At 44.5% G+C, this 136777-nt stretch overlaps 1 protein-coding gene across 4 annotated transcripts; it reads left to right on the top strand.

The window, feature by feature from the left end:
- The first annotated feature begins 15166 nt into the window (after positions 1-15166).
- Positions 15167-132230, top strand: LOC147636757 (cyclin-C1-1-like). Of its 4 annotated transcripts, XM_086800282.1 has the most exons (11): positions 15178-15306; positions 33068-33113; positions 33465-33547; positions 57839-57945; positions 81330-81369; positions 95240-95284; positions 110659-110777; positions 131222-131336; positions 131465-131509; positions 131593-131740; positions 131870-132230. In XM_086800282.1, the coding sequence occupies exons 4-11, from the start codon at positions 57936-57938 to the stop codon at positions 131975-131977; spliced, it is 630 nt and encodes a 209-aa protein (XP_086656408.1). In that variant the 5' UTR covers positions 15178-15306; positions 33068-33113; positions 33465-33547; positions 57839-57935; the 3' UTR covers positions 131978-132230. The 4 variants fall into 4 exon arrangements, with proteins under 4 accessions (XP_086656407.1, XP_086656406.1, XP_086656408.1 ...); XM_086800281.1 differs by lacking the exon at positions 33465-33547 and having other exon boundaries at positions 15167-15306; positions 57839-57933; XM_086800280.1 differs by lacking the exon at positions 33465-33547 and having other exon boundaries at positions 15167-15306.
- Positions 132231-136777: the final 4547 nt, after the last annotated feature.

The raw sequence follows: 136777 nt of genomic DNA, 5'->3' as shown, positions 1-136777 counted from the left end.
TTTGTTCCAATGGAACAAGCTTGCCAAAATTTGTATATTCTCACATTGTCATTTAAAAGAGGGGGATTTTGCCTTGGTCTACTTGTGCTTGTCCTCTAATGGGAAGACTACCTTCTTGGCCCTATTTTGGAATGTAGCTAGGGCATCAATGTCACTTTTGCACATGGCCTTAGAGAAAGGGATGTTTGGGATTTTTTCCATACAAGATGAAATGTGAGCATGGGAGTATTTGTATAGAAAGTGCGGTGGACTTTGGTGCTCAACCTAGAGGTTTTATCCACACAACCATTCAAAGTCCACTCAGAGTGTGCTCTAACACATCATCATACTTGATGAGCATACCAATGTTCTTATTAGAGAGGGGAAAGAAGAGTTGATTCATCCCTTTTACTATGAAGGATTCAAGATGCTTGTGGTTAGTGGATTTTATTTCTCTTATTTTGTTAACCCATTTTGGGATTAACAGGAGTTGCCACAATAATTCTACATCAAAAAGCAAAGATGGGGACACCAAAAGCATATATAGTCAATCTATGAAGTAACGGTGTCCAAATCTACAACAAGGATGCGCACCCAGAAATGGTTCGACGGAACACTTATGGTGATTTCTGCTCTCCAAGAGCATGTGCCATCAAGCTAGAAAAGATTCCCTATGAATATACTTCATGCAGGTATTATGAGATTAAGCATTAGGCCATTTATAAGCCTTGGGCATCTGGACTGCCACAATTTAAATGTGTGTAAATGCATATAGCCTTGTATATAAGTCACTTTCTCTCATAATACAACACACTCTCCCATTGTGCAGAGTAGAGTATTGCTCTTATGCTAATCCTCTCTCTAATCTTCTTCTCTAATGCATGCTAGTGAGCTTGTATGAGTGTTGTGAGGTGAGAGAAGGGATGACCCATAGTCCAATGTGACAGTGGTCACAAGAGACAGTGACAAAAATTGCTACCCAAGGAGGTGTGGAGCTGAGGGTTATGAGCTCGGCCATTGGAAATATCCCTACGAGATGGTTATAGATTGCTAAGGTAATCTCTTGTGATTGCGTTTCTAAGAGAGGTTGAAGTGAGCAATAATATTTGTGGTGCCAAGTGTTATTGCTCACTTTTTGACCTCTCCTTAAAACATAATCACAAGAGATTACCTTAGCAAGCTATAACCATCGTAGGGACCTTTCCAATGGCCTAGCTTGTAATCCTCAAGGTCTCCACACCTCTTTGGGTAGTAATTTTTGTCACAATCTCTCCCGCGAGTTTTGGACTATAGGTCTCCTTGTTCCTCCTCTCACCTCACAACACTCATATAAGCTTTCTAGCATACATTAGAGAAGAAGGTTAGAGAAAGGATTAGCACAAAGGCAAGACTCTATTGCACAATGAGAGAGTATGTTGTGTTATAAGAGAAAGTGACTTATATACAAGGGCATAAGTGTACACACAAGAGAGAGGATTAGCACAAGATCAAGACTCTATTGCACAATGGGAGAGTACATTGTACTATGAGAGAAAGTGCCTTATACAAGGCCATGAGTGTTCATACACACTTAAACTACCTAAGGCTATAAATGTCATATTGCTTATATAATGCTTAATTTCATAATACTTGCATGAATTATATTCACAAAGAATTTTTTCTAGCTTGTTGGCTGTATGCTCTTAGAGTGGGAATGGCCATAAGTAGGCGGGTATATGTCTAAGTTGTAGATTTGAACACCGTTACTTTATAGATTGATCATACATGCTTTTGGTGTCCTCGTCTGTGCTGTTATAGAGGTAACTCCTCTTAACCCTAAAATGAGTTAACATTCTCTCTTTCTTGTTGTCGATCATGTTCATGATCGAGTAGAAGACTATGTTATGGGGAGAATGGAAAAGCTATTTAGTTGACGCTTATGATGTTATTACGTCTAATGGTATTCCTCTAGAGATGGAAAGGGAAGGCTAGTTAGTAAATGATAAATTTTAGTAAGCGGGGTGATAATTTCTATGTGATTGCCTTTTTTCTTTCATTTTGTTTCTTTTTTGCAACCCCAAGTAGCTTTACATTGATTATTTCTAGTTAGCAGTGATTCTAAGGCTTGTTAGTAATAATGGAAGAGAAGAGGTGGGGGATCTAGAGGAACCTTGACACAATCATTAGAACGAGAGAGTGAATCTCAATTCCTCATTTGATGCATTGAATCGATGCAAATGTAGCTTCTTAGTTGTTACTTTCTATGTTTTGTAGGACTTTGTCAAATGATCTTGAAGTGGACCTATTCTTCCATTCTTCATCCCAAGTGCTTTTTATATTTTTATGTATGAATATATTATTTCTCTTACATGTAGATATACAATAAAGTGCATCAAAGTGAGTCAAGTAAACTCTTGTTGTCGAAAATTATTGGAGAGGCTTGAAAGACTTCTATTTTGAGTAGCGAGGTTAATTGAAAAGTTATCCACCTTCCTGAGAGAAGTGAGGGATTTTATGGTGAAGAGGTTATTGTTGAAGGTGTTCATTCCTGGCGAGGTTTGAATGGATGTCACTAAGGACAACCTATTTTGTCTGCACTTATAAAGAGAAACCCAGGCGATGGTTTGTACCATTGACTAGGTGAGGTTTAAATGGGTCATTAAGGACAACCTATTTTGTTTCCACTTATAAAAGGAAACCTAGGCAATGGTTTGTACCATTGATTAGGCTTTTGCCCCTCCAATCCAGAGATTTACCTAGAAAGATGTCGATGATGAGGCTTTGGTACATATGGGCTTGCATTTTTCCACCAGTGGGTGAGTATTTGTGGTAAGCAACTGCCACAGTAAATAGCTAATTGAAGGAGCAATGGTAAGATAATGAGCTTACCCAGTATTGATGTGATAAGCTATTTGCATCCAAGTATTGCAGCCATGTAACTTATGGAATTCTCTTCAATGTGTGACTTGGAGATATGAGTGAAGCATAGTTGGTAGGTGTCAATATTTTTTCCCTTTTTTTCTTTTAGTTTTTTTGTTCTTGTTGCAATGCATAAAAGCAATCTTCTAGCCTGTGTGATATGATCTGCAAGGCTTTCCTAAGGCATGAAAACTAAATTTGGTTTTTCATGGCTGTGATATTTATATCTGAAAAATATCATTATCTTGAGGCACAAATATGTTAGAATGAACCACTTATACAAAAGAAGATGTTATCAATGTGTAAAGTACCATTTTGGAACCCTTTTCTTGACATGAAAAGTAAAATTGGTTTTTCACAGCGTGAATATCTTGAGATATTCATGTCAAAAAAAGTTTGCTAATTTATGATTCTGACCAGATGTAGGCTTGTTTTAAGACCTGTGTGGAAGCTTGTGCTCCAATTGATAAAATTTAAGGCGTGAAAATCTTGAGATATTCACGGTTGTGAACATCTATTGGTTTTTCATGTTAAAGAAACATTTGAATTTTGTCTCTAAGCTTATTTTCTAAAGTACCTCATCATTGTGAAAAACTTTATATGATTTACATTACCTTTGAACCACCTTTTTTGGAGGTGAAAAACTCTAAATAGACTATAAACTTTGACTGGTTTTTCACATCAGCTGAACTTTTGAGTTTTCTTCTTTTGAGGTTATCTTGTGGTTCAAGTGATTTGTTGGAAATGCTGGGTATGATTTCCATTGCTTTTGGAAATGCTGGGTATGATTTCCATTGCTTTTGGAGCACCTTTTTTGGCATGAAAAACTCAAGATACTCACACGATCATGAGTTTTGGTTGGTTTTTCATGTCGAATGAACTTTTGCATTCCTTCCTTGTGAGGCAATTTTATGGTTCACCTAATCATTGTGAAGATCTAGAAATTATTCTTATTGTTGTTGAAGCTAATGTTTTGGGCATGAATTTATCCATTTGTTTTTTCACGCCAACTGGTTTTCTGAATATAATGCTTTTGAGTGGATTTTATTATTCCCCTAACTTTTAAGAAGTGTGAAGCATGATTTATGATTATTTTTGAGTGAATTTTTTGGGTGTGAAAAACATAAGATTCTCACGAGGTGATTATATGAGGAAAATCATGCGTGAACATTCATACATGTTTTGTGCATCTTGCCTTTCATGGGTGTTGGGGCCCTTCCTTATGCCTCCTAGTAATCTTCAAGGACCTTTGGTGGTGGCTCCCAAAGTGGGTTGGCAAATAATTTGAATTGTGACATTAAGCATTTAGTTGATTGTATTGTGGCTGGTGTAATTTGTTGAAGTTGAAGCTTTGATTGTGGTTGTGTGGCTGATTTTGTTGTGGTTGTAATAATTGTTGAAGCTAAAGCTCGTCAAATGTTGATACATTTGATGATGTGACTTGTTTCATCCCCATATTACTCATAGTGCAAGAAAGTTCTTGTGGCTTCTCCATTTTTGGGAGAGGTTTCTTGTGGTTTACTTGTTGTTGCTTTGACCACTACTTTGGCTACCACACCATGGTGTACTTCTTCTTGGCATAGATGGTGGTGGTAAGGATATTCTTTCTTTTATGGCCTTGGGCATGTAGATGGTTGAATTACCATTATAATACCCTTGAACAATACCTTGAGCAATGATTAGGCATTAGGCATCCATTTTTTATGATCATTTTTTATGAATATTATGATGAGGGGGTTTGTGCTTGTTGATGATGTTGCTTTCTTTGTGAAAGTTGAGGCGGTCTTTTGGATCTCTTTGGGATTCACACACCTTCATTACCTTCATAGAATCCATATGCTTACAATAATTTCTTGGAAACCCATATATGATGAGTTGGAAGAAGATTTTTTTGGGCTCTTTTGTGTTTCTAGACGCTATACGAGTATTGTGCTTTCTAGGCTTTTGAGATTTGCATTGTGTTGCCTTGGTGAGGTAACCAAATTGGATTCCCACCCTCATAGTAGCCTTGAGCTACTAAAGAACTATTTTTTCACCCACCTTTTGATACCGTGAAGAAATCTTGACATTGGATTCTTTGGTGGATATGCCTTCTTTTGTGGAATTGAAGGTTTGGTGCCTTTCTTAGCATTATCATGCAAAGGAGTAGCGTTATTTGTTGATTTGGGCACCATTGATGATGAGGTTTGGGTCTTCATGAGCCTTGGTTTTATCGATGGTGAGGTCACTTGGATGGATTTATCTATATCAGCTCTGTAGTGATGATTACCTTTGGTGGCATTGTCTTTATGATTTAGGGTTGTTTTCAAGAGGGGTTGTTGATGACAAAGTTTTATGATGGAAACCGTTAACTCCTTTTGGAAAGGTTGGTTGAGGGACTCTCAGAGTAGAGGCTTCACCATAGGTAGGATAGGTCTTTATTATCAATGGAAATCACTAGAGAGGCTATTGCACATCTCATAATGTGTGTATCCATATACAAACAAGTGCACAACAATCATTTCAAATCCAAGGAGCCCCATGCACACATTTAGCCATGACTCAAATAGAAACAAAACCAGAGATAGAACCTGCTAAGGAAGTAGTTAAGCAAACAGTGTAGTGCTTCTATTTAGCCGTGGACCACACAAGGTTGCCAACTTCCTAGTGTGGAATGCATAGGCAATTCTTGATACCACACAACCCAAGTGGGATTGATGTGCCATTGAACCAATGTGTGATTGATGTGCCATCGAACCCATGTGTGATCCATGTGCCATCGATCACATTTTCATAGACTGCCCAAGGAGAGATGCTTTGTTTGCGAGCTGCCTTGCAATACCCAACTTCAATATCTTAAGTGCGTAGAATGGAAACTTGTCCATGATCCCTTTTAATGTACTCACGCACTTGCAATCCAAGGTGTGAGAAAAAGCCAAAAAGCCTACAAAAGAACACTCTACACTAGGGGTAGAGGAGAATGTCTTCAAATAAGAACCAAAACCTCTTAAACCCAAGAAAGCTAAAGCTGCACAAATGGAAGAGGTCAAGTCTAAACCTTAAGAAAGGGAAAGATGCTTGAAGAGAGTCTATGCCTAAGGTAGGTAAAGGAAACACCATGTACCAACATTGGCTCCAAGGACCCAATGTATGCGATAGTTGCTCTAGAAGTGCTCAAAAGAATTTTTTCTCTCGCCGCATGGGAAGAAATTATGGGAACCTGTTAGTGATTCATGAAATATCACATGAAGAAACAAGGTCTAACACCTCATCTAGTGCAAGTGAAAATCAAATCAAAGTACTAAGACCCGAACCACCACCCTAGGATAAAAACAAGAGCCTTAGCAAACAACACGCTCAAGAGATCGTGCTCAAACTAGTCGAGGTGTTGTAAATGGATCACCAATCGACATTAAAGCACATCTTGCTAAACCCAAGAGAATTCCCCAAAACCCACATAAAGAGGAGTACCAATTCCCTTTTTAAGAGAAAAGAGGCATTGTGTACCAAAGTTGATCCATTGAACTAGGATGAGGATAAATTAGAGGAAGAATCTACAAATGACACTGTAAGTTAACTGAGAATGAGATTGACAGAATCAAGTGGTTTTCTTATTTCGCGCGTGAACCTTCAAGGTCTTCACATGCTTCTAAACAAGTCTCAATAAACATAGTAAGGACTCCGAGGCAATAAACATAGTAAGGAGTCCCTCGGTGTCATTGTTTACATTGACCACCACATTGGGTACTCTCGAGAATGTTGAGAGTCAAAATGAGGAAAACTATGCTTTAGATCGACTCTTTGGAAAACATCAGGGAATGAAAAATCCATTCATCCATCTCAAAGTGAATGGGAAACTGACCCTAAAAGTGAAAGGGAAACATCCATGGTTTCATTCAAAAAGCCTATCAAAGGTTGGCTATGGGAAAGAATGTTGAACAAAAAAGAGCAGTGTTTAGTTCTAAAGCTAGTCACAACATCATATTCACTGAAACTTGGGTATCCTTGGGATAACTTACAATCACCCCTAGAAATATTGAAGTGATTGATGTTAATAGGGAATACATGGTTATTTCACTCTTCTCCTTGAGGGTGTTGACATAGAATGGGAATTCCAAGTTACTCTGGAGGATGACAAAATCATCTTGGGTGGCTTTTGGATAAGTAGTTCTTAGTACTCTATTGACCAATCAATGCCAACTATCACCTTAGAAAACCCAATGATTACATTTACAATGCTCTTACGTGAGGAGGAACCAATTATGCCAAAAAGAGAAACTTCACCACATAAACCCATGGAGCTTGAAACCCCAACACCTAAACTTAACCCTATTGCAAATCTTCCAAGATTTGATGTAGGATTTAACCCTATGCAACCTTCAACATCACAACACATTAGGTCTACAAGAGAAAGGGGTCGTAAAGGTTGCGGACACCCCCTTTCTTGTAGTGACTTCTAAAGTTTTCCAACAAGGCATTATAGAATTCTACTATGGACATATCAGAGATCAATGTCTTTGATCCATGCTTTCATTGGTTTAGATGAGGAAGAGTTCATTTTAATGGTATCTTCCAGCATGTTATTGTCTAAACGGAGTGCTTCTCTACAACATTGATAAAAAGAATCTAGATTTGAGACTACGATCAAATTGTGCAAAGTGTTTTTATTTAATCTCATGAGGAAACATTGTATTATTTGTGTATCATTGAGTTTCTCCCAACCCTCACATTGTGAGCTTAGGGTTTTCATGCGGCATAGGATGTAACTCATACAGTTTCCTCTGGCATGTGCTCTATCCTATTAGAGTTCTATTGCAACACTCCACCTAGGGCCTTGTCCTGAGAAGCCTTAAGAATCTATAGATAATGACACTCTCTAGAGTTTTGAAATTTGCCTTAATTGCAAGCATCAATGTGATGAACCATCCACTAGCCTTGCTCACTAAGCATAGATTCAATGCAATACCTTGGTGGGGGCAATCCGCATTTCTAAATGTTTCACCTCGCTGCTTAAATATTTGCATGAAGTGAAGAGGATTAGTAGATCCATCATATTTTCCCATGATCTTAGAAATTTCTATGACCATCATTCTAGATGACTCCTTTGGGTCATATGTAGGTCCTTATTTGGTTCAGGCAACATGTAATCCTTCTACAAACCCCCTTCCTAGATTGTTCAGTATTGCTAAAGTTTGGGCATCTAGGGGTTGCGAGTTTGGTGGGGTACCAACTCTGAGCGTTTGCAATAAAGTAGGACCAGTTATTGTATTTGTATAGGACTAGTCACCGTGGGAATTGGCATAACCAACAAGGGTTTAAAACCTGGTGGCACAAATGGTGGCATGAGACTAGTCACTTGGCATAACCAGCAAGGGTTTAAAATATGATGGCACAACTTGAGACATAAGATTGGTCCAATGCATGGTAGATGTGATTGGTGGTTATTCTTAAGGCATGGGCTACAATGGATGGTAGGTTTTAGCCATTGGATTTAGTTATGATATTGGTATGTTTAATCCCTCTAGGTTAGCCATTACGGCCATCATTTTCCTTTTGTGTTTTTAATTTGGGTTTCCTTGAAGCTGAAAACACCTTTGTATACTTGGTCGATCCCCCTACGAGGCTCCGTTAGGGTCTGCTTTTGCATGGGTTTCCTTTTGGGCGTTAGGGCATGTGAAGCCCCTCTAAGAAACAATTTTTCGAAAAGTGTGTACCCTAATAGTTTTCCATATGGTAGAGAAGGTCTCAAAACCTATTTTCCATCACTATCAAATCATGTGTTTTTCGAGAAAATGTCAGTGACCCTTTTATTTTATGTAGCTCTTTTTCAAATGCATTACATACATAATTTGGAAACAAGTTCTATGAGAGAGTCGTACTATTTTTGGAATATTGTAATTTTGTTCCCCTGACCTTATTAAAACTCTTTCGGTTGGTCTATCCAACTATAGTCCAAAAGTTATCCACAAGTTTGTTTTTGTCAGTTTTAGCACGTTTTTTTGCCTCGATTTCTGGATCAACTTTTGTAATTGTTGGTCGGAGGCTAAAATGATGAAAATCGGTTCCTTGGTCTGCTTAAGAAACTATTTAAAGAGCTTAGAAAGATCTTAAAAAATGAGCACTAGAACACATTCACCAGCCTCATGGTTTCCCACGAAGATACTCTCTTTTTTTCTACCCCTCGTTTTTCACGGTTGTAAAAAGCTCTAGTCTTTCACGTCAACTTTTTTTTTTATTTTTTAAGCTCAATATCACCTTCAATGGACTTAGATGACCTATCTAGATCATGTAGATACCTTAACAATCTAGAAAAACAAAAATTTATGGACGTGAAAAACTCTATATAATCACGACCGTGAAAAACTCTATTTTTTCACGCCAAAATATTTGTAAATTTTTGGTTTAAAATTGCTTCCCAAGAAGTCTAAAAATTTATCCAAATCATGTGGTCACCTTACCAATCTCAAAAATGAAAAATTTTAGATGTGAAAAACTCAAGATAATGATGACTTTGAAAAACTCTGGTTTCTCGCGCTAAAAGATTTTTAAAATATAAGAAAGTGATTTTTAGGATGAGGTTTTTTTAACTTGGCGAGGCAATTTCTCAAATCATAGAGTGGTTTTTGTGAAAAAAATTTGATATGAATTTCTCTGGTTTTTCACACCGTTGTCCGGCTTGATTATGTGGTTTTTGACGTGTGATTTTTTTGAGTTATTCACGGCCGTAAAAACTAAGTTTTTCACACGTGAATATCTCTGGTTTTTTAGGTCACCCTCAGCGTGATTGCCTCTTTTTTTCTTTTTTCTTCAAAACAAAATCCAAGTTTTGATAGTGGTTTTTGGAATTTGATTTATGTGGAAGGGGTGGTTTTAAATTTCAAATTAGAGGGTGTAAAAGATTTTTCCTATAAAGGCTAGTGGGAGGCAAAAGTCAACACTTTATGACACCCTCTTACACACCTCTTACATATGTCATAAATGACCCCTGTAAAAGTGGATTCTAGCTAACTCACAAGGCATCTTCACATTGAATGCTCACTGATGATGCTCACTGATTAATCTAAAATTAACCATTTCAGTAAATTTTTTTATTTTTAGATTAATTAAGGGGTTCTAATTAACCACCACTAATCACTAATTAATACACACAATTAAGCACATCTTTGGATTGAACAATGAATTGCTAAGGCATGTGCATTTCCTATAATGTGAATTAATAAATAATGAATGATTAATTAAGATTTTAATAATGGGCTCTTCCCTTATGCGCAAGAGAGCTAGAATCCTTAATTTTGTGAGTTTTGTGTGTTAATTTAGTGCAATGATACATCAAAATCCACTCTATGCACTCTTAATCCCTCTTTCTTAGCTCACATTAACCCAAACAACCACTAAAACCTTTAATTTTTGAGTTTTTCCACTCTTTCTCTTTACTAATCACTCTCCTAATGCAAAAAGCCAATCAAATTAGTGAAATTAGTAAAAAATAAGAGTTTTTTTAAGTTTTTTTTATTTTCTTTGATGATTAAGCTAACTAAAATAGATACTAACACACTAATCTACTCCAATACATCAAAAAACTAATTGGAAGTGCAAAAATTAGCATCTATTGTCTATGTAAAAAATATAAAAGAGAGCAAACCTTTCATTGAAATGCTTTCTAATGTATAATGTAATGCAAATGATGCATTCTAAGCCTAGATTAACCTATTTACATGAAAAGTGCAACATTCAAATAAATCAAAACACAACAAAAACTTGTGTAAAAAATTAAGCTAAAACACATTCTTTTTAAAACAAAAAAGAGAGCAAAAAGCTATCAAAATCACCATATCTCCACTAAATTAACTCTTTTTTGTGGAAATCCACTATTAGAGAGTGTGGGCAATGGGTTATGCGTAGGTTTAGAGAACAAGCAACGAAAAAAGCCAAAGGATACACCAAAAATGTTATTGCTCGCTTCAACCTTTTCTAGAAATACAATCACAAGAGATTACCTTAGCAAGCTACAATCCTCTGTTGATGGGTGTGAACACCCCTTAGCATTTTGGCAGTAGCTTGAGGGCGAACACCCCCTAGCATTAGTAGCATTAGCTTAGGCTAATGAGTTGTGGGATTTGGTTACTAAAAGATGTCATATCAAGAAGTGATTACAAGAGGGCTAGTGGGGAGTTAGGATCTTGTAGAGGTTATGGGAGCCTAATAGTCAGATGGGTATCTTAAGAGTCACATGGTTGGATGGCTATATAAAGCCTCTCTTATATGCAAATTGGATACACAATGTATGATACATGGATATGGAATACACTATAACATTTGCTTGTATCTTTATCTTGTTATTTTATCTTGTTCTTGATCCATGTCTCTTACACCATGCTCATGTGTACATGTGTATTCCATGGCATGTGTAGGAGCATGTGTTTACCCCCATGTTAGCAAGGCAATGCTAACACTTGGCCATCACAATGGGACGAGAAGCTTGATCTTCTCCTTGCCCACAAGCTCTTGAGTAGAAGTTATGCGCATTTCTTGCAAGAAGAGAGATTAGTAGCATGCATGATTCTTTCTTGATTCTAGATTAACCGTGATGTTTGTTGCTTTTCTCAAAAACCCCATGACAAGGGAGATTAGGGTGTTTCTTGAGGTTCTTGATATTTTAATTTAGCGTGTTTCTTGATGTTCTTGATATTTTTACCACTTACCTGTTTGCTAGTTTCCTCTTTGCTATTCTGAAGTGTGCGCCCTATGCTCTGACTTCCTACTATTTTCCTGTTTGCTGAGCCCTTTATGCCAAGCCATGTCTTGAAGATTTTGCAACTAATAGACAATGGCCGAGAGGCTGTAGACATACAATTTTGGAGGCCCTGTGCTAGACATGATCCATTCTCTTCCCTCGTCTTGATCATCTTTTGCCTTCCTCTTTCTTTTCCCTCTTCAATGGAGCCATTTATTTCATTGGTTCATCTTCTCTATCTTGTTTGTATTACACAGATAGTAGAGTTTATGGGCGAGTTTCTACTGTCAAACTTGTCAGAGTTGCAGCTACCATTTGACGCTTTTGGGGATTTGAAAGAGATTGAAGAGTTGGAGCGAAAGTTCCCACTTCCTTCTTTGCAAACAATCCTAGAGAAAGAAACTAGCCTGGAAGTGGTGTTGAGATGGTGTCGGCACTTGTCCAAAGAGTGTGGTTCCAAGAAGCTGATGCCTCTGCCTAGTTATTACGATAGCCCCTTTTAAGCAAATGGATCTTACTCCATTATATCAAACATTGCTACAATGCTATATTAAAGAATGTTGTCCTATTGGCTCAACGATTCTTGAACAACGTGCTCTCTACTGAGACGCTCGGTTGTGGTCTTGGTCAGCGTTCTTGCTACAATACAAATAGGCGAAGCGAATGTTACAGGCATGCTATGGCTTGTGATGGTGGTGATGATAAGAGCAGGGTCGTCATAGTTATAGGGGGGGATCATGAGGTATAGGCCGAGATGTCTGGCTGCCATGGCGCCTCTGTGGTTGTGTGCTACAAGGGCAACTCTGTAGCTACCTCCAAGCTGGTCTCCCTCATCCAAATATCATTTGTTTCTCTGTAATCAAGGTGCTCTTCTCCATGCCACACTGAGCGACCTCTTTTGTGACTCCTATTATATGTATTGAGATGAGGGGGGAGAAGAACATTCCACCACCTCACTTGCTAATGTTGTTATTTTTATTTGTACTAATGTAGCCATGGCCGATGATGCACATGATCTGCTAGATGGGTTCTCTCACCTTACTAAGGATGTAGATGTTTTACTTGATGTAGCCGTGGCCAATGATGCACATGGGCTCTTCATCCTATCCCTCACATAGTTGTTGAGGATGATGATGATGTGTTCTTGGATGTAGATGTGGCCATGTCTTATAATGCACATGGGGTAATCGATGATGACTCTCATGTCATTGAGGATGATACAACTATTATGATTCCTTGGGCACCTTGGAATGATGGGGCTATAATGCCTTTCTGTGCATGGGAAATACACATAAGCAAGATGTTTTTTACAAAATGAACACTAAAAGTTAAGATCAAGCAGCCTTATGTGTGAAACGAAAAGAACCTTGGTATTTCACTAAGATCTACTTGTTGGGAGCACACTTAGTCTTGCACTAGTATGGTGCACTCAAAGCCCCCACAACTAGTGCACCATACTAGTGCAAGACCAAGTGTGCTCCCAACAAGTAGATCTTGGTATTGCACCAAGATCTACTTGTTGGGAGCATAGTTGGTCTTGCACTAGTATGGTGCAATACCAATATCTACTTGTTGGGAGCACAGCTGGTGCACTAGTTGCAGGGGCTTTGATCAAATATAACTCTACAAATGGAGGGAAAGTGTGAGTTGTGTCACAACAAGTATAACCTCACTAAAAATTATCAATTCTATTGTGTAAGCACTATCATTGGAGAATGACTTCACGGGAATCTTGCATGCCTTGCACAAATCTAAATCACATAAGAAAGTTAAGAAGGCAATTAAAAATCTAAAGGCTTTTATGAGCACCTTAAACTAAGCGCATACGAAATGTTGGCTTTGATGATCCAACTCATCTATGCCTACTGCATAGAGTACATGCAACACCTCCATGGGAAACTCAGGATGGATGACCTAATGGACATAGATGGTAAGTAATTTGCTAATTCAAATACATCAATTATTGAGTATTATCTTGAAATATGGTGTCAATGATGAAAAAATGATATTATATTGAAAGAATGAGGCATAAGAGGGCCATAAGAGACACTCGATGAGGATACTACTGAGATGCCTGTAAGATCGAGTGAGAAGGCATGAGGTCTGGAGGAAGCCCAGCAAGGTCTCAACCGCGTCACCTATAAGTCTAAAAATGAGGCATGAGGGCTAGAGGAGGAAGAGTCTTACTGAGGATACTACCGAGACACTTGTAAGACTGAGTGAGAAGGCATGAGATTCGGAGCAAGCCCAATTGAAGATACCTACTGAGTCACCTATAAGTCCCAGATAAAGAGGCATGAAAGCTGGAGGAGAAAGCTCAGTGAGATACCTACCGAGATGCTCGTAAGACCAAGTGAGAAGGCACGAGGTCCAAAGGAAAAGTTCATTGAGGTCCCTACCGAGTTGCTTGTAAGGAAAAGGAACAAACATAACATAAACCAAAAGGAAAATATTAAAAGATAAGAGAACTATAGAGGAAAATGATGTAATGATTTCTAAAATGCAGTTACTTGTTGGGTGTTTAATTTTAGGACCCAAGAGAGGACTCACTTTGTGGACTTCCCTCCATCACTTGCTTTGTAAAAGATAACTCTGAGAATTCCTCACCTTCTTTGCAAAAAATAACTTTACATTTGGTGGGGCTTCATACAACAATTTTAAAAGTTACATGATGGTCATCTCAATAAAGGAAAACTTAGAAGTGTAAGAAGGGGTTAGCTATCATTTAGTTATGGTATGATATTACTATCCAAATTGACAAGAACTACCATGTTTTAGACACTAGCAAAAATAATTAGGTGGTTGCTTGAGGGAACAATCAAGTTCAAGATGAAATGAGTCATGTTACAGACGATAATGATTTTCTTACGTGACTAACCATGTTAAAAATGTTATTGTTTTGATGATGCACCTAATCAGGTTGGAGATGCTATTAATTTCTTTGAACCCTTTGCATGCAAGAATTCTCAAGAAACCAAATATTTGATAATGAATATGGGACACTTATAACTTGGCCAATCTATTGCATCATTATTTTAAAATATGATCATAGATATGGTTAGTCATATTTAGAGAGCTCATCACAATATGGAGCTATTTAAATGTGTACGACATGTCCCAAACTCTTCGTCCATAGTATCAATAGACTCATGACCTTATTGATGCCTTCTTCCTTGATGATAATTTCTTGAAAGCAATCTCTTAGGGGGTGACTTTAGGATGATCAATTGCACTACTAATCAATGGGATTTCAACGTGAACGCATTTATGATTTGAAATTTCCTAAGTAGCGGGACACAACTATTATTGTTCTAGGTGAATGAACGTTTTAAAGTGGATTTAATGCGAACACGACTGTAGTGTAGTGGGTAAAGTGGACGAAGTCCCAGCCCCAGTGGTGTTGGTTTGATCCGTGCTCTCTATGGTGTTGCGCGTCTATGTAACCGGAGTTGGGTGTGTGAGTAGTATATATAAAAACCGGTGATTCTCGCCAAATTTTTTAAAAAAAGTGGATTTGATGCTGATCATTATTATACATATCCTCTCACTTTAGGGACTCTTGAAAAGTAAGAGAGAATTCACATTGAAAATTTTGTAAGGTTGTCCGGCCGCCCCATTTGCCTATCGGGAGTGAACGTGCGACTCTGTCTACTTTACCTTCGGACAGTCCAACGTGATCAGGTTTCGGGGTGACATGGTGCTGATGCGGGCTCCAGGTAACCCTATTTAGCTCCATTGTTTGCTGCCCACTCTTTTTCGGAGGAAATTCCAGAAATTGACAGAATTCTCCATTTTTTAATGTGAATTTCTAATGTAATTCAAGCATTCAAATCTATGCATTCACGTTAAGACGGTAAAATTACACTTTTCCGGCAAATCAACAGCGGAAAGTTTCTGTTTGACTCTGCAATTTTGAAGGTTCTGAATGACATTTCAGAGCTTCACCCCTTGAGGTTGATGCAATTTTTTTGATACATGCCACCATGCATGATGGATGTATACACAGTAAAGTGGGCAATAGGGAAAACCGGTATGCCACCATGCATGATGGGTGACTTACCATCCCCGTTGCCAGATGAAGATATGTGACTGTCTGGAAGATTGCATCAACCTCAAGGGCTAAAGCTCTGAACCCTGTGGCTTGGTCCTAATGAGATTGCTAGAGGGCCTTTGAGTCCAATCAGTTAACTCTTATGATGAGCCGGACCTAGTAGTTTGAGGAAAAGAATTTGAAGCAGCTTTAGGAATAGGGCATCATCCATGTGATCACATTAAACTGTCTTCAAGGTACGGTCAATGAAAACATGTGTGTGGAAAGCTGCATCCTGGTGATGCGTAGCAGGCTGAAATTGAGGTTAGCATGATCGTCTTCAAGTGGTGGGCAATGTTTGAAACAAAAGCTGATGACCCCATGACATGGTCAAGTGCATTGAAGCCTCCATTGAAACAAGTAAGGGCACAAGCTTGACTTGGGCTATCTAGACAACCCATTCTAGATACAACCCTCAACCTTGGCCTAGGTCTACTAGATGTTGGCAGTATGGACTAATACTTCATATTAATGGAAGATTAACTGCATCCCCTTTATAAGCTTCACTTGTTGGCTGGCAATTGTGGCATGGAAGTTTCAAAGTAACTGACACACCTCAAAGAAAGCCATATAATCTTGATATGAGGGGATAAACGGCGGGTGTACAGTGTTCCACTGTGAGGAAAGTAGCTCACAGCAATAAACCATGTTGGTTCCTCCTCTCTTGATCTTAGTATGGTGGTTTAAATCTAAAGATTTGTCCACGAAGGTGGAACTATGTTTATCAATACATGTGCACCTGTTCTTGGGCATTGATGATGTACCGGTGAGATCTTTAATGATTCACGTAATTGAAACAATAAACAATGATGCAAGATGGGATATGTGCACAAAATTTATAATCATGTATGGACAAAACTAGGTTGCAGGAAACCTGGGCCGGAGGCGGGGAAACGCCGTTTCCTGTTTCTTGGCTGGTGTGGATGTTTCCCACAGGGGAAACGTGAGGGAAAGCTACAACTGGTCACGCCCAGGCTGGGCAGTGTTTTTTTAATAAAGTTGGGTCCCGTTTTTAATAAACGACAGGGCAGCGTAAACTTGGGTCCTGTTTTATTAAAAAAAGAAAAAGTCGAGTTTGAAGATAACGATACACAAATCAGCGTGGCGCGCCCTTCTCTCTGCATACACACACACACACACACACACACACACACACACAGACTCACCTCATACACCTGCACACACATGTCCCACATAGAGACTCACTCGCCTGCATACACCTCTGTGCACATCAGTTTTCTTCATGCAAGAAGAGGGAGAAAATAACCAGCCGCCTTGCTTTTGCTTGAATTGTGTCCCTCGCTCTGTGATTTTTGAGCCTTGTACTTGCCCTCTTAATCTCAGAAACTCTCTCACACTAGACCATGCTATCAGAGAACGAGCTCTTAGGTGCAAATGCATTTACTTTGTGTTGACTCCTGAGTGGCTTTGCTCAAAGACTCTTACAGAGGCTATCAAGTGTTAAATTTGCAACAATGTGATGAGCTATGGTGGATCAAATGCAAGAATCAACATAATTAGCAAGTGATTAGAAGATGATTAATATGCAATTAGTGCACAATTAACTAATAGCTTAATGTAGGCATGGATATTCAAAAACCAGTAATTTCTCATTAGGCCAATGCCTCAATTTATAGGTTGTACATCCACAAGATGCCAAGCATCTAATCCCACTGATTTCTCCTTGATTTGTGTCACCTCTCCTACATTTGGGGGCACCTTTTCCTAGAATCTGAAAGAATGGCTGTAAAACAGAAAAACAGCAAATAGATCTTGCAAAGAAGCACATGTGCAAAAGAACTGAAGTAGAAAACTTGTTATCTGCTGAAGTAGAGCACGAGGGCTGCCCGTAGGTGTATACAACCAATAGCAGTAGCTGTAAAAATGATGTGCTAATGATGCAAACCCAAGCCACCTATATATAGGTTGGACAAGAGCTGGTCGGCCAGTATAAAAACAGTGGGCTGGCCGACTATGCAAAAAATACTAAAATAATGTCTAAAAAATAGACAAAAATAGCAGAAAAGTATCTAAAATAAGATGAATGCATGGCCTCATAAATCTGGCCAGATACAGCATGAAATATGCACATATATGCCCAATCTGGAGATGATAACGCCAACACCTCCTCTTCAGCACCGCCAGATGGGCGGATCGACTCCAGCACGCTGAAGAAAGACCTCCAAAGAGTCTGAAGGAACAACCTCCTCATAAAAGGCACAAAGCTCGCGAAGATGTGGTACATCTGAATATCGAGAAGGTCTTCGGAAGAAGCCACGAGAAGATCGAGAAGATATTGAAGACGAAACAATAGGATCAATCTGAAGAGAGAAGCCCTCAGGAGATGGAACCATAGATGGTACCTCCTCTGCATTTGCAACAAGTATCGGGACCGGTAATCCTCTGTTACAGATAGGGCACTGCCTTCTGAATCAGATGTCTCCACTGTGACCACCAGGATGGACTCATCCTGCTCTTGTGAAGATTAAAGAACAGGGGGATCATAGACAGCAAGAAAAGCCATCTTAGCATGAGACTTCGTACCCTCCTCTGTCGTTGGCGAAGTATCTGAACCATCTATTGTGGGTGAAGTGTTCATCTATTGTGGGTGAAGTGTTTGAGCCATCGGAGGAGGACTCTTGTTTTGCTTTAGCTTTGGCTTTAGCTTTGTAGGAAGCACCTTGTCTGGCAAAACATTTGGCCTCAGAATGTCCAAGTCGGCTACAAAACTCACAAGATTCCTTCATCCTGGAACCCTTGTTGCTGTCAGAATCATCGTCGTCAGAAGATGACTTTGTGGTGACTTTCTGCTTCTCGTTGTTGGAGTTCCCTTTTCCAGCTTTGTCCTTGCCCTTGTTAGAGGGCAAGGACTCAGACTTTTCCGCGAAGCATGCACTTGTCGTGGATATACTCACGACTTCCTCAAAAGGGGGAGAGGCTCACGGAAGTAGATGTGATCTTTGAAAGAGTCAAAGGATGATGGCAGCTTACCAAGTAGTTTATGGATCGGGTTGTTGATTGAGCTCCCATACTCCTCAAGTTGCCTCTTGATCCTTGTGAATTCCCCAATCTTATCAATGATATTATTTGAGTCACTGATGGTAATCTTCTCAAGACCCGCCCCAACTTAGCAATCTTCACGGAAGATACTCTCCCAAACCTCCTCTGAATCTCATTCCACATCTGACTGGCATCACTCCGGGAAGATATGAATTGTGCCTAGATAGATGGTGTCATACAATGGATGATGATGAGACGGGCCGTGCATCCAGAACTCCATGAAACGCGGGATCCACCAAGTGAGGAGTGGTGACAGAGGGCCACACACCTGCTCCTTCAAGAAGCAATTGCGTATAAAACGACCAAGTATGGTAGTTGGTATCAGTCAGCTTCATGGAATCACTCACTTGAGGGGGTGAATAAGATGGCACATGGGAAGGGGTTGGGATGAGGGTTTGTGGGAGGGGACAAACAAGAGAAGTGGTGGTGGTGGTGGGGAATATGGAAGGAAAAGAAACAGGAATCTGGAAAGAAGGCAGAGAAGTGGTGGTGGTGGGGAATATGGAAGGAAAAGAAACAGGAATCTGGAAAGAAGGCAGAGAAACAGGAAGCTGGGAAGAAGAAGCCTGTGAATTTGGGGCTTTGGATCGGGGAGAAGAAAATAGAATCCCCGAGTGAGAAGAATGACTATGACCAGAAGCCATATCTCTGATAACGCAGCAAAATCCTCCTCTTCAACAAAGCTGATCAGAAAATCATCAAACTCCACCTCGAAAGCTGAGTGCAGCCAAGAGAAAGGAAGGAGAAGAAGGGATGGGAGGGTGGGAAACCAAAAGGAGAGGTAAGAAATGACTCCCCTGGGTTAAAACCCTGTTGTAGCATCAAAATACGGGGCTGAGATCTGAAAACGCAGATCTCAGGCTGAAAACGCAGCACCTCTGTGGAAAACGCAGCTCCTCAGTGGAAAACACAGCTCCTCAATGGAAAACGCAGGTCTACAAGAGAAAACGTAGGTCCACAGCAGAAAACACAGCTCCTTTGTAGATGTAGATGCGGTGGATCTTTGCCTACAGCAGTAGATGTAGAAAACGCAGGTCCCTTTGCAACACTGGGCTCAGATACCATGAAAGAATGGCTATAAAACAGAAAAACAGTAAATAGATCTTGCAAAGAAGCTCATGTGCAAAAGAACTGAAGTAGAAAACTTGTTATCTGCTGAAGTAGAGCACGAGGGTTGCCCGTAGGTGCATACAACTAACAGCAGTAGCTAAAAAAATGATGTGCTAATGATGCAAACCCAAGCCACCTATATATAGGTTGGACAAGAGCTGGTCGGCCAGTATAAAAATAATGGGCTGGTCGACTATGCAAAAAATACTAAAATAATGTCTAAAAAATAGTCGACTATGCAAAAAATAGTGGGCTGGTCGACTATGCAAAAAATACTAAAATAATGTCTAAAAAATAGACAAAAATAGCAGAAAAGTATCTAAAATAAGATGAATGCATGGCCTCATAAATCTGGCCAGATACAACATGAAATATGCACATATATGCCCAATTTGGAGATGATAATGCCAACAGAATCTTTCCACACCCCTATATTCACTCATGCTACTCTTGATTCTCTCATCAGTAGATACCTGTCACCTTTTCACTGCTACCCACTTAATTACAGACTTGCTTTTACAGTCTCTTGCTAAGGGCTTGTTCCCGCACATACCCATTCACTTGCATATTTCAACACCTCCCCTCAAGTGAATAATTCTAGCACACTTGGACCCTATACCAAGTTTCCCTCTTACTTGGTAGCCCGCGACCAATGCCTCAAGTCCCTCACTCATAGTCCTTTACACTCTCTATGTGTCAAAGGCTATTACAAGTGCCTGTGACCTTGACTAAAGTGCTAACACATACATCTACCACATGGCCTACATCATTGGTGACTCAGAGGTGGTTTTACTTTGTTGGGGTAGGTTACATTGGGTTGTGGGGTTTCTCTCTCTTTCTCTCTCAGAAAAGATGTCCTGACTCCTCTTTCTTAGGAGTCTTCATGAAGTTTGCTGATGTCGATCCTTCTTCATTTGGTTTGTTGTAGCAGCCTCTAGCCATGTGTCATGGCTTCCTACAGTTGTGGCAAGTTATCAAATCCCCATAGGATCTCCTCGTAGAACGCTCCTGGTACAAGACTCGAAACCTACAAACAAACCAAACAAACGTGAAGAGTGCAGGCCTGACTCACCTCCCAACCTTGACAGCCGTGGGCAAGCCCACTAGTCTTGGCTGTCCCCACCGAGCCACGAGCTGAGCTAACTAGATGGACGTACCGACCAATCTCTACCTCGTGACGTTCCATACCGCCACGAAGCTACCCTCCGCGGGCCTCGAGACTACTGCCGGCCTCGGCTGCATAAAGTAGGTGCATGTTTGCACTAGATCCAGGCTCCTGACCATAGAGCTCTCACAAAGACACGCGAGACTCTTTGAGCTAATGACTAACCTTGGCCACCCTTTTATAGGCTCTTGGCCGGTCATCGGGCGTCCACACTTGGGCGCCCGGCCATCCATACTTGGGTGCCCGCCCGTTAGTCTATCCCTAACTCAGCTCGCCAATCAGCCTGCCTAGCTCCAAGCTTCCCCAAACCTGGAAGCTAGTCTTGTGTGCGTGTAGCACACGGTAGATACACACTGTCCACTCCCCTTCCTTTAAGAGCTCACTAAAAAGCCAAGGTAATTCCTCTGAAGGGTAGTCAATGTCTCCCATGTAGCGTCCTCCTCAACACGATCCTTCCACTTGATCTTGTATTCCGTGATAAGAGTATTACGCAATCGTCTTTCACGAAATCCAAGAATCTTTTCAAGTTCGTGTGGAACAAATGTCATGTTCTCGACATCTATGATTTCTTGAGGAGGAGTAACTAATTGGTATGTTCCACCCAGTACTTCCTTATGAAAGAATGGCTGTAAATCAGGAAAAGCAGCAAATAGATCTTGCAAAGAAACACACGTGCAAAAGAATTGAAGTAGAAAACTTGTTATATGCTGAAGATACAACCAACAGCAATAGCTGAATAATGATGTGCTAATGATGCTAACCCAAGCCACCTATTTATAGGTTGGACAAGAGGTGGTCGGCTAGCATAAAAACAGTGGGCTAGCTGACTATGCAAAAAATACTAGAATAATGTCTAAAAAATAGACAAAAATAGCAAAAAAATATCTAAAATAAGATGAATGCATGGCCTCATAAATCTAGCCAGATACAGCATGAAATATGCACATATATGCCCAATCTGGAGATGATAATGCCAACACCTCCTCTTCAGTGCCAGATGGGCGGACCAATTGCAGCACGTTGAAGAAAGACCTCCAAAGAAGCTCGAGGGAGCGGTTTGGTGAAGAGGTCAGCAAGATTGTCCTGAGTGGAATAATACTCAAGTCGAAGAAGACCAAGCTCAATCCAATCCCGAACAAAATGATAGTGAACCTCAATGTGTTTGGAGCGGCCACGTATCACAGGATCCTGAGCTAAAGCAATGGCACTCTGAGAATCCGAGAAGATGACAACATGGGAATCATCCGCACAACATAAATGCTCCAAAATTTGATGTATCCATAACGCCTCGGCTGCGGAGAGAAGATAGGATTTGTACTCAGCCTCGGCAGAAGAAGCAGCAACAGTCCTCTGCTTTTGAGATTTCCAAGAGACCAATCCTGTACCAAGCATGAAACAGTATCCCGTAGTAGATCTCCGAGTATCAATGCAACCAGCCCAATCAGCATCCGTAAAGCCCACCAAAGAAGAACCACCAGAATAAGTGATGCCATAATCTGATGTGCCACGAAGATACCGAAGCATGCTCAAAGCTGCTTGCCAATGAGATCTCCGAGCTACTGAAGAGAACTGGCTGAGTACGCTCATAGCATAAGAGAGATCCGGTCGGGTGTTGACAAGATAAAGCAAGGAGCCAACTAACTGCCGGTATTCTATGGAATCCACCAAAGGTGTATAATCCTCCTTAGACAATTTTGCATTGGGATCCATAGGACAAGAGAGAGGAGAGCAATCTGTCAAACCATAAGTTGCAAGCAACTTCTTCACATACTTCTCCTGGGAAATGAAGATGCAATCATTTCTCCGCCAAACCTCCAAACCAAGAAAATAATGAAGTAAGCCAAGGTCCGTCATCTCAAATGTGAGGGAAAGTTAAGACTGAACCTAAGTGACCAACTCAATCTATGAGCCTGCAAGAATGAGGTCATCAACATAAAGCACAATGATGCATATATCCCCATCAGAAAGAAGCACATAGAGGTTTGGATCTGCATATGACCTCTCAAAACCAAGAGATAACAAGAAAGAATCAATCTTTTGATACCAAGCACGAGGTGCTTGTTTGAGACCATAAAGAGCTTTCTTCAACAAGTAAACATGATACCAAGCACGAGGTCCAGCACTCTGTATGGGGCTGGAAACAGTAGAAACAGGGGCTGAAACAGTAGCAACAGCGGGCTGAATCGCTGCCGAAGTCACTGGGGAGGCACAGGGGGTGATGAAGTGCCTGATGGGAGCAAAGAAAATTCACCGATATCGGGGGGGGAATGGATCAATATCCTCAAAAACCTGCATGGGTGAAGAGGAATCAAATCCAAAGAGGGTCTCATCAAAGCGAGCATCACGAGATATGATGATGTCCTCCAGCGCAGGATCCCAAAAGTGGTATCCTTTCGACTTCGAACTATATCCCGTAAAGATCATCCTCTTCGACTTCGGGGAAAGTGTAGTCCTCTTTTGACCTGGCACATGTACAAACGCAACACAACCGAAAACTCGTACGTGTGAGAGGGAGGGCTTATGTCCAGAAAACGCCTCGTCTGGTGTCTTCCCATCGACCGCCTTTGTGAGAGAACGATTGATGAGATAAACTGATGTAGCCACAGCTTCACCCCAGAAAGAGGGAGGAAGACTCGCATGATGCAAGAGGGATCGAGCCATCTCCTTCACTGTTCGATTCTTCCGCTCCACTACTCCATTTTGCTGAGGAGTATAAGGAACAGTCGTCGGCCGCCGCTGGATGCCTTTAGAAGTAAGAAACTCATTAAAAGGTACAAACTCACCACCATTGTTAGTTTGTAAAAATGAAACTTTGCTTTGAGATTGGTTCTCAACCATTGGAAGCCAAGACCTGAAATTGGCAAATGCATCAGATTTGCGTGCCAAGAAACACACCCATACCTTCCGTGTGAAGTCATCCACCAAGAGCATATAATAAAGGGCCCCACCAAGGGACTCAACCTCCATAGGGCCAGCCAAGTCTGCATGGATCAACTCAAGTCTCCAAGTAGCTCTATGTGTAGCCTCTTCTGGAAAGGACTCCTTGTGATGTTTCCCCATCATGCAAGAGGAACAAATGTGTGGGAGAGCTCTCAACTCTGGAAGTCCACTAACAAGTTGCTTGGAATGAAGCTTTTGCAGAGCGGCAATAGGCACATGACCAAAACGTGAATGCCACAAAGAAGTATCTGCAATAGAAACTAAGGCATGGGAGGGAGAGAAAAGCTGATGAAGATGAGATTCCGAGGAAGAAATCTGAGAAGAGAAGTTGGTGATCTTGTAGAGGCCTTCATCATGAACACCATTAGCCACAACCCTAAGAGTCCTCCGATCAATCACCTCAATCACCTCATCATCGAAATAAATGCCAAGTCCCTTCCGAGCAACCATGTTTACTGAAAACAAATTCTTCGAAATACGTGGCACATGTAAAACATCATGTAAAGTAGCAGAGGAACCAAAAGAAATGTTACCAACTCCATGGACAGGTAAGGAGGAGGAGTCATCTGCAATGCGTACAGAAGAAGAAAGTGGCTTGTAATCCTCCATAATGTGGGAATGTTTGGTCATATGTGCCGAATCGCCGCTATCACCAATCCACTCAATTTCTTCATGTGTGGCACTCACCTTTGCATCAGAAGTGATCTCTGTGACCACAAGGAAGGAATCCTGTGAAGAAACGGGAGAATCTGTAACTTCCATATATGCCACTTTGGCATTGCCCTCCTCTGAAACCTTGTCCTTGCCTTTGTCCTTGGAATCTTTGTCAGCATCTTTGGAGGTGTCCTTGGCTTTGTACTTGGCTTTGGCGGCTTTGGAATCAAAAGCTTTGCAAAACACCGAGCCTCCGTATGGCCAGGCCTGCCACAATAGGCACGCTCCTCCTCTTTGGAACCTTTGGATTCCTTAGAATCCTTGCTTTTTCCCTTCTCGCTTTTGTTGTTGCTCCCTCCTTTGCCTCCTTTGGACTTGCCCTTACTTTGGGCAACAAAGGCAGAATCGGTCTTCCCTTTGCCTCTCAATAAACATTTGTCATGTAAGTCACAACTTCCTCAAAAGAGGGTAGAGGCTCACGGAAGTAGATGTGATCTTTGAAAGAGTCAAAGGATGATGGCAGCTTACCAAGCAGTTTATGGATCGGGTTGTTGATCGAGCTCCCATATTCCTCAAGCTGCCTCTTGATCCTTGTGAATTCCCCAATCTTATCAATGATATTATCTGAGTCACTGATGGTAATCTTCTCAAGATCCGCCTCCAACTTAGCAATCTTCACGGAAGATACTCTCCCGAACCTCCTCTGAATCTCATTCCACATCTGACTGGCATCACTCCGGGAAGATATGAATTGTGCGTGGATAGATGGTGTCATACAATGGATGATGATGAGACAAGCCCGTGCATCCAGAACTCCATGAAACGCGGGATCCACCAAGTGAGGAGTGGTGACAGAGGGCCACACACCTGCTGCTTCAAGAAGCAATTGCGTATAAAAGGACCAAGTATGGTAGTTGGTAGCAGTCAGCTCCATGGAATCACTCACTTGAGGGGGTGAATAGGATGGCACATGGGAAGGGGTTGGGATGAGGGTTTGTGGGAGGGGAGAAACAAGAGAAGTGGTGGTGGTGGGGAATATGGAAGGAAAAGAAGCAGGAATCTGGGAATAAGGTAGAGAAACAGGAAGCTGGGAAGAAGAAGCCTGTGAAGTTGGGGATTGGGATCGGGGAGAAGAAAAGAGAATCCCCGAGAGAGAAGAATGACTATGACCAAAAACCATATCCTGTGATAATGCAGCAGAATCCTCCTCTTCAACAAAGCTGATCAGAAAATCAGCAAACTCCTCCTCGAAAGCTGAGTGCAGCCAAGAGAAAGGAAGGAGAAGAAGGGATGGGAGGGTGGGAAACCAAAAGGAGAGGTAAGAAATGACTCCCCGGGGTTAAAACCCTATTGTAGCACCAAAATACGGGGCTGAGATCTGAAAACGCAGATCTCAGGCTGAAAACGCTGCACCTCTGTGGAAAACGCAGCTCCTCAATGGAAAACGTAGGTCCACAGCAGAAAACGCAGCTCCTTTGTAGATGTAGATGCGGTGGATCATTGCCTACAGCAGTGGATGTAGAAAACGCAGGTCCCTTTGTAACACTTGGCTCTGGTACCATGAAAGAATGGCTGTAAATCAGGAAAAACAGCAAATAGATCTTGCAAAGAAACATACGTGCAAAAGAATTGAAGTAGAAAACTTGTTATCTGCTGAAGTAGAGCACGAGGTCTGCCTGTAGGTGCATACAACCAACAGTAATAGCTGAATAATGATGTGCTAATGATGCTAACCCAAGCCACCTATTTATAGGTTGGACAAGAGCTGGTCGACCGGTATAAAAATAGTGGGCTGGCCGACACTGCAAAAAATACTAGAATAATGTCTAAAAAATAGACAAAAATAACAAAAAAATATCTAAAATAAGATGAATGCATGGCCTCATAAATCTGACCAGATACAGCATGAAATACGCATATATATGCCCAATCTGAAGATGATAATACCAGCACCTTAAGTCTATTGACATGAAATACAGGATGAACTTTCACATGAGAAGGCAAATCCAATTCATATGCGACTAAACGAATCCATGGTGTAATAGGAAATGGTCCACAGTGTCTAGGGGATAATTTCGGAGATCGACATGTCCGTAAAATCTTGGAATCTTTGGGAACTCGCAAATACACCATCGTTCCTTCAGAGAACTCTTTGGGTGAACGATGTCTATTAGAATAAAATCTGTCTCTGTCTTGAGCACTTCTAATAGATTCTTTTGCAACTTGTAACATTTCTTGCATATCTTGCAAAAAATTTAGGCGCTGCATCATGCTGAAGTCCTGAAAATCCGACTGTAAACAGGTGATCGAGGTTGAAAACCATATATAAGCATGAAAGGACTAAAACCTGTACTCATATGCTTAGTACTATTATATGTAAATTCTAATAGAGGAAGATAATCCTCCCATGAACTCTGTCTTTTGGAGACATAGGCTCGAAGCATATCCTCCAAAATTTGATTCACTCTTTCAGTCTAGCCATCAGATTGAGGATGATCTGAGGAACTCAAATTCAAAGTTGTTTCCAACTTCTCAAAAACATGCCCTCCAAAAGTCACTTGTAAAAGAGTCCCTATCACTGACTATGTCCTGCGGTAACCTGTACAGTCTAAACAATTGCTCGATAAACTGCCTTGCTAATTGCGTGGCTGTAATGGTCTTCCGTGTCGGTAAAAATCTAGCCATTTTTGTCAAGCGATCCACCATAACCCAAATAGAATCGTGGCCTTGACGTATTCTTGGCAATCCGGTAAGAAAATCCATGGAAATACTTTTCCATTTATTACTTGGGATTTGCAAAGGATGCAACAACCTAGCTTGTCTAAAGCGTTCAGCTTTATTTGCTTGACAAACTTGACACTTGAGAACATAATCTTCTACATACCCTTTCATCTCTGGCCAATAAAAAGTGTGTTTCACTAACGATAATGTCCTGTGTACTCTAGGGTGTCCAGTAGAAGGGGCGTCGTGACACTCCTTAAGAATCTTGGACCTAATGTTCGGGATCTGTGGTACATAAATTTTGTCATTACCGAATAGTAAACCATTCTGAATCATCCACTGACCTCACTGGGCACAGGCACGGGATGGACAGTGTGAACAGGCATCAGTTTGGATATGAAAAGGAAACCCATATGTGGCCAGCCCAACTGTGAAAGGGGACAAAAGGGACTTTAAAGTTTATAAGGTTTAATAACCTTTGATGACTTAAAATATTATTATTATTTTGGGCATGCGTTTTTGCTATTGTTTCTTGCTTTTAGTTTTTGGAGAAAAGCAGGTGGTGACACCTCTTTATAAAGCGAAGGGTGGCGGAGCTGAAGGAGAGGTGGTTGCCGTGTGGTAACGATGAGTGTTGGGTAATGGTCATTGTCCGGTCGTCGGGAGAGTCATCGTGAGGCACTAGTGGGCGCATCACCTTGGAACGAGCAGCTAGGCGGCTGTACATGAGGAAGTTCAGGCGGCTGTGCTACTAGGCGGCTGCGCGTACGTGTGCTACTAGGCGGCTGCACGTGTGGAAGACTGATATTGTGTGGTGGAGATCCTCGGTGCTTTGGGTCGGGGGTGCCAGCACATATGATGAAGGCTTGCCCACTTAGGACTCCTCTGGGACGCGAATGTGGCCCCTTTGTACGGCTGGTATGAGCTGATGTCGATGCGGCAGTGTCGGCATGGGTGGCTGATGTGGATGCTCATGCTTTGTCTCTCAGCATGTCCTCTCAATACTCCATCCCGATTCCCTATGTCGTCTCAGCTCTATCAGGTACATCCTGAGACATCTCTGGTCCTCATACATCATCATTCATGCCAATGGCCCGCACCCCGCCCTGAAGAGGCAGTGAAATCTTCCCCGCTGGGCATCTGAACATATAGTGGGCTTCAGCCTCTACCTCCCCTATGGTGCATATTCGCTCTCGTGGGATGTTGTCATGTGCATGCACAAGGACATGCTTAATCCCAGGCGTATCCCTAGCGCATGGACTCGTCCATCTTTCGAATGCATCCTTTTCCATGTGGCACATGTGACACGTTCATAAGAATCCTATCCTTGCTTTGTACGTCCAAGCGGTGGCATGAAGATTTATTAGTGCCAACAGGGTTCTGGTCCACCTTTAGCCCTCCTCAAACCTGTGACAGAATATACTCCTAAAATCTTGATGTTTATTTGCTGCAAATTAGGGCTTAGCCTGGGATTAAGCATGTCCATGTGCATGCACATGACAGATGTACTCGGCTCTCCCAGTCTCTACTCGAAAGCAGGAGGATACTCTGAGCTGACCAATCGTGATGTTTATCGCATGTGACATGTGGATCTGCATGTACCTCAGGATATAAAGAATCCATCTCCAGTGAGTGTCAAAAAATGCCCTCTGTAGAACTCATGTTTCGTCCCTATCTCTGCTGATGACACCCAGGTCTAGCATATGGGTAGGCCGAGAGGATCCAACCAGATGCTCCGGTTGATCTCCTATTGTGAGAGCTTGAGGTGTGGGGAGTCTAGGTTCAACTAAAATGTGGGGAGATGATCCATCTACAATCCATGTGCATGAAACCATTCAACTGCCTCCGAGTACCATACCTACTTTGAGGCCATCTTCTCTGCGAGATGGAGGGCCATCTAGCTTCTCTCTTCTCCTCCCTCTCCCTCTCATGATACAACTGCACAGAAGACTCTAATGTTGGCCGAGGGAGATGGTCTCTGTCTAGGGAGTATACAGGTTGAATGTAAGTAATGGTTTGACAGAGAGCTAGTCTGGAAGAGAGCAACTCTCACCAGTGGAGCTACCCCAAACTCTGCATTTATTATGTCATGGGGCACCGATGGCTGAACCAAACCATATGTCCTTCCCTATAGTCACAGCTTGCATGTAACCTCGAGAAAACTATAACCTGTCCACATGAATCCAAAGACCTGTTTTCCACATGAAACCAAAGACCTGTGTCCCATAAACCATAGGCCTGTTTCGTCGAAACCAAAGTCCTGTTTCCTCTCAAGAACCAATGTCCTGTTTCCATGAGAGAGATACTATCCAAGCACGGTTGCCAAAACCTAGAGAGAGAAAGATAGAGGACGTGTCAAGCAATCCCTGAATACACATAAGTCCAAGATGAAGAATAACAACACATCTCTTCCAAGAACATCATCCTGTGTATATGTAGCTTGATCCTCTGTATCCCAATCTCTAAAACAAGGCCTGCAATCCACGATGAGAGAGAGAGAACAATATCCACGCACCAGGGCCTGTAATCCACTGAGAGAGGGAGAGAGAGAAAGAGAAATTGATCTCTAGTCTCCACCCCTGCTTCCATCATCGGCCGTGCACTCCTCTACTCATGAAGAGAAAAGGGAGAGCGGAGACTGCACTTTGAATTTTGGTCCACACAGCAGAACACTGCCCGCCTGGTTGCCGGTTGCTTGCAGCCCGTACACACAGCTCGTTTGGCGCCCTTTTTGCTGGCTGCAGCCCATATGCGCAGCAGTGCCCCTTTGCTGGCCGTAGTGCACCTGGCGCCCACAGCCATACGCAGCCTGCCTGGCGCCCGTTGCGCAGCAGCAGCCTGGTCTTCCACACGTGCAGCCACCTGGTAGCACATGTACGCGCAGCCGCTTGGTAGCACAACCGCCTGAACTTCCTCACGGACAGCCGCCTGGCTGCTCGTTCCAAGGTGATGCGCCCGCCAGTGCCTCACGATGACTCTCCCGGCGACCTGACGATGACCATTACCCAGCACTCGTCGTTGACCACACGGCGACCACCTCTCCTTCAGCTCTGCCACCCTTCGCTTTATAAAGAGGCGTCACCACTTGCTTTTCTCCAAAAACTAAAAGCAAGAAACAATAGCAAAAACGCCTGCCCAAAATAATAATAATATTTGAAGTCATCAAAGGTTATTAAACCTTATAAACTTTAAAGTCCCTTTTGTCCCCTTTCACACTTGGGCTCGCCACGTATGGGTTTCCTTTTCATATCCAAACTGATGCATGTTCACACTGTCCATGCCGTGCCCGTGCCCACCTGCTTGTTGTCCAAAGAAAAACAAGGGTGGTAACATACCTCCCTCTTGAAAAATAGCAAGCGTCCTCGATTGCACTCAATAACTCAGTAAGCATCCAATGAAGAAAGAGTCCTCATATGACCAAAGCAATGTCCCTCCAGTGCATCTGGGTGATGAAACAATCATCCTGGACAATAAGGCCACACTGTCACATTGAAGTGACGAACAACTCTTGCTTGTTCCTTCAGAACCTGTAGCAAAAGTCTAAAACCAAGTGGGGTTAGCCAAAAACAAAACCATGCATCATTCTACATATGACAAACATATGCATGACACATATGCATTCGCAAACAATATGCTCCTGAAGATGCTCTACCTACTCCAAAATAACAATCTCAAGGTTGCTCGCAAGCCTTACACCCATAGGTATCCACGACTGAAGGTACAACATGAGCATATGAAAGCACTCGATGCATCTAAACTATACATCCACTAAGTACTTTCCACATATGTCCCTCTTGATGCTTTACCCACTCTGCACATGGCTATCCGCAGGAGCCACACTCAGTGATGCATCCATGAACATAATAAAGTACTTGATGTATCATACCAGTATACATGCATCTCATCCTGACACATCCAAAGTATTACCCATGTATTCCCAAGGGTACCAGGATCCAATGGCACCAGAATACAACAATACCTCAGAAAGTGTATAAATACATGCACAGATAGAGTTCAATCCATATATGAACCAAACCAACTCTAGGACTGCTCGCAAGACTTATGCCCTTCATAGAGTCTCGAAGTGTTAGCTCAGGTTGCCGCAGACTTTGAGCTCAACCAAACCATGCCATTCCAAAGGAGACCAACTCCACAAATAGCATCACCTCAATATCCAATTGACCAATCCTGTGGTCAAGAACAGCGAGAACCATATGACAAAGATCAATGTCCCAATCTTCCTCAGTCATACCTTAGTTCCAAAGGCAAAAACGATCCATAGTTGCAGTTATATGCGGCCGACTGTGAACCATACTCAACTTTACCATCTCATGTGACTAGTACACAATATCATAGAAGTCCCATAAGCAGATGTACTTTCAGCTATCAATACCTTCGGGTGAATACAAAGATATCACCAAAGCGACTCCTAGATGACAACTGAGCGTGTCTGTAAAACAAGGGAGCGAAGGTGCTACCCCCCTCTTGAGCATCAGGCAATGCTCTAGACCCCAGCTCTGCTAAACCTAAATGAGCCGTAGCAAGAGTCGGCTCCAACTCAAAGGCATCAAGATAAAGCTGCAATACCTTAGGTGAATTTGCTAAGTCACCCTCCTCCATCAAGTGGTAAGCACAAGTCCCAATGACGCATAGTAGATCACCACTGCTAAACATAGAAAGAAGCTGCCTTCCGAACCGATGAAGCCTCCGTGAAGATACCACTGGTGACAAAATGTCGTAAGCCATAGCCTTCAACCCATGTTTTGCACCATAACACTTCAACTGCTTTCTTGTTCCTGGCTGACTACTTCCTGTCCTTGGTGTCTTTTTTCCTGAGCTTCATCTTTAGCTTTTGCTCTTCACCTCATACAAGCAAAGACACATAGTCCTGCACTGTCTCCTGTACTTTCTTTTCACCTTCCACATGTTGAAGCTTTTGTTGTGACAACCACGGGCTCGCCTCCTTGAGAAAGTAGACGATATCCCGGCGATGGAACCATGAAACTGGCCTTCAAAAATCTGACGGGCGTTGAAACAAACACTCGCACATAAATCACTTCATCACCCATGGGAACCTGGAAAAGGAAAACAAATAGGGGAGCTAGAGTGCTCCTGCAAATAGTACAAGGACACCGATTGGTCCCAAAACGCAGTGGTGCCCCTTCCGTATTTCTTTACTTGAACAAAATTTGAGTACAAAGTACAACTGGTCGAATCCTCTACCAATAGGATCCTTTATAGCTTTCACCCAGGACTTCCAAATAGGAACAAAAACCGAGAAAAAAGTGGATTCATAGGGAGATCAGAGGACTGTTTTTCTGGAGGTGGGATTTTGAAGAAGGCCAATAATGGGCAGAGGAATGAGTTTGGTGAAGATTAAAAGTGGGGTGGTTGTTGAGGAGTTTCATTGACAACCCCATTCACAGTTTTTAGGTGGCTAATATGAGTTTCTAATGGTTATAATTGGGATTTTAATGTAATATCTCAGCAATTCAAAACAGAGGGATCAACTTTAAGCAAAAGTCTATTAAATTGGGGCTTTAATATTAATCAATGGCTGTTTTGGCTTGCTTTAATCATGTTTTATATTGTAGAAAGAATTTTCACTTGAAAGCTTCAAGAAACTTAGACACTTCTTATTGCTTTCTGTCTGGCTTATTATTGAACTTTTGAAAGGCATGGCATGTGTACGTATTTTTGACATTACATTAATTGATGTTGTGTTTGTTCTCATCAGGTTCAAAGCAATAAATGGCAGCCAATTTCTGGACCTCTTCCCACTAGTATTATCTACATTTCTCTAACTCTTTTATTTGAGCACACATAAGTTTTCTTCTAGATCACTTATGTTTTTGTGCAGTTAATCCCTTGCATAGACAATATGTAGGTATGCACATGCATATGCATGCACGGGGATACACATGCATGCAAGCATATGTGTGCATAAACATTGTCCCAACATATGCTGGACAAGTCAAAACGTGCATGTGAAAAAAAGTCTTTCTATTTGAAATTGTTGCCTTGCTCTCAAGGCATGAAGTTGGGTTATTGTGATGAATGAAAGAAACAAGCATAACAGAAACAGGAGTCATAAATATAGTTCTTTATTCCTGATGCACAAATGGTGGTCTTAGGTCCAAAATATATGTAGGAGTGGATGCTGCCAAGTGTGCAGAAGAGGAGGAAGACTGGTCAAGTGGTGCATAGTCTAAACGAGGTTAGATCTCCTTATGTGGATCATCATATTTGATTGTGAGATCGACCACTGTATTCGCCCAACACACTTGCCAGGGTGGCCATGCAAGAAAAAAACAACTCTCGGTGTATGCAAGACCGCTTGCAGAATGCAGGATCTTTCAGAGCACAAATTCAAACTTAAAGTGAATAAAAACAAAATGGAGAATCTCACTGTATTATTGACTTTCCTACAACAGATGGCTATAAACTCCACACTTGTGTGCTCTAGTGGAGTGACCTTCGATGACTGATTTGGAACTGCTGAGAGGCGTGTATGTTAGAAAGAAGCCAGGGTGCAGTATACAGTGAAGGTTGATAACTGTGCCAGGCTCTCTATAGAGGCTTTGTACACTGATGTGACTAAGACGCTCGCTGGCCCATCTCTTTCACAAGGTTTCCTGAGCCTGCAACGGTGCAATAGGTTGATGCTGCTGCTGTCACTAAGGCTGGTCTTAGGATTGGGGATGCATCTTGCCCTCCTGCAGGATTGCTGTGTCCACTTGGGACAATCTCTGGCGAGATGCCCTCGTTAATGATGGGCGAGACACTCCGAGTAGGCCAGAGATTTCCAATTCCTGATCATCACAGTGCTAAAGCATGACATAATACCGTAGTAGGGATTCCCTAGCTATCACCCTGATGTCTGGGACTCCATCACTGTTTGAATCCACTGCCTTGGCTGTAATGGGAGACATCATCACAGTGCTAAAGCATGACATAATACCGTAGTAGGGATTCCCTACTATCACCCTGATGTCTGGGACTCTGTCACTGTTCGAATCCACTGCCTTGGCTGTAATGGGAGGCACCATCACAGCGCTAAAGCATGACATAATACTGTAGTAGGGATTCCCTAACTAGCACCCTGATGTCTGGGACTCTGTCTCTGTTCGAAGCCACTGCCTTGGCTGCTGATGGCAGTGGGTTGGGGACCACAGTGCTTCTATAACCACTCCTATATTTCTTCTATATTGGATAGGAAAGGAAGTAGTATTTGGGAAGTCTTGGGAAGTGGATTGTAGCTGGGAAGACATTTTTGTCCTCCCCTGCTGGGGAGAAGTTAGGATTGAGGTCCAGTCAACAACAGAGATTTTGAGCTAGACTCGAGAGAAAACGAACAGTGCAGCACAAGAACAACACCCCCTGCATGAATTTGAGTCAATCAGGAGCTGCGAGAACCCCCCTCCGAACTTCTGCTGCCTGCACCCCCCCTCTTGTTGCTGCCCGCTGCCCGCCTGCACCCCCTCCTCTCGCCTGTGCACCCTTCGCCCCCCCTTCCCGACTGCACTACCTCCTTCCACCTACATGCCTCCCCCCCCCCCCTCCCTCCGCATTCGCATCCCCCCCCCCCCCCCCCCCCCCCCGCGACCCCTTCTGTCCGCCTGTACCAGCCTCTCGCTCTGCCCCCCTCCTGTGTCTCCCCCTCTCTCTCGCTGCCGCCTCCTTTCCCCCACCTGCACCCCTCTCTCCGCATGCGCCGCCTCCCCCTTGCTTCCCTCCCCTGCAGCTTCTTGAGTCCTCCCCCTGTCTCCCTTCGGCTCCGATTCTCCACCCTTCCGTTTCATCTGGCATTTTTTAGTTAGGAATTTTTCATTTGGCAAGCCTAGTCTTCACCTAGTCTTCACCCTTCAGGAGGACTCCATGGCAGCCACTCCGTCATCCCCATCCAAGGCCTCCGTCCTTTGCCTATCCTTCTCAGAAGCGGACTTCCAGCTCCTCGCTACAATAGTTGCATCCCTAGAGGCCAGCCGCCCAGCGTGTCGACAACTCAGAGATCTTCTATAGGCTACCCTCATTGGAGCGCCTGTAAAGATTACAGACAGTAATCCTTAGGGGCGCGGCTACTACTAGGTTGAGTTTGGCTCGCTAGCGGCGTCCGATAGAGTCATGCAGCTGAGCCCTATCTCATTGCGTACGGCCTAGGACTTCTTTGCAAGGTGGTAGCGCGGCTTTGACCGTGCATCTAACCCACTGGCTAGCATTTTAGGCTTTTCCGTGAGAGTCTGCTTCCCAGGCCTCTGGCAGGAATACCTTCCTCTTCTCTCGGTGATTGGTGGAGCCATTGGGAGAGTGATGGAGTCCCCCCCCACAGCCACTTCGTCCCTCGCACGGGCGGCCATGATTCCATCCCTTCGCATCTGTATTGCCTCGCCGGAGACAGTTCCTCACGTCATATCCCTTGCCTTTGGGGAGACCACCCCATCTTGCAGAGAGAGGAGTTCTCATGCCTCCCTGGCCAGTGTTTTATTTGTAGGCAAATGGGACACCTCGCCAGAGCTTGCCCTTGGTGCCAGTCCAGGAGACCGCCTCCAGTGGTCCCCCCCCCCCCCCCCCCCCGGCTCAAATCATCATCAAGGAGTAGGGAGAGAGGCAGGCCCTCTGGTAGCCAAGCACCAGGAGCCAACCATGGACGACTCTGCTCTACCAGAGAGTGGTAGACTGTTGGCCCGTGCCAGGGCTGCCAGCCAACTACCAGAGCTGAGCTGTGTCGCCATGCGTGCTAGGATGAAAGAGTATAGGAGGATTCAGTTCTGTCAAAGAATTGTTTCAAGCATTATCGCAGCACCCACCTGTCGGCAATTGTTGCCCCCCCCCCAGTCACTATGAGGGTCCCCTCTCCAGCCCCTCTGTTTTGGCGATCGTTACCTTGCCAAGACGACTCAGGCTCTCAGATTCCAGCGAGGCCAGTTGGCCCTTGGCAAGCCCCTCCCCTCACCAGTCCTCTTCGGTGGATCTCTTGCCACAGCTTCCATCTCCCTCTTCCCCGCCTCCCCACCCCCACCCCACTCAGCGCCCCCCCCCTCCCCCCCCCGCGCCCCCCTCTGGAGAATTCCCATTGCCCTCCGGCAGCGCTCGATCTGGAGTAGAGGTAGCCAGCGAGCTCCGTCCGCCGTTTGATTCGTCGATTCTCGGAGCCGGTAGAGATGACCATCTCCTTCTCCCCAATGAGGGCTCCCCCGCGAGAGTCTCCAGGTGCCCCCCCAGGGTCCTGGGGTTGCTAGTTGATTACAGTTTCTTCTGATGTCTTCCTATGGACGGAACTGATCTTTTTAAGCAGACAGTGGCTCCCATTTGGATTTGTGTGGTGTTTCATCGTTCCGGGCCATCCACGCCAGAGTGGCGCGATGATTTTCTCCTTTCCCCTGATTCAGAGTCAGTGGCTCTGCCATCTAGGGGCAGGCAGTAGAGCTCTCGCAACACAACTTCATGATCTGCACATCACCGACGTGCTCACCCACTCGAGCTCGGACAGAGTGGCGACACATAAAGGACATGATCCACGCCCACTTGGTGTGTCTTATCCCCAGGACCGATTGTGATTACTCCCCGTTGAAACCCACGCCCAAGTTCCTTTGAGTGGAAGGCAGTTCCGATAGTTCCGCCTTCCATAGAGATTGATATGCGGATAGCCTCATGGAACATTCAGGGTTTGGGGGGGCCTCAGTGCTTTCATAGGCGAGGCCTCCTTAGAGGAGAGCTCGATAGAGCTATAATTGGGGGTCCCATTGACATTCTCTTTCACCAAAAGCACCATCTTTTCGAGGGGCGTACCCGTCGGGCTGTGGGAAGATTTTACCAAGCAGGGGTCACACTTTTGGTCTCCCTCTCTCAGCCCCTCCAGGACGTAGGGAGGAGTTTGTATTTCTGTCAGTGAGCAGCTCTTGCCGACAGTGATTGGCTTAGGTGTCATAGTCACTAGGCGAGCGTAGTGGGTTACCATTAGGATTTGAGAAGACCATGTGGGATTCCTCAATGTTTATGCCCCGAACGTCGCAGCAAGTAGAGCCACCTTCTAGAGTATAGTCGTTAGGCCCTTCCTCAGGCTGACTTTTGGTGCACGGGTGGAGACTTTAACATGATCGAGTCAACAGAGGACAAACTTGGACGAGGCACGGCTATAGTCTTAGGCGTAGAGTACTCTGCTTGGGAGGAGTTGATCCTAGCACTTAGGGGATAGAACCCTTGGCATCTACGAGAGTCTGGGCGCAGTCTTGGGAGCCTATGCTTCTTGTGGTCCGATAGGAGGAGCATAGGCCCCAACCTCTCTTGACTTGATAGATTCTATGTGGATGAGTGGGCTTGCGGTCGCGGGGGCATGATTGGCATCTTCACCGGGCACTAGGATTCCGGAAAGCATCATACAGGACCCTGAGATCTGTAGCAAGATAGAGCAAATATGGACAGGACTCGATTTTATCTCAGGTTTTTCCACGTGCACCTTGGATGCGGGCCTCGGCAAGATTAATAGCTTTTTGCAGGAGGTAGCACAGAGTAAATTGGAGGTATTTCGTGAGCATGAGAGGAGCCTTTGGAGGGGTCTTGCTTCTCTCTAGTGTCTTCAAGAGAGTTTCACTGATAGTCCGTGGATTGAGAGTCAGCTTGCTGACGCCTGTACAGAGATCAAATCCATTAGGTGGAGTATAGATACCATGCCAAAGCCTCCTTTTGGACCTAGGTCGGTGATAGAGTCACTGGGGACTTATTTGAGATTGCAGGCTCTCACACAGAGAAAGAAGAGAGCCTACCTAGCCAGGCTTGAGTAGGAGCTATACCAGCTATTTCTTGGAAGGGACTGTAAGGAGGCCTGGAGGATCTTCCAGGATCATCGCCTTCCAACTCCGATTACTTCACCCAGCACCTGGCACACCTATGCCACCTCTCTCTACCATGTCCCCGAGCAGCAACCTCTCCCCCATCCACCCGAACCTCGTTCCCCACACTCTTCCTTCTTTCAGCTCAGCACGGTGAGAGATGCTATTGACAAGATGCAGACTGGGAGAGCACAGGATCATGATGGACTCCTCACCGAGCATTTCTCCCTTGCTAGGGACACGCTAGCCTCTTTACTGGTTCACATGTTTAACAGGGCTTTATGTGAGGGCTTCCCCGTCAACATATTCACATGAAAACGCGTTTCTTGAGTGAGAAACTCTGAAACCCCGAAACGCAAGAAACGTTTTAGAAACTCCTAATTTTTTTGTTTTCTCAAAAAAAAAAAAGTTTCTCAAAATGTTAAAAGTTCCTATTGTTTGGAACTTTAGCAATGCAAAATTATATAGAAAGAAAACCGAAACCTTGGTGTTTCTTAGCCGAAGGAGGAAACGTTCTGCCCCGAAACCCTAAAAACCCCGAAATGTCAAAAACCTCGAAACGTCAAAAACGTTTCTGGTGACTACTAGTCATCGAATACTATTGTACTTATCTTGAAAGCAGGTGACCCCATGGACCCCAACAACTATAGGACTATCATGATTGGTCACACCTTGGCCAAGATTTATGGTTCGATTTTGGAGCATGAGCTTAATAGATGGTCGGAGGAGCAGAGACTCAGAGCACCGGGGCAGGCAGGCTTCAGGAGAGGCCACTCCACACTAGATTATATCTTTACACTACGGGGGATCATTGAGGAGGGGAGAGCTCACGGGCAATGGATACACTGCTGCTTTGTGGATTTCCGCAAAGCTTTTGATACTGTCCTTGGCTATTTGATACTCTAGTTACACTTGCACTACTGTATGGTGCCCCCATCTGGGGTCCTAGGTTATACCACAAGAGGAGACAGAGGAGAGAGCCGGCCGAGATAGATATAGAGGAGGTATATGATGGGTGGAAGCCGATGGAGAGGCCCCTAGTGGCGATGATCTCACGCATGATTAGGAGTAAACCATCAGTGTGACATGAGATTGTGCGGGCAGAGATGGGGGCCTGCACTGATAGTGACAGAGGCTCTATTCCAAACAGTGACATACTGGCATAGGCTGTAAGAGCTTCCACTTGATAGATACCCGCGGCTAGCCCTGGAGTCCTCGAGACTGTTGACACTTGAGGGAGATATAGAGTGCTGGTATGCACAGGTAGGCACTTGGTTTGTCATGCACGGTATGTAGACGGAGGCACTCCCCCCCTTCCAGTACAGCATAAAGGCCCTGTCATTTGCTCTCAGCCGCACAGAGCGGAACAGGGTTATCAGGAAGGACATTGTCAGACTGGATACTCAAAGGACATGGAGTTCACCTAGTCGTCCACTGGGGACAAAGATGGCCTTCTACAGAGATCACCTCCTATGCCTGACAGAGGATGGGTTCATCATCCGTCCACGCTACATGGACATACACCTATCCTTTGGGGTGAGATGTGCGATCATCATCGCAGGACCTTCTCGCGCCAGCTCAGTTTTACCACCTTGAGCACCATGTAACAGTGTCCCATGAGGGATGTATTAGGGTGATATGAGAGCTCTCTGCTCATGAACCTAGATCAGATTTTAAAGTTCTAGATTTTTGTTATCTTTCTTTATTACTATTTTGTAGCTAGGATGATGTAACCTTTTGGTCTCATAGGTCATTTTGGCCTTTTGAAGACGTTAATACAACTCTCTCTCTCTCTCTCTCTCTCTCTCTCATAGGTGGAGAGATGGTATTTGCGGGTTGCGTGGCCATGATGGAGCTATTGTTTCTGACCCCACCATGTGAGAGCCATTGCCAGAGATTTTTTCATATCCCTCCTTACGGATGCCCCATTATCCCCATAGGTGGTGGATGCGCGAGAGAGGGTTTGGCGGCACACAAGAGAGGTGGATCCCCCCGCTCTTTGGACCTTCTTATTGACACCCTTCACAACAGAGGAGCTGGCCGAGGGATTGACGGCTCTCCCTAGGGACAAATGCCCGGGGGGCGGATCATGGATGGGCTCCCAGTTTCCTTCTTTCTTCACCACTGGGATCTCATGGAAGGTGGCCTTCGAGCAGCCTTCAATGAGATTATGAGGACAGGAGCCATGCCAAAGAGCCTTTCAGAGGGTTTGATTCACTTGATTCCTAAGGAGGGTGGTGATGACAGATTGGAGATCCGGCAATGGAGATCCATCACCCTCCTTGGGACCGCCTACAAGATTTTGGCCAAGGCCATCAGCCGGAGACTTTAGCCTTTCCTCCCTGACTTGATCCATGACACTCAGACGGAATTTGTTTCAGGATCGGAGCATTTTGGACAACATCTTCACTTTCTGGGAGGTGACAGCTTAGGCGAGGATGCGGCAGAAGGACCTCATTGTGCTTCTCCTAGACTTTGAGAAAGCTTATGATAGAGTTGATTGGAGCTTTCTGGAGGGCACGATGTACCCGATGTGTTTCCCAGTGGAGTAGATCCGTGGTGTTTCAGGCCTCTACTCAGCCTCCCACAGTCAGGTTCTCATTTAAGGAGCCCAAGGTGACAGATTCCCCCTTTCTCGCTTAGTCTGGCAAGGCTGTCCACACTGGCACCTTACCTCTTCCTATTTGTTGCCGAGGCCATGAGCAGTTTTCTCTCAGTTCAAGAGATGGGGCTCCAGGGATTGCGTCTCCCCATCCATACTCAGGAGGAGTTGTTGGACTCAGAGTTTGTAGATGACATAGCAGCATACCTTTCTGGATATGTGGGGAATCTCCAGAGATTCACAGAGGCGATTGAGATCTTTGGTCGCGCAGCAGGAGTGCAGATCAACTGGCACAAGTTGTGTCATTTTTGGGTGGGCTCTACACCCGCCCCGACTTGGTGTCTAGTTGAGGCTTTCCCGTGAATCCTGAGGGGCACTCTAGTCCACTAAATGGGATGCCAGGTGGGCATTGATATCTCCTGAGAGCAATAGCTCGCCCCACTTCTTGTGAGCATTCGGAGTGGTGGATGAGGGACCAAGGAAGCGGCCTATGAGTGAAGCGCTAGGTGACTTGCGAAGGATCCTAGAGGGTGCTGACCATACGGTGCTCGGCTCTGGGTCACCGAAGATACCCACACGTGCATCGTGGAACATACTAAATCAAGGAGTAAGAGTTGTTTTCTGAAATCGGGCATGGATCTGGTTGATTGACCTTGCTGGTCCTCAACGGATGAGTCCATGACTCTTTTATATGGATCTGTTGGTTGATCTTGCTAATCTTCCACGGAGATTCCATTTTGTTATGTGAATTTATTGCCGGTTACTATGAGCTAGGAACTATCGAAAAGGCCCCTGTGTGAACAAGTGGTGAGCGTTCTGGTTGCCAATGATGCCATAAGTACACTGATCTTTTGTACTAGAGCTCCACGAGGCTCTCTTTAGTCGGCGAAGTGGTGGCGGCGAACCAGGTCCTTCTTGCCATTATGTGGCACATTACTTCTTTTTGGGCCTTCTCCCGTGCATGCATTGGCTAGGTACAGCGGTTGATCTAGAACTTCCTGTGGGCCGGCAGTGATGGAGGCCTGCCAGGGCCAAGGTGGCTTGGGGAGTGACCATTCAGCTGCGACGCAGAGAGGGCCTAGGCATCATTGACCCCACCATTCAGAGCCGCGCCCTGCTGGGCAAGTTGATCGTTAGAGGACTTCTTCCACGTGGTGAGCCTTGGAATTCCTCTTGGCCTGGATTTCAGCCCATACTCGAGCCTGGGGTGCCCCTGGCTGTAGAGCATCAGTTGGATCTTCACAGAGATGCGGGCCCGTGGCTTTAGTATAAGCCTAGTGGGGCATGCTATGACGGATTCCACCATGTATCCAAGAGATAGAAAAATAGATAGAGAAGATAGAGGGAGAGAGTAGGGTTTAGAGAACTTTGCATAGAACACACAGAATAGGCTCCGCCCCCTTTTAAGGCATTTATTCAGGAACAATCCACGGGCTCGCAAGCTAGGATCAATACATCAATGAATACAAAAGCAAACAAATATGCCGATGTAGAAACCCAAGTCAAAGTCGATGTTGAGGCACGAGATCTTGATGCCGAGCACACCACAAGATCTTTCACTGGGCTAGAACCAAATCCCAAAGTACCCCAAGCTTATGAATGAGGTACACAAGTGAGAAGAGTAATGGGATGGCCCACAAGATCTCTCACTGGGCTAGTACCAAATCCCAAAGTACCCCAAGCTTATGAATGAGGTACACAAGTGATAAGAGTAGATGATGAAGCTTATGATGATCAACTGTAGGTTCAATGCCCAATTTGGAGTAGAAATAGCCCACACAATAAGGGTAGGACAGGGTTGTATGAACTAGAACTGGAACACGTGGCAATACAGTACTTGTAGGTGGCAGGAGACTAGTTGTACAGCAGCAGCAGTATGGCAGCAGGCGGTGGTAGTGCGGCAGAGTTTAGTCCGCGCAGTCAGCTATAGTACAGCATGGCACAGAGCAGTCAGCAAATGGCGACATGTGGCAGCAGATCCGGCGGTGGTAGCCAGGCGGTGGCAGCGTATGGCGTTGAACAGCAAGCGGTGGCGGTGGACAGCAGGTGACGGCATTGGCAGGTGTACGGCAGGTGAGGCAGCCTCCTGTAGGCGACAACAGTGGCGCAAGACAATAGGGGGCAGCCGGATGGCAGGCATCAATAAATCCCATGCTTTGATTGATGTAGGCGATGATGATCTCCACGCCTTGTCCATGAAGATCAAGTGAGGTTCATGCTAGTTTTATAGTTGGGGGAGTCTTGCTTTTTGCTTGAAAAGCTAGCCAAGCTTTTGTTTTTCTTTTTACTTTGCTTTTTGTCTTTTTTTACTTTATACTAAAAGTATTATTCAAATATGGCCAACTTTTCCAAAGTTCTTTTGTGCTTTGTTTTTCCAACTTTAGGGCCTTTCTTTTCGGCCCTAAGGTTGCTTTTTTCTTTTCTGTCGTGCTCAATATCCTCTTGCCTGTGGAGCTCCTGGCTCGCAGTCAACTCAGTTTGACTTTTTGCTTTTCTTTGCTTTTTGACCAAAACTGGTGCTTTTTCATGAGCAAACCTTATGGTCCCTTTCCCCATACCTTCTTCTATCTGTCCAATGTCCGATCAAGGGTTCCATCATGTGAATAGTGCTAAGAAAGCGAAATAGCTACATTCCCTCCCTCTTATATCGCATTTGTCCTCAACTGCGGAATACAAGTGTACCAAGCATATCCATGAGTTCCAAGTACTAGCCCCATCTGGTGAGCTTGTGCATCTGGACATCCCCCATATCTGTGATGTCATCTGTTTATCTAGCAACATCTCAATGCCTTATCTTTGACCAATGGCTTTGTTCTTGATGGTTTTTCTTCATAACCTGTCACATGTGTTAGATAAAAGAAATCCATACTTGCCTCTTGTAAAAACTAGACACAATGTAGTCAACAAACAGGTATGCATCATTCGCGTCTACTGGGTATTCCAAGTACTGGCGAGGTAGTCTGGAGCCCAGTGAACTATCACATGCCATAAATCCAATCATTGTCCACGCATCAAAAACAGTAGGCGAAGCCAAAGAAATTCGAATATACATCAGTATGCAATGCACATGTAAAGATCCTCCTGTTCATGGAATGTCCTGTCATGGTTGAGCATCTGGTCTCATTGGAAACTACTACTGAGCTATGTGGCTCGCCAAGGAAACCGCTTAGTCAATCATCAGGGCCATCTGGTCATTATGACTGTGCGAGTGGTCATCAATAGTCATCTGGGCCATCTGGTCGCACCGATCGCCTGACCGTGAAATCCAATATAGTCATCTTGGCTATCTAGTCACTATGACCGCCCAACTGTGAAATCCAACAGTCATCTGGGCTATCTGGTCACTATGACTGCCTGATTGTGAAATCCAAGGCATCTAGCACAAAGGCCGCTCAATGGGTCATCTGGCATGCAACCGACCCAAACCAGAGCATGTCCAATTAACCATTACATAGGTAAATAATGATCAATTACATTCCAGTATGTATATACAATGAAGAGGACTAGAGGTACAATCCCTCTCTCTAGAATTTGTCTTGTTCTCAAGATGTCTAATTTTGTACTTTAAATACATCTAGACCAACTTCTTCCTCATAAGCTCGAAGTATCTCTGGATAGTTCTTGAAGTATTCCTTTGCTATCCATTTCGCGTCCAATGGTGAATAATTCTTGAATTTCAAGAGGAACTTTCTGACCACTGTCTTTTCGCTTATTCTCACAGATGAAACACAATCTGTTCTGGTTGCAAAATCTCTTCTTGCTATTCCACCTCTAGTGGATTCTCCCCTGTATATGGTTTCAATAAACTTACATGGAAGGCATTATGTATCCTCCAATGATCTAGAAGGTCCAACCGATAACATACATTGTTGATCTTCTTTGTAATCTGAAAAGATCCATAATACCTAGGAACAAGCTTTGGGTCCTTGTGCTCCTTGGCTTTAGACTTCCTAAGTCTTGCTTTCTCGAATCTCAACAGGACCCAATTCCCTTCTTCATATGAGACCTTCTTCTATGCTTATCGGCAGCTTTCTTTTGCTTGCTTGAGATGTCTCAATAGTCTTTTGAACCTGTGCAAAAGCTGTATCCAAATCTCGAACAAACTCATGTGCATGGAAAATCTCTTTCTTGGTTCTAAGCACGAGCAATAATAATGGTTTGTCATAGATAATCTCAAAAGGAGCTTTGCTTCTAGATGAATGCGCGGTGTTGTTGTAAGCATACTCAACCAAAGGCAAATACTTCTCCCATTGATCCTTTGCTTTGAGAGCATAACAGTTAGGCATATCCAAGATAGTGAGGTTTGCAATCTCACTTTGTCCATCGGTTTGAGGATGATAAGCCGAAGAGAATTTCAGCTTTGTCCCCAATCTTGTCGAAAAGAGCTCTCCAAAAGAAACCGGTAGTCTGAGGATCTCTATCCTCCACAATGGACTTGGCAATCCATGGTGCTTGAAAATCTGCTGAATAAACAATCTCGCGGTATGCTCTGTGCGAATGGTCTTCTTCACTGGAATGCAGTGGGCTTGTTTACTGAATCTATCAATTCCATATACCATTATTCCCATTTCCTGACTTTGGCATTCACACACAACTTGTGCTTTTGCAGTTCCTGAAACACAATATCCAGGGGCTTTCGATGCTCTTTCTCAGTTTTAGAATGCACAATAATATCATCAAAGAAAGTAGCAGCAAACTTCCTATGTGGTTGATTCTTTCCATGAAGGTAGGTTGGGGCATTGGTAAGACCAAAAAGGCATCACCAAATACTCATAAAGTCCAAATGTTATCTTGATATGCGGTCTTGTGAATGTCCTCTGGAACAATCTTGACTTGATGGTAACCACTCTTCAAGTCTATCGTGCTAAAGATGGTGGCTTCATCTAATCTGTCTAGGATGTCATCAATCCTAGGAATAGGAAACCTGTTCTTCACAGTGATCTTGTTAAGAGCCCTGTAATCAATGCATATTCACCAAGAACCATCCTTTTTTTGAACCAATAAAAGTGGAGAACAAAAGGGTGATGAACTAGGTCTAATCAAACCCTTCTCCAATAACTCATTCACTTGCTTCATAATCTCCTATTGTTGTGCTTGACTCACACAATAAGGAGGTCGGTTAGGATGTGAACTTCCCGGCATGATATCAATCTGATGATTTTCTGGTCTCTCCGGAGGTTAACTCTCCTGGTAGGGAATCTGCAAAACAATCCTTGTACTTCTTTAGGAAATCTTTCCTTTCATGATCAAGAGTTGGGAGTGATTCATCACTCTCGGATTCCCTAGGATCCTTGACATAAACCAAGTATGAGGAAATAGATTGCTTTATTGCTTTAGGAAATTGTACGTGACTGATGAGTGGAATGGAATTCCCCTCAACTTCTATATCAAAGGTTACATTTTTGCCTTTAAAAGGAAATCTAATCTTGTTTCCAACCCAATCAATGACTGGATCACTCTTCTTATGCCAAGGCATACCCAAAATTACATCACAATGTCCAATTTTACCAACAACAAAGTTCTCACGATCCACATAATCCCCAATCTGTAAACGAAGCTTTCCTAAGATAGGGATCACTTCGATTGACATTCCGTCGAAAGTGGCACCTCTGCAAAAATAGGAGCTCCAAACCTTTCTGGAGGGAGGTTCAATTCTTCAACCATTCAGGGATGGATATAATGATGTGTAGCACCACTATCAAAATGAATAAGCAATGGTTGGTTAGTCACTTTACCTCAAGCCTTGAAAAGTTGCCTTCTTTCTAGTGGTGTATCATCCTAATGTTGAAGTTCTTTTGGTAATTCATTGGTTTGAGGCGGCTGGGCTTCTTGCTTTGGCTTGTCGGGACATTTTAGAGCTATGTGTCCCTTCTTTCCACATGGAAAACACTTCCCTTCCTTGACATATTCCTCAAGTTGCTTGTGGGACAATTTCCTTCGAAAGAGTGGAGGTTTGTCCCCACTCCTATCCTTCTTCTCTTGAGGCTCAGTTCTTGATTGCGATCCAACTTTAAACTTCTTCTTTTGAGGTGGATCCCGGTTGTCAGTCTTTGTCTTGCCTACCATCCAAGGCATGTGCAAAGCCTCAGCTTGCAAAACTGTCTTGGGCTTTCTCCAAAGTTTTCGGACCAGCCATATACATCGCTTGAATAAGCTTAGGTCGAAGTCCATTCACAAACTTACGCATTTCCATTAGTGGTGGAATAGGATTATGAAAAGTAAACTTGAATGAAACAGCTGAAAAGTTGTTAAGATAAGTTGCCACATTCTCACCGACTTTTTGCTTTACCTCATTCCACTCTTTTTGCACATCTGCTTCAAAGTTTGTGGGTAAAAACTTCTTGTTGAACATAACCTTGAAGTTGGTCCATGTCTTCGGCTTAGTTCTCTCTTGTACCACCTTTGGCCACTAATTCAAGGCGGCATCCTTCAAGTGCATACGAACCATGCGAAGCTTTGACTTTTCGGAGAAGTCCTCTCCTCCAAAAGCGGCATCGAATTGCTTAATAAAAGATAAAGCTTTTTGTGTATACCTCTTACCATAGAAAGCATCGAACTTGACACTCCTCTCTCTCGGCTTGAAGTCCATTTTGTCGGTTGTTGTAGGCTCCTTTGCCTTCCGTTTTCTTGCTTGTCCCGAAGAGGTTGCATCTGAGAGAGTGGGCCTAGGGTAGCCTCCGTGTCTTTTCCCTTTGAAACAGACCTGGTGGCTCTAGATCCTTCTGTAACGGTAATTCCTTTGGTACGAAGATAGGCTTTGGTAGCTTCAACTCCTTCGGCTTCAATGGCTCTATCCTTGATGAAGTCTTCAAACATTTGAGCTCTTCTTTTGTCTTGTTCCCTTTTGGCTCTCCAAGCAAGGAATTCTTCGTCTGTGAGCAAACGCCGCTTGATTGCTGAAAATCATTGTACTCTTTTGACAACATGGTAGTGGTCTCATGAGTGATGGATCGATGACCTTGGTTGCCATCCTAAAGTCTTGGATCGGCCTCATAACTGTTCCCTTCATTAGGCCCTTGGTTGCCCTCTACTCTCAACATGGTTCTGTTACCCCATGAAAGATTTCTCAAGAGAAATCATGCCTTCTTCTACCTGTCCAATGCCTGGTCAAGGGTTTCATCATTTGAATAGTGCTAGGAAGGCCAAATAGTTACATTTAACCCAGCTTTTGAGGACAGATTTGCAGCTAGCCTATTTCGAGCTTGGAATCACCTCAGGCCGGCCCTTCAGCAGTTAGCTCCGGTAGCCTTGAAGGAGCATCTTTGTTAGAATCTAGGTGATCTAGCATTCATTGTGTGCATGTGTGCACATTGGGGACAACTTAGTTGAGCCTAAGGATACAATAATAGACATGAAATCTAAGGCTATTCTCTTATGTAAGTGGCCAATTACTAAAGGGAATAGTAAAGCCTAGATGGATCTAGATAAGGGCTAGGTGGCAAGCCCTTGACGTCATTCCTTATTAGGTCATTGGGAGGGCTCTTGGAGCCTATATAAGTTGTATCTTTCTTTGTGAATAATGAGCAAGCTTGATAGTCTTTGTGACCTTCCTTTGTGGAAACACTTGTCCCAAGCTTATCTCTTTGCTTGTCACTATGTGTTAATCTCTTGCTTCACTTCTAGCTTTGTGCTAGTTATGTTTATTTTAATCTTCTTTGATTATGTTGATTAGAGTAGCATTAATCTTTGAGGTTAGGATTAAGCTTTGAGGTTAGGATTAAGCTTTGTGCTTGTGGCAATTAGGGTTTCACTCTCTAGTGCAATCCCTAATATTCCAATAGTCTTCGGCAGCCCATGATCTAGAACCCCCTGATTTGTTTACCTAGTGGCTACATGTTTGGGGCCCAACCTCATATATCATGGGGAGTGTTGAGCATAGGACCTGCTAGGTCCCTTGGTGACTAGCTTGCATTCAGATAGCTTCCCCCAGAGGCTCAGGAGAGGCCTGGCTGGGATGGGGGGTAGAGACAGACTCAGCCTCGACATTGGCTTTGCTATTCCCCAGGTGTGGTTGACCCCTATCATCACAGGCCCGACCCCCCGCAGTGGCTGGACGTGTTTACCATGCATGATATTCTCTTGGCAGTCCATGGCGCAGATGTGAGCTGTGCTTTGCTCGCTTTGTCTATTGGACCCCATCACAGATTAGAGAGATCAATGCCTCCTCTGGATGATTTCAGTGGATGTGTTGGGTTTTATGCTGTGTATGCACCCAGAGGAGTGCTAGTGATCATCAGTAGGTTACTGGGGCACTTTTTACTTCAGTTAGTGGAGGTTTTTTCCCCCAGTTTAGTTCATTTTCACTTATATGCAGTTTATAAGTGTTTTGGTCCACCCGGCACATTTATGGCCGGTCATGTGAACACTTATCCTTTAGGGGTCACTATCATGTGGCTTGTACTTCATATTTTTCATTCATTGAGATATCTATAGCAGTCGTGTTCACTCCCTGCTGGTTTTCTATGCTTGTTTTCTTTCTGTAAACCCTAACCCTAACCCTGTTTAGGTCTTCAATTGGTGTCAGAGCCAAGAAGCTTGCTCCTGCCCTGCCCGTACACAACCAGTACACTTGTTGCTGCTGCCCGTACAGCATACACACATTCAGTCAAGCGCCGGCCTCTGCTGCTGCACGTACTTCTGAGCGCCGTACTCCTGAGCTCCGTACAGTTTCTGTACAGTCCGTGCAACTGTACCTGTCCGTACCAGTTCGCCGACTGCAGCTAACAGTACCCGTACTGTACTGCAGCTCCTGTTCCAGTCAGCGCCGCCTTCAACTACACAGTGCGCCGCCTTCAGCTACACCTGTCAGCGCTGCCGTACAGCAGCTTCCGTACCTGACAGCGCCGTCGCACTGTACCAGCCGGTTAACAGTCAGCACCGCCGACTGTAACTGTCAGCGCCGACTGTTCTTCTCACTGCCGACTTCAGTTGGTACTGTACCTGGCGACTGTACTTGGCGACTGTACTTGGCGACTGAACCTGCGCATGCTGTGTACTTGCTTCAGTACCCGACTGTACCTGCTTGGACTGTACCTGCTTCGACTGTACCTGCTGTGCGACTTCCAGATCTGCAGAGTACCCATACGCACTGTTCAGTACAGTGCTCTGTCTGAAAGTACATCCATCGTACTTTCACCGTACCTGCAATCTGCTCCGGACAGTACACTGTACCTGCACAGTACAACAGTCATTTGCGTTGAAATCTCAACTCTGGTAAGCAGTACAAGTCTTGAATATTGGGCATTTTTATTTTCTCTGTGAAAATATACAGGCACAACAGGCAGATTTTCTAGCAAGGAAATATACAGGTTTTTTTGCACAGTTTGGGTGCAGCAAATTTTGGGGCATTTTGGCATTGTGTACGCCATTTGCTGCTCTACTCAGTCATTGGTGCATTAAGCTGCACATTCAGAGGATTGAGAGTGCAGGCAGATTTGGGTAAACTGTATTCAGTGGAGTACAGTTGTTATCAGGGTTTTTGCTTTTGGGTTTTTTGGTAAACAGGTACAACATTGTGCGTAAAGCATAATGGCAAATCAACAGCAAAGTGATGTATTCACATATTTGTCTAAGGAAGACAAATTGGATGGCACGAACTACTCCTTATGGAGTTTTATGCTGAAAAATGTGCTTGTGGCAAAAGGTCTTTGGGATTTTGTTAGTGGTGATGAACCACGTCCAGGTCCATTGGCTCCAGAGACTCCTCCCCAAGGGGGTGCTCGTGGACGAGGACAACAGGTACAGGCTCCAGGACAGCCATTGCCTGTTCAGAGAACAAATGCTCAAAAGACATGGGATGCCAGGGATGCACAAGCGTTGTCACTCATTGCATTGTCAGTTCAGAGGTCCATTATACCTCATATTCGTTCAGCTGGCACTTCACAGAATGCATGGGTGACTTTGGAGCAGATGTATGCTGCTCGTAATGAGGCTAGGATCTCATTTTTGAAAAGAGAGCTGGAAAATCAGAAAATGAATGAAGGAGATGATATGTCTAGCCACTTAAACAAGCTGCAGGATTTGAGAGAGCAACTCATCAATGTGGATGAGATTATTCCTGAGACACAGCTTGTGTCCACCATTTTGCACTCTTTGCCAAGATCTTACTTGGCTTTCCATACCTCTTTGAACCTCAGCATGAGGAATGCTGTTGAACCCCTCAAGTATCAGGAACTTGTTGCTCTCTTACTACAAGAGGAGCAAATGAGGAAGAATATGAATATGAACACAAATGCTGAACAAGCATTTACTACAGGTCAAAAGGGGAAAGGGAAATCTCAGCCAAAGAGTGCAAATCAAAATTCAGGTGATGGTGGTTCTTCACAGGATACCAAGAAAAGTGATGGACAGCCCAAGAAGAAGGGCAAATGTCATTACTGTAAGAAGCCAGGTCACTACATCACGGAATGTAGGAAGAGGATTGCCAAAGAGAAGGCAAAGGAAGCTGGGATGTCTGTTAATGATGCTCCTAAAGCTCCTCCAGAGACTGCTTCTTTTGTTGAGGACAGGGATTACTGTTTCTATACATGCAGCTATGATGCCTCTTGGTCTTCACAGGCACTCAGTATGACAGAGCATGCATGTACTTGGTATTTTGATAGTGGTGCCTCAAAGCATATCACATCTCGCAGGGATTTGTTTAGTCATGTTAGCCCTGCCCCTGTTGGCAAAACTGTTCAGTGTGCCAACAATGCTTCATATCCAGTGTGTGGCATTGGGGAGATTCAGCTTACAGCCATTGATGGCTCCATTCTCCGCCTTACAGATGCCTTATATGTACCAGGGATAAAGAAGAATTTGTTGTCCATTTCTTCTTTGGCACATTGTGGAATGCAAGTCCACTTTGATGATGATAAATGCATGGTCAGAGACAAAGCAAATGCCTTGACCTTGATGCTTACTGGTACATTATGTCATGGACTTTATGAGTTGGATGCATTTCAGCCAGTGGATCAGTCTGCTTATCATGCATTCACTCTTACTCCAGCTATGGTTGATGCGGAGTTATGGCATGCTCGCATGGGGCATGTAAATTTTGGTAGTCTTATGCTTATGCAGCGACATAATATGTTTACAGATCTACCTCTCATGGAGAAGCCTCCAGATCACATTTGTGAAGGATGTATTTTGGGAAAAATGCACAGGTTTTCCTTCCCACGTGATCAGGCTCTAAGAGCAACTGCAAAGTTGCAACTTATACACAGTGATCTTTGTGGTCCCATGCAGACGAAGTCATTAGGTGGTTGCTTTTATTTTGCAACATTTATTGATGACTTCTCTCGTATATGCTGGGTATATCCTTTGACACAGAAATCACAGGTATATGATGCATTTTTGGCCTTTGTAGCACTTGCTGAGATAGAGTCTGGATGCAAAGTGAAGACTCTCCGTTCTGACCGAGGGGGGGAATATATGTCACATGTACTGAATTCTTTTCTTGGGAATAGAGGTATAAAACATCAGTATACTACTCCTTACACTCCACAGCAGAATGGGGTTGCAGAAAGGAAAAATCGGTCACTCATGGAGATGGCCAGATGTATGCTAAAGGCAAAAAGACTACCACATATCTTTTGGGTGGAAGCAGTAATGTGTGCTTGTCATATTTTGAATCGATGTCCCACAAAGGCATTGGTTTCTATTACTCCTTTTGAGGCTTGGCATGGCCGCAAGCCTTCTGTATCGCATTTTCGTATCTTTGGGTGCCTTGCATATGCACACATACCCAAAGAGTTGAGGAGGAAGCTTGATGATAAAGCCACAAAATGCATTTTTGTTGGGTATAGCCGTGAAAGCAAGGGCTACAGGTTATATGACCCACTATCCAGGAAGATATTTATCAGCCGGGATGTGATTTTTGATGAAAAATCAGAATTATCCATGGCTGGTTATGAGGCAAATCAGGCTGAAAATGATGTATTTGAAGGTCTTCTACCCATGGAGTTTCATTCCACAGTTGGTGATCCAACTCATGAGGGTAATGGACAGCCAGCAAATGATGTAGGTGGTGCAGAAATTCTGCAGCCAAATGAGCCAGAAGCTGAACCAAATATGGGACAGCAGGCACCACAGGTCAGACATATACCTAGATGGTATTTGAGGACACTACAGGACAGCCATTTAGAGGGTCCTCTTGCTGGTCGTACTCGTAGGGAGACAAGGACCAATGAGCATGCACACATCATAGATTTGAATCTGGTTATGGCAGCCAGTTTACAGGATGATGATGAGCCTGATTCATTTGTGGATGCACGAGATAATGTGCATTGGAACAAAGCCATGCAGGATGAGATTGATTCTATTAAAAAGAATCAAACATGGGATTTGGTTGATCTGCCCAAAGGCAAGAAAGCCATTGGTACTAAATGGGTCTACAAGTTGAAAAGACATGCAGATGGATCCATTGACAGGTACAAAGCCCGTCTAGTTGCAAAGGGCTATGCACAGAAGAAGGGCATTGATTATGAGGAGACATTTGCTCCTACATCCCGTATGTCGACACTTAGGTGTGTCATTGCATTGGCTGCACATCGTGGTTGGGTTGTTCATCAGTTGGACATAAAGACTGCATTCCTACATGGGGACCTCGAGGAGGAAGTTTATGTATTTCAGCCCATGGGATTTGCAGAACATGGTCATGAGGGGAAAGTATGCAGGCTGAAAAAGGCCTTGTATGGTTTGAAACAAGCTCCACGAGCTTGGTATGCAAAAATAGATGCTTTTCTACTCACTCAGGGATTTGTGAACAGTCCATCAGAGACCACTTTGTATGTGAAGAAAGAAGAGACAGATCTGCTGGTCATCAGTCTTTATGTGGATGATCTCTTGCTCATGGGATCAAATGATGACAAAATTGCAGCATTTAAAGAGATACTGCAACAGACATTTGACATGTCTGACTTGGGCCTTGTACATTACTATTTGGGCATACAGTTTGTGCAGGATAACAGAGGCATTGGGTTGTTGCAATCACGTTATGTTGCTAAACTTCTGGAGAAGTTTAAATTTCAGGATTGCAAGCCTATTAGTACTCCTATGGAGCCTGGGATGAAACTGTCACTACAAGATGACAGTGTTTCCTTTGATGCCACTACATATGCTCAGGCTGTTGGGTGCCTCATTTACTTGTGTAATACAAGGCCAGATATTCAGTATGCAGTCTCTCAGTTGAGCAGATTCATGCACAGCCCACGGTTGTCACATTGGCAAGCTGTGAAGCGTGTATTCCGTTATTTGCAGGGTACCTTGTCTCTTGGGTTGCTTTATCCTGAGGGGGGTGACATGCAGTTACATGCTTACAGTGATTCAGATTGGGCTGGTGATTTTGATACCAGACATTCCACTAGTGGGAATTGTTTCTTCCTTGGCGCTTCATGCATTTCTTGGCTAAGCAAGAAACAGACCACAGTGGCCACTTCATCTTGTGAGGCAGAGTACAGAGCAGCCTACACTACTACTGTTGAGTGTGTTTGGCTGCGTCGTCTTATGACTGATATGGATATTTCAGTGGAGGAGCCTACACCTATCTATACTGATAGTCAGAGTGCCATTGCTGTGGCCAGGAATCCTGTGTTTCATGCTCGCACGAAACACATTGAGATTCACTATCATTTTGTTCGGGAGAGACTCCAGGCAGGAGATATCAGTCTGATCTACTGTCCTACAGATCAGAATGTGGCAGACATCTTCACCAAGGCATTACCACGTCCGAAATTTGAAGCATTCCGCAATGCTTTGAATTTGTTTCCTTTTGGTGGATGATGTACAGTGATCACATATCACTCCAGGGGGGTTTGTTGGGTTTTATGCTGTGTATGCACCCAGAGGAGTGCTAGTGATCATCAGTAGGTTACTGGGGCACTTTTTACTTCAGTTAGTGGAGGTTTTTTCCCCCAGTTTAGTTCATTTTCACTTATATGCAGTTTATAAGTGTTTTGGTCCACCCGGCACATTTATGGCCGGTCATGTGAACACTTATCCTTTAGGGGTCACTATCATGTGGCTTGTACTTCATATTTTTCATTCATTGAGATATCTATAGCAGTCGTGTTCACTCCCTGCTGGTTTTCTATGCTTGTTTTCTTTCTGTAAACCCTAACCCTAACCCTGTTTAGGTCTTCAGGATGGACTTTACAGAGGCTGAGGGTGATTGGATTTCAGGCACATGAGTGGCACATTGACCCCCCGCTGGCCAAGGTGGCTAGGGAGAGACTCTGGCGCTTATGGATTTGGGAGAGCCGGCTCCTCATGCGCCTCTAGTGGGACCTGTGGGAGTGGACCCAGCGTGATCTTGTTGACTGGGAGGAGACATTGGATACCTCGTTCCTCGCATACACCGCGCGGTTAGGCCGCAAGATTCAGATGCTCGAGGTTGAGGGCACCTTGACAGCTGCAGTACACTGGCAATCACAAGGCCTCTCACAATGGTTTCTCTTAGATTTTTGGAAGAGGTTTTGGGATAGTTTTCGGTCTCGAAAGATCACCCTCTTTCTTTGGCTGTTGGCGCACATGAGTTTGGCGGTTGGCACGTGGTTGGCCATTGGTGGTCGACCAACAGCTTGTCCGAGGTGCGGCCACCCTTAGGAGTCTTAGTGACATTGTCTTCGGGATTGCCTGAAGACTCAGCAAGTTTGGCAGTAGATTCTCTGCATTTTCATGATGGATAGGACCTCGACCCGTGTCATTTCATGGGGCACTGTCGCTTGGGCCACAGAAGATGAGGTTATCATGGCTTATGAGGAGGAAGGTGGGGAGCTAGCCCTTCAGGTCTCTCACCTTCGCATTTCGGCAGTTCCAGGCCCAGCCCCATCTACTGATCATTGGACTTCGGGCTCATGCCAGAGATGGGAGATTTGTAGCAGCATTGCAGCCTGGCATATCTGGAGAGCTCAATGCAATGAAGCCATTGAGGGTTCCCACACTCCGCTTGTGGAGTCCATTAGAAGCATTTGGCTCGACATCATTCATACCCTCCGCGGTTAGTGGGGGAAGCTGTAGGCTGGCTCTGTCTGCATGTGGAAGCGGCAGGAAGCTTTCTTGAGGCTCTTGCAACCTGGCCCAGAGGTGGTGATCCCACTTGGCACTGCAGATCACCTGTGTGGTTATTCCCTCCCCCTTCCCCTATATGAAATACCCTTCTCCTCATAGAGCGGCCGGCCGGAGGAGAAGTGCATCTTTCTCCACCCTTTTTGATTCTTTGATTCCCGCCCCGTCTATGGAGGCAGGTTTGTATCTAACCCTTCGTGGTTGTATTAAGCCCTTCGAGGCTAGTTTTTTGTTAGCTAATAGAAGGATCTTTTTCCCGGAAAAAGAGAAAACAGAAAGTGCAAGATCTACATTGGCTTAGCATTGGGCCCTATTGAAGCTAGTTCACCTTGAAAAATTTAATATGCATCCTGCATTACAGTTTTCATATGTAAGGCTCCAATTTTAAAGGAGAAGCTAGTGTTGGTGACATTGTATGGAAATCCAATGGTGGCTTATGCTTTTGGAAGTTGTGACACAGCATCTAACTGGCAGTCATGCATGTGAAAGTGTTAGAACTGATGTTAACACAAGACGCAAGCTTCTGAGCAGTTTAGGTAGGCACAAGAGCAGCATGTGAAAGTGTTAGAACTGGTGTGAACACAAGAAGTAAGCTTCTCAGCAGTTTAGGTAGGCACAAGAGCAACATATGTAATATCGTACAGGTGCATGGGTAGTTGGTTGCCATGGTCTAAAAGCTGCCAGCAGCGCCATCTACATCTTGCTAGTTGTGGGGGCCTGCAGGGTGGGCTGACTGTTGGTAGACAGCCTACAAGCAACCTATGGCTGCAGGTACCTTATAAACGGCAGTGGACCTCCTTGCTCTTACATCCACTCATGCAATTAGCAAGCAGTCCCTTTCTCAACTTCAGCATCTTGCCTCTGTCGAACCTTTGAACCTGCAGCATCTTGCCTCATGCAATTAGCAAGCTAGTCCCTTTCTCACCTTCAGCATCTTGCCTCTGTCGAACCTTTGAACCTTTGTTTCTCTTTCCCTTCCTCCCAAAATCCCTCCCGCCCCCGCCCCCTCCCCCCCCCCCCACTCCTCTTTCCCCGTGACTAGCCCCTTAGGCCTAAGATCCTCCTGGTAGTTACCGATTTTTCACCGCCTGTAGGCGCTTAATTATCTGCCTGTATAGGCGGTGCTGCCGAGGAAGCACCAAGGGGGGTTTTGAACCCAGGACCTCTTGGTCCTTCACCACTTGAGCTATCATCTCATTGGCCCTTGGAACCTTTGTTGTTAACTTGTTTGGTTTATCCTTACAAAGCTTTTGACTTTGAGGAGCAGTAATCCTTTTCAAAATCAGTCTTGTTTAGGATAGTCCAAACTTTACTTCCGTGGTTGTGACTGGTAAGATGCCCTTCCTTGTTTGGATCAAGACACTACTGACCTGGAGCAGAGAGTCAGTGCAACATACTTTAGACTTGTGAATGAAATTTCACCGAACAGATAGACATTTTTAGTGCTACAAGTTGGCCCATTTTTATATTATTGGCCTGGTGTGTACACAGTTCTAAAATCAATTTATGTTTTTTCATAACACCGACTCAATTTTATGAAACACTTGTGCATGAGAACAAAACACTGGCCCTCCTTGCTCTCACATCCACTCATGCATTTAGCAAGCCAGTCCCTTTTTCACGGTCAGCATCATGCTTCTGTCCAACCTTTGTTGTTTGCTTGATCCTTCTTAAGCTTTTCTTGACAAAGCTGGTTTATCCTTGTTAGAATCATTGTCTTGTTTAGGATAGTCCAAGCTTCACTTTTGTGGTTGTGACAGCAGGTAAGGGCCCTTCCTTATTTGGATCAAGACACTACTGACCTAGAGCAGAAAATCAATGCAACATAGTTTAGACTTGTGATATCAAAATATCCTTCCAGTCAACAGACACCCATTTTTTATCAACCCATTTTTATCAACAGACACCCATTTTTATATTATTGGTCTGATGTGTACACAGTTTTAAAATCAAGTTTTTTCATAACACCGACTTAATTTCATGAAACGCTTATGCATGGAAACTTCTAAATTCTGATTTTATGTGGGTGCAGCAAGACACTTTTTGATGATGACAAAATAGGGCATGTGCTACCTGCTGACCTGGAACATGGATTGACAGAGGAGGATGTTAAAGTGGTCAAGATAGGCATGTCACTATGTATGTACATGCACTATGCACATTATAATTTGTACTCTTGACACTGGATAACTGCACCTTTTGTACTGATTTCTTAGTGCGCTTTTGAATAGTGGTGTGACTTGTGAGTTTATACATGTGCGCACAGAGAAAAAAAGACAACCATATTTTAATGTCTACAAAAGATCCAAGTGGTTTCTGGACCAAACAAGTGTTACAATAAATCCATGACATACTTGGCTCATGAAAAGGAAGACAAACTAGCTACCCATAAAAAGAAATGATCATATGACTAGAGAGTTACAAGGGAGCCATGTGGCTGTAATACAAAGGCTTAGAGAGAAAGAAAGAAAGTTCTATTAACATTCAGAGAATTTCAAAGGGGCTATGATACCAGAAGTGTCACAACGTGTCCATGAAGTGATTGAATTATGGGAAAAACATAAAAAACCCAACTAGAGCTGAAAGTAAAAACAGCGATGGTACAATGCTACAATGATACAGTGTGGGGGGATCAAAGTGGATCCTTGACATCTATGACTGTATAGAGGCTTTGCACGTCCACTGCCTATGGAGGGGCACCCCTAGGGGGGGATCAAAGAAGATCCTCCACATCTATGACTGTATAGAGGCTCTCCATGTGGGGGGATCAAAGTAGATCCTCGATATCTATGATTGTATAGAGGCTCTCCATGTCCACTGCCTTGGGAGGGGCACTGCGGTATCTCTGGAGGATCTCTTGGATCTGAAGCTGTTAGGTGGAGCATCTCCTCGGACTAGTGGGTCGGGTGTATAGCTCGCTGCACCTGGATTGCTTTGTCTAGGGAGGATATTCATTGGGAGGCGTGGCACCTGTGGCACATGGGCTCTTAGAAGAAAGAAAGAAGGAAAGAAAGAAAGATATATCAATGTCTTCAAAAGACTCAGAGGGTCTGTGAGACCAAAAAGGTAGTACAATGTACCATGAGAGAGCGAGAGAGAAAGAAAGAAAGATAAGCATCTACTAAAGACCTAATGGGCCTATGAAACCACAGTGATACAATAATGTCCATGGCATATCTAATCATGGAACATAAAATAAAATAAAAGAGAACAAATCAAAACTATCTCACTGGAGTGTTACAAAAATTTTCATGGAAATCTCATCATGGAATACAAGGAACATGAACATGACAGGAGCATCAGCCCAATATATCAAGCATGGGGCTAATGAGTATGGCCGAGAAGTCTCCCACAGCTGCGTCACGTGGAAAGGTAGCTTGATGGCGGTGGAGCATGTCTTGGGTCAGGATCTGATCAGTGCATCGTGGCTGTCATTTGGGGGACCGTGGGCAACGGGCACACTAGAGTGAGCATGCCTGGTCCGAGGTAACTCCTCTTGGGCGGGTTGGGTCCCAACAGCTTGAGGTGGGTCCACGGGATCCACTGTGTGAGTGTCCTCCTCTTGGGTGGGGCTGCAGCAATCTCTGCGTGAATAATCTTGTGTGGGACTCATGGTTTGCTGTGGATCATATGGGAGAACATCATGACCTGGGGCCTCTCAACTCGTTGCCAATCCTCATTGGATAAATGTGGGCCCTAGAAGGCTGCTCCATACATCAAGGCTGGTGTGACGAGGGTGTCCAAAAGCCAACCCTTTGTCCTAGGCTCATGGAAATGTGCCTGGAAGCACTACCGCTCAGTAGACTTAAGGCTGCATTTCACTGTGTCACTCTGGCATGTGTGCTGCGGGCCACTCAAAGTGACACCGAGCTAGACATAGGATGAGACAATCTCCATAGGGCCCCCTCTGTATGTGAAGTTCAATATGGATGTGAAGGAGCGGGAGCTATTGAAGACCATTACCTTGGTTTACCAAGGTTAACAGTGAGGTCCTGCTGAGTGCAAAAATCTTGTAAGGCATCCAAAATGTCTCCTAAGCCCCTTGGGTGAATCTGAAAGGAAAATAAGAGTGAAAGAGAGTTTGGCATGTTCAGCTTCAAAGGGGGGTGGTGGGATGAACAAGTCGGGGAGAAGGTGTGCACAAGCCGGAGATCCCATAAAGAAGTCCACGATGCTGGTATCGCATGAGTGTTTAAAGCGAGTGAGGGCATCGGATGAGGGCCATCGTACAGATAATAAGACCATATGCAGCTCGTAGTTCTAGGAAGTGCCTGCCATACACCGTGACCTCATGGTCCTGTGATGATCTCTGTAACCCCGTCTCAATGATGTCCAACTCCTGTAGTCTATAGGGTCGTCGAGATCAAGTAGTGGGACGTGGCGACTCCCTGTCTTGGTGTTGAAGTCTTTGAGCCCCAAGGGCCTATGAGACCAAAAGTAATACAATGGGTACCATTGATATACTGAGCCATGTAAAACTGAAAGAAAAAGTAAAATGAAAACATTTGATAGTACATGTGATCAACAGATGATCCTTAGAGTGAGATATGCTGTGAGCAGCTAATGACGATAGCCGCCTCGGCTAGAACCAATCTGATGGTGGAGTGAATGTCAGGCCTCTGTGATAAGAGCGTGTCATGACGGCGGAGAACCTCACGAATCTGTCTCTGTGTGGTGGAGGGACCTGAAGCTCTGGGTTAGGGACATCTGGCTCGCAGAATGGTTCAAGCTCTCTCGCTAAGAACTCCTTTGGGGCGTGGAGTTGGAGCGTGGGTACAGGTGGTGGGCTCTGATGTCGTAGTAGAGGAATTGTTGTGGGCAGTGGATTCCGATGTGGATGTGTGTACCACAAAGAAATGTGTGATGGCTCTCTGTGAGGTGTCATGTCGGAGTCGGGGCTGTCTCTCAGCATGCTGCCTTGACACTACATCCTTGTGTCGTATGAGCTCCATCAAGTACATGCCCAAGCACCTCTGATCCTCAAACCATATCACCCGTGTGAGTGGTCCGAATCCCTCTCGGAAGAGGCAATAGAGGATGAGGCCCATCATATGTTTAGTTGCCCAGCTTTGAGAGAGAGAGAGAGAGAGAGAGAGAGAGAGAGAGAGAGAGAGAGATGATGATATATTAACGTCTCTAAGAGGCCATAGTGGCCTATGAGACCAAAACTGAGAGTACATCTGAATTTGGTGTCTTATCAAAGAGAACAATTAAATGAGACTAAAAAGTACAATAAACTGATTGTCCTACAGTTATAAAGAACAGAACTGTAAGACTCCGAGATGATACTGAGTAGAAAATACTGGAAAAACTATGGCCTATGAGACCAAAACTGAGAGTACATCTGAAGTTGGTGTCTGATCAAAGAGAACAACTAAATGAGACTAAAAAGTACAATAAACTGATTGTCCTACAGTTATAAGAACAGAACTGTAAGACTCCGAGATGATACTGAGTAGAAAATACTGGAAAATGTATATCAGGTAGATCCATGTATGCTGATCAGTTAAAGTGTTGCCCTCTCCTTAGATCAAGTATCTCCACAATGGGGCTGTCTAGAATGGAGAGGTCGTAGAAACGAGGTAGGTGCCTCCGATGCCGAGCAATAATGGCTCTGATCTGGCGATGGTGAGGATGCCGTGGTCGGGATCCTGGTGGGCGTGGCGGACGAGCACCACATAAGATAACTGCTCTATCAGTGGTGACTCCTTGGGAGCGTGGTCGGTGCCCTGATGGCCCAACGGAGGAGGTATCAGGAGGTGTGTGGGCTGGGTTGCTAGTGTTGGTGCCGAAGAAATTTGTCAGGGTCCTCTGTCTAGGTACATCATGGCTCGGCCTCGTGTCTGCCAAGAAGGTCTTTCTGTGTCTCCTAAGCTCAAGTAGGAACAATCCCAAGCATCTCTGATCCTCAAACTCCATGACCCTGCGTAACGGCCCAAAACCCTCTTGGAAGAGGCAGTGATATCTCCCTCGGATCTTATAATAGACTGTACATCGGCAAATGTAGTGTTCCTGTGTCTCTACCTCCTGGTAGCATAGCTGACAAATGCGGTCATCCAAGATCTGATGCACATATCGCCCTGTCTCAATCCACAGTTGGTGTGATGAGGTCTGGATCGGTCCAATGGCACAACGTATCCCATGTGATAGGTGTACATCCATGTACGCTGGGCGGGTGATAAAATCATCTGGTGAGGTGTAGAAAACGGCTCTTGTATTGAGCCATTTTCGTGCCCAAGGGCTCAGGGGGGCTAGTCCATGTCCTCTCTGTGTCCACTCTGATGATATCCATCCTGATCACGCGGTTTTGCTCTGAGCGGGTGAGATCCAAAAATGGACAATCCAGACTGTACTGAAACGGTGGTAGTGCCTCTATCCGCAAACCATGTAGGCCAAACCATGATCTCATTTGAGTGTACCAACAATGAGTATCTCCATCCTTTGCCAACTGTATGGATGAGGTCAATGCCAACCGGGAGTTCCTCTGCTGAGGGAGCTCCCATAGCCACTGTAAAAAGGTAATTGCCTGGAATAGGGCCTCGGTTACTACCGGTGGGGCACCCAGCTCACAGCCCGAACAATCTCTTGTGTATTGATGATTTGCTCCGAATCATGCGGGCAATCTAGTCTCTCCATTTGCCTCCATTCCTCATCTGTCCCTCTCTGAGATCTAAGATGTATACTGGGCCCCCAAATTGGAGCTCCGTACAAGAGGGTCGGTGTGACAAGCGTATCAAATAGCCACAATTTGGTGCGTGGCTCCTGGAACTGTATGTGTGCACACTGCCTCTCAAGTGCCCCCAAGGCTGCATGCCCTCCAGCTAATCTAGCTGCTACTGCCTCCTTCAGGGAGAAACGCGGTCCTGTGAAAGTAACTCTCAAGTAGACATATGACCTGACGTGCTCTACCGGCTCCCCTCGGAAAGTGAACTGAGGCTCTGATCTCGTCACCCATGCTTGTGTGGTGTTAAACACCATAACCTTGGTTTTCCCAAGGTTCATTGTTAGATCTCTATCCACATAGAAAGCCTGCAATGCATCCAGGTGTCTCTGTAATCCCTCCGGAGAGTCCGAGAATAGAACAATATCATCAGCATATAACAAGATGGGTATCAACACCCCTGCCAGGCATGCCGGTGGGCCTCCCAATCTATCTACATAATCAGAGACCGCATCAATGTACAATCCAAAGAGGGTGGGCGATAGCGGGCATCCCTGCTTCACCCCTATCGTGTTGGTCACCCTATCAGATAGTCCGCCTGGAGCTCGGACTCTGCCTGTCTCACAGACTCATACAAAGCATATATCCCCCACTGCATATCCTCGGGTATCTCAATGTCATGCAATCTGTGCATAAGCCTGGCACGTGGTACGGTATCGAAGGCTTTGCGCTAGTCCACAAAGCAGTAGTATATCCTTCTCTTCTGTGCCCTGCCCTCTTCAATAAGTTCCCGAAGTGTTAGTATGTGATCCAAGGTAGTAAATCCTCTCCTGTGTTGGGGTAAAGGCACTATGCCCACCCTTATAGTGTGTACAAGCCCGTAAGTTATAGTACATAGTACACTTAGTACTTTTAATGTACTAAGTGCACTATGTGTACTAGTGCAATATACATGTGTGATAGGGGAGTCACACACTCATATCATCATGAGTTGACTTATCCCCACAACTCTCTCTCTCTCTCTCTCCCCCTTGTTCTCTCTGTGTATGTCTCCCACACATGAATTAACCTAACCCTAATTCTCTTCCCCCATTCAACTGGTATCAGAGCCGGTGCCCTTTGAATCTCTCTGCTGCATAGCCCTCGTTTCACACAGCCATTCTGCTGGTCGTACCCTGTGCTGGTTGTACCCTGTGACTGCTATCAGCTGGCTGTCACCCTCATTAGTCTACAGCCTGTGTGTAAAGAGGCCAGAAGCGACCAGATACAAGCAGGCAGCGCAGCAGGTAGCCTACACTGCCCAACAGGCAGCAACCAGCGCTGCCCAGCTATTCAGGCCCAGCTAGGCGTCGAGCGTGGAGCGAACAGCAGCTAGGTAGGCGGGCGTTGAATCGGGCGCCGTGCTGGAGCCTTCGCGTAAGCGGAGGAGTCGAGCGCCGACTCGTTAGTATTCGAATTTTTTTTTTTCGTACGCTACGCTCCACGTGACCTTCTCCTTTAGCGTTGAGGCGTCGGGCGTGACTAGGCGAGGAGGAAACAAGGGCTTTTGATGCTGCTGGGAACCTGGTTCGCCTTCTGCAACTAGCAGCATTCCTGGAGATCGTGCATGCCTTCTTAGGCATCGTTCCCAGCAAGGAGCTCCCGCCTGAGGAACTGCTGCCTGCATTATTACAGCTGCTCTTTCAATATCTGCACATAAATTCAGAAGCAGCATCAGCACGACCCCCCCCTTTTCCTGCAACAAAAAGAAAAATCAGAAATTACAAGGTATTACAAGCTCCCGCCTGAGGAACTGCTGCCTGCATTATTACAGCTGCTCTTTCAATATCTGCACATAAATTCAGAAGCAGCATCAGCACGACCCCCCCCTTTTCCTGCAACAAAAAGAAAAATCAGAAATTACAAGGTATTTGCCTCAATTTTTTTTGGGATTTGCAATTGAGCAGGTACAATAATCAATTGAGCAGATACAGGTGCCGAATTGCTCAATTTCTGAGCAAAATTGGCAAAATTGGGTGACATTGGTCACAATCAGGATCAATTTGCAGGAAATTGGTCACAATGAGGATCAATTTGCAGGAAATTGGATGTCGAAATTTGGGGCTTTTGATGTAATTGTGCAATTAAGCGCTCATACATGCTGTATGATGTGAGAAATCGCACATTTGGGCAAAATTGCATCAAATTGCAGAGCAAATCAAGGGGCTTTTGTGCCGATTGGATTGATTTGCATGCAGGCAATCGCATTTGATGTTGTGGATAATGTGTTGATGCCTTACAAGCACTCAATGTGCCTGTAAATCAAGGGGCTTTCATGTATTTGATGTATATGTGGCCAGGGGGAAGCATCGTGAACACTCTGGATGCCTTCATGTGCGTCAATGTACCATGTATGATCAGCAATTGATCTTAAATCAAGGGGCTTTTAAAGATTTTATGCTCGTTAAGCTTGGCAAAGCAGCAGGCAAGACATTTATGCCTTGAATCCTCAGAAATCAGCTTGCAGTCAAGGGGCTTTTGCCCAATTTCTGTTCGGGACTGTTGTATGCAGTGTACGGGACTGTAAAAGTCTGATTTTCACTCATTTGGATAGCCAGGAGAGCATTTATTGCTACTGTACCTGCTGGTACAGATTTGGCACAGCTTTGTGCAAGTTTTGGCATGGCTGTACACTGTTTTGAGTGACCAAAAGGTTCAATTGCAGCTGCTGTACTTGCCGGTGTACAGGTTTGGTACATCATTGGTGAGCACTTGGTACTGCTGTACAGTACTTTGGAAGGGCAACAGAGCACATTTAAGGTGCTGTCCAAAATCTGCAGCAACCAGATTTTGGTGATTTCATCACATAAAGTGGGAGAAAAGTTGCATTTGTGCTTCCGCAGTGGGAGATAAAACTTGGGAGAAAAACTGTGAGCACTTTGTGTGCTTTTGGTGCAGTGTTTGCACATTTTTGCAGGGAGTCAGGCATTGACAGGTTGCATATTGCTATGGCAACCACAGGTGAGAGCTCTTCATTGCTTCACATCAAGAAGCTTGAAGGCTCGCATAATTATGATATTTGGCAAACCCAGTGCTACAATGTGTTGCTCCAGAAAAAGCAGCACAAGCCTATCAAAGAAAGGGGTGTAATGCCCGCTTCTCTTACTGCTGAAGAGTGGGAAGATATGGATGAGCTGGCAAGATCTACTATCATGTTGTCTGTGTCAGACTCATTACTTTTCAGCATTCGTGAAGAGAAGACAGCTTGGGGAATGTGGCAGAGATTGCAGGACTTGTATGCCCAACAAAGTGCCTCAAGCAAAGTGTATTGGTTGAAGAAACTCATAGGTCTTCAGATGAAGGAAGGGGCGTCTATGACAGCCCATCTAAATGAGTTTAATGGTATTGTCAGCCAGGTCATTAATCAAAAGTTGGCAATGGATGATGAGTTCAAAGCCACTTTTCTGTTATGCACTTTGCCAGAGAGTTGGGACACATTCAGGACAGCCACTAGCAATTCGCATGCTATGCTGTCATATGCAGATGTTGAGGGTGCTCTTCTTCAAGAAGAGATGAACAGGAAAAACAACTCTGTTGGAAAGTCCAATGCAATGAATGCACGTGGGAGATCCCAGCAAAGGGGAAAAAGCCTTTAAAAGGGGGTGGCGGAATAGAGAAGTCGGGGATAAGGTGTGTCAAAGCCGGAGATCCCATAAGGTAGTCCACAGTGCTAGTACCTCCTGAGCGAGGGAAGGAGGTGAGGGCGCTGGAGGAGGGCCATCGGGACATCCCGTTATAGATAACGAGACCATGTGCAGCTCCCAGCTCTAGGAAATCTCTCCCATACATTGTGACCTCCTCACGGTCCTATGATGATCGTTGCAGCCCTATGTCAGTGATGTCCAGCTCTTGTAGTCTGATAGGGTCGTCTAGATCGAGTAGTGGGACTTGCTGACTTCCCGTCTTGGCATTGAAATCCCCGAGCAGGAGGACTTCCCCCAACTGTGAGAACTCCATGATATCCTCATATAATGGTAAGTACGGTGACTGGCCATGCTGTGCGGCGTAAGGGGAGTGGCGTGGTGGAAAATAACACACAGCTATGTGGATGACTCTGTCACTGCTAAGCTGTAGCTGCACCCAAAGATATCGTGCATCCTCGTCCTTCCGGACGATGCTGAGAATCTGTCAGAGATGGGATCTAAAAAGGACAGCTACCCCCCTAGAGCCATGTACTCCTCTTGATGTGCGGGTCTCGCCTCGAAAAGCTGACTCCACTCATACCCGGCTATGTATGGTAAGCCCCGCTGAGGTCTCTGATGAGTCTCTGTATAAAAAATGACATCCCTGCCTGTGAGAATCTCGCTTAAGCCGCCTAGATTCGACCACAGCATGCCATTACAGTTCCATACTGCCAACCCCAGGTGTTTGGTCTCATAGACCCGCGTCCCTATTTGGGACGGCGCTCAGTGATAATGACTCTACCATCTCTGTAGATAGCCCACTTGCTTGCTGTGCGGGCCTCATGAACAGTCACCATCGCCTCACGCCGGTGTGCCACTTGTGCTGGAGTGAGATCATCTCCCATGTACACCTGTGTGCCCTTGAGGGCAGCCTGCCTGTCTAAGAAGGCCTGTCTGCTGGTGGCATTCGGGAATCTAATGATGAGGGGTCACTCTCGTGTCATATCCTTTCCTGCCCTCCATGTATTTGCAAAGGGGGGGGGGCAATTCCGTCCACTCCTAGCATCTGGCAAAGTGTCATGGCATCGTCCTTTGGGGAAGCCCCCACCTGTAGTCCCCATACTCGTACATGGAGGACCCTATCCTTCCTACGTTTCTGCTCCTCGAGAGTCGCAAGTATGATGCTCTGCGGGGGTTTCTGCTTCTTCACCACCTCCACCCAATCTTTCTTAGTGGTCTGCAGTTCTTCCCGCAGCTTATCTCTCGTAGCTTTCAACTGCTCCAAGTCAGTCCTTAAACCCTCCTGAATATTCAGTTCCCCTTCCTCCATTGTATGGTCCTTGACCGTAGCCTTTAGGGTTTTCATTTCTGCCCGGAGTTCCCCTATCATTGGGGCAGCTTCTGGCATTCCTGTTTGTTGCAGCTGGGTGTCTTTCAACATCTGAATTACCTCTTCCTGGTGGTTCACTTGGGCTGTCAGTTCTTCAATCTTGTTGTTCTTTTCCTGTATCTCCTTGCGAAGGCCTTCCAACTGTTTTTCATGTTCGTTCAGAACTCTGTCCAGCACCTTCTTCTGTTCGCCCAGTAATTTCTTGGTGCTGTCCTCCACTGTCTTGATGTATGCCTCCAGCTCCTGTAGGTTCATTGTGCTATCCCCCTAGTTGCTGCCTTGTGGGCCTGAGCAAGGGCGGGTGGAGAAAGCGCCTGTGCGCTGGAAACTGGGAGGCGGAAGTAGGGCAACAAAGGCGCAGCGCGGAGCAGCACAGAACAGCATAGTGCGAGCACAGCAGGGGTGTGCAGTGCTCAGGCGGATGGATACGAACGAGAGACCACCAGCGCGTAGTGTGAGCAGGGAGGGGCTTGCGCGACATCACGCCATGGAGAGAGAGAGAGAGAGAGAGAGAGAGAGAGAGAGAGAGAGTGTGGGGATCTGTGTTATGGCTCCTTCCTTGGCCGGGACCACATGTGTTCTTTGAGGGTGAGGGCACCGATGCTGTGCTCATGCTTACGGCGAGACGGGGTATCGGCGGGGGTACCTTAGTATGATTCCACCAAACGCCTTGCAGATGGAGCATTGGCATAGGGATGATGTTTTTATGGTGATTGCTGCGATTGCGATGTGGAACATTTGGAGAGCTCGTTGTCTCCATGTCCTTAGTCACACGCGGCAATCGACACGTGATACTCTAGTCCTGATTTGGCTTGATCGTATCCGTGCACTGTGCTCCATGTATGATGATTCCTGTCGGCCTTCATAGACAGCTCAGGACAGACACCAGGCCTTCATTCGACGATGGGGGCGCACGGGTCTCTTCTTCAGGATTGTTGGAGGACATGCTAGATGGGAGTACACTCCCCCACAGTGGTTCATATTGCACACATCACATCATCCACCGTGATGTAGCACTGACCGCTCACAGGCTACACGCCTCTCACTGCACAGTTTGTATGCCCCCTCAGTAGGCCACCACTGGCACTTTGGGGAATTTTTCATACTCAGTAATATAGCTTTGTGTTTCCTCAAAAGAGAGAGAGAGAGAGAGAGAGAGAGAGAGAGAGAGAGAGAGAGGGCTAGTATGGTCCTGATCCTCTGTTGTAGTCTCCGCCGGTGTCGAGATGGGCCTCTCATCTTGGGGCGCCTGGACCGCCCCAGCTCTATAGCCCGATCAATCAGTGTACCTCTAGTGCGGCTATACTCTGGGGCTAGCTGCAATGCCTGCTGGCGGCCTGACTGCTCAATCTCTGGTCGAAAGAAGTCAGAGAGAGAGAGAGAGAGAGAGAGAGAGAGAGAGAGAGAGAGAGAGAGAGAGAGAGAGAGAGAGAAAGTTATATTAACGTCCACGGGAGGCCGAATCCGACCTATGGGACAGATCAGGTACATCCATTTACATTCCACTCTGGGTATCGATGCCAAAGAGGCATAAAACTGAAAAAAAAATAACTCAAAATGAACTCTTAAGACTCTTAAGAGTTTAAGTTACAATGGGTTCTATTGCATCTAGTTCGAAATTGAGGTTCAAAATAAAAATAGCTATATTTCATCCATGGATGGATTTGCTCTTGAGGGGGGTGGGGTACGGAATTCTTTAATGATTGCTTGTCCTCCTCTGTATATTGCCCATTTGCCATTCTTTCTTGCTTCTTTAACTTTATTCAGCTCTGCCGATTTGTTCTTGAGTTGTAGCGGGGTGAGTTCATCAGCTATCCATACCTTTGTTCCTTGGAGACCTTGTTTGCTTCATAACTGCTATTTTCTCATTGTTGTCCATATAGGAGACTTTTGCCTGTGTACCCTTTACTATAATAGAGATAGGGTCTCCTAAGTCCACGAAGGGGACTACTTTGCTCAGTTGTGCTGTAAGTACATCTGTATCTAATATGTAGTCTTCTCGAAGCTCTTGAGGTATGTCTGCCCTATCCCAACCTTGAGGAAGACCACCGACTCTGATTACCTTTTTGTTACTTTCCATTCGTTCCTTTTCTTTGACCGCTGATATGACTTCTTTAACAAAATCTTGTGAGTTAACTAATTTACCTTTGAAACATGGTTTGTCGTTTCTGTTTGTAGTGTTGTAGGTATGGGTCCTTCTCGTGCTTCCTCTTGCTTCGTCTTCATGGCTTGCACTTGCACTTTCAGTTCGTTGATTTGTTCATCTTTCTTGATAGTCTCGTGTTTCAGTGCTGCTAATTCTCCCTGGAGTTTCTTCAGTTCTTGCATGAGGTAGGCTTCCCATGGTGTCGGCTTGCTCACGGGTGGAGGAATGGGCGGTAATCGTGAAGCGGTGACTGAGGCAAAAGACTTCTTACTTTCCATGTGTTGCTGCTGATAAAGGAGAGGGCTGTTGGTGGAACGAGTCCCCCCCTCAAGGGTACCCTCTCCCCTTTGGGGGAGACTCAGAGAATGCGACCTACAAGATGCTCAGCTAGAGATGCAGGGGAGAGTTATGTTGCTGCCTTGGGGGCCTGAGTAAGGGTGGGTGGGGAAATGCAGGCAGAGAGAGAGAAGCGAAGAGAAAGGGTGGGGAAAGGGGGCGAAGAGAGAGAAGGCGGTGGGGAGGAGAGAAGCGAAGAGAAAGGGGCGAAATGCAGTGAAGCGAAGAGAAAGGGGCGAAATGCAGGCAGAGAGAGAGAAGCGAAGAGAAAGGGTGGGGAAAGGGGGCGAAGAGAGAGAAGGCGGTGGGGAGGAGAGAAGCGAAGAGAAAGGGGCGAAATGCAGTGAAGCGAAGAGAAAGGGGCGAAATGCAGGCAGAGAGAGAGAGAAGCGAAGAGAAAGGGTGGGGAAAGGGGGCGAAGAGAGAGAAGGCGGTGGGGAGGAGAGAAGCGAAGAGAAAGGGGCGAAATGCAGTGAAGCGAAGAGAAAGGGGCGAAATGCAGGCAGAGAGAGAGAGAGATGAAATGAAATGATATATTAACGTCTTTAGAAGGCCAAAATGATCTATGAGACCAAAAAGGTTACAACAATTGGTGGATCTGATACAATGTCTGTATAAGAAAAGCTAAAAACAACTAAACAACTAACTGAAACTGAAACAACTATGAGGAAAAGTACGGTACTAGGAGCTCCTAATGGATAACATCTGGGAGGAAAACTCCAGCAACAAAGGTAAGCATCATACACATCACTATCCAAAGATGTCTCTCATCGGTCGATGGCGGATATCCTCAGCGTCCTCCATGGTGAGTACTCTGACTGGACGTCTCCCATGCCGTGCTAGTATGGTCCTGATCCTCTGTTGTAGTCTCCGCCGATGTCGAGATGGGCCTCTCATCTTGGGGCGCCTGGACCGCCCCAGCTCTATAGCCCGATCAATCAGGCTATACTCTGGGGCTATCTGCAATGCCTGCTGGCCTGACTGCTCAATCTTTGGTCGAAAGAAGTCTGTAATCTGCCTCTGTAGGTGTCTCTCCCTCTCTGATCCCCTTCCTCTCAAGGGACCCTCTCTATGTCTACAAAGCTCCAGCAAGTATAATCCGAGGCATCTCTGATCGTGGTATCTCATGACTCTAGAAAGTGGTCCGAAACCCTCTCTAAACAGGCAGTGAAAACGGCCTCGTATCGCATAATATACTGGACAGTGACATATGTAATGTAACTCTATCTCTGGCTCCATCTGGCACAGCTGACAAATCCTAGCCTCAGCTGGTACTCCTCTGAATTTGCCAGTCTCAATCTCTAGCTGGTGTGAGGATGTGCGGATCTGACCAATAGCACACCGTACCCCATGAGAAAGATGAGTATCCATGTAGCTGGGTCTAATCACAAACCCATCCCGTGAGTTGGAGAAGATGATCTCTATAGAAAGCCATCTTCGTACCAAGCTCGTGTGTTGGCTGTATCCATGTCCTCCTAGTGTCCAGCTGAATCAAGTCCTGCCTGATAAGTCTGGTAATCTCTGCCCGTGTGAGAGGGAGGGTGCATCCAGGGAGTACTGAAATGGAGGTAGCCCGTTCATACTAAAGCCATGCAGCTGGACCCAAGCTGTCATCTGTGCATACCAACATGATCCGTCTCCTTGTGATGCCAACTGTCGTGAAGACTCCAGGGCTAAGCGAGCATATCTGTCTCTAGGGAGAGCCCAAGTGCTATGTATAAAGGAGACTGATCGAGTGAGTGCCTCTACTACCAATGGGGGGGCAGCCATCTCTGCACGGATAATATCATGTGGTACGGAGGCCTTGGCCCTAATCATCCGGGAAATCATAGAAACCAAGGGCCTCTCCATAGGTCTCCATCCATCAGTGCTACCATCTCGGCTGTGGTGATCCACTAAGGGTCCCCATATCTCCACTCCATATAGCATGGCTGAAGTGACCAAAGTGTCAAAGAGCCAGAGCTTTGTTCGAGGTTCCTGAAACTGAACGTGCGAACACATCCTCTCTAGTCTCCCCAATGCTGCATAAGCTCTGGTCAATCTGGTCTCCGCTGCTCTCCTCAAGGAAAATAGTGGGCCACTAAAAACCACACCAAGGTAAGTATATGCATCTGTATACTCCACTGTCTCTTGACCATATGTAAAGGTGGGTACTGACCTCCTAACCCACTGTGCTGTGGTGTTAAACACCATCACCTTGGTTTTACCAAGGTTAACAGACAATCCACTGTCCTGTGCAAACGTGTGCAATGCATCCAAATGACGTTGCATCCCCTCTGGAGAATCTGAGATCAGCACAATATCATCAGCATACAATAGCAGCGGAATCCATGTCCCTGCTAGCTATGCTCCTCTGTCACCCTCCTGCTCTACATAGTCCGAAACCTCATCCACATACATCCCAAATAAGGTGGGAGAAAGGGGGCAGCCCTGTTTCACCCCAATAGTGGAGTGAACCATCTCAGATATACTCTGAGTAGTACGTGCCTGCCCCACAACTGTCCTGTATAAAGCCATGATTCCCCAAATCAGCTCTGTGGGCACTCCCATCTCCTGTAGTCTGTGCATCAGTCTGGCTCTCGGTACTGTGTCAAAAGCTTTGCGGAAATCCACAAAGCAACAATAAAAATCCTCCGGCCATATAATCTGCCCTCCTCAATAATAGCTCTGAGTGTCAAGATATGATCAAGAGTGGAGAAACCTCTCCTGAACCCTGCCTGCCGCCCTGATGCACGTATGCCCTCTCTCTCTGCCCATCTACTCAACTCCTGCTCAAGAATAGATGCATATAATCTAGCCAATGTGTGACCAATCATGATGGTACGATAATTCCCAGGAAGCATGGGATCCCCTGACTTGAAGATAGGCACAATCGTGGACATATTCCAAGTCTCAGGAAAACCCTCACACATACATTCCCGATACGCTACGCCAGGAAAATCACCATATATGCCACTGTACGAGGACATCATGAGATTTGCGAGCTTGGGAGATGTACTACTAATGGGGGACTTTAATGCACGTACAGGCCGGGAACAATCAGCTCTCTATGCTACGGATGAGCCCATGTACTGCGAGCTAGCAGCAGATGAGATAGGGATGCAGAGATCTACCCAGGACACAGGAGAGGTGACAGAATATGGGAGACACTTCCTAGCTTTGGGGAGTGCACATGGGCTCATTATCTATAATGGCCTATCCCGTTGGCCAGGTTCAGATGCTCTCACATGCTTGAACAAAAAGGAAGGAGCTAGTGTAGTGGATTACCTGATGGGCTCACCTACCTTGATACAGGATATACAGGATCTCTCCATTTCGGGCAGACCCATTGGGATAGCGGCAGACCATGCATACTTGACATTTTCTGTGACTTGTGGATATGTTAGAGGCACACCACGCCCTGGTCATACCAGATACCCAAGATATCACTTTACTCGGGAGACCTCTAGGGTATATGGCAGTGCAATATATGATGGTCTGTTTGCTCTTGACCCGAACAGTCCACTTGATGAACTTACGAAAGAGTTGGCAGATGTATTACATGGTTCAGCAGCATATGCTTTCTCGTATACCCCCCCTCTTTCTACCCCTCCTCGCCATACGGCCCCACAAAATGTTTGGTACGATGATGAATGTCGTGAGACTCGTGACCGCTTGCAGCGGGAGATCACCCATGGCATCCACACACATAGACATGCTAGAACGCTCTTCAAACGCCTTGTGCGGAAGAAGAAGCGGGATTACCTGGCCAAGCTTGAGATGGAGATATACCAACTATTTTTGGGGCAAGACAGCAAGAGGGCGTGGAAGACGTTCCATGAGCGACAACCACCCACACCTATCACAGCACCTGACGCATGGCATGAATATGCAAGAACTTTATATGAAGTACCAGGGCAGCCCCCCATCCCTCATCTGTCAGCAATTCGCGGGCACTAGAGAGACAATGTGCCTACATTCAGTTTCAGGAGCCGCGCACCAAACTCTGGTTGTTTGACACATTGGTCACACCTACACTCTTATATGGCTCACCCATATGGGGAGTCGGGACTCAGCCTCTACCACACGAGGAGGGAGCTGCTTGTCGACCAGGTCGGACCAGAGAGAGATTTCTATGATGGATGGCAGGTACTAGAGAGACCATTGGTGACTATGATCGCACGCATGATTCGGAGCAAATCATCGGTACCTCATGAGATTGTCAGAGCAGAGATAGGAGCCGCACCAGTGGTTACCGAAGCCCTGTTCCAGTCAGTGACATTTTTGTAGAGGATATGGGAGCTCCCCAGACAGAGATATCCACACCTAGCACTTATCTCTTCCAGGCAGTTAGTAGCACACGGCGATACACGATGTTGGTACACCCAGATGTGTACGTGGCTGAGATTACATGGCATGACGATTGATGCACTCCCTCCATTTGATTACAGCCTGGATTGTCCCTTCTTGGACCTTAGTCGCTCTGAGCAGAATAGGGTGATTAGGATGGACATCGTGAGGCTAGATGCAGAAAGGACATGGTCCACAGCCCCCCCCACTACCACTAGGCACGAAGATGGCCCACTATCGGGACCATTTTCTACATCTCTCCCCAGCAGATGGCTTTGTGACACGGTCTACATACATGGACATCCATCTCTCACATGGCATTCGCAGTGCCATTGGAGATATCCGCACTTCATCACATCAGCTGAGGGTAGAGACTGGCAGATACGAGGGGATGAAGCCAGAAGACTGCATTTGTCAGCTATGTCACCAGGAAGTGGAGTTAGAGGAGCACTACATATGCCGATGTACTGTGTACTATGAGATACGAGGGAGATACTGGTGTCTCTTCCGAGAGGGTTTTGGACCATTACGACATGTGATGGAGTTTGAGGATCAGAGGTGTTTGGGGCTTTTCTTATTGGAGCTTAGGTGCCATCGAGAGGCTCTCCTACGAGCCAGGACAACACACCAGGAACCACCCCGCCAATGAGCCATGACATATTTTTTCAAGGCCAGGACCACCCCGGCAGATACAACCAAGACCTCCACTACCCCCTCGGCGAGCCAGACGTCCCATAGACGTCCTTCAGGAGGAGTCACCCTTGACAAAGCCATAGCACTTTGTCGAGCGAGACGCACACGCTTACCAGGACCTCGTCCATGGCCGCTTCATCACCGGTGGATTAGAGCCATCATCACCCGCCACAGGAGACGACTGCCCCGCCACTTTAGTTTCTCTATCCACATGAGAGAGATACTGAGATGAGCAGATTACACCAGTCTTATGCTAGCTGTAGATATTATACACTTTTGTTGTACCTCAGTAGGAGTATTTTCCTTTCATAGCTGTTTAGGATTGTTTTAGGACTTTTTTAGTCCTTTTTGTCTTACTTTTGATGAGACACCATCAGCTGTGTACTATGTTTTGGTCTCATAGGCCACTTTGGCCTTTCGCAGACGTTAATATATCTTTCTTTCTTTCTTTCTTTCTTTCTCTAGTGACTTCGCGGGTGCGTGGGGCCAAAGGGTCCCATGCTCTAGTGTGTCGATGGCATGTGAGTGTGATCCCTCTGTACATGTGGGGCCTGAGTGACCTCAAGTAGTTCCATGAGAGTACAAGAAAAGGACTAAAAAGCTGAGAAAGGAAACTAGCTTCCAAAACAAGGAACATGTATCATAATACCCATAGCCATGTAGCAATGTACAGTGTATACACACAGGATAGGAATCATGTAAACCTCCTCCTGGAGCAAGAAACTGCAATGATGCCCATCTCCTCAACCACAGTGAGGATGCCATCCTGCTCTAGAATAAAGCATAAAGCTGCAAAGACTTGCCTGTGGTGTATCAAGCATGAGTATGTCTTGGATGTTAAGTACATAATCCTCGAGATTAGGGCCTAATCTTCTAGGGTTAGGGGAGCCCTGAGATTAGGGGAAGGAGGTTGAAGGAAATCCATGGATATTGGCTATTTATGGTTGGATGGTTATTTATAGCAGTAGTCACTATATAAGTGACTTATGTGTTATTATCATTATGGCTTGACAGTTGGTGGACCAAGATTTGTCATACTCCTGCCGTGGATATGGCGGATCAAAGATTCTCTTGCCGAGGGCCTGTATGTGTAGGCAGTGGTGGTATGGGATGCCAGGGATGACTACCATGGATGTGTGGGAGTGAACCCTAGCCCATGACTCGGGGGAGGTCTGCGGGCATGGATCGTGGTTGGGTGGTGAGCTTGCGTGCACCCTTCTATGTTGTTTGTAATAATCCTTGTGTTAAGCCTGCTTTTAGGTGATCCTATGGGAGGTTGTTAGAGTTGGTATCAGAGCTAACCTAATCATGGAGGCAGGAAAGCAAGGTTTGTGTGTCTTATGTGCGCTTTTTAATTCTGTCACCCAAACTCAGGTATTTCTCTCCGGCGCCGTATTTGTGTTTTGATCTTGCAAAGAAGTAGGTTATTTTCTTGGCTTTTTCTGGCATGATGTAAGCTTGTGGGTTTTGAGAGAGAGGAAAAAGAGTAGTATGCATAGATGCACAGAAGAGGGAGAATCTGTCAGGAGATCCCTAGGTGCAGAAACCCTAATTGCCCTTGGTAATTTCTAACCGGAAGCTTTACAGAGTGTGACGCTTTGCTAGGGTTGTATAGAGGAGATTGTGTGTATTGTAGGATATGTGGAGGACGCCCCAGAGCAGGTCAGGCAGCTGCTGCAGCAGATGCACACAACTGGCCAGTAGCTCTCTGCAGGCCGTACGGAAGGTGTACAGGCTGTACAACATTCTGATGTGGCAACCGAAGCAAGACGATGTGTAGCTGATGAGGGACAGAGAGGAGAGGGCATTGGTTTTAAAAATAAAAATAAAAAAAGCACAAAATATTTGTCATCTTATGAAAAAGAGGGCATTCCTCGCCTCTCTAGCTCAGCTTTGATGTTTGCAGGCACCAGTTTGCATGCACCAATGCCTTCCTTGATTAAACCTGTGAAATGGGTCTTAACACGGATTATGTGTTGAAAATACAAGTGAATAGGGTGTGTGCAGGAACAAGCCCTTGGTTAGAGGCTGTAAAAGAGGATGTGTAAATGTGAAAGAACCTGTGAAAAGGTGAGAAGAATCTACTGGGAGAGAATAAAGGGTAGCATGAGAAGATTTAGGAAGTGTGGAAATATTCTGGGAAGTGTGGAGTTATTCAGGGAGATATTCTGGGAAAAGTGAAGAGGTGGAGAGAATCAGGGAAAAGAGGTGGAGTGAATCATGGAGAAATCAATGGGATTTGATGCTTGATGTAAACTCTATAAATTGAGGCATAGCCCTAATGAGAATTTGTTGGTTTTTGAGTATCCATGCCTACATTAATTTATTTGTCAATTACCCACTAATTACATCTTAATTATTTACTAATTACGTCTTAATTACCCACTAATTACGTCTTAATTATTTGCTAATCACTTTGTTAATGATGTTGATTCTAGTGTTTGATCCACCATAGCTCATCACAATGCTCAAATTTCAACATGGTATCAGAGCCATGCCTAGAATCCATCATTTTGTGAGCTCATTATCTTGCTAATTATTTTGCTAATTAGGATTAGTAGAAAATTATAATTTTTTCTCTTTTTTCAACTCACCTCTGTATCCCCAGCCAGTGGAGGAGCTCCCTCTCCTTGTACACATAAAATTAGACCAAACCCTTCTAGCACATGATAGCTATCTCAGTGCTCTTCAAGCTCATCAAGAAAGAAGCGCAAACCGTCAACAACGGAGCCGGGAGAAATCGCTGTTTTAGCAGGCTCTATTTTTCTGCAGCAAATCACTAATTCCCACTTCATCAAATCAAATTGCTCTAATTTCTCTTAGCACCGGGGGTTTTCAAGCATGCTCTACAAGCTGGTGAAGACAGAATTCAGTTTCATCAAGTCTACAGTGAGATCCAAGCTCTTCATCAAATCTGCAGGTGACTTTGGTAAAACAGAGATTAAGCTTTCAATATTTGGTCAAATCTTGTGTTTCTTGGCTTAATCCTCTACTAGACTCATTGCTATTGATGCCTTTGAAAGCATTTGAGCTCATTTGAAGTCTAAGGCACCAGATCTGGACTCCCCGCATACTCTGTTTTTTGCACACAAAATAGTGGATTAATTTACTAATCAGTGATTAATCAGTGCTAATCACTGTATTTTGGTGCAATTGAAGGTTCAAATTAACCATTAGGTATCTGATACAGATCCCTATAACTTCAGATTGCAATTCGGAGTTGGTTTGATACTCCAACCATCCCGTACAAATTGGTTACCCTTGATTTAATGTAATTTTTGGATGAAAAAATTGTGCTGATAAATTTGTGATAATCATCATTTTGCATTTAATCCTTGGTTAATGCCTGTAAATCTCACTCAAATTCAAGATTATTCACACCCAGAGTTGCATTTGGAATGTGCATAAGAGTGAATGCTATACGCATTATGTATTGGGCACATTACATTAGTGTAAATATGGGATCAGAAACTGCCCTTGTCCAGAATAAGGCAAGAGGTAAGACCTCCCGCATAAATTTGGGTTTGCATTGCATAATGACACAAGATGAACATCAAAAGCCTAAAGAAACTGTCAGCAAAACATTGAAACATGTTGCTCACATGGAGCAAGAAGACCTGACAGACGAGCTCATGGCCCCAGCCATGAAAGAAGAAGAATATCTCTTTCCAAGAGGAAGATCCACACCAAGAAGATCTAAAGGAAGACATGGATACGAGACGAGAAGCTGCCCCAAGAAGACTGAAAGAAGACATGGACGTGTGGAGAGAAGCTGCCACGACAAGAAGACTGAAGACAAGAGAAGATGTGAGGCTCCAAAGAGTGAGGAGCCATGTGAAAATCTCTGAGAGAGAGAGAGAGAGAGAGAGAGAGACCCCACAACCCAATGTAACCTGCCCCAACAAAGTAAAACCACCTCTGAGCCACCAATGATGTAGGCCACGTGGTAGATAGATGTATGTGTGAGCACTTTAGTCAAGGTCGCGGGCACTTATAGTAGCCTTGGACACATAGAGAGAGAGAGTGTCAAGGACTATGGAGTTTAGGGACTTGAGGCACTGGTCGCGGGCTGTCAAGTAAGAAAGAAACTTGATACTGGGTCCAAGTGTGTTAAGATAACTTGAGGGGAGGTGTTGAAAATACAAGTAAGGGGAGGCAAACTTGATATAGGGTCTAGGTGTGCTAGGATTATTCACTTGAGGGGAGGTGTTGAAAATACAAGTGAATAGGGTGTGTGCGGGAACAAGCCCTTGGTTAGAGGCTGTAAAAGAGGATGTGTAAATGTGAAAGAACCTGTGAAAAGGTGAGAAGAATCTATTGGGAGAGAATAAATGGTAGCATGAGAAGATTTAGGAAGTGTGGAGATATTCTGGGAAGTGTGGAGTTATTCAAGGAGATATTCTGGGAAAAGTGAAGAGGTGGAGAGAATCAGGGAAAAGAGGTGGAGTGAATCATGGAGAAATCAATGGGATTTGATTCTTGATGTAAACTCTATAAATTGAGGCATAGCCCTAATGAGAATTTGTTGGTTTTTGAGTATCCATGCCTACATTAATTTATTTGTTAATTACCCACTAATTACGTCTTAATTATTTGCTAATCACTTTGTTAATGATGTTGATTCTAGTGTTTGATCCACCATAGCTCATCACAATGCTCAAATTTCAACATTATGGACCCTCCTAAGCAAACTCCACAAAAATTACATTTCCACTTTTAGGTGCCTGAACCACCATATCTTGATAGAGGAGGGACATGGGCCCACATGGAATCCTTAGTGCAAGGCATCTTGACAAAGGCAAGGCAAGATTGGCACCCTGGCATGAAAACTCCCAAATTTGATTTTTTTTTTTCAAAATCAAAGAAAAAAGGCACAAATGAGCACAACAAACTTGAAAGATGGCGGGCACGGAAGCTAAGAAATGCGGGAGGAGCTGGAAGGGGCTGATTTTTGCAATGCAGGATCTCCTTCAAACGTTTTCACAGGCGCAGGTAGACGTTTTTTTCAAAAAAAAGCTCTTTGGATTAAAAACGCCTAAATCGTACAGCTACCAACCATATTTGAATGAAACACGTTTCAAACGTTTCGTGTCAAACAAACTGAATGAAATGCGTTTCATTGCACCTATGAGTGAAAGGTAGCCCTAGAATTACTTCCGATAATACTACAGTTCTAGATCACAGTGCGTGCATGGAATGTAAACTCAACATGGCAATTTCGATCTCAACAATCTAATACAGATGTATGGATTGGTGTTGGGGAAGACTGTGCACATTCTTTTTGGCCCTGGTAGTGCTCACAACTTCATTAATGCCAAACTTGTAGGCTTTAGTTAGGGCAAGCTTACCATGAGAACCCTTGAAGATGATACCTTTGTTGTCAAGTTTGGATGTCTTGAGCCCCTTCTTTTGTGGCAAGAGTCCTCATGCTTCTTCAAGAGTTGTATCGTTCACCGTGGCTTTTCTCGTTGCAAGCCACTTCTGCACTGGAATCACACATTTAGTGCCTCTGAAACCTAATCCAATGTGTTTTTGGTCTTCGCATGGCTTGATGTGTGTAGCCAGTTCTGAATTAAACAAACTAATAGTCAAGCCTCTCATGCTAGGACTGTCTTCCAACACTGAAGCTGTCGCCTCGCAGAAGTTGAAGATATTATCCAAGATGCTCCTATCCTGGATGAAGCCGGTTTGGGTGCCATGAAAGATGCCTAGAGGTACCTGTGATTTATGTGTGTTGCATGTAAGCTGGCTGTGGTTCACATTTTGCATGGGCTGCAATCTGCATTGTACACCAGAAAGCTGCCCATGCTCTACCATTTATGCTCAGAGCTGTCCATGGTTGAATTTTCTTCAATGGCATACCTAAGTTGGGAAAGCAGAGTTATGAAGACTTGATTCTAGGTTGGATCTGGCTTGTTCCGAAGTTGGACAAGAGTTGTCATAAACTAGGCAACGTTGCCTCACACCACTTTAACGGAAATTGCTTTAGGCAGATTCATTATTATTTGTGGCTAAGATGTGTGTGATGTGTGCGTATGTAGGTGTGCATGTGCATGTGTGTTGGGGTTTGAACTCACGTCCCCTTTTGGTACTTGTTTTTCTTGTGCACAAGAGATTTTTCTATCGTTACGTCAAGATTGGGATTTTGAGGGCTATTTGTAAGCTTAAGATTGAAACCTATCCCAAAATGAGCCAAAAGCTGTCTTGTTGCATCACAAAATCTTTGGGCACTTGAATAGCCTGTATTTGTTTTGCACTATTATTGAAGATTTTCTGAAAAAAGGATTTTTTTCTTCACATTCACAGATATAAGAAATTTGGCACAAGAAGCAAAAGTGAGACAGAGGTAATGTGTGAAGTCAGATTCTGTTAACCTTTCTAGAGTTATGTATGCTCTACAAATCATGTAACTTGGCATATATTATTTAGTAACAAAAAGGTAATTCGCCTTCTTCAAGTAAAATTTTCTCATGAGTATTTAATGTGGTTAACCAAAAATAATGGTTTGCGGTTTATTAAGTTCACGTGTTATGCTAGCACATTAAGTTGACTCTTTAGTTGGTCATTAATTATTAATTTCATGCATGAAATTAATAACACGTGTACTTGCAATTCTTCTATGTTGCCATCGTAGGATACTAGTTTACAGATGTATCCAAAGGTCATAATTGATTGATGGGATATTTCCAAGTACGTGAAATGTATCTAGTGTACCAACAAATAAACTGCCCATGTGACAATTGCAAGTTACAAGAGAGGGACTTACTGATGCTTGACTCTTAGGAGGGTTGCCTGTTGAGTCATGTTTGTCAAGAAAGTAATGTATCAACTAGAACCATCCTCAAAGTGTTATACTTTGCTATTAATGTGGGTAGAACTCTTTGCTCGAAAAAATTAAAGTTTGAAGCTCTTAAGAGCATTTTCTGTAGAGTCCTAAAGGTTGAAATGGTTCAACTTTTGGTTGAGGGCACCCTCTTGGAAAATATGAGCTTTCCACTCATTCAAGGGGGACAAGTCAGTCGTGATTAAGTTGTGTATGACCATTTCATGCCCCATGATTGTGCCTTTCATATTGTCTTAAAGGGAATCACCAATCAATTGCTCATGATTTTGTCCATCACTCACTCATTATTCAGCCCTGCAATCTGCCTATTTATTTCTTATGGTTCAGCCCTGCAATCAGCCCATTAACTGCTCATGAATCAGCCCCACAATCAGCCTATCGATTGCGAAAGTTTCAGCCCATTAGTTTTTCATGAATCAGCCCAATAACTACTCATAAATCCAGCGTTATTATTGTACCCTAAAATATGCCCCTTGCTTGCTTCACAAAAATTATCCTGTTTGTAATATTTGGTGCAAATTGGCAATTATGAGCTGGAGGGATCGATTGTAAGCTCTTGACGAATTAACTGGTTTTCCTCAATGGATGGGTCTGCCAATTGGCCCCAAGCATCGTTCATTGTTAAACACGTCCAAAACTCTATTCTACTGTAGGCATTTTCATTCCAAGCTCATGTATTTTCTATTTCCCGGCATAGTGTTCAATATTTAATTTAATGTATATAAATGGATTATCAAAGCGTTCTCTTGGTTATTTGGAAAGATGTGTAAATGGCTGTTACTCTGTAGTAATTTAAATTTTAATTACTACTGTGGAGAGGTTCACCTCTCCAGCCATCCAGAATTTGCCTCCATGAGCAAGGGATGGTGACAAGTTCTCACGGAGTTTGTAGGAAGGTTTGCCTTAAGGTGTCAAAGCATGTGTATGAAACACCTTAAGGTGTTTCAATTTGGTATCAAAGCATATGCATGCTCTGCTTGTGGATTATTCTTTTATGATAATAGATAATTTCTCCTTTATCCACGTGAAAAAGTAATAGTGAATTTAAGTTTGAATAGAGAATGCATTATGCTTGCAATTGCAGCCAAGATGAATTTGCAATAAAATTATTAAATTTGATAAAGGAAGAAGTCTATTTTAAGAAAAGAAATCAAGAGAGCACTCAAGGAAATGAAGAGTTAACAAGGCCAACTTGATAATATGATGGAGATTAAATAGACTAACAAAGGCATCGTAACTCTTCTAGCCAAGCCGCCTCTCATTCGGAGCCTAGAACTAAGTCAAGTTCAAGAGAGATAGCAAGTAAGAGAAGTCAATCAATCACATTTGTATCTTTAGTATCTGCTCATTCTCCACCAATAGGACCAGATCTTCCTCTTCCCTATCTTTTGGCTCCTCCTCAGCTTTGAAAGGGCCATTTGAAGCCACTAGACTTCTTCATAAACTAGTCAGGTTGTACAGATGTTTTGGCTCCAAGAAATCCAATAAGATCATTTCATGGTTGAGACCCTTCAATACCTTTGTCAAAGGCATCTCTTTTACCAAAACCAAGGAGCTTTTGCGACATTAGTAACCCTTGGTAAAAAAATCTTCTAGTCATAAATGAAAAAGGATGTGTTAGTTTTGTTCTTGAATTTTTGACTTGCTTGTAGATCAAATATTCTAGAGTTAAGACTCTTGATAACTTATACTCATTGCCGATTCTGGAAGAACCATGGGGAGATCTTGCCATGGATTTCATCTCAGCCTTTTCTACTTTTTTTTTCCGAGAAAAGATCCTTTCATTAGTTATGTAAAAACGCCCGTAGGGTTACAAAAGATCCTCTCCTGCTCTCAAGAAAAACAGAGCAGAGAACAAAGCAAGGCAGCCAGGGAGACTCTCCCTAGGTGCTGAAAAGTACAAGTATCAGTACAGAGAACTGAGGGACTATATCATACAATAGGAGGGGGGAAAAGCCAAACAGGTGGCCTGGAGTGCCAACGGGGGGACCCCGCGTGTAGGGTATAAAAGGGGCCGCAGCGCAAGATCGCCTCATCCGAGTCGCCCCGGATGCGGTCATACTGTCCTCGCAGGGTGTGGATCAACTCCTGCCAAATCCCCCGAACAGTCTCTGCTGGTGGCTCCAGTCTCCCCTCAAAGGCCCTGAAACACCGGGCCCTCTAGGTAAACCAGATGGTGAGGCTGCTGAGGAGCTCCCATCGTAGATCCCTCTCCTGTGTCCAGCTGGCGGACGAGAAACCCGGTGAACGAACAAAGCGAGGCTGGCCCCTAATGAATCTGATGGCCTGGCTGTCCTGCTCTGTCTCATAGCCCATAGCAGGCCCTGACGAAGTCGACCAAGCAGCGGCACCCCACGTATACATACCCTCTGGAGAGAGGGGGGCCAGCATCTGCAGCCAAATCCGCTGCGCCTGAGGGCAGTCCCATAGGCAATGTCTCTGTGTCTCCATAGGGTGGCCGCATCGGACGCAGGCCGCCGGAAGACCGCTGTATACAAGCCAAGTGCCAACTGTTGAGCCCCTGTGGGCGACCAGCCACCACTGAAAAGTCGAGATCTTGCGGGCCTGTCGATTAGCCCAGAGCCGGGCCCAAAAATCCTCCAGGAACACCTGTGAGAGTCGCTGTAGCCGCCAGTGCCCCGCTGCAGCTGGAGAGACCATCCTCCTCGCCGTCAAAATATGCCGCCCCAACCGAACAGTATACTGGAAAAAGGTGATCTCTGTGGCCTCAAGGGATGCATAAGGATCATGCCACTCGTACTCACCAGGGTCCCACTGGAGCCGGGCCAAGGGGCGCGCTGCATATGCCCATATGCGCCAATCCGGGAGCACCTCTGCAGGGTCTGGGTCAATATGCCACTTCCGAGAAGCGGCAGCCACTACCCGTAGCCTCTGAAAGGTGCACTCTGCAACCAAAGGCGACTCCACCTCCACTCTCTGAAGTCTGCCCTCATCCTGAATCTCATAGTAGAGGCATCTGCCATCCTCAGTGCAAGCTCTGACAGCAATCAGGATCTCCAACTGTGTAAAGGCTCCCATCCACGGTGGGGCCACTAGCTCGAGAGGCGTGAACCACTCCTCTGTGAGTGCCTCCTGAATGTCATCCCTCATAATCAACCCCCCTCTGAAGTGACTCAGCCTCTCCACCTGGATCTCCTCTAGGAGACTGCAGAAGGCCTGCCAGTCTCCAAAGCTACGTGCTGGGCCTGCCGCCAAAGGTCCCCAGGCTAGACGAGGCCGAGAACCCAGCATATGAGCCTGCTCTGTGCGAACCGCTAGGCTCCAGATGAGCGGCTGTCTGGCCCGCTCCTCAACACAAGAAGGAGGTCTCTGAGAGAGCCCCGGTCTCAGCAGCTCCCAAGCTCTCATGATGCTGAAGGCAAATCTGTCCTCCAGCCTCCTTGGGCCAGCGGAAGTGTAATAACTGCCCAAGCAACCTTTGCCCGGGCTGGCTGACCGTCCTGCCCAGACCAAAGAAAGTTCCTGATCAGCCTCTGTACCTGGCTGATGCAAGAGCTCGAGAAGATCCAGCAAGACGTAATGTACCACATGGTCGCTAAAAGCACCTGATTTGCCACCACCACCCTCCCAGCCAAGGATAGCCGAGCTGTACTCCAATACAAAAGCTTCTTCCGAATGCTCAGAAGAAGCGGGGCAATCTGCTGCTCAGGTGACAAATCTAGTCCAATCTAGCATCCCAAATATCGCACTGCTGTGCCTGGAGGAATCCATCTAAAACCTGGGTCTGGGCTCCATGCCGGAGTGGGAGCGCTACTGATCCAAAAGGCCACTGTCTTCCGCCAATTGATCAATGCCCCCGAAGCTGCACTAAAAACCTGGAGCGACTGCTCTGCCCGAAGAAGATTGGCCTCCTGGCCATGCAAAAATAAGCCCGTGTCATCAGCAAACTCAGCATCGAGCAGGTCCTCCCCCCGGACTGGGAGCTGGAGTCCTCTCAAACCAACCTCCTCTGCCGTCAAATACATGCTCATAGCCTCAGCAAAGAAGAGAAAAAGAAACGGGGCGAGAGGACACCCCTGACGGACTGATCTGGTCAGCTCAAAACTCGGCCCCCGTCCTTCTGCAATCAACACCTGGCTACGAGCTGTGGAATACAGAGCCGCCACCCCTCTGATCCAACATGGCTCAAAGCCCAGGCGAAGCATAGTGCCCTCTAAGAAACCCCAATCGACTCTATCGTATGCCTTCTCAAAATCGAGAAGCATCACGACCAAGTCCTCACCAAGAAATCTAGCTCGGGCCGTTGCCTCCCAGAAGGTAAAAATGTTGTCAAGGATACTACGCTCCTTGACGAATCCTGTCTGGGTAGCATGAATCAACTCCCCTAGGAAGGGTTGGATCCTCAAACTCAAGGCCTTTGCTAAGACCTTGTAGACAATATTGAGGATCGTAATAGGTCTCCAATGTCGAATATCATCTGATACTCCCTCCCCCTTGGGGATAAGAAAGATCAAGCCCTCTGAAAAGCTCTGTGGCATCACCCCAGTGTCCAAAACATACTGAAAGCCCCTGCGGAGGCCTGTGGCCCCAAAAGGTCCCAATAGCGCATAAAAAAGACCGGCGTCAATCCATCCTCCCTTGGGCAACTATGGCACGGCAGGACCCTCAAGGCCTCAGCAAGCTCAACCTCTGAAAGAGGCTCACCCAGAACTGTACGCATATGATCTGTGACCCTCCTCTGCACATGGGCCCACACAGTCTGTCTGCAAGCCTCCCGAGCCTCAGTGGCTGGCTCCGCTGAAAGCAGGTCTCTATAGAACCCAGTGGCAATGGCTTTGATCTCCTCGGGCTCAGTAGCTACCGATCCGTCCGGCCTCCCAAGTTGACGGACTCCTGCTCGAGCATGGCGGGGTCCAGTAATCTCAAAAAACTCCCCAGTCACTCTATCACCAAGCTGCGTCCACTGAGAGGCCTGGCGACGATAGTAAAACTCATGTCTCTGCTCCTCTGCCTCTCTAACCTCTTGGCGTGCCTGGCTCAGCTGGGACGCCACCCACTCACATGCAGGCTGCTGCTTCTGAAGGCGCTGAAGCGAAGCAAGGCTGCGTCTCAGCTGATGCTCCCGCTCGCGAGTCTCTCCCAGCCGTGTCAAAGCTGGAGCGTGCAGAAAAGAGCTAAGCTCGATGAGTCCCTGGGCACACTGGCCTGCTGCATCCTGGTCAGAGCACTGACTATCATGCCAAATCCTCTCAATGTCCTCAGCGAGACTAGGATCTGTAAGTACCCTCTCTAGGATCCTCAACTGCAAGCTGGGCTCCCGTGTCCTCTCCTCAAGTGTCAAAATAACTGGCGCATGGTTTGAAAATGAGGTGCTAGCGAGAATGCCAACGGAGCCTCCTCGCTCCCCTCACGAGTCGCCCACATAAAAGCGATCAATCCGTGATAGATTAGTCCCTCCCTACCGGCGATCCGATCGAGAGAAACTAAGACTGTCCTGAGAGCGGGAGAAGGCCCCATGCTGCCATGCATCAGTGATCCTCAGTGACATGCAAAATCGCTCCCAAGCTGCAAGCTCCGTGCCGTGCACTGTAACATGACTGCCTTCCACCCTATCACCCGGGTCCTCAAGCATGTTGAAGTCTCCCCCGACACACCAATGTGCGGCCTCTGGCAATGCATCCGTAACCTGGGTCCAGAACTCTGCTCTGGCACTAGCATGGTTGGGCGCATAGACGTTGAGCACGCCCAAGAGCTCATCATGCATCCTCAGAATGACATACTGTGCTCTACCAGGCACAATGATCCCTCGATCCACAATGGCCTGCCGCCATACATCTGCAATGACCATGCATACTCCTCCCTGTCCACCCAAAGGGCCAAACCCTGCAGACCAAAATGTGTCCCATCTACCAGGCATCACCGAACCATATCTCCGGATCCTGCTCTCACCCAAGTGGTGCTCCTGCATCATCAAGATATCAATACTGCCACCAACCAGGCATCTCTGAAGCTCCTGCCTCAAGCAACCACGATAGCGTATATAATGTGCTCCGCCAAGGCCCTGTACATTCCATGAGATGATCCTCATGGATGACCTGCTGAGGTGGATGCTGTCTCAGCCGTACGGCGGGCCTTCGCAAGCGGCTTGGATCGAGAATAGTCCCCATCCAAGCGGCTACGAATCTGCCCACCCAGTGTGCTGCAAGAATCACGGATCAGGCGCCAGTGGCTGTCCCCCATGGCGACTGCCTCCCGCTCAGACAGAGCAACCTCGTGTATGCATACATATCCAGGGTCGCATGCTAAGTCTGCCACTATGCGAACGACCAAATGATGAATCCCTGAGGCATCCACACTCCCGGGATCCAAGAAAAAATGAGCCAACTCCCATAGTCGGCCTATCACATCTGTCACCTCCAAATCGCTCACATGGTGAGAAAACTCAACTGCCTGAGTCTTCAAAGTGCTAAGAGCGAGCTCCAGAGTCCACTCCCGGTCGCATGGACCACAGAGAGGGAACGAGAAGGCCACCGCTGAATCAAGTGCCTCCTCCCCGCGGGCCGGAGGTATCACTACATGAGCTCTGATGGGTGCTGGCTCATGTGGGCCCTCTGCTCCAAAAAGCCGCGTGAAGGAGTAATCAAAAGCGTCCGAGCGCTGTCTAGTGCCGAGGCGACTCAGCCGACTGCGGATAGATGATATCCGTGAAGCCCGAATCGGCATGGTAAGTCTCCTCTGCGGTGCTCGAGCAAGGTCGGTGCTCAGAGCCCTCCGGACTGCAGGTGAACGCCAGGGGATTGCCAGGGCCTCCCGGGGAACTGAGGGGGGCGGGGGGGGGGGGGGGGGGGGGGCGAGGGGGGTGGAGAAGGAGCCGTTGCCGAAACCGGAGCGGGGACGGGAGGAGGCAAAGGGGGAAGCGAGGTGGTAGGGGGGGACGGGGGTGGGGGGGGGGGTGAAGGAGGGGGTGCTGGCATCTCCTGGTCCTCAGTCGTCGCAGGGGTCTCCTCCTGGAGAGGAGCAAAGCTGTTCCTCACGGGAACCCAGTGATGCTGAGATTGTGGCTGCTGCTGCATCGGTCTCTGGGCGTGCTGCTGTGGCTGTCTCCCTCGACGGCGCCCCTGTCCAGGCTGCCACTCCGAGGTCTTTGTGGCTTGAGCAGGTGTCCCGGAGGCTGCCTGCCGAGCCGCATCTGTGGGCGGGACATCAGGGGCCTGTTGCTGCGGTGAAGGTCAGGGTCTCCTGCGAGGGCAGGCCTTGGCCAGATGGCCGACCTGCCTGCCAATAAAGCACTGGTTCGGGAGCCCCGAGAACTGCACTCTCTGATCAATCCAGCCCCCCCCTATCCTAGGTAGTTGAATGACCTTCGGAAGGGAGGAGATGTCGGGAACCAAAACTCTGACCGAAGGTAGCCCAGCTGCTCTGGCGACCACTGAAGCTGCTGTGGGGCCAGTCTCTAGCACCGAACCCACCAATGCTCCTAGCCTAGAAAGGAGCGGAAGGTACTCACGGTGGAGTCCAGGGAAGCAAACTGTAACATGGAAAAGGCGCTCTCCCTGCTCGGCCGCTGCTGGGTCAAAGCCATGCTGCCAAGGTCTGAAGAATGCCCGAGCACCCCTGATGTCAAGGGGACTCATGGCTAGGACCTTGGCCACGCTCTGGGCTGTCTCGAACTCGATCTGGTAGTGTCCACGGCCCAGTAGCTGAACGTCCAAGATCTTGCCCACATCTGCAAGAAGGCGGGCCTGGAGAAGATCCCGGATCTCCCCTCTGTTGGGGCGAGTGCCGACTATACGGCAGATGGTGGAATGTGCCTGGAGGCGTTCCACCTCTGCGGGGGCGAGGCTCGCTTCCTCTTCTGGCGAAAGAGAAAGCCTGATGGGGGTATCCTCAGGGGCAGGGGGGGTGGGGGGGCAAGAGCTTCAGCGAGCCAGATCCAAGAAGTCCCCAGATCATTTTAAGTTAAATCCAGCTGTTACGGTAATGCCCTCAGCCTTTTCTACTAGATCAAATTTGGACTATAATTAGTAGCTTTAGTAAATATGCACATTTCACTCCATGCAAAAAGTCAATCAAGGTATAGAACCTGGTTATCTTTTTATCAAGAATGTTTTCAAATATCATGGTCTTTCTGAGTCTACTGATTGTGATGTTCACGAGTAATTTTTGGTAAGCGGACAAAGCTGAATTTTAGGTGAGCTTTTTATCTACAATGCAATGGCATTTTTGACTATTGGAATAACTCTACTTAGAGCTATGTTCTTGACTGGAAAATTTCTTGGTAAAGTATTTTCCTTTGCTTGAATTTGCTTACAGAAATACTCGGCATCATTCTACAAGAAATAGATGTGTGGTTATCCTTTACCAACTTCAGTTATTGCTACTCATGGCAAGGTTTTTGCTTCTGTTGAGTTTAGCATCGATCATAGAAGTATAAACTGTTGGCTTGAAATTTAATAAGAGAATAAGCTAACAAACACAGGGAAGCCATGAAAATTAAAGAGGGAGATTGGATTCACAAGTAGAGGCTTAGAACTGCAACTAACAAAGGTGCCAAGCTAAGCTCATGGAAAGTTTTTATGGATCTTTTCATTCTTAGCGAGGGACCTTAACAAGGGCTCACAGAGTTCTTGAAAAGGGAACAGTTTTACCTTAAGACGTAACATCATTATGGTGTTTTTTAATAATATGCATGTATAAATGCTATGCTTTTTATGCGGAGGACACCACTCTAGTCGGCAAGCTTGTCAGCAGCAGCCACCCGGCATGAGGGCAGGTTAGAGACCTATTGCAGGCAGCCTTGGTTGGCAACCAGGGCCGGATCACCAACTTTCAGATCATGAGCAAAGGCTATCTGAGGATAGAGTTCGTCTCCTTGATCCTTGCCCACGAGCATCCTCGACCGGAGCCCACCTCCAGTAAGGGAGGCACAACTCCTCTTGGCACGCTGGCACCATGGATTCTTGCCCGAGTCAGACCTGTTGGCACAGGCAGCAGGTTTTCCAGTCATAGTGTGCTTCCCAGGACTTCCCAAGGAATACCCTCCAGTCCTTCCAGCGATCGGCGATCCTTGGTCAGGTAGTTTAGACGCCCCCCACGGCGGTCTCCGTCATCGCCCGAGCAGCGGGCATACCAACACTTTGCATCATCGTGACATCTCCGGAGTCTCTTCCCTAGGAGATCCACATTCCCTGCATGGATCAGTCCCACTTCACTCAGCAGGTGGAATACTCTGGGCTCCTTGGTTAGTGTTACATCTGCCGCCAGATGGGACATTTGGCACGTGAGTGCCCTAGTCGGGACGTGGCACAGCAGGCCAGACTTTTCACCCCCCCCAGGCATCCGTAGCTCTCGGAGTGGGAGCTCCACCTGAGCCTCGCCATTGACAGCCCCCTCCCCCGGGTGCACCACCTGATCCTCGTCGTCGACAACCCTCATCCCCCAGTTGGCTCAGCAGCAGAGGAGAGAGCCTGTGGATGGCTCCATCCCCCAGCCGATGGAGGAGGACTGCATACAACCACTCCAGTCCTCCTGCCGAGAAGACGGTTGTGGTGGCGAAGCAATTGGGAGCATCGACTTGCACAGCTTTGTCGCTGGCATGAGCGCGCGAGGTGCATGGACGGGAGCCCTAGGCCCCTGTAGGGGAGGGGACCCACTCCAAGAGCCTCATCCGCAGACACCTCGCCATGATCCCTCCTCAGAAGGGGGAATAGTTCCCGAGATACTGGTCCCTCTGCGACGAACCGTTATGAGCCCTTACTCTCGGAGGCAGTGGTAGCAGAGCCAACCTTGCTTCTGACAACAACAGGACCTCAAAGGGCCTCCCCTCTCACCACCTGGTGGACCCCATCGTGCCCCATCTGCAGGCTGACCCCCCAGACCTTGTGGGGACCCTGCCAGTGCCATTCTCTTCGTGCAGACAGATGCTCCTCCCCGTCCCCCGTCCCCACACCCACCCCCCCCGCCCATGGGAGCACAGACACTAGTCCACCTAGAAGCGAGCTCCAAAGGTGCAGCAGTTGATGGAGTCTCTAGCTGTTTGCGTGCCATCTCAAATTCCCGCCATGAGGATTGCCTCATGGAACATCCGAGGCCTAGGCGGTGCCTACTTTTTTCGACGAGGTGCACAGAGGATCTGAGGAGCTTCAGAGGGCACTGGTTGGTGGCAATCTTGGTATTCTCATGGTTCAGGAGCATCATATCACAATAGGGAGGACCCGGAGTTGTGGGAAGGTTCTGCCCGGTAGGAAACACACATTCTGGCCCCCAGCTTTTGGCCCCCAGCTTTTGGCCCCGAAGGAAACCAGTGGAGGAGTATGCATGTCGGAGAGCCAAACTCTTGTTCCCTTGGTGGAAGAGTCAGGCATGATCATTGCCAGTTGCTCCGAGTGGTTGATTCTACGTATTGGGGAGACCCGACTCAGGTCTCCTTAACGTCTACGCCTCCAATGGGGCCGCTTAGCACACGACCTTTTGGCTTCAGGTAGAACAGGAACTCCCCATGACAGAGTCCAGACTCTTGGTGCATGGGTGGAGACTTCAACATGCTTGAGGATCCGGAGGGCCACAGTGCTGGATCCATAGTCTCTGGCCCGGAGGGTGTGACTTGGGAGGAGCTTCTCTTTCACATCTGCTGCCTGGACACCTGGCACCTTCCTGAGTTCGGCCTCACTCAGGGTAGCCTCACCTTTCCCGCTCCGACCGCTGAGAGGCCCACACCTTCACATCTTGACCGCTTTATGTGGATGAGTGGGGTTGCGACAGGGGAGGCATGATCGGCATCCTTGCCGGCACGACATTCTCTGATCATGCAGCAATGATCCCTACCCTTGCAGAGCGAGGCCACTCAGCGAGGATTCAGGATTGCCTGCTGTTTACGGGGGAAAAAGGCTTAATATAAAAATAGTCTCATTCTAGATAATCGGTTAGATAACCTTGACCTTATTTGCATTGAGAAAATCGCAACCAATTCAGAAAGCCTCTACAAGATGATGATGCCTTTTTATCATTTGAATGTGACTTGCCTGAAATCAACAATTTACTCATACAATGATTCTATTCTAACACAAGCAAAAGCCAACACACAACTTTTGCTTTATTTGAACATTTATTTAAAACACAAACATTCAAAAGCTCTGCCATGCACCACCAGCTGTCATGTACATGACATGGACATGCTGATCTCCTTGCCAATCCCTGAAGGGCAACAGATAAAAAGACCAGATTATGGAGCTACAGCAGCTAGCATAGGCATGAAAGGATTTCTGGAGCGACCAGGTTCCTATCGGCCAGCATATGAGAAGCTTATCAGAGGACGTCGGCAGTATGGGAATTATTCGTGTCTAAGGACCCGGCCGACAGCAGGTTAGCCAGTCCACAAGTGCTCCAAGGGCCTATAAATAGCAAAAGGCTGGGCTCATGGTATTCATTCAGTCCTATTGGGGTTGAGTCAGTAGGATAGGACTCTCTTGAGTCAAGACAACCTTCTATGGGCAGCCCGTGGCTTGCCATGAATGTACACCTTTTTGTACTGTATTAAATGTCCTGAAACCGAGCTCTCTCTCTCTCTCTCTCTCTCTATCTTCTGCTTTTTTGCATCAGCATGTTCTAGGAAGGTGTTCAGGGCTGAAAGAAGACTCCCAGAGCTTCCACATGTGACATTGGTATCAAAGGATCAAGCTCGGCAAGGCTAAACACTGATGGTGTCCCAGATGAAGGTACACAGTCCAAGGAGAGTAACACAAGACAGAAGAAGTTCCCAAGAGGTTGGTTGGTGGTGTTCCACAAGACCCAAGGGGAATGGCAGTCCTGTGAGTGAGATGCCACTTGGGAAATACCAGGAAAGGCTTTCTGTCACCAATAGGGACGGGGACCCGGAACGATAATAATAGACCAACACTTCAAATACGAGACAGAGCATGGAAAACAAAGCAGAAGAACCATAAACAATACAAAGACACCGCACTAAGCCGGAACGCGCCCCCCCCCCCCCCCCCCCCCCCCCCCCCCCCCCAGGAACTTTATTCACACAGAAGCTTTTACAAGATACCAAGGTGCGGGTGCACGCAACACTGGATTTTCCACAAAGCATTAGCACAAATCTCTTGCCCGGATATCTACACCTCTGAGTGATGACCTATCGAGCCTATGCCAGGCCATTAAACCGGTAGGCGTCATGTGGGTGAGCCTTATTAAAGCAATCATCATCAGCCCTTGATAATTACAGCATGTTGTTCATTTGGTTCTAGACCCATAAACCTTCTTTATTCAGTTCTTTCAATCCTTACTGAGGATTTCAACACATTAATTCATCAGCTCCCAAAGCCATGAACCTTATTTGATTAGTTTATACATATTTTATTTTCAAGCATTTTATTTTAAGGTTGCAGTTTTCTATCTATCCCAACACCTATAATTTAGCAGAGTCTTTTTGTTTTTCTTTGGCAGCATGATTCCATCTTCCATCACCATGAATAAGTCGCTATTATTGTTTAGTTTTCAGTAACTGTTCTCCAAAAAATATTTTATGGATACACGATGTCCTCCAGGATTTTTGAACCTCTATTCTGATACTACACTTCCGTGCTTATTTGGAAAATAAAAACTTTCTTTTTTGAATTTACCTGAATCACCTCTTTACCTTGATCCAAGCCATACCTGCCTATAAAGCCACAGGCCAAACTAAGTATGGGTCTTTGTTGAAGAACATCAAACTGACTTCCCATTAAAAGTAAAAAGCGATAATGTAAGTAGGCAGAGGACCAAGCACCCTAAACTGGAAGCGAACAGGGAGTTTTTCCCAGCTAACCGGGGACTTATTTTTGAGTTACAATTAGACATTAGATACATAGCTTGGACCCATCTGTCAACAGACCTAGAAGAAGGGCCTTCAAATAGCTTTTCTAAAATCACCTTAATTGATATTGGGAATTCTTTAAATTGCTAAAAAGGAGTGTTCCTAGAGAAAATAACTCTCTATACGGCCAATGAGGTGATAGCTCAAGTGGTAAAGGTGCTTGTCCAGGACCAGGAGATCTTAGATTCAAAACCCAGGTGCTTCCTTGGCGGCATCGCCTACGGGCGGATAAAAACAGCGCCTAAGGGAAGTGAAAAACAGTACTACAGGAGGATCTAGAGCCTAAGGCTAGTTGGGATTTAAAAAAAACACTATACAAAGGGATCACGTTTTGACAAGGCGTCTTTAGTCCAGTCTTCTTTACAAGTTGATTCCTCGTAGCATGCTGGGTGTTGAGTCTTCTTCTTTTGGCGTCAAGATTCAGAAAATGATAGATACGCATAGAATTTTCTTTTCTTTTATTTTCTTCCGTTTATGTCTTCACTCTTTGTTATATACATCGGGAAGCAAAGCACTTTATACCTAAGGTTATGTATTTGTGTTTTGATTTGATTGTAGGGTTGTTGCAACTGCTATAGCTTACTTCAGACGGATCTACACAAGGTAAGTTACAGTTCTCTTTTTTTGCTAATATGCATTGTGTGCATTGTGGAACATATATTGCTATAGTTTGTGACATTTCTTTTTTCTTCGTCGATCTATTGAAGATGATATTTTAACACTCTTGCAGACCTGATTCCAACAAAGGTTGGGGGTAGCCTATGTCATGACCAAAGAAAAGTATCTATTGGAGATGGGGTATGCACATGGCCTTATTTTTCATAATAGGCTCCAAAAACTGTTGGGGCTAGGGTTTGGAGCCACACACACACACTTTTTTTTTTTTGGGTAATATCCAGTGCACACACACACACACACACACACACACACACACACACACGCACGCACGCACATAGTGAACTCAATTGTGAGCCGGAGAGAGGCACACAACGCGGTGTAGATTATATGATAATGAAATGAGTGCCAAGTACAAAAGATAAGGACACCCAATAAGTGGATAAGAGGGTGTTGACATGCACGGGGAAAAAACCTCCTAAAGTGAGAAAAAGTGTCCCAACTGGTACTAAGTGTGTTTACACATATCACTACCATATATATGTGTTACATCCCCATTGATCTCTAAACGCAAACCACAAGTGATTAGTACAACCCCCAAGAGGGGTGCATGCTAGCTCACCTCCCAATTGTAGGTTCTATGCTTTGAACCACCCCATGTTAGGGACTAAGTTCTGACTCCCACGAATCTTGGCCAGGCCTTTGACATGCCAATCTATGCTGCGCCACACATGTAGTTAAAGTCTTGGCCGAACTTTGACCAATAGCGAGGTTATGACAATTACAACCCATGTTTCACTTATATATTGCCCAATGTTGCTATAAATAATCATCCTGTTTATAAATAGCCAATACAGATGGATTTATTAATAATAACCTTAGTCGCTAGTATTAGCCTGCTTTCTCCTAATACGAGGGCACCCCTAACTCTACGAGATTAGGCTACTAATCTTGAGGATTAGCACTAGGTATGTAACATGCTTCCTCTCCTTAGACGTTTCCACTCTTGGAAATAAAATCTGTCGAAGAAAGAAAACTGGGAAACCTATGTTGTAAACTAGCAGTTGTCTCCCAAATCAAAGACATTTCCAGTCTTGGAAATAAACAGGGGAAACTCAAACTACATTTGACGACGGACTCCACAATCCAGTTCGCCATGTCGGCTCTTTCCACTTATAACTTTGTTGTAGGAACAAACTTTTTTAAATTTGTAGAGACGATTTTGATGGATCTTCTAAACGCAAACCACAAGTGATTAGCACAAACCCCTTAAGAGAGGTGGATGCTAGCTCACCTCCCAACCGTAGGATCTATGTTTGAAACCACTCCTAAGCGAGGGTCCACGGCCTGGCTCCCACAGATCCATGCTAGTCCTTCGGCATGCCGATCTATGCTTTGCTACACATGTAACCATCTTGCTATAAATCATATTAGCTTACTCTCTCCTAATCCTAGGGCTCCCTTAACCTTGCCGGGTTAGGCCACTAATCCTAAGGATTAGCACTAGGTACATAACAATATGGCTACAAATCCACCCTAGAGTGATAATGTGAATATGTACACGGATATGGCTGATCAATCCCCAAAAGGCAACAAGCCCAAAGCTTTGTGAAAAGCTTCAAACTTTTCACGAGGAAGAGCCTTCGTGAACAAATTTGCCATGTTGTCATGTGTAGACACATAGACCAAGCTAATCTCTCTTGTAGAGTCTCTTACGGACATAAAGAAGTGCATCTCAATGTGCTTAGTGCGAGCATGAAACATTGGGTTCCTCGCAACTGCTAATGTGCTCTGACTGCCAATAAAGGTACAATTGGAGGACACTCTGCAACTGCTTCTCACTGGAGACCAACCACAATCGGAAAACAAATGCACAAATTTAGATCACTTAACCTTGACTATTAATGTACAACACAATCCTCCACAAAATCTGAAAATTACAAAACACAACTTGACACCACCACTAGGGCCGACAACACCTCCCCCCCCTCGCCCCCCCTCCCCCCCCCCCCCCCCCTAATACAATATGTATTTCTTGGAGTATTTGATGATTACAAGTTTCAAGGGCCTATAAGCAAGACTCCTCCATGCATGGAGTGAATACAAATGAATCAAATACTCATGTTGTTGTGAGTGACAAAACCATTTGTTGATGAAGACCGTGTCATAGGCAGTCTCCCAACTTCACTGGGCTAAGCACCCGCATTACACTGGTCTTCCAGGACCGTGCACCAATACGCACGCCCGTACTAACACCTGGCAGGGTGATTCACTGCGGAGGGAAGAATACCTGGTCCTCCAAATGAAAGCTTTACTCCCAAATTCCCCGGCCCATTGACCTTCACTGGCTCTCAAAACTTGAGAGCATGGTCAGGGCAAACATAGGGACAATAGGATCTCATAGAATCCGAGAGAGAGAGAGAGAAGAAACATTTGTAAAAGAAATTCTGCAAAACAAAGTAGAGAGATTTGATTTGCACAAAAATCTTGCTAGACAAGAGTAGAAAACCCTGTTTCTTCAATGTGAAGTGTTGCCTTCCCTTGTGGAGTAGTATGATGCAGGCTACAGGCTGGTACAAATCAAGTCGGGCAGGTACATGCTGTACAGTGCGTAACCCTGTTGCACAAGGGCTGAGTGAGAGAGAGAGAGAGAGAGAGAGAGAGCAAATCGGGTTGCTGCTGTCCTCCTTAGAGGAGAGAGAGAGAGAGAGAGAGAGAGAGAGAGAGAGAGAGAGCAAGTCGGGTTGCTGCTGCCCACCTTATGTGTGGGAGGATTAGAATTAGGGTTTAATGTTCATGTGGGAGACATACACAGAGAGAACAAGGGAGAGAGAGAGAGAGAGAGTTGTGGGATAAGTCAACTCAGCTAGTATGAGTGTGTGACTCCCCTATCACACATGTATATTGCACTAGTACACATAGTGCACTTAGTACATTAAAAGTACTAAGTGTACTATGTACTATAACTTATGGGCTTGTACACACTATAAGGGTGGGCATAGTGCCTTTACCCCAACAACCTCCCACTTAAAGGCAAAGTGCCCTTAAATGAAGGAAAAGAAAAAATCAGCATGTACATGATAATATACAAGGCCATATCAAGGCTGAAACTGGCCTCATCCAATGCCCATCAAGTGTCTGCAATGAGCAAACCGCTCCGGAGGCAAACTCTTTGTCAACAGATCAGCCGGGTTGTCATCCGTATGAATCTTAACAAGCTGAATTTGCTTGTTCTCTATCACCTCTCTGATGAAGTGATACTTCACATCCACATGCTTCGTCTTTGCATGAAAGACAGGGTTCTTTGCCAACTGGATGGCACTCTGACTGTCACAATGCAACAATGGAATATCCCCTATATAACCCAAATCAACCACTAACCGAGATAGCCATAATGCCTCCTTGCAAGCCTCTGTGGCTGCAATATACTCGGCCTCTGTAGTAGATAAGGCAGTGCACTTCTACATCCTGGATATCCATGACACAGCACCTCCTGTGAATGTAAACACATAACCGGTAGTAGACTTTCGGTTATCTGGATGACCGGCATAATCCGAATCCGTGTAACCATGCACTAATGCATCCTGTTTGCCAAAGCAAATGCACATATCCTGTGTGCCCTTCAGGTATCTCATGACACCTTTCACTGCTTCCCAATGCTTCTTGCCAGGGTTGGCCATGTATCTAGAAACCACTCCCACTGCAAATGCAATGTCCAGCCTAGTAGCAACCATGGCATACATGAGACTGCCACAAGCTGAAGCATACGGAATCTTGGCCATATCAGCCCTGTCTCTATCCGACTGTGGGCTGTCCATAGCACTGAGTTTCACATATGGAGGCAAAGGAGTACTAGTCTTCTTCCCCCCGTCCATATTGAACCTCTGCAAGACTTTGCCAATGTATTCCTTCTGAGACAAATACAACACATGCTGATTTCTGTCCCGAAGTATCCGCATACCCAAAATGTGATTTGCATCACCCAAATCCTTCATATCAAAGGTTTGATGCAGCCTCTGCTTCAAGGTATCCATCTCCTTACGAGATTTCCCGGCAATCAACATATCATCAACATACAAGATGAGGATCAAGAGACTGCCATCCAAAGCTTTCTTGGTGTACAAGCAGTGATCTATGTCACTTCTCTTGAATTTCTGGGATTTCATGAATGTATCAAATTTATGATACCATTCCCTTGGTGCCTGTTTGAGCCCATAAAGACTCTTTTTCAGCTTGCATACAAGCTTCTCCTTTCCACTTACTGCATAACCCTCTGGCTGTTGCATATATATCTCCTCATGGAGATCACCGTGAAGAAAAGCAGTCTTCACATCCATCTGAATCAAGTCCAGATCATCATGCGCAACCAAAGCCAACACAGCTCTAAGTGTGGTCATTTTGACCACTGGAGAGAAGATCTCATCAAAGTCCACACCATATTCCTGCTTGAAGCCCTTAGCCACTAACCTGGCTTTGTATCTTGGCTTTGCATCTGGTGCAACTTTGAGCATGTAAACCCACTTGCATGGCAAAACCTTCTTGCCTGCAGGCAAATGCACCAACTTCCAAGTTCCATTTTTATGCAGAGAATCCATCTCTGACTTCATGGCACGCTCCCAAAGAGCCTTGTCTGCCCTCTGTAAAGCCTCCTTATAACATGAGGGCTCCCCACAGTCAGTAAGCATCAAGTAGTCAATCCCTGGAACAAACCTGTCAGGGGCTCTGGAGGGTCTTGTGGACCTCCGTACCCAATGACCATCATTTGCAGGTTGCTGTCCAGCCTGCATATCACCTATTGGTGGCTCCTGTTCCATGCCATAAGGCTGAAAAATCATGCCCGGTATCTCCTCTAACTGTGGCATATCCATAGGGATATCTTCTGCCATCTCTGGCTGTCCATTTGGACCATTTTCAGCACCATTTAAGGGCTGGTTTTGCTGCTGTAATGGCTGATTTACAGCCCTTGGTTGTTGTCCATGATGTCCATCATCATCAAAGATGACTCTGCCAGGCTCCTGTTGCCTTTCAGGCTCCTTATACATGCATGTTTCATCAAAAATGACATCATTGTTGCGTATAATCTTTCTATTCACGGGATCCCAAAGTCTATACCCCATTTCACCTTTGTCACCATATCCTAGGAATATGCATTTGTGAGACTTAGGATCAAGTTTGGTGCGCATTTCCCTGCGTATGTGCACGTACGCAACGCAACTAAACACTCTCAAGTGCTTGTATGACGGAGGCTTCCCTGTGCATACTTCCTCTGGCACTTTCCCACCAAGCCCCGTGTTAGGTGACCTATTTATAAGGTGAACGGCTGTCATAACAGCTTCAGCCCAAAAACCATGAGGTAATGCAGCATGTGACAACATAGAACGGACCTTCTCCTGAATGGTCCTGTTCATCCTCTCTGCTGTCCCGTTTTGTGGAGGATCATAAGGAGTAGAGAGCTCCCTCTTGATGCCTTTAGCATCACAAAAGTCCTGAAACTGTTTGGACATGTACTCTCCACCATTGTCGGAACGCAAAGCTTTCAGTGTTTTGCCAGTTTGATTCTCAACAAGAGCAACAAACTTCTCAAACATTGAGAATGTATCACTTTTCAAACGAAGAGGATAAACCCACACCTTGCGTGTGGCATCATCTATAAAAGACACAAAGTATTTTGCCCCTCCCAAAGAAAGCTGAGGCATCTCACATACATCTGTATGCACAAGCTCTAACTGAGCATCTTTCTGTCCAAGAGCTTTCTTGTGGGGGCACTGTAGTTGCCTACCATATATACAATGCTCACAAAACTGAAAACTTGAAAACTTTAGAGAAGGCAAGTAACCCAAACGAGACAATTGCTCCATTCCTTTGACACTCATGTGTCCCAACCGGCTATGCCACATAGAGATTTCCGGCAGCTCGGTTGCATTTACATTAGCATGGTGACAAACACCTGCATGCATGAAATAAAGAGTGTCCACCTTAGAGCCTCTGGCAACAACCAGTGAGCCCTTACTAATCTTCCACTTTCCACGACCAAATGTGGTAACATAATCAGCATCATTAAGCTGTCCAGTAGAAAGCAGGTTCTTCTTGATCTCAGGCACATGCCTGACATCATGGAGCATAAGCTGTGAGCCATCTGAAAACACAAGCCTCACATCACCTCTGCCAAGAATCTTGCATGCATGGTTATCACCCAAATAAACCACTCCTTCATTGCCAGCAGTATACCTGACAAACAAGTCTCTGCAACCTGTGACATGAAAGGAGGCACCTGAATCAATGATCCATGAGTGCATACCATGACCACCTGTAAGAAGTGAATGGGCATCAAGTGAAGACGTAAATAGGACCTCATCCTCACTGCCACGTGCATGTGACACATTGATTTCTTCAATCTTGACTCCACTTTTGCCCTTTGGCTTTACATCTTTGGCTTCATCTTTCTCTTTGTCTTTGCCTTTTCCCTTTTCCTTTTGATCATTTTTCCATTTGTAGCATTGCTTTTTAATGTGTCCCTTCTTGCCACAATAATGGCATTCCAAATCCTTTTTGGAACGAGACTTGCTCCTTCCTCGTTCTTGCCTTTTCCCCTTCTTGCCACAATAATGGCATTCCAAATCCTTTTTGGAACGAGACTTGCTCCTTCCTCGTTCTTGGCTTTTTCCCCTTTGCTGGGATCTCCCACGTGCATTCATTGCATTGGACTTTCCAACAGAGTTGTTTTTCCTGTTCGTCTCTTCTTGAAGAAGAGCACCCTCAACATCTGCATATGACAGCATAGCATGCGAATTGCTAGTGGCTGTCCTGAATGTGTCCCAACTCTCTGGGAAAGTACATAAGAGAAAAGTGGCTTTGAACTCATCGTCCATTGCCAACTTTTGATTAATGACCTGGCTGACAATACCATTAAACTCATTTAGATGGGCTGTCATAGACGCCCCTTCCTTCATCTGAAGACCTATGAGTTTCTTCAACCAATACACTTTGTTTGAGGCACTTTGTTGGGCATACAAGTCCTGCAATCTCTGCCACATTCCCCAAGCTGTCTTCTCTTCACGAATGCTGAAAAGTAATGAGTCTGACACAGACAACATGATAGTAGATCTTGCCAGCTCATCCATATCTTCCCACTCTTCAGCAGTAAGAGAAGCGGGCATTACACCCCTTTCTTTGATAGGCTTGTGCTGCTTTTTCTGGAGCAACACATTGTAGCACTGGGTTTGCCAAATATCATAATTATGCGAGCCTTCAAGCTTCTTGATATGAAGCAATGAAGAGCTCTCACCTGTGGTTGCCATAGCAGAATGCAACCTGTCAATGCCTGACTCCCTGCAAAATGTGCAAACACTGCACCAAAAGCACACAAAGTGCTCACAGTTATTCTCCCAAGCTTTATCTCCCACTGTTTGTGATGAAATCACCAAAATCTGGTTGCTGCAGATTTTGGACAGCACCTTAAATGTGCTCTGTTGCCCTTCCAAAGTACTGTACAGCAGTACTAAGTGCTCACCTGTGATGTACCAAACCTGTACCGGCAAGTACAGCAGCTGAAATTGATCCTTTTCCTCACTCAAATCAGTGTACAGCCATGCCAAAACTTGCACAAAGCTGTGCCAAATCTGTACCAGCAGGTACAGTAGCAATAAATGCTTTCCTGGCTGTCCAAATGAGTGAATATCAGACTTTTACAGTCCCGAACACTGCATACAACAGTTCCGAACAGAAATTGGGCAAAAGCGCCTTGACTGCAAGCTATTCACTGAGGATTCAAGGCATAAATGTCTTGCCTGCTGCTTTGCCAAGCTTAACAAGCATAAAATCTTGAAAAGCCCCTTGATTTAAGATCAATTGCTGATCATACATGGTACATTGACGCACATGAAGGCATCCAAAGTCTTCGCGATGCTTCCCCCTGGCCACATATACATCCAATACATGAAAGCCCCTTGATTTACAGGCACATTGAGTGCTTGTAAGGCATCAACACATTATCCACAGCATCAAATGCGAGTGCCTGCATGCAAATCAATTCAATCGGCACAAAAGCCCCTTGATTTGCACTGCAATTTGCTGCAAATTTTGCAAATCAATACAATCGGCACAAAAGCCCCTAGATTTGCACTGCAATTTGCCGCAATTTTGCCCAAATGTGCGATTTCTCACATCATACAGCATGTATGACTGCTTAATTGCACAATTACATCAAAAGCCCCAAATTTCGACATCCAATTTCTTGCAAATTGATCCTGATTGTGACCAATGTCACCCAATTTTGCCAATTTTGCTGAGAAATTGAGCAATTCGGCACCTGTATTTGCTCAATTGATGACTGTACTTGCTCAATTGCAAATCCCAAAAAAAAAATTGAAGCAGAATACCTTGTAATTTTTGATTTTTTTGTTGCAGAAAAGAAAGTGGGTGATGAATTTGGTGCTGCTCTGCAGAAATCTGATGTTGTTGGAGGCGGCGCTTCCAGCCTCCCTTGGCCACACATACATTCATGCTTCACCTCGCTGCAGACCCTTTGCCCTAATTAGCTACGGCTCTCGCCTCTTATAGTAGCTCCGGTTCTTTGCCTGCTCTCGATGGTTTCTCAGACGGAGGCCACAACGTCCAGTCTACGGAAGGAGTATGGCAGCCAAGCTCGTACAGAAGAGGATGTGGTCTCGCATGGCAACGTAGCCTTCTGCCAGCGATCTCCTCTGTATGTTAATGGTGAGGAATCTGCGGCCTCCACCCTGGCTACACTTGCTGGAGAGGCGAAGCTCGCAACAACGGCTGATGTCAAGGCGCCTGGAAGCAATGTCGTGACTGTTTGCAAGTCGCTGATAGGAGGAGGCGTGGCTGGTGGAGTGTCTCGTTCTGCTGTTGCCCCGCTTGAGCGTTTGAAGATCCTTCTTCAAGTTCAAAATCCTTTGAAACCGAAATACAATGGAATGGTCCAAGGATTGAAATACATTTGGGCTACTGAAGAAACTCAGCTACAGAGGATCAAGATAGCAACCTATGCTCTGATACCAGTTGTGTGGGAGGATTAGAATTAGGGTTTAATGTTCATGTGGGAGACATACACAGAGAGAACAAGGGAGAGAGAGAGAGAGAGTTGTGGGGATAAGTCAACTCATCTAGTATGAGTGTGTGACTCCCCTATCACACATGTATATTGCACTAGTACACATAGTGCACTTAGTACATTAAAAGTACTAAGTGTACTATGTACTATAACTTATGGGCTTGTACACACTATAAGGGTGGGCATAGTGCCTTTACCCCAACACCTTAGAGAGAGAGAGAGAGAGAGAGAGAGAGAGAGAGAGAGAGTAATTCGGGTTGCTGCAGTGCACCTTAGAGAGAGAAAGCAAGTTGAGTTCTTGCTGCAGTCCACCTGAGATGAGAAAGAGCAAGTCGGGTTCTTGCTACAGTCGGTCTGTGAGAGAGAGAGAAGGATAGTGTACGGGTTCTGTTTCAGCACCCGACCACAACAGAGAGAGTTCGCCTTCCCTTGAGCACGTCGTCTACAGAGATAGAAAGAGCGTCGGGCTGGCCAAATCTCTTTCTTCCACGCATTTACCTTACGTGTCCCTTCCAACGTAATTTGTGTGTTCTTTTATGGCAAATACATGACTTTCTTCAAATGGGTTCTGGGCACCCACATTTATTATTGCCCATGGCCAATAATTTTAATGAATGTGAACACTTAGCCTTATAAATACAAAGGTTAGAATAACACATTAAAATAAATGAATACACCATACTTACCACCTATTCACATGCAATAAAACATGTCAGAAGACAGGGCAAACTTCACAGCTCACTAGGCGCCCCCGCTCAGTAAGTGGTACATCATAGCAAGCAAATACACAAATACAAGTCACGCGAAAACAATTTCAGACATGCAAGTATGAATGCACGTGCACATGTAATGGACAAAATCTCCCTTTCATGAAACTTGTACAAAACATTCTAGTTGGGCACAAAACTGGCGCGACAGAATGTGAAAACCCTAGCCTTCCTATGGAGTAACAGTCCCATAGGCAAGACGCGATACAAACACGGGTCCTTCCATGGAGTGACAGGCCCATGGACAAGATACCGTCCTGGTCATACATGGGTGCCACAATACAGGCTCGTGTCCATATGGCACGATCCTGGTCACACATGGGTGGCACAAAACTGGTTCCCGTCCATGTGACACAAAGTGACTGGCTCTTTCACATGAGACACCGGCCTGGCCTCATCTGAACATGGCACAAATCTGGCCGCTCTATGGAGTGACAGTCTCATAGAAGTGGCAGCAGCAGAAATGGAGATGGACCAAATGGGCGGCCAATTGGTGACACTCAAATCAACCAAAAGGCGTGTGAGCCAAACATACTCAACTATCACTAAAAAAGCTGCCTTGTACTTAGCTTCAGATCTCAAAGTGGCCACTGTGGGCCGCTTCTTCTTGAGCCATGATTTGCATGAATCACCAAGACGGAAACAAAACCACTAGGACACCTTGGTGTTGCAACATCCAGCCCAATTGGAATCACTGAAGGCATGCAACTATGACTCACCCAATTGGAATCGCTGAAGGCATGCAACTGTTGTGACTCACCCCTCCCTTGGGATGGAACAATCAAAGTGGCCACTGTGGGCCGCTTCTTGCTGAGCCATGATTTGCATGAATCACCAAGACGGAAACAAAACCACTAGTAGACACCTTGGTGTTGCAACATCCAGCCCAATTGGAATCGCTGAAGGCATGAAACTGTGACTCACCCACTTGGAATTGCTAAAGGCATGCAGCTGTTGTGACTCACCCCTCCCTTGGGATAGAACAATCTAAGGAATTAAGTGCCTTGCAATAGCGAAAACCCTGCTTGACAACTTGCCAATGCCTGGTTCCTGGGTTGTGCATAAATCTACTCAATTGAGACAGCCCATACTAAAGAGCTGGCCTCATATTGCATAGATAGATCAAGTATCCAATAGCTTGTTGATATAATGTCTGATTCCTATTCGCTCGTGTAAGGACCCTTCCCATTCACTTTCTTTTAAGATGAATCCATACTCTTCGTCAGAATCCTGGATGCAAGCCTTGCACTTGTCGCAAATTGGTGTAGCCACATGCTTACAATTCTCAAGATTAGACCTTTCCGTAGTCTTTGTATATACTTTGATTGCATCATGACAATCCCATCATCACACTGTAAAATCTGAATGTCCAAATAGTTTGCAATGGGCTTCAATCTGATATCTCAAAAGAAGCATGTAACTCAGCCTTAAAGGCTAAAATTTTCTAAACATTTAGGCTTGTAAGTAGCATGTCATCAATGTATAAAACGATGACCGACAAATTCTCTCTAGTCTTCTGGACATAGAGGATACTCTATGTTGGACTCCTACAAAACCCATGTGCAACCAAGTGTACATGTATCGTCTTGTACCATACTCTAGGATCCTCCTTAAGGCCATACAAAGCCTTCTTTAACCTGCACACTTTGGCTTCTTGTCCCTTCTGAACAAAACCACATGAGACTGAGATACATGGACCTCCTCATTCAAATCACAGTTCAAGAAGGCGATTTTGATGTCCAATTGATGCACATTTTGTAAGCCCAACGGAGCGTGCAGTGGCAGATTTAACCACGTGTCCAAGTGATATAAATAGAGAGAGAGAAGGGGGAGAGAGAAATGGGTATTGGGGTTTCACACAGTCATAGTTGCCAAGAAACATGTTTCTTCCATGAAAGATGTTGGGGAAATGTTTCTGAAACATTTCATGTTTGAAACTCGCGTTTCTTTGAAGGCTTTTTTTAAAACTCTTTTTTTTAAACGTTGGTGGGTTTCTTGAAGTATTAAGGTTTCAGTTCTTTTATTTTTAAAAGTGACAAGTTTTTATGGCTCTAGTGATTATTCCCCTATTTTTCATCTATGAATCATGCCATGATTCATGAACATGTGTTTTTGTCTTATGGAGATGTGTTTGAATGTTCATGTCATGATTTCTTATAGAGAATGACTTGTGTTACAAGTGATGTGTAGCTGTGACTTATTTAGTTCAAGTTTGAAGATGGTCATGACTTCTCTTGCAGATAATACAACTCATCTGATGTGTAGAGTGTTAATTTGACATCTTGTGCAATGTGCATCAATATTTAGATGACTACCATGAGTTTATAACTTGCACTTTCTTATAAGGTGAATTTGGGCATGTTCCTAGATTCATCTAGGTATATATATATATAAATATTTAGAGTCTATGTATAGAGATATATGTTTATCTTTGAGTTTTTTACGAAACCTTTCAGATGGCGTTTCATGCATGGACCGAAACTTGTGAAACCCGTTTCGAAACTCCCCGTTTCGAAACTCCATGGCTACCATGCATACAGTACACGCTGAGCGGAGAATAGGTGCTGCTCCCTTTTTAGGAATTTATTTTAGGAACAATCCACGGGCTTTTCTAAGCCAGGACCAATACAACAAATGAATACAATATCAAACAAGAGTGCCAATGTCGAGGTCGGGCTGAAGTCGATGTTGAGGCATAAGATATCTGATGCCGAGTTCACCATGAAGGATGACCCACAAGAGTCTTACACCGGGCTAGTACCAAGATATGAATCAATTCTTTGTTGCTCACAAAAATCTCACAAGGAACTCAGGGATGACATGTTGAGAAAGATACACGGCTGTCCAAGTTTCTCTCACCAAAAGAGAGGAGTGGTGCTTCTTTAAAAGGGTGGCAGCCCTCTAAACACGGCAGCTGAAAAGGTGGTGCTGCTGGGGATGGCAGCGGCAACCAACAAGCGGCAGTGGAGGAGCAAACAGGGCACCGAATAGATGGCTCTAGGCGGCGAAAAACGCCAACAAAAGCGGTTGAGTCACCGGCGGAAGGCAGCTCTGGGCGGTGGAAAACGCTGGCGGAAGCGGCGCTGCAGATGTGGCGCTCAGCGGAATCAGGTCTGCAGAGGCGGCGGTGGCTGAGCTACAGGCGGGGCAGAGGCTAAGGGTGCAGAAGATGATAATAAGGATGATGTAGAGGAGGAGAAGATGATGACAAGGTTCTTGCTCTCCCCAAGCTGGTTCTCCACGAGCTCTTCTTCTATGCCTCTCCAAGAGGGTACAAGCTTCTTATATACTTGACATGGGTGCCTGCATTTGCCAAGCTTTGCTTTTGTTTTAGTTTCTTGCTTTTGCTTTTTCTTTATTAAATATCATTAATAATAGCCAAAGTTCTTGATTTGTGCTTTTACAACTTTAGGGCCTTGCTTTTTGGCCCTGGAGTTGCATTTTGAAAAAGCGGCTTTTAGCTTTTTGATCCAGCTTGATGTCCTCTTTCTAGTGGTGCCCTCAGCTTTTGGTCAACATAGTTTGACTTTTTGCTTTTTCTTGTTGTTTGACCAAGAATGGTACTTTGCCCAATGCCAGCTTTAGGAACCCTATTCCCATGTATCCATCAACCTGTCCATGTGTCCGGGCATGAGTTCCATCATGTGAAAAGAGCTTGGAGGACCAAATAGTTACACATTCCAACCATGATATGCTACCACAACAATAATATAACTAATGGTGGTCATACGAGAAGTGGAAGCAAAGGTCTCATCATAGTCTATGCCCTTCTGATGCTGAGCATAACCCTTTGCAAATCACCGTTCAAGAACACCAGCAAAGAAACAAGACATTGTCCTTGGAGCTGGTTTAGAGGCTCATGTAGCATGGCTCAATGCGAAAGACTGAGAGGTCATGTCTTGCCTCAAGATACAAAGACAACCTACATCAATTCATGAAGCATGGCTCAGTGTGAAAGACTCAGAGGTCATGTCGGAGACAAAGACGACCGATGACCAGCCCACGCCGCCCCCCAGAAAGGCCTTCTAGAACTCCAGTAAGGGAACTGCCAAATCTGTTTTGGATCCACCAACTCCTGCAGTGGCCTCCCAAAAAGTGAAGACATTATTGAGGACGTTTCTATTTAGGAGAAAACTGTGTACCATGAATGACATGCATAGAAAGGGCCGTAATCAAAGGCTGGTGGCCTTGCGCAGGATCTTGTATGCTGTTCTCAGAATTGTGATGGTGCAAACCTACCAAGTTGCTGCCGTCCTTTGGGCACAAATGGATGGAGTCCTTAGAGAGGTACCCCAGCATGAAACCTGTCATGATCTTGATGAAAGTTGGCTGTAGGTTGTCCTTCAAGAGCTCTCAGTAAAGCTGGAGAAGGGCCATGGGTAGGCCATCCGCTGTAGGACAGCTCCCTTTGAGGATACAAATGCAGTAAGAAAAGTGCCAAATCTGGTTTGAAGCCGCCAGCCCCTGCACTGGCCTCCCAAAATGTCAAGATGCCATGGAGGATGCTTCTATTTGGGAGAAGATTGTGTATCATGCATGATGTCCATAGAAAGGATCAAAGCTGAACGCCAGTGGCATTGCCGAGGATTTGTATGCTGTGCCCACGATGATGATGGTGCAAAACTGCCAAGTCAACGCCCTCCTTTGGGAGCAAATGGACGGAGCCCTTAGAGTGGTGCCCCAACATGATACTTGTCATGAAGAATCTCGTGTGACCTTATCCCTTGCAAAAGACCGGAAGGAAGCACGGGCATGGACCATAGTCACAGGAAACGGCCATTTCAGTCTCTAGAAACATGCTTCTCCGGAACCCATCCGTTTCCATGGCCATTTCTCGTTTCCCAAGTGATATTGTCACAGGAAACAACCATTTCCACCCCTAAAAACTCATTCCGTGTTTCCATTCTCGAACATTTCTGTTCCTGTTTCTCGTTTCTAGTGACTATGGCATGGACACTACACTCTGTCTGCGAAGACACAATGGCCTCCAGGGAGAAACGGGTAGGCTTTATTTGGGACATGATCCAGGGAGAAACGGGTAGGCTTTATTTCCAAGGGCTATTTGGGCTCTGCTCTTGGAGTTGCTCAAAGCTTCAATCCTTTGAAACAGTTCTTTCTGTTTCTCACAAAATCATTCTGGTAGCTATGAGTTTCAGTGCTTTGACAGAAATTCCCCGTGTCTTGTGCTCTTGACAACCTATAATCATATTGAAGGACTTCTGTAGATAGTTTAATGTTTAGAGATGCCAATATTGCTTTGTGCATGTCAAAGTTATCAAAGGCAGAGCTTACAAATTGACCTTATGAATTACGTATGCGCACAAATCTTGTGAAGATAATGTTATACTTGTAACAAATGGTGTTATTAAGAAAAAACACATTTCCTTACTATTTATTTGTATGATAATTCATGTGGCATAACTTTTTTGTCTTTTTATTTGTCTAGGGTGGGTAATTTCCAGCGTTGAGTTTTGATCATTTATGGAAGTTATTTGTGCTTGTAAATTCTTGTGACATGACAGGAAAAGCTTTGCTGAATTCGATCCGTGTTTGGTAGCTCCAACATGCTTATACTTGGCATCGAAAGCTGAGGAGAGTACAGTGCCGGCAAAGCATCTTATCTACTTCATGAAAAAGATATGTATGTTTCTTCTATAGCAGTTACAAGAGCTTACATGGTATTGCTTGATAAGTGATTTATGATGGTTTGTGCAAGCACAACAATTGAGCAAAGTGTGGTGGTCATTCTTTTAAAAAAGGACTTAGCATTCCTCAGTTAAGAAGCTTCCCTGTCGATCTTCCTAAGGCATTGGTACTTGATCTGGAGTCACCCACTGTGCATCAATAGTTGGGTAGTTCTTGAACTTGACTAGGAACTGGAGGAGCTGTCCCCTCTTATTGCCTTATTCTTGAACTTCTTCTCTTCTTCTTTGAAGGAGTTGATGACTCCTTCTAGGGTGAGGTTTGGGAGATTTCTTTGTGTGGTGATGAGGTTTTCGTAGGGATCTTCAGGCATTGACATTGACTTGATAAGAACAGCTACAACCACGTCTTCATCCACTTGGCTTTAAGTGCAGCAAGCTGGTTCATCAAGGATTTCATCTTGTTCACATGGGCGTTGAATTTCTCATGTGACTACATCATTAGGTCATAGAATTGTATGTGCAAAGAGACCTTGGAGTTCTTTCCCTGTGCTCCAAAGAGCTTATCCAGCATCTCATAGGCTTCTTTGGAACTTGAGAAATCAACAACATGGTGTATGAAGTTGTCGGACAGTCAGACCTAGGGCTATGAGGCCAAAGGCTTTTTGATTCCAGAGCTTCTAAGCTCTTTGGGCTTCATCTTTTGCTTCAGGCATCTTTTTCTCCCCCTCAATAAAAAGCTATAAACCCTCTCTCATGAGACTAGATTTCAGTTTAGTCTACCAAGTATGAAAATTATTCCCATCAAAAATTTCAATGAATAGATGGGAGGCCATGATATGAAAGGGGGGTCTTCGATCTTATAATGTTTGAGCCAGTGTCTACCCTTTTACAGATAAATCAGGGTTTTTAGAAATTAGGGTTTCCAAATTAGGGGGTTTTTGAAAATGATGCTATAGGAGGCTATAGCAACATGTTAATGTCATGTATGTACCCTTCATTTTAAGAAATGATGAAAGATTTGGGATTCATGCTTTGATTAAGATGGATTTTCAGAAAATGATGAAAGCCCGAAATCTGTACCTTCCTGAGTGTTGTTTGCAGAAGCACTTTGATTAGATGTAGGCTCTTCCTTCTTGTTCTTATTCTACTAGTGATGACAATGTTGGCATCAGCTCTTGACAGGTGCTATTCAACGTTGATATGTAGAGCTGCTGTTTGGGCAGTAGCAGCAACAGGTACACGAGAGGGGGGAAGCGAATGTGCACATGACTTCAAATTGTCAAACATGAGCTGTTGTACGTGCAGTAGCAGCATCATATGGGTTTTGCTGATGGTGCATATGGGAGGTAGCAAGACGCACACAGGTGCAGTAGTATTGGCGGCAGCTGTGTCAGGCGGAGCAGCTGTTGACGGCTAGCCTCTAAGTGAAGAGGGTATAGGCTGGGAAGCGCTGACTGGGCAGCAATTGAGTGAAGAGGGTACAGGCAGAGAAGATGCTCTGATACCAAATGTAAGGTTTCAACCCTGCTATGGTGGTTGGAAGATGAACATGGCTTTGGCTGTTACATTGCACACAGTAGAGAAAGGGAGAGAGAGAAGACAAGTTCAATACTACAGAGAGATGAAGTACACGACTCAAATTGATGTGACACTTGATTAAATTAATGAAGTACATGTACCTTTTATAAGTACAAAGGTCGCTTTTGTGACATCTCTACTTATGTCAAACTCACACAAATATCTAGATATTATTGTGACCCTTCTAAGAGGTGGTTCACACACACAAACATACACACATACTTCCTCACTCTAGGAGTGGGTTCACACATAGGTAAGACCTTGATTCCCAACAATTTCATAGATTTCAACATTGCTAAAAGTGCTTTCTCTCTCTCTTTCTCTCCCCGCCTTGGAGGTTGAAAGCTTGAAAACAATGTTGGGGTAAAGGCATTATGCCCACCCTTATAGTGTGTACAAGCCCATAAGTTATAGTACATAGTACACTTAGTACTTTTAATGTACTAAATGCACTATGTGTATTAGTGCAATATACATGTGTGATAGGGGAGTCACACACTCATCACTTGGTGAGTTGACTTATCCCCACAACTCTCTCTCTCTCTCTCCCTTCTTCTCTTTGTGTATGTCTCCCACATGAACTCTAACCCTAATTAAATCTCCCATTCAGCTGGTATCAGAGCAGGGGTGCGTGTCCACAGGCATTTTGACGCCAACTGCAAGGGCCACCGGTTTCACCTCTGTAGCTGAGTTTCTTCAGAAACGCCCTGCCATCAAAGAGGAAAGCGTGGCTCTCTCTCCGCAACTTCTGCTACGCAGGCTGCAGCTGAAGCAGGTCGACTAAGTGTTGACGGGCAAAGCTACGCGTAGCACACCACAAGGCAGCAGCGCTCGCAGCAATCGCAGGCAGGTGAGCGGAAAGAGGAAGCGGCGTTACGTGTCCCCGTGAAGGCGAGCTCGTGCACGTTGAGGCGTTGGTCGCTAGTCGGCTGGCTACTAGGCGGAGGCGGCGAGGGCAGCACACGTAAGCAGGCGAACACGCTTGCAGGTGTACGCGTGCGTGCGCTTGTAGCAAAACGTGTAAACGTAGGCTACTACGAGTGAGCCGTCGAAGCATCTAAAGCCGCCAGCTTCGGTGAGAGCAGGCTCCCCTGGCGCCAGGTGGTGGTCCGCGTGACTAGGCGAGGTGGAGACGTGGGCTGCCCAACAGCTGGGCGTAGGCAGCCAGCAGACGTGGGCTGCCCAGCCATCCGTACAACTGCAGCAGCAGGCGCATCAGCATCAACACACGCAGCACCCTTTTTCAGCAGCAGCAGCAGCAGCCGATTCAGCAGCATCAGACGTGCCCCCCCCCCCCCCCTCTCCTGCAACAAGAAAATTTAGTCTGCAAATCTCAGAGAAATTCAAAAATTAAGAGGTATTTGCTTCAATTCTTTGGGAATTTCTTATCAATTCAATCAATTGAGCAAGTACAGGTGCCAAATTGCTCAAATTTTGAGCAAAATTGGCAAAATTGGGTGACATTGGTCACAATCAGGATCAATTTGCAGGAAATTGGATGTCAAAATTTGGGGCTTTTGATGTAATTGTGCAATTAAGCATTCATACATGCTGTATGATGTGAGAAATCCCACATTTGGGCAAAATTGCAGCAAATTGATGTGCAAATCAAAGGGCTTTTGTGCCGATTGGATTGATTTGCATGCAGGCAATCGCATTTGATGCTTTGGGCAATGTGTTGATGCCTTACAAGCACTCAATGTGCTTGTAAATCAAGGGGCTTTCATGTATTGGATGTATGTGTGGCCAGGGGGAAGCATTTCGAAGACTCTGGATGCCTTCATGTGCGCTAATGTACCATGTATGATCAGCAATTGATCTTAAATCAAGGGGTTTTTCAAGATTTTATGTTTGTTGAGCTTGGCAAAGCAGCAGGCAAGACTTTTATGCCTTGAATCCTCAGAAATCAGCTTGCAGTCAAGGGGCTTTTGCCCAATTTCTGTTTGGGACTGTTGTATGCAGTGGTCGGGACTGTAAAAGTCTGATTTTCACTCATTTGGACAGCCAAGAGAGCATTTATTGCTATTGTACTTGCTGGTACAGATTTGGTACAGCTTTGTACAAGTTTTGGCATGGCTGCACATTGATTTGAGTGAAGAAAAGGTTCATTTTCAGCTGCTGTACTTGCCGGTACAGGTTTGGTACATCATTGGTGAGCACTTAGTACTGCTGTACAGTACTTTCGAAGGGCAACAGAGCACATTTAAGGTGCTGTCCTAAATCTGCAGCAACCAAATTTTGGTGATTTCATCACATACAGTGGGAGTAGAGTTGCATTTGTGCTTCCGCAGTGGGAGATAAACTTTGGGAGAACAACTGTGAGCACTTTGTGTGCTTTTGGTGCAGTGTTTGCACATTTTGCAGGGAGTCAGGCATTGACAGGTTGCATATTGCTATGGCAACCACATGTGAGAGCTCTTCATTGCTTCACATCAAGAAGCTTGAAGGCTCACATAACTATGATATTTGGCAAACCCAGTGCTATAATGTGTTGCTCCAGAAGAAGCAGCACAAGCCTATCAAAGAAAGGGGTGTAATGCCCGCTTCTCTTACTGCTGAAGAGTGGGAAGATATGGATGAGCTAGCAAGATCCACCATCATGTTGTCTGTGTCAGACACTTTACTTTTCCGCATTCGTGAAGAGAAGACAGCTTGGGGAATGTGGCAGAGATTGCAGGACTTGTATGCCCAGCAAAGTGCCTCAAGCAAAGTGTATTGGTTGAAGAAACTCATAGGTCTTCAGATGAAGGAAGGGGCGTCTATGGCAGCCCATCTAAATGAGTTTAATGGTATTGTCAGCCAAGTTATAAATCAAAAGTTGGCAATGGACGATGAGTTCAAAGCCACCTTTCTCTTATGCACTTTGCCAGAGAGTTGGGACACATTCAGGACAGCCACTAGCAATTCGAATGCTATGCTGTCATATGCAGATGTTGAGGATGCTCTTCTTCAAGAAGAGATGAACAGGAAAAACAACTCTGTTGGAAAGTCCAATGCAATGAATGCACGTGGGAGATCCACCAAAGGAGTAAAAGCCAAGAATGGGGAAGGAGCAAGTCTCGCTCCAAAAAGGACTTGGAATGCCATTATTGTGGCAAGAAGGGACACATCAAAAAGCAATGCTACAAATGGAAAAATGATCAAAAGGAAAAGGGAAAAGGCAAAGACAAAGACAAAGATGAAGCTAAAGATGTAAAGCCAAAGGGCAAAAGTGGAGTCAAGATTGAAGAAGTCAATGTGTCACATGCAGGTGACAGTGAGGATGAGGTCCTATTCACGTCTTCACTTGATGCCCATTCACTTCTTACAGGAGATGGTCACGGTATGCACTCATGGATCATTGATTCAGGTGCCTCCTTTCATGTCACAGGTTGCAGAGACTTGTTTGTCAGGTATACTGCTGGCAATGAAGGAGTAGTTTATTTGGGTGATAACCATGCATGCAAGATTCTTGGCAGAGGTGATGTGAGGCTTGTGTTTTCAGATGGCTCACAGCTTATGCTCCATGATGTCAGGCATGTGCCTGAGATCAAGAAGAACCTGCTTTCTACTGGACAGCTTGATGATGCTGATTATGTTACCACATTTGGTCGTGGAAAGTGGAAAATTAGTAAGGGCTCACTGGTTGTTGCCAGAGGCTCTAAGGTGGACACTCTTTACTTCATGCATGCTGGTGTTTGTCACCATGCTAATGTAAATGCAACCGAGCTGCCGGAAATCTCTATGTGGCATAGCCGGTTGGGACACATGAGTGTCAAGGGAATGGAGCAATTGTCTCGTTTTGGTTACTTGCCTTCTCTAAAGTTTTCAAGTTTTCAGTTTTGTGAGCATTGTATATATGGCAGGCAACTCCAGTGCCCCCACAAGAAATCTCTTGGACAGAAAGATGCTCAGTTAGAGCTTGTGCATACTGATGTATGTGAGATGCCTCAGCTTTCTTTGGGAGGGGCAAAATACTGTGTGTCTTTTATAGATGATGCCACACGCAAGGTGTGGGTTTATCCTCTTCGTTTGAAGAGTGATACATTCTCAGTGTTTCAGAAGTTCGTTGCTCATGTTGAGAATCAAACTGGCAAAACACTGAAGGTTTTGTGTTCCGACAATGGTGGAGAGTATATGTCCAAACAGTTTCAGGACTTTTGTGATGCTAAAGGCATCAAGAGGGAGCTCTCTACTCCTTATGATCCTCCACAAAACGGGACAGCAGAGAGGATGAACAGGACCATTCAGGAGAAGGTCCGTTCTATGTTGTCACATGCTGCATTACCTCATGGTTTTTGGGCTGAAGCTGTTATGACAGCCGTTCATCTTATAAACAGGTCACCTAACACGAGGCTTGGTGGGAAAGTGCCAGAGGAAGTATGGACAGGGAAGCCTCCGTCATACAAGCACTTGAGAGTGTTTGGTTGCGTTGCGTACGTGCACATACGCAGGCAAATGCGCACCAAACTTGATCCTAAGTCTCACAAATGCATATTCCTAGGATATGGTGACAGAGGTGAAATGGGGTATAGACTTTGGGATCCAGTGAATAGAAAGATTATACGCAGCAATGATGTCATTTTTGATGAAACATGCATGTATAAGGAGCCTGCAAGGCAACAGGAGCCTGGCAGAGTCATCTTTGATGATGATGGACATCATGGACAACAACCAAGGGCTGTAAATCAGCCATTACAGCATCAAAACCAGCCCTTAAATGGTGCTGAAAATGGTCCAAATGGACAGCCAGAGATGGCAGAAGATATCCCTATGGATATACCACAGTTAGAGGAGATACCGGGCATAATATTTCAACCTTATGGCATGGAACAGGAGCCACCAATAGGTGATATGCAGGCTGGACAGCAACCTGCAAATGATGGTCATTGGGTACGGAGGTCCACTAGACCCTCCAGAGCCCCTGACAGGTTTGTTCCAGGGGTTGACTACTTGATGCTCACTGACTGTGGGGAGCCCTCATGTTATAAGGAGGCTTTACAGAGGGCAGACAAGGCTCTTTGGGAGCGTGCCATGAAGTCAGAGATGGATTCTCTGCACAAAAATGGAACATGGAAGTTGGTGCCTTTACCTGCAGGCAAGAAGGTTTTGCCATGCAAGTGGGTTTACAGGCTCAAAGTTGCACCAGATGCAAAGCCAAGATACAAAGCCAGGTTAGTGGCTAAGGGCTTCAAGCAGGAATATGGTGTGGACTTTGATGAAATCTTCTCTCCAGTGGTCAAAATGACCACTCTTAGAGCTGTATTGGCTTTGGTTGCTCATGATGATCTGGATTTGATTCAGATGGATGTGAAGACTGCTTTTCTTCACGGTGATCTCCATGAGGAGATATATATGCAACAGCCAGAGGGTTATGCAATGAATGGAAAGGAGAAGCTTGTATGCAAGTTGAAAAAGAGTCTTTATGGGCTCAAACAGGCACCAAGGGAATGGTATCATAAATTTGATACATTCATGAAATCCCAGAATTTCAGGAGAAGTGACATAGATCATTGCTTATACAAAAAGAAAGCTTTGGATGGCAGTCTATTGATCCTCATCTTGTATGTTGATGATATGTTGATTGCCGGGAAATCTCATAAAGAGATGGATGCCTTGAAGAAGAGGCTGCATCAGACCCTTTGATATGAAGGATTTGGGTGATGCAAATCACATTTTGGGTATGCGGATACTTCGGGACAGAAATCAGCATGTGTTGTATTTGTCTCAGAAGGAATACATTGGCAAAGTTTTGCAAAGGTTCAATATGGACGGGGGGAAGAAGACTAGTACTCCTTTGCCTCCATATGTGAAACTCAGTGCTATGGACAGCCCACAGTCGGATAGAGACAGGGCTGATATGGCCAAGATTCCGTATGCTTCAGCTTGTGGCAGTCTCATGTATTTAGTGGCCACAAAGAAAGAGATAGAGAAAGGGTGGTGGGCCGCGGTGGTTAAGCAAGAAGTAGAGAAACAATGGGACAGAAGTGCTGGGAAAACACCCCACAGCCACCCCAACCCCGACCCCCACCCCCACCCCATCATACACGATACCTTAGAAGAGGAGAAGAGGAAGGGCCGCGCTCTTCATGTGAGGGTGACAGGACTTCAGGAGGGGAAATCCCACAAGGCTGATGCTCTAGCCCTGTGCAGGAAACTCAAAGTGGAAAGGACCCTTTATGTGGACACATGGTGTGTGGGATGGGACACCGCACGGGGGCACCCCCTCATCTTGAAATTCCTGGACCTTGCTAGCCGAGAGGCCTTCATGGACACATGCGCCCAGAGAGAGGGCTACCACGCATTTTTGGCTATGAGTGGACATCCACCTATTGAGAGGAGACACGCACGTGGTGGGATACGCGGGTCTGGCGGAGTGGTGGTACTATTTAGGACACACCTACAGCCCATGATCACCATAGTCCGTAGGGACACAGAGGCATGCTTTATGTGGGTGAGGTTACAGGTCACAGTGGAGAGATGTATACACATTGCAGTCTTTTACATTCCATCCAAGAAGTCCTCATATGCTATTTTGGAGGAGGGTGAGCAGTTTTGTCCCCTCCATGTAGACATCATTGAGTTCTCACGCTTGGGCGAAGTCTTCTTTTAGGGGACTTCAACGCTAGGACTCAAAGCGAGGAGGCATCTATATATGACTAGCAGGAGCCGACCATGCAAGAGATAGACTCGGAGGAGATTGGCACATTCAGCGGGCATCACAGGATAGAGGGGACATTACAACATCAGGGAGGGAGTTCTTCCCCTCTCATTGGAGGGAAAGGCCATGTCATCAACTTTTGCCCTCTCACTCCAGATGCAAAAAAGGTTGCTCTTACCGCATTTGCAGCTTCATTGGATACACCCAAACTGGCGAGGCCACTAGAACCAATTGGCACATTTAGTGAGCATCATAGGATAGAGGGGACATTACAACATCAGGAGAGGGAGTTCTTCCCCTCTCATTGGAGAGAAAGGCCATGACATCAACTTTTGCCCTGTCATTCCAGATGCAAAGAAGGTTTCTCTTACGGCATTCGCAGCTTCATTGGATGCACCCAAACCGGCGAGGCCACTAGCACCTATGGCACGGGTTGTTTCTTCTTCATCAGGCTCAAGAGGAGGTGGAGCCCACTCTTCTACTCCTTCCGCGGATTCTCATGTAGGGCCCTATGCGGTTCCTTCTTTGTTGATATATAAGTCGGATCTTATATGTGTGTAAATAGTGTGTGAACAACACCTTAAAAGGCTGGTAGTTAGTATGTGTGTATCTGCGTGTGAACCACCTCTTAGGAGGGTGGATAAGCATGCATTAAATAAAGGTCAAAGGGTTTGATGTGAGTAAGGCCTATATAACAAAGGCTTGTACCTTGATTTTATAACATCTATCAATCAAACCCTACTCATTTTGAGTCGTGCAAATTCAGTCTCTCTCTCTCTCTCTCCACACACGATTTTCTTTGACAAACTACCAAACAGGGAAAGAAAACTGAAGTTCACAAATACAAGATGCACAGGAACTGAAGGAAGATCATATTCACCAAAAGGTGGTTGCCAAGCTGGAGTAGGCAGCATGAGGCACACCGTAGGTGTAGCCAAGATCCCAGACTATGCGGAAAATGAGACGATACAACAGAGGGCAGAGCCCATGCTTATATAGCACCTAGAAAGCCCAGTCGACTAACATAAAATAGGCCGACTGGAGCATAATGTGGAACATGCCAAAAAAAGGTGCCAAAAATGCGGAAAAATTCCAGAAAAATATGGGAAGATTTCCCAAGCTGGGGGAGGTCCTCCAGAGGTGTTGGAACTACAGATTTTGTTCTAATAGACATTGTTCACCCAGAGAGTTCTCTGAAGGAACGATGGTGTATTTGCGAGTTCCGAAAGATTTCGAAACTTTACGGACAGGTCGATCTCCGAAATTATCCCCTAGATACTGTGGACCATTTCGTATTACACGACGGATTGGTTCAGTTGCATATGAATTGGATTTGCCTTCTCATGTGAAAGTTCATCCTGTATTTCATGTCCTTAGACTTAAGGAAGTACTGGGTGGAATAGACCAGTTAGTTACTCCTCAAGAAATCATAGATGTCGAGGACATGACAATTGCTCCACATGAACGTGAAAAGATTCTTAGATTTCGTGAAAGAAGATTGCGTAATACGCTTATCATGGAACACAAGATCAAGTGGAAGGATCGTGTTGAGGAGGACGCTACATGGGAGACATTGACTACTCTTTAGAGAGATTACCCTGGCTTTTTAGTGAGCTCAGGAGTGAGCTGAGGAAGGGGAGTATGTCATGTGCAAAGTGTACATCTACCGTGTGCTACACGCACACAAGACTAGCTTCGAGGTTGGGAAAGCTTGGAGCTAGGCAGGCTGATTGGCGAGCTGAGTTAGGGATAGACTAACGGGCGGGCACCCAAGTGTGGACGCCGGATGACCGGCCAAGAGCCTATAAAAGGGTGGCCAAGGTTAGTCATTAGTGATATAGAGTCTCGTGTGTCTTTGTGAGAGCAATGGTCAGGAGCCTGGATCTATAGTGCAGACATACACCTGCTTTATGCAACCAAGGCCGGCAGCAATCTCGAGGCCCGCAAGGGTAGCTTCGTGGCGGTATGGGACGTCACGAGGTAGAGATTGGTCGGTAATCTACATTGTTCTGGGTGCTTCTGTCTTGAGTACTTCTAATAGATTCCTTCACAACTTGTAACATTTCTTGCATATCTTGCAAAAAATTACGTGCTGCATCATGCTGAAGTCCTGAGAATCCCACTGTAACAGGTGATCTAGGTTGAAAACCATACATACGCATGAAAAGAGTAAAACCTGTACTCGTATGCTTAGTACTGTTATATGCAAATTCTAACATAGGAAGATAATCCTCCCATGAACTTTGCCTTTTGGATACATATGCTCGAAGCATATCCTCCAAAATCTCAGTCTGGCCATCAGATTGAGGATGATCTGAGGAACTCAAATTCGAAGTTAATTTCAACTTCTCAAAAACAAGTTTTCAAAAATCACTCGTAAACTTAGAGTCCCTATCACTGACTATGTCCTGCATTAATCCGTATAGTCTAAACAATTGCTCGATAAACTGCCTTGCTAATTGCGTAGCTGTAATGGTCTTCCGGGTCGGTAAAAATCTAGCCATTTTTGTCAATCGATCTACCACAACCTAAATAGAACCGTGGCCTTGATGTGTTCTTGGCAATCCGGTAATAAAATCCATGGAAATACTTTCCTATTTATTACCTGGGATTTGCAAAGGATGCAACAACCCAGCCTATCTAAAGCGTTCAGCTTTATTTGCGTGACAAACTTGACACTTGAGAACATAATCTTCTTGTAGCATAATTGAATTTCATGCATAGAGGTATGCATAAGAGATGAATATTTTATTATAAAAGAGTTACTTTTAGCATAATTGAATTTAATGCATAGAGGTATGCATAAGAGATGAATATTTTATTATAAAAGTGTTACTTTTAGCATAATTGAATTTCATGCATAGAGGTAAGAGATGAATATTTTATTTTAAAAGTGTTACTTTTAGCATAATTGAATTTCATGCATAGAGGAATGCATAAGAGATGAATATTTTATTATAAAAGAGTTACTTTTAGCATAATTGAATTTCATGCATAGAGGTATGCATAAGAGATGAATATTTTATTATAAAAGAGTTACTTTTAGCATAATTGAATTTCATGCATAGAGGTATGCATAAGAGATGAATATTTTATTATAAAAGAGTTACTTTTAGCATAATTGAATTTCATGCATAGAGATATGCATAAGAGATGAATATTGTATTTTAAAAGTGTTACTTTTAGCATAATTGAATTTCATGCATAGAGGTATGCATAAAAGATGATTATTTTATTATAAAAGTGTTACTTTTAGCATAATTGAATTTCATGCATAGAGGTATGCATAAAAGATATGGGAAGTGATAAGTTGTGATAAGATGCATATGAGATGAGCTAGGATGTGATAAGATGAGTTAAGAAGTGATAGGATGTGTATGGAATGAGGTAAAAAGTGTATGTGATGGGATAAGATGTATATGGGTTGTGATAGGGTGAGAATATGGATGTGAATGTGGATGGGTATGTATCTTGCATGTAGATGTAGATGTATGGATGTGAATGTGAATGTGGATGTGGATGTATGCATGGAGATGTGGATGTATGCATGTAGATATAGATGTATGAATGTGGATGTGAATGTACGTATATAGATGTGGATGTATGGATGTGAATGTGCATGTAGATGTGGATGTATGGATGAGGATGCATGAATGTGCATGTAGATGTGGATGTGAAAATAGATGCATGGATGTAGATGTGGATGTATGGATGTGAATGTGGATGTGGATGTGGATGTGGATGTGGATGTGGATATATGTATGGATGTGAATATATGATATGTGATGTGAATGAATCTGAAGTGATGAGATGGAAAATGATGTGATGGGATGAGTACACATATAAATGGAATGTGGAATAAGTAATGTGGATTGATGAGGGATAATGTGAAAAAATGAGGGATAATGTGAATATATGATATGTGATGTGAAGGAATCTGAAGTGATGAGATGGAAAATGATGTGATGGGATGAGTACACATATAAATGGAATGTGGAATAAGTAATGTGGATTGATGAGGGATAATGGAACAAGGAGTAAGAGTTGTTTTCTGAAACTGGGCATGCATCTGGTTGATTGATCTTGCTGGTCTTCAATGGATGAGTCCATGGCTCTTTATATGGATCTATTGGTTGATCTTGCTGATCTTCAACGAAGAGTCCATCTTGATAAGTGATTATATTGCCGAGTATTATGGGCTAGGAACTATTGAAAAGGCCCCTGAGTGGACAGGTGGTGAGCGTTCTGGTTGCCAATGATGCCATAGATACTCTGATGAAGGAATGATGGGAAGTTAAGAATCAACTGGATAAATTGGAAGATTGTGATCAGTGATACTATGGTTCATTAAAGGATTGTTTTAAAACTGGTTGAATCTGTGAAAAAGGCAATTTCATATTGGGTGTGTAAGTGGTGTGACTAGTTTTATTTTTGCATGAACTTCCGGCTAGGGGGCCTGGGATGGGGAAAAAAGCGTTGATCCCAATGATCCAAGTGCAAGTTTCTTCTTTGATCTGACGGAGTATCTTTATAGGTGCAGTCGGCGGATCAGCTTGATCAGTAATGGTCTTGACTACGTTAGAGTAAAGAGTTATCCTGGTGGAATCGCCCGTGCTTTCCGGGTGAAGGAAGTTTTTCCGGGTTCGGTTTTGGAAAAACCGACGGATTAGTCTCTTGTCCGGATATCCGTGGGCGAGGCCCCGAGTGTGGGACCCTGCCCCGCGCAAGAAATGCTACTTCCGCTGCAAGCACCCCGAATCCGTTGTGCGGTGGGGACAGGGATCTCACATAGAGTTTCATCACCAAAGAGACTCACTGATTTGGCAGTCGAGACCTCTGGGGAGACATCCACCCCGGCCCTAGGCGACTCAATTCTTCCGACCACGAGAGGATGCCACACCAGCCATGGATGACATACCCACAGCCTCATCGAGCCACACATTCTGGAGTGTCTGACCTCCCGCTAGACCCCACGCTGGTGTGACTCTAGATCGGGCCTCGACACTACAGCGAGCCCAATATCCCAGACTCCCTAGACCTCGCTAGCAACACAAACATCAGCCCCATCTTGAAGAGTTCTTGGAGAGGCATAAAACCACCTTCCCATGCCCAATGGTCTGCAAAGCCTTCTATAGGCTACCCCCATGCTTGATATTCTCGATGAACCCCCCTCCCTTCTCCCCCCTCACTCTCTTCTTACCTAGGGGTTAGTTCCATAGGTTGTACGATGATGCTTGATGACTACTCCTCCTACCGGGGGGTTAGCTCCATAGGTTGTATGAGGATGATGATCCCATTTCGTATCATATGGCTCGGATTTGACATTCCCAGCTCATAGCTCTAGTCTTTGTTTTCTTTTGTACCATGATGAGATTACATGGACACTATTGCATTAATTTGGTCTCATAGACCCGTTGGGTCTTTTGAAGATGTTCAATATAACTCTCTCTCTCTCTCTCTCTCTCTCTCTCTCTCTCTCTCTCTCTCTCTCATTACAGGCTCAGACAGCTCCAGAGGGGGGATGACAGACATAGATTACTACATTTTTTCAGAGATCCACCCCACTCCCAGCCCCTACACAACAGGGAATTACTCTCCAGAGAGCAGAGACACTCAGAGCCCGCAGGAGACAGAGGACACCTGGCTTTCGGACACCATGCCTATACCAGAGAGAGATGACAGAGATCAGAGCTCAGTTTCACACAGAGGGTGCGGAGCGACTGGCTCGCTTCAGAGCAGACCCAAGCATGTTCTTCAGGGAGCTGTGGACACCCCCTTCATTGATGTATACCATTTTATACCCCCCGTATGGTACAAGATGGAGCTAGCTAGGTTGCATATCATGATTGTATACTCCATGCATATAGCTTTGCATTCTCCTAGTAGTAGAGCTCCATCTTGTAGTAGAGCTCCATTCTCCTAGTAGTAGAGCTCCATCCCCTCCCCCACTCATTGTACTTATTGCACACCCAGATTCAGCTTTTTAGTTCAGTACTTTTTCATTTTGTTGGGATGATAGAGGATACCCCACACAGGTACACTGATTTGTCTCATAGGCCGAGTTCGGTCTTTTGGAAGACGTTAATAAAATCTTTCTTTCTTTCTCTCTCTCTCTCTCTCTCTCTCTCTCTCTCTCTCTCTCTCTCTCATGGCTCAGTATATCCATGGTACCATTGTATTACTTTTGGTCTCATGGGTCCTTGGGATCTTCCGTAGACATTAATATAACTCTCTCTCTCTCTCTCTCTCTCTCTCTCTCTCTCTCTCTCATGGCTCAGTATATCCATGATACCATTGTATTACTTTTGGTCTCATGGGCCCTTGGGATCTTCCGTAGACATTAATATAACTTTCTTTCCAGACTGTGTATCAGATGTCACATGGTTGTAACTTTGGTCTCATAGGTCACGTTGGCCTTTTGAAGACGTTAATATAACATTTCATTTCTCTCTCATCAGCCTCAGATCGACGACATGCTTCATTGCAATCAAGCTATCATTCCATGTGACGTAGTTGATATTTTGGAGAGTGGTGTACCATCTATTGGGGGCTGATGCTCCTCTCATGTTTCATGTTCCCGGTATTCGTGGAGGACACTATCTTTGAAAGGTTGGATTTGCATATGAGTAGCATGGCTGAACCTCCATGGTCAGACTAAGAGGGTCAATTAGATCATTGACCTGATTTTAGAATTTGTCAATAACAATACAAAACATTCAGCGAGACGACAGGCTTTAGTTCATTTCATAGTAGCTTTGAAATGCGTTTCAGACCGTACGAAATGGACCGAAACGTTTCATTTATTGAAACACGTTTTTCATCAAAAAAAAAATCCCCAAAAAAATCCATCTTATCACTGCGCCGATTGATAGAGCAGAAAGGCAACCCCATTGAGTCTCGCCAAGTCAATCCTTACAAGATTGATATCTCAAAGTGCAAGGAGATCCCGGACATCCCTCAGGAGGAGAGAGATATATATTCCATGTTGTATGAGGAGATTATAGCTACATCTCGTGGTACACGATTCCAAGCACGGGCTAGTACCAGTGTGACACAGGCAGATCGTGAGGATGAGGCATTTGAGGACTCAGCCACCAGTGGTAGTGAGAGTGAGGATAAGCGTTATGGAGAGGATGATGGGCAAGAGGATGAGCCTTGAACTCTCATGAGCCTTGAGTCATTTATCTATGTATTTTTTTGAATTTGGTGGAACATTGTGTGATTGTCATGACTCTTGGGAGTGATCATGATTTATCTTTATTAAGATGTTTTTTATCTTTGTGTTAAGTGAAGTACCAGACTCTTGGCTGCCCAATATCATGTATGAAATGTGGATTCTAGAGAGATGAATATGGGTGTTGTTTTCTAGCATTGAATCACTGTTTACATTGAATAATAATGAATCCAATGTGTTTTCTCATGAGTCATGTTTTTCAAGTATTTTGGTTGCAAAAATAGGCTAAGGCCTAAACACTTATTTCTTGTACTGTTGTACATTATATATATATATATATATATATGTATATATGTATATATACACATATATACATATATACATGTATATATAATATACATATATATATAATATACATATATTCATTATGTATAATATATATATATATATATATATATATATATATATATATATATATATATGTATATATGTATATATGTATATATACACATATATACATATATACATATATGTACATGTATATAATATATATATATATACACATATATACATATATACATATATGTACATGTATATAATATATACATATATACATATATGTACATATAATATATATATATATATATATATGTATATATATTATATATTATATATACATGTATATATATAATATATATACATTTTTGTTTGAAACTTTTTTGAAACCCGTTTCAAATCAGGCGTTTCTGAAACTCTTGGTAACTATAGTCCATTTATGATGATGTATGGATTTCAACTTGGAGCTCTATTAGTAGTTGGTTTATAGAAGGAAATGGTAAAATCAACCAAAGACTTTTTCATGATATAAATGAAATGATCAAGCTAGAGAAAAAGTTAAGTGAATCTATACCAAAGAAGAGTAGAGTTTACTAAAGATAAAGTCTTTCTTAAGTTACCTGAAACTTTTGAAAGTCTGAAGACAAATACCCTAAGTTATCTCCGAGGTATTGTTGTTCTTTCATTGTACTTAGAAAGATAGGTGAGGTTGCTTATGAATTAAAAGTACCACAAGGATGGAAAGTGCATCTTGTGTTTCATGTAAGGCACCTTAAGAAGAAAGCTGGTCAGCGAGGGTCATTTGGTAGATGATGAAGCCCTTGTTGAGTTTATAGAACCACCTAGTCTTCCACATGAGCCTCAAATAATTCTTGATGCAAGAGCCAAACGTACTCGATATACTGGAGTACAAAGAATATTTAGTCAAGTAGAACGGTAGACAAGAAGAAAGCTCAACTTGAGAGAAGGTAAGCAATTTGATTTCCTAATATTGTAGGATGTAAACGTTTCTTAGCGGGATGAAGTGTTACATGTCATGTATTGACGGGATTCCCCTAGGAATGGGGGCATTATTGGGAATTTAGAGGGCTTAACCAACATTTGAGGTGGCCAATGTGAATATGGAAGGCTTAGAGAATGCTCAAAGGCATTAATTCACTAGTATTTTATGAAAGGTCGGCTTTGAAGCCACCTTTCATGAGATCCTAGTGACGAAGGAATAAGGAGGCTGGAAGTCCATCCTCTCTAGGGAAATTGCCCCAAGGAAATGCCTGCAGAGTCTCAACCAGCTCTTCTAAGGTAAAGGGTGTCATCAAGAAGGTCCGGAGAGTGGGAGGGACCACCTCTCTCGTGTGTCGCCATACCTGATCCCTCATGCCCATCTATTTCCAACTACAGGTACTTGTTCGACGAGTTTTGGGAGTGTTCTTCATTTGAGGTTCTCGTAAATTATTAATGGAATCCATCAAATTTTTTAGAAAGGTTATAATTATGTTGTTCTAGACTTCTAAAATTTTCAGTCATGTTTGTAACATTTAATGATTAACTTGGGAAATCCATAGTTGCTTATTCATTCTCTCTATTTCTTGGTCATGAAAGCGCATTACAAATGCAATATGTCACCATTTGGCCACCCAAATGGTCCACCCTTGTTTTCTCATCATGTATATGCATTGGACTACATCCATGGGAATTTATGCCAGTCGTGATACTGTGGATTTGGCTTTCCGCTGGGACTTGGGCCTGTGTACATGCTTGGAAATGCTTGAAGGATTGTTCCACTGGATTTTTATAAACATGCTTACATGCCAGATCATGGATTTCTGAGTGAAATCCTCATCACTGAAGCCAATATCAAAGTGGGCAATAAAAGCAAGTGCCTTTGATGCATCATATTCCCCATGATATGTATCAATCTTAACAGATTTGTATCCGGCCTTAAAGTCAACACAATTCTGAATCCTGATGCATTAGTTTGCATTTCAACACGTTTTCATGTGTGCATATCCATTTGGACAGCCTCTATAACCGGCCTCAAACTTAACAGATTTGTATCCGGCCTTGAAGTCAACACAATTCTGAATCCTGATGCATTAGTTTGCATCTCAACACGTTTTCATGTGTGCATATCCATTTGGACAGCCTCTATAACCGGCATCATTTTGGGAACAAAAGGTAATGCATTGGACAAAGAAACATGTGCCCTAGAAGCATGAGGCATGGCTGGCCTCTCAACATGCATTGATGCATTCTCACCCATAAGTTCTCCCTCACGAGCACACTTAGGGACATGAGTAGCATGAGAGATATGCGGAATACCTGTACCAACTGAAAATTGCAACCCATCTTGCATGTGTTGTGCATGCACATTTTCAGCTGGCAATGGCATTTGACATACATTTAGACCACTGTTGTAAACATTGAATTCTTCACAGGCTACATAAGATACACCTACAAGGCGTGAAGTCACCGATGGTTCCTCTAATTGTATGAGGGTTCATCCTCTTAGACATGTGCTCTTGTTCAACCACCTATGGGAATACCAAGACATGTGGGATAGTTGCATTTTCTCCATAGGTATCCTCGTTATGAGACGAGTGTGCACGTGCTCCATCCCTCGGTTGCATGTGCAACTCTTGAGAGCTGCATAATACAAGATGTAATTTGTTGAATTGACAAGAGACACACAATGAGCCGGAATGGCTGGCCCCTTCCTCAAATAATATATATATATATATATATATATATTGATCTTGGGAGAGTCAAATACATGGTGTCATGGGAATTACTCACCAGATTTCCATATCAATGCATATAAATAGAGTATTGCAAACAATATGGTTGATGAAAATCTTCAACTCACACTACCCTCTGGGCCTCTCAAGTGCCCATGTTCCCTACTATCTGCTCTCTATTGTTCTACCCATACATGGTAGAAATAATCTTCAAGAGAGCACGTAGGACAAGAGAACACTACACAAGGTATGTGAACACGGAATCCTTTTACTTCCTCTTGCTACTTGCTTCCATGCTTGATCATTAAAGCTTACCAAATGCAAGTAGAGTCGATGTTAGCGAAAGTCTTCCCATAGAAGCATTCGGAATGCAGAAATCTTCACTTTGTCGGGATACTTCACGACAAAAGTCTTCAAGTGGTTCTAAGGAACCTTGGGAAAGCTTCCCATATGTTTCAACATGAGAAAGGAAAGCTGAAATAACAGTTTTCAGCCAAAAGACTAAAAATTACAGCAAATAAAAGGACTGTTTTGCTGAATTTGAGCCATTGGGAGTGTGTAGGAAAGTGAATATGACCTGGAAACACTCTTGGAAGCTTGGAAAACACTCTAGCAAGCTTGGATATGGTGTAAGGAAGGAAGAAGTGCATAAAATACAACCATAAGAAGGCCTCCTTCCAGAGGCGTCAACTTCTAGAGACGGGAGAAGAGAGATGATGAGATGTCCACCTTAGGTGTCAGGCACAGAGGGAAAGAGAGTTGGGATCCAAGCTAGGAATGACACATGATTGGATGATCTCTTTGAACAAATGGGATAAGGTTTGGGCGGTGCACATTGAGTTTTGTCCACCTATGGACATCAATGTGTGCGAACAAGGATTGGTCATAATTTATAAGTGAGTTTTGGTCGAGCAAAACTTAATAAAGTGTGTACACACTCACTTACAAATTAATATTAGATGCTAAGGCTTAACTTTTACCAATACTTACCATATGTCACATGCCACATAACCATGTCAGCAAATAGTTTCACATGCACGGTTCACAGGCAAGTGTCCCCTTACTCGGAACTACACATCGGTAAGCAAGCATGAAAACAACATGCAAATTCAATTTGCAGGTAAGCACATAAAGATGCTATGCAATGAAGATGTCTATTACAACATTTTAATGTTATTTTTAGCAATTTTAAGAATTGTAAATTTACTGAGATATCCCCTCCACCTCCAAAAAAAAACTTTTACTTTAACTAAGCTTTATTAAGTAGTTTCATGGAATTTTAAGTTGATTTGCCTTTCTATTTCTTCAAAATCTATTAATGAGCAATGAGCCACTTTTATGGCTGAAGCCGCTTTTGTGGCTCAATCACAAGACTAGTGTTAAATTGCTGGATGAAGTCCAATACCCATGTTTATTGTAGTTCTTCAATTGGATAGACTTGGATCCCAAGCCAAGTGCTTTTGTAGATACGCTTTTTTCCCTTCCATGTATATCGATCAAAGTGCCTTTCTTTGAATTCTATATCGCATTGGAGCTTGTCAAACCTCAAAAACCATATTGAGTGTACCTTTTTTTATTTTAAATAATTGTATTGCCCCGAATAGATCCAAAGGTCATTTGGCAACATAAGATGTACCAAGTAGAGTTGTATCAAACATTGTATTTGTCTTGTGGATGTAAGTACATATGTTCTTTTTGTTGCAAGTGTTTTTTTTGGTTGTGAGTGTGGAAATTGAACTGGTCTAATATCTCTGTTTTTCTTGAAAACAATGTGGCAGGATGTGTATCCAATGAATTCGTGTCTTTTTTTCGTTGTGGGTTATATACACTATATGTTAAGGTGTCAGGGTTGACACTCATCCTTCCCTATGGGCAGCATGGTGTGATATTCAGTTGGGCAAGGACCGGCCAATAATTATGTTCCTGTATATATATGCTTACTAACATGGTTGGGTATTGTGGTTGATGAGGTGACAGTCCCGGATGAAAAAAGCTCCTATGAAGTCAAGGACATTCTAGAGATGGAAATGAAATTGCTTGAAGCTCTTGATTATTATCTTGTTGTTTATCATCCATATCGACCTCTTGTACGGTATTTGGCCAACTGCAAAAGTTTATTTTATGAATCAAGGCCTAGATTTTAAAGGCTACAAAATGCGTTGAATCAGCTAAAACAGTAATAATATCAATGCTCTAAACTGAGACTTTAATGCATTGCAGATTTCTACAAGATGCAGGACTGACTGATCTTATCAGAGATGCATGGTACGTATGCTTATGTCCTGCCCTTTCGTTGACTTTACGGTCATTTTGATGATCAATAGAGCAGATTTAATCTATGTTAGCAGGTCCTTGGCAAATGATACATACAAAACGGATCTCATCTTAATGTACCCACCACACATGATAGCATTGTCTTGTATTTTCTTGGCCTGTATACATAAGGAAAAGGATACCTTTGCATGGTTTGAGGAGTTACGACTTGACTTAAATACGGTACACAGTCTTCACAAGCTTGTTTTTTGTATGATTTTCGGTTGATGTGTCATATAATTTTTGATTGGATGTTTTGACACATCAAACATGTTTATGCTTCCATGACATGCTCCTGTTGAAAACTTACAGATGAAGAACATATGCATGGTGATTCTCGATTTCTATGACAATTATCATGGAGTCGAGCTACGTGATGACAAAGTAAATGTAGCTTTGAGTAAACTTCCACAAAGATGATTTGAACACATGGTGCAAATATACCTGTACATGTAAAGAAGTGAGTTTTATTAGCATTTATACCTAGTTTGTTTAAACTGATACTGGATTAGGAAGGAACACATGGTGGATCTGAGACTAGGGCTTTACAGCAGAGTCTCCACAAGAAAGAGATGCAGAAACTTGAGAGCAAGACATATACTTCTCAACAAATGCTGCACAATCATTGAAATTACAAGTTCTATTTTTTTTAATAGAAAAATCATTATAATGCTAGGCTTGACTTTTGTCTTTGATACCTTCTAGAGGTATTTCAAGTGACTTTTGGAAGTGGCTTGTGAATTAGTGATTGATTAGGGGAGGGGTGGAGTGATGTGTATGTTGGTATGTGGTTTAATTTGAATGTTCATGTGCAAGGTGTGTGTGTGTGTGGTGGTATGGTGGGAGCAAAGTTTGAGTATACAATAATGTTTACTTAAGCAGAATGAAAGGAAAATGTATTATTAATCTCAAGGGCCCATTACATAAACTAAAAATTTTAATGGTAAAGATTTTGATATACAAATTTTGCACGGGGTAGATTTAAACCAACGTGATTAAGCCTAGAAATATATTCTCCAAGAAGGGACAAACAACACTATCCAAAAATTATATATTCCTCAACTAAACCCAATCTTTCCATGATTATAGACAAATTCAAATTGGTGTCATAGTGTGTTTAATAGCCCAAATAAATCTCTAGAACTTAAGATTTGATGCATTGGCCACCTAAGCTCTTTCTATGTCAAGGAAAGCTATGGTTTCCTTGATAGACACAAGATGGCCAGAGCTCTAGGATGTGCAACATTTCTTGGATGGAGGTTACCTTTCCAATCGACTAAATGCTCAATAAAGGGAAGTCTTGCAACAATGAGAGCTTATCCTTATACCATTTCAGTTGACATCCTCTATAGGCAAGGTAATGGTAAGGTTATTAGGAGGGTGGTGAGTCTTGAGAAACCTAAATAGATTGTGGAAATGTGTCATCGATACTCGAGGCACTTTGCCTCATCTAGCACAACTTTCAAGATCCTTGACATAGGGTAATACTAGCCTTGGCTCCACAAGGATGTCTATGAGTAGTATCAAATTTATAAAATGTGCCAAGTATTTGGGCGGCATTAAGAGTTGGTATTCTCCGGTCCTAATCCAATTCTAACAGATGGTCCAATAGAAAAGTGGGGATTATAATTTATTTGTCCACACTTCCTCATTCTTCACAATGGAATTATTATATATTATACAACTAGGTGGGCTAAATAAGCAAAGCTTAAGGCTCGTATCATTTATCATGGATTAGAATTTATTCGTCTACACTCCCTTGTTCTTCATAAGGGAATTATTATATATTATACAACTAGGTGGGCTTAATAAGCAAAGCTTAACGGTGGTATCATTTATCATGGAGTGCACATGTGCTTGCGTATGATGGAGTGCATATGTGCTCATCTTGGTTATAGATGGAGAAAGTCCTTTTGGGAACAAATTGCTTGAATCTTGGTGCAAAGATAAAAATTAATCATGCTATGTCAACGCTCTACTATCGCCAATGCAATGGTTTATTGGAGCATACATTATAATGGTTTGCTTTGTGAATCTTTGGCTAAACTAGTGAATGCTAAGAAGAGAAGATGGGGTGTTTCTTTAACTAAAAGTTATATAGGCTTATATGGGATCTTTGGTTAAGCTAGTGAGTGCTAAGAAGAGAAGATGGAATGTTTATTTACCAAAAGTTATATGGGCTTACACGACCACTCACAAGATTTCTCTTGATTTCACACCCTTTCAATCAATTTATGGGATGTTTATTTATTAAAAGTTCTATGGGCTTACATGACCACTCACAAGAGCGCTCTTGATTTCACACCCTTTCCAATTCTTTCCATAGAATTGGAAATCGCCAACATTCGCACCTCTTTTTCATGTAGGAATCATCACCATCACTCCATAGAATTGGAAATCACCAACATTCGCACCTCTTTTGCACATAGGAATGATGATGATGAGCAGCATCAGGTGCACATAGAAATCTTGGATGAGAAGTGAATTTAAGCACTTCAAAATTTAAAGGCAACATTCCACCCTTGTAAATTTTGATCAAGCCATTAGATTCACAATAGTATCTCCATCCAATCCAAGCTACTTTGATGATATTTAGTCACACAAGGGTAATCTTTCTCCTCTAGTTGTACATCAAAGTATTCATCCATAGAGTCTAGGTGTGGGTCCAAGATTGCAAAAGATAATCATCACATGAATATTCTTTCCAAGGCTTTATATAAAAAAATTTTGATAGTAAAGTTTGAGTATAAAATAATCTTTACTTAAGTAGAAAGCAAGGAAAATATATTATTCATCTCAAGGGCTTATTACGTAAACTAAAAATTTTAGTCTTGGGAACCAAACAATTTGAAACAATGGTAAACATTTTAATATACAAATTTTGCAAAGGGTAGATATAAACCGACGTGATTGAGCCTAGAAATATATTCTCCAAGGAGCTAACAACACTATCCAAGAATTCTAAGTTCCTGAACTAAACCCAATCTTTCCATGATCATAGATAAATTCAAATTAGTGGCATAGTGTGTTTAATAGCACTAAAGAGCTGATACATTGGCCACCCAAGCTATTTCTATGTCCAAGAAAGCTATGGTTTCCTTGATAGACACATGATAGCCAGAGCTCTAGGATGTGCAACATAACTTGGATGAAGGTTAGCTTTCCAATGGACTAAATGCTCAATAAAAAGAAAAGTCCTACAACAATGAGAGCTTATCCTTATACCATTTTGGTTGACATCCTCTATAGGCAAGGTAGAGGTAAGGTTATTAGGAGGGTGGTGAGTCTAGAACTAAAGAGCTGATACATTGGCCACCCAAGCTATTTCTATGTCAAGGAAAGCTATGGTTTCCTTGATAGACACATGATAGCCAGAGCTCTAGGATGTGCAACATAACTTGGATTAAGGTTAGCTTTCCAATGGACTAAATGCTCAATAAAAGAAAAGTCTTACAACAATGAGAGCTTATCCTTATACCATTTTGGTTGACATCCTCTATAGGCAAGGTAAAGGTAAGGTTATTAGGAGGGTGGTGAGTCTTGAGAAACCTAAATGGATTGTGGAAATGTGTCATCAATACTCAAGACACTTTGACGCATCTAGCACAACATGCAAGATCCTTAATTATATAGTCCACTCTTCAACCCCACTATTAATTAAAGAATAACAGTTCTTTGATTATTTTGCTATTTTGCAAAGTGTTTTTGGGATAACTTTATTACCCCCCAGAAAAATGGCCATAACTCTTGATTCATTTATTTATTTTTAAAACTTTTTATATGGATGTGAAGCTCTTTTCATGCTCTATAGTTCAATTTGTATGTGGCCATAAGGAGAAAAACTTGCAATGCTTTTTTAGTAGGGGAAACTAGAGGTGCAAGGGAGCCAAGCAGATCTTGGCAGCTCTCTCCTTGCCTCCCACTCTCTCTCTCTCTCTCTCTCTCTCGCGTTCCCTCTTTCCCAATACACACCCTCTCTCAATTCCTCTAGCAGATCTGGCTAGTGCACTAGGCAGGAGGGCTTAATCATAAAGCAAGGAAAAAATATTATTCATCTCAAGTGCTTATTAAACAACTAAGAATTTTAGTCTTGGGACCCAATCAATCTAAAACAAAGGAAAATATTTTAATACAAAATTTTGCACAGGGTAGATATAAACCGACGTGATTAAGCCTAGATATATATTCTCCAAGAAGGGACTAACAACACTGTCCAAAAATTCTATATTCCTCAACTAAACACAATCTTTCCATGATTATAGACAAATTCAAATTGGTGTCATAGTGTGTTTAATAGCCCAAATAAATCTCCAGAACTTAAGATCTAATGGATTGGTCACCTAAGCTCTTTCTATGTCAAGGAAAGCTATGGTTTCCTTGATTGACACAAGATGGCCAGAGCTCTAGGATGTGCAACATTACTCGGATGAAGGTTACCTTTCCAATGGACTAAATGCTCAGTAAAAGGAAAGTTCTGCAACAATGAGAGTTTATCCTTATACCATTTTGGTTGACATCCTCTAAAGGCAAGGTAATGGTAAGGTTATTAGGAGGAAAGCTATGGTTTCCTTGATTGACACAAGATGGCCAGAGCTCTAGGATGTACAACATTACTTGGATGAAGGTTACCTTTCGAATGGACTAAATGCTCAGTAAAAGGAAAGTTCTGCAACAATGAGAGTTTATCCTTATACCATTTTGGTTGACATCCTCTAAAGGCAAGGTAATGGTGGTAAGGTTATTAGGAGGGTGGTGAGTCTTGAGAAACTTAAATAGATTGTGGAAATGTGCCATCGTACTCAAGGCACTTTGCCTCATTTAGTACAACTTGCAAGATCCTTTACATAGGGTATTACTAGCCTTGGCTCCACAAATATGTATGAGTAGTGTCAATTTTATAAAATGTGCCAGGTATGTGGGCAGCATTTGAGAGTTGGTTTTCTCGGGTCCTTGAATCCAATTCTAACATATGGTCCAATAGAAAGGTGGGGATTAGAATTTATTGGTCCACACTCCCTCATTCTTCACTCACAAGGGAAGTATTATATATTATACAACTAGGTGGGATAAATAAACAAAGCTTAAGGCTGGTCTCATCTATCATGGAGTGCATATCATATGAAGTGTATCTTCTTGAGGTGGTAAAATATGGAGTCAAAGAGAGATATCAACTATATAACTTTGAGCCAAAGAAGATAATTGTCAGCTCTGTGAGTTGGA

The sequence above is a fragment of the Cibotium barometz genome, chromosome 7, assembly GCF_041138505.1.
Source record: "Cibotium barometz isolate CiBa-2024 chromosome 7, ASM4113850v1, whole genome shotgun sequence".
NCBI lineage: Eukaryota > Viridiplantae > Streptophyta > Polypodiopsida > Cyatheales > Cibotiaceae > Cibotium > Cibotium barometz.
This window is presented reverse-complemented; position numbering and strand designations above follow the sequence as displayed.

Bases quoted from the DNA above. Each gene is read 5' to 3' on its own strand.
- LOC147636757 (XM_086800280.1), top strand. From the start codon at position 33,082: ATGGCAGCCAATTTCTGGACCTCTTCCCACTA. The intron at 33,114-57,838 runs GTATTATCTACA...ATGTGGGTGCAG, and splicing joins TTCTGGACCTCTTCCCACTA to CAAGACACTTTTTGATGATG. The intron at 110,778-131,221 runs GTATGTTTCTTC...ATGAGGTGACAG, and splicing joins CTACTTCATGAAAAAGATAT to TCCCGGATGAAAAAAGCTCC.